Below are 123,210 nucleotides of genomic sequence, written 5' to 3'. Positions count from 1 at the left end.
TCTTTCATGTGACAGCTCTTTAGATATTTGAAGATGGCTATTGTATCTCCTCACAACATTCTCTTATCCAGGGTAAACATCCAACTCCCTTAACTGTTCCCGACCTTGATCATCTTGGTCACCCCTCTCTGCACACATCTCAGCTTGTCAATATCCTCCATAAACTGGTGCCCACAATTGGACACAGTACTCCATGTGTGGTCTGACCAAGACAGAATTGAGCAGTACTATTATTTCCCTTGATCTGGCCATTATACTTCTGTTGATGCAGCCTATAATGGCTTAGCTTTTTTTCCTGCTGCGTCACACTGCTGCCTCAACCTGTATTAATACAATATGCAGTTTTCAACATAGGTCTACAAGATTAACTTCTTTCTGCTTTTCAGACAAGCAGCAATCATTTAAAGACACTACCTTGAAAATCACCAAGGTAAATGCCTTCATTGGAATTTTAAGTGATGGCATCTGGCTTTAGAGCTGAAGAAATTGTACCCTAAATATGGAGACACAGCATACCACATATAATAGAAAATCAAAAGGAAGGTTAGCTCACTTTTGTCTTTTAAAGGTGTGTGTGTGTGTAGTGATGATTTACCTCTGGTGGAAGGTATGTTAGCCCATAAGAGACTTGCTTGATTAAACGTGCACATATAATCTTGGATCACTTGGAACAAAGCTCTGCTCATGTAAAGAGAATAAACGATCACTGCTTTCTCTTGGTAAACTACATAAGCGGATTAGCTGTAGTGATACAAAAAGCAGATAGTCCAGGGATCATCACAGATATTTATTCAATTCTGATAATAATACCTGGATGGGAGTAAATGCAGAGGAAAAAATATCTCTTGTTGGGATTGTATGATGTTCAGAAGTGGCAGCCCTATCGGCCCCAATGAAAAGTACAAACATTTCCCCACCAGGGATTTTGCTTAATTATGCTAACAATCATGGTGCAGGCAAAAGGAGCTATTTAGGGCCCAGCTTCCTAATCATTAGAAATCTTGCTAAACTTTTTCCACTCATCTGTGACACTTCATCAGACATTACCTACATGCTTTCCATCTTGTCATAAAGGTAATAAACTTGGTTTTGTTTGTTTTTAAAGTGAAAGCTTGGATTCTCAGCCTTACTATGCCTAATATCAATTTCTGTATATTTTTAGGAATTGTAGAAAGTACGTGATCTTCTTTCAGCTTTTCCTTTCTGAGGTCAATGCTTAAGATGGGTTTATCTTTGCCTCTGTAATGAACCTGTGAAGTCTGCTGCTGTACAGTAGGGGGAGAACACTGGTTTAAATGTCTTTAACAGGGCATTAGGTAAATTAATGGGGAATAGGTTATTGGCAAGGGCTGTCAGCATTGAACAGCTAAGGGAAACCTTCAGGGTGAGAGGCAGTCTACCATTGTGAATAGCAAGTGCTAAGGAGCAAACAGGTAGAGGATTAAGAAGGGCCTGCTTGCTTTCCTTGTGGGATTGCTGAAGGCATATCCCTGGCCACTGAATGGGTCTTTTGTCTGATCCAGTAGATCTCTTCTTACCATCCTCGATGTCTGACAGTCCCAAATCCTGAATTATGCTCTCTTTGTGTGTATATGTGTGTGTGTAATTACTACAAGCAAAACATCTAGCTGTGGCGTCCCCTGTTAAGAGTGTTGCCATAGTAACATGGGCACACTTAAACCAAGGGAAAGCAAACTGCTGGAAAATAATCATGTTCCGTTCTGTTTTTTCGTTTTGCACTTGGAAAACAAGGTTGATCAGAACTTCCTCTTCATGGGAACAGGCAAAACCAGATAACGGCACTGAATGAAGCAACATCAGGTTGATCTTCATGTGAGAGCATTGCTTAGAACAGAATCAGAATAGACTTGTTCACAGGGCCGTGTCAGAAACAGGCAATTTGCTAAAACATTTATTTTTTAGATGCCAGCAGCTTCCAAGATGATATTGTTCCCCCCCCCCCCACCCTTGAATAATTGAGAGAGCATTTTAAAGGGGTTTTCTGTTCCTGCAAGAGGGAATTTGAGGGCCTTTTAAAATTGCATGATACGGAATCAACAGACCGGAAAATGTTAGTAGAAAGTTCATAATTTATTGACTGGTTTAGAAGTTTCCCCTGGTGAAACCTTTCTAAAGTATTAGAAGTGTGAACACAAGAAACATTTATTTATCTTTTAAATAAAATTGGGAGAGAAAGGTTGGAGAAAATCGGCAGAGAGTACTCTGGTAAAGAGATTGCCCCATTACAGAAGGCAACAAGTGGAAAATTATTTTCTTCAAGAACTACTGTTTAAAAACAAAGAAAATCAGCCTGTCTTTCATTAGTTACCAGCAGAAGGTGCAAGGGCATTGCTACTGTCTCATCTGGTTTCTCTTGCCTTCCTCCCTCTCCAGACTTTCATCCTCCTGTCTGTTGGCCAACCAGTGAACCTTAGGATAAAGCCTTACTTGTTTCACCCGACTTTTGAAAAACCCACCCCAAATCTTAGGCAACCTTAGCATTTCAAGTTGCATCACCCCAAACTCCTGTTCACGGAAAAGGTCATCTGCTCAGGCACCTCAGCATAACTCTGGCTTGAGTTTTCAAATTAGATGGAAGCCGGTTTGAGGGAAAGGAATATTTTTCAAGGAACTGCAGGATCCCTATGGATTGTGGTTGACGTCATGTGTACACAGCTTTGAACATCAGTGGTGGGAGCAAACGGTAATGTCGACACAGCCTTACTCTGCGCACTAGTGCTACACCGCCCTTTAAAAAGCAACCACAAATGATGCTCTCACAGAAAAGCCCATGTGCCATGACATGGGGAAAGTTGATGAGTCCCTGAGAAGCCATGGGAGGGTGGAGGAATGAAGAAGTGGAGAACTCAGCCCACTCCCCAGTGCAGCTCTACAAATGTTGTCCTAGTGGACCATCTGAGCTCCCTCTGAACGCCAGCTCTAAGTTAAGCAACCTGCACAGATCCTACTCTGCTGCTGTAGGAAGAAATATGCTTGGTTTGGGCATCCAGGACAGAACAGGTCCTCTCCCCACCCCCAACCTCTAATGCCCAGGGCAACATGCTTCAAGCAAATAATTATTACTTGTAGGGACCACACCACATGCAATTTTGGAGGGCTGCGCTAGCTTTAATAAAACCTGAACAAATGCAGTTCCTATTTCTGTTGCTGTCTGGAAGCAAGTGATCTCAACATCATAATAAATGCTGTGGGAAGGTTAGCGAAATGGCATTTGTAATTTGTGATGATGTACACAAGCTGTAAACCTTCCTCCGCAGTTCACTGGAGTCGGGCTTCATTCTCTCCCCCCTATGATTTTTTTTGTTTATGCTTTAAAAGGCTGAGGATGAATGCTTGCAAAATAATAAAAAAATGGAAGGACATGTAGAGCTAGGTTAGGGCATAATATCATTTTCTGTTGTCTTTTAATAGCCGTATGCCTGCTTGGCTAGCTAAAGCGAAGTCCAGTCCTACAAGTAAGAAAGCCCCTCTGTGTTCAGTGCACTGATTTGTTTATTAGTGGCTGGGAGCGCATGTCCTTTTTACCAAGGGAGTTCAGCCTTAGAGCATAATCTACTCGGTTTCCAAATGTGTCCCTTCTCTACAAATGTAAAAAACCTTAAAGCATGTATGAAGGAAAGGCCATTGTTGTTTTCCACTCATATACAGTTACCCTCTATAATAAGTGTTCCTCTTTCAGCTGGGAACAGGAGCGTTCTGCCTTTATTAGAATCAACTAATAAAGCATCGAGGACGAGATGGTTGGATAGTGTTTACGAAGCTACAAACATGAGTCTGACCAAACTGTGGGAGGCAGTGGAAGACAGAAGTGCCTGGCATGCTCTGGTCCATGGAGTCACGAAGAGTCGGACACGACTAAACAACAACAAATAAAGCATCAGAACGCAATGTGCAAGCTTTTAAGAAAATCAGAACTTGTGATCATACTGGATATTACGCAAAACAAACAGGTGAGGGATCATGAAAAAAAGCCCTTTTGCAGCAGGTGGTAAGAGTCTTGTGATGGAGTGGAGAAGGAGTTGTGTAGAATTAAATTGGATTGTGTCTGGTGCAAAGAGTTGTTGGGCTCTTTGGGGGAAAATGTAGCAGTTTATGGATTTGGTTTTAATGGACTAAGACAATTTCCCTTTTGAAATGGTTACTGGTGTGTTTTAATGTTCAGGAACTTTTCTGCTTGCGTAAGCAGCTGAGTTCTGCTCGTGAATAATTCCTGCACAGTGTGAAATGGTGCAGATGCCTAGGCATGGATAAAGACTCCAGAGAGCCGGAGTAGAATTTATTTGCTTCATAGGCCCAATAATAAAATTCTAGGTGCATAGGAAGGCGCTGACTGGCTTTTCAGCTTTGAACTATTGTCATTCATGTGGGGATGGGGGTGGCTACCTCAAAATCACTTGGGAGGATGAATGTGCCTAGCAAGCTTTAATATGCTGTACCTGAACAGAAATCCAGAGAGGCAACCTCCAATACCTTACTTTATTTAATGCATATATTTAACAGGATCCCAGCAGCAGCATTACTGGGAGGATGAGGGGTGGGGAGGTCAGGACTGGGTGGGCCCACTGGTGATAATGCCAGAGTTTCTTTACCAGTGAGGTAAAAGAGTTCAGACCTTGCCATCATCTTTCCCACTCCCTTCACTCTCATCTCAAGCAGCACTGAGGCAGCTGCCAGGAGGCTATTCCTGTAGCTCCCGGCAACCCATTCCTGTTTTTCAAGTGGTTTGTAATGGCTATCAGGGTTCCAGGTTGGAGTTCATGCCCGTCCTACCTGGAGATGCCAGGGTTCGAAGTTGGGGGATGTTCTACATGCAAAATGTATTCTACAGCCCTACCCTGTTTTTATTTCCCTTCTTCAGTCACAAAGGGTTATCAGAGCATCTAACAACTGAAAGTAATAGCCTAAAAGCAGTCAACCCATAATAAAATATTAAAAACAGCAGAAGATAACGGGTAGATTTAGAATTGTGTAAGACTAGAAACAAACAGCAGGAATAATAATAAATAAATAAATTTCTAGTACCCCGCTCATCTGATTGGGTTGTTCCAGACACACTGGGTGGCTTCCAGCAGAATATAAAGAACACACAATACATCAGACATTAAAAGGAAAAGACCCAGAGCCAGAGAGAAGGAACATGTGTCTCTCCAAATATTGAACTGCAACTCAAGTCAGCCCTAGCCAGAATGGCCTATTATACTAAAGGACTATGGGAGCTGTAGTTTAGCAATATCTCAAGGGCCACAGGTTCTCCATCCCATCGCTGGAAAAATGCAGATATCTTTACTGAGTGCTGAAAATATGAAGTCAACATCAAAACAAATATCTCTATGGAGTGCATTCTAGAAACACGGTCCCACTACTAAGAAATCTCTGCCTTGGCTTTTCTCATCTCAACAACAGAGCAGTTGAAGGCTGCCCACAGGCAATCCAAGAGGCTGAAGCGGAGTCAACGGCGCTTTGAGGTATTTGGTTTTGACCTACTCGGGGCTGGGAGGCGATGAGGACAGCACTTCAAATTGTGTTTAGAAGTGGACTGGTTGCCAATGGACTGACAAGAATTTGATTTAAAATGTCGAGCCCAGTCTAGTGGCAGCATTTTATACTAGCTGAAACGGGAAGTCTTCAAAGAAATCCCTTAGTGAACAATGCACTAATCCAAAATGTACACACAGCTTCCATGAAGCTGGGTTTTCTGCCTTTGTACATCTTTAGGCCTCAGCAACGAATGGGCTCCAAGTAGCTAGGTTCGGGTGTCAGAAGCAGGTGCTACATAATCCAAAACAGCCAGGGAAGCACTTCAGGTGGGACATAGTCACTTAAGCAGCCAGCACTTTCTCACCAGCCAACACCAAGACTTTATAGGGCCTGGTGGCAAAGATCCCCCTCAGGGCTGTCTACATCCACCCACTCCATTTTGCACTTTTGACCGAACGCTTCACTGAAGAAGCATGAAATAATAACCCATTAAGTGTTCTTTAACACAGGTAACATCCAGCACAAACAGGGACTTTTTTCTGATGATGTTATCTTGTATGATTTGTTTCTGAGTTTTTTGTTCCAGAGAGACAAAAAAGAAAGAGAACAAATTGGTTTGACGTCTGGCTGAGGATTGATTGCAGCAAATGAGAAATGATAGCTAGACGTGTTCCATTTTAGGTTATTTCTAATGGTTTTTCTTATAACTGGATCCGAGACACTTGGGAGCTTTAGAGTGTCAATCTCACTTTAATACTGCTGGTCTGGTGATCTGACGGTAATTGACAAAAGAGAGTTCCAACAATGGAGAAATTAAGTCTTACGTGATTACACAGGGTAATTGTGTTAAACAAGATAGCTCTTCCAAAGCTTTTGTTCTCCTCACAAAGAGGGCCTATCCACATACATGGAAAGGCTTTGAAATCTCGGCAAGCCATGTCTAATCACTTCATGTGGCTTGGTGTAAAGCTTAGATTTGGGGGGAAATGGGCAGAAGAGACCCCCATACATAGCTGTCAACGTTTTCCTTTTTTTAAGGGAAATTCCCTTATTCCAAATAGGATTCCTCACAAGAAAAGGGAAAAGTTGACAGCTATGCCCCCATAGCCTGTTCTCTTGCAGTCTGAGTCTCTTTTTGTAATATTGCTTGCCAGCTAAGAAATGTATTGCTTTGTAATTATTATTATATAGTCAGTATATACTTACATTTAGAAAAACTACGACGACAACTAGTTGGATTTTGATCAGCTACATTCAGGATGGAGCTCTGTGGAGAATCTTATGGCTGCTAACAAATAAATCCAAACCCAAATCGTCATTGATAGGCCTCTCTATGAATCCCTCTATAACAGAACATAATTTGTGTTTGTTTAATGTGTGCATAAGCGTATGCTTGTGTGTTTTTCAATATACCTTTTATCATCTCTTTAGAACACTTTTGTAATGTCTTAAAACTTTTTCTGTATTCTTTTTTAATGTGGTATCTTTAGCAATGTGAATAGTTTTAATAATATGTAGAACAACAACCTCATAACTTTTGCTGCCACACGTTAGTTTTAAAATGTTCCTTTGGAATGTTTTGTATTCTACTGAGGTTGATTGATCTACGGTTTGATGGCTTCCTTTTTCTTCATTGTTCCTTCCCGTCCTCCTCCTCCTTCCCAACAGCTTGCTTGCCTGCCTTTTTCTTCTGGCCAAGAGGAAGCAAAGTATGGCAAACACTCTCAGCTAGATCACTCACCCACCAGTAGCCTCCCTTCCTAGCAAGCAATCAGGTAATGGTAGTGAGGAAACCCAATAGCCCCACTGTACCTCCAAAAACTGCTGCTGGGAATTGAAAGGGAACTTTGGCATCGAGTTTCAAAAAGAAATAAGGACATCATGGTTTAGTTGATCTCAAAGGATAACTGAACTTTTATCCAATGATCTTTAATCTGCCTCTTTTGCAAACAACACGCACTGCAGAGCACAGGCCCAGGACACTCCAACCTAAATGTGAATTGAGCATTCAGGGAGCACCAACAATCATTAAAGGGGCTCAGCTTCTTTTCTCAAATTCTTGCTTCCAGGTAAAACCATGGAGACAGACCCATTCACATTAATCAGTGCACAACAGGTACATCCAGACCCCTTGCAACTGGTTGCTATGGAATCTTGTGGGATCTTAAAGGGTGACACATTTATTATAGCATAAGGTTCTGGGGACTGGGATCTACTTCATCAGATGCATTGTAAGTTGACCTATGCTTTTTAATAAACATTGGCACAGAGAAAACAATTGTTTCAGAAGCACATGATATTTCAGCCTCCAGGCAGTGCGTGAGACAAGATTTGCTCAAAGAAGGCCAAGTGAAATGTCTTTAACCTTCTGGAAACCCAGAAGTGCAACCACATGTAGCTCTTCACGGAAGGAGTTCCAAAGGCATGGAGCTACCACAGAAAAGGTCCTGTCTCTCAAAGGTCTAGGAGCTGGACACACGGCAAAGCTCTCAGACTGAGATCCCAGTGTCTGGGCATCATAGTATGAGTGCAAGTGGCTCATCTAATAGCTCAGGCCTGATTAGGGCTTTGAAAATTAACACCAGCACTTTGAATTGGGCCTGAAAATACACTGGCAGCCAGGGCAGCTGATAGAACGCAGATGCTATTTTTATTTATGAGAGTGCATATGTTAATTTCAGTTTGTACCAACTCTGGATCCTTCCAGGTGAAGGGCAGGCAAAAAGTGGTCTGCATATGAATAAAATAAACAAGAACAAATAAGAGGTATTAAACCTTATCTCCCTGATGCGCTAGCTTTCTAGAGGCAGGTTTGATTAAAATAAGAAATAGTTTGCAATATAATCGCTGCCCACAGTTTGCAGAGGTAAAATCCAATAGGCTACCACCCGCTCTGCTGCTCCTCCAATGGCCCCTGTCCTTTTCGGAATTCGATGCCACGTGACCAGAGCCTTCTTTTTTTCCCCGATGTGGGAGGAGCTTGAGAGCATTCATTCACGAGGCTGGCTGAGAGGGAGGAGCTTTCCTGCCTTTGCTTCACTGCGGCGCGCTTCTTCTTATGAATGAAAGCGGCTTGCCCGCTCGTCTGGAGCGGAGGAAGGAGCCCCGGACAGGTAAGGGGATTTATGAAGTGGGGGGCGGGACACGGGACACGACGAGCTTCGGGCGTTTCTCCCGCGGCTTCCTCTCCTAGCAAACTCAAGGGAGTATATGTTTTGATGGGATGGCTGCAGGTGGGCTCAGAAGACTATTTAATTCGGAGGGGAACCTCTGCTCTCCTTCCTCTTTAGCCGCACCGTAACCACGTTTTTACTCCGAAGCAAGCCCTGTTGGCGGATCGATTCCACCGCTGCGCGCGTGTCTCAGCCGCCAAGCGTTGAATCGTTCCGTCGCCTTATTGTAAAGGGACCGTGTGGAATTGACCAGTGGCTCCGTATCTCCGTAGAAAGACGCGGCAGGGGTGGAGGTGCCGTGCTAGAATCGGAACCGTGCTAGAATCGTAGAATTAGGAGGGACCACAAGCGTCATCTAGTCCATCCCCTGCAATGCAGGACTCTTTTTGCCAACGCGGGGCTCGAACCCACGACTGTGAGATAAAGAGTCCGGTTTGCCTGGAAGCGGGAGTGCAGCTGTGACTGGGAGAATCAATACTCAGCTGGGAACGTGTAAATGGAGGAGGGGTGGGGGTTCTTTTTTCTCTCTCTCTGCCTCCCTCTCCGCTCTGGTATCGCCGCCGCGATTGCTTTGCAGCCACAGACTTTTGCTTGATGACCCGCTGTGGCTGCTGATCACCAATTTCTCTAGTCGAGGCAGCTGGTAGAAAGGATATTTATTTAGCTATAGAACCTTTCGCAGACTGCTTTTCAGTTTCTAAAAAGAGAGTGAAACATGATAAATTAAAGACAAATTGGAAGAACGGCAGCTTTTTTACTAAAATGGGAAGGGGAACAAAAGATAAGAGTTTTTAAAAACATGCTTTTTAAAAACACAAGCAAATAAAAAGGTCTCCATCAGGCGCCAGAAAGACATCAGAGTTGGCACAAGGTGAGCTGCTTCCTTAGGGAGAAAATCACTGATACCATCTACCTGTGAAGGAAGTTAGGGAAACCTGGACATGGAGTTTGGAGGAAGATCTTAATACATGGGCAGGTTTGTGCAGGTCTTCTAGTCATTTAGGTTACAGAATGGAAGCCAATGCAGTTGCTTTAAGATTGGTGAGGAATAGTGTACACACACACACACACACACACACACACACACTGCACCAATTGAAGTTTCAAGGGCAGCCCCATGTATCTTGTATTATAGTAGGGCAGATAGGAAGTTATCAGAGCATGGCTAGCTGCCACCTGGCTAGCTCTGTCCAGGACCAGCCATAGCTGGTGGAAAATGCGTTGTGTCCCAGGTGTAATTTGATCACCCAACAATATGGCTGGATCAAATAGCTCCCCTCAAATTAAAAGCTAGATTATGTAGGCAGGGTGCAATCTGGCCCACTCGCAGTATCTCTGTCTTGTCTGGACTCTGCTTTAGTTTGTTGTTCCTCACCCAGTTTACTGCTAATTCCAGAATTGGCTGCAAAACATCTTGTTGGGTCTTTGTGTGTGTCATTTCACTCTTGGGATTTTTGTAGTACAGAAAGTCACCCCTGGGACTGCTTTTAGCATTTTCGTTGCTGATTGAACTGTTGAAGGTAAGGTGTTCCTTGAAACAAATGTCAAGAATATGAAATGTTAAAGCAGAAACAACTGGAAAATAACCAGAGTCTCTGTAGAAGAGGTGCTGTATTTTTATGAAGTAGCCTGATCCATGTCTTGTTCTGCTTGATTCAGTTATTTCTGAGAGTTCTGTTGTTGTTGTTTAGTCGTTCAGTCGTGTCCGACTCTTTGTGACCCCATGGACCAGAGCACGCCAGGCACTCCTGTCTTCCTGTCCATGGAGTTTTCTTGGCAGGGATACTGGAGTGGCTTGCCGATTCCTGCTCCAGGTGGATCACGTTTGGTCAAAACTCTCCACTATGACCTGTTCATCTTGGGTGCCCTGCTCGGCATAGTTCATAGCTTCTCTGAGTTCTTCAAGCCCCTTCGCCACGGCGAGTTCTATCTTGCTTCAAACCTCATATGATATTGTGCCTTTTGTGTACACCAGTGCTTTTTCAGTGGCATTTTCCTTTTGCAGCTCTTTCTTGAGAGAGCAGCTCCTGCTCCCCCGTTTATGTTCTGTCAGACAGAAAAGTTGTACAAGCAAAATGGCATTTAAAAAGGAGCTGAAAGCACAAAGGGTTGGGGGCTGTTTTCTTTCTTTTTTAAAATGCTCTGGATTTTTTCCTTTTATTTTTCCTGTGGATTGATGCTGCTGATTTATGGAAAGTTTCACACAGTATATTTAAAGCACAAGCAACACACATTTATAGCCATGACTTCCCCCAAAGAATTTTAGAAACTGCAGTTTGTTGAAGGGACTGGGAAATAATAGCTCTATGAATGGGGAAATCACAGCTCTCAGGATTCTTTGGAGAAAGTTAAGTGCTTTAAATCAGTGTTCAAAATGCCCCAGGTGTTAGGACCCTGTGCAAGGAGCAAAACATTCCTATCATGACTCAGTAGAGATTTCTGGGCACCAGGTTGGCAACCACAGTTAGTCCATAGTTAATACCATTTCCACTGTGTGTGTTTCTCCTTCTTCCATACTGGGAAATGTGAATTGATGTTGGAGCAAGCTATGGTCAAGCAATGTAGTTGAGATTGTAGAATCGTAGTGTTGGACGGGAACCCCGGGGTCATCCAGTCCAACCCCCTGGTGAATAGACATTCTGTTGTGGCGACCGTAACCCAGGTTTAAGGTGCCATTTGTTGCCTGGCTTTCTAACACTGCTTTAAATGTACGATATGGACCTGCTCTGTATCTGTGAGAAGCTACAAATGTTCTGTTTAGCTGATGGCTAGCAATTGTGCTCCAAAGGGAGATAGAGAGATGGAAATCATCTTGTATTTGCTTTTCTCTATCTGTTCTATCTGTCCATTATATTCTCTCTGGGGATTGGGGGTATGGGCAGTACTCTTCACTCCAACCCAGATGTTTCAGCTCCTTCTCTTCTTGTAGCCCATCCCCATGACCACATTTCAGAATTAAGAGTTATATGTGAACTATTTTGTGTGAACCTGTTAGAAAAAAAGTGAAGCTGGTTGGAGGCTCTGCCAATCATATGTAGAAACTGTGTTACAGTGAGGAACAGTATAATGCATTACGAATGTGGGCGAGGACAAATGATCAATTACTGTCATGCTTTCATGAAGAACTTAAACAATTTTTCATCAGGGAGTGAATGATAGCTTTGAGTTGTCTACTCTGGCAGAACCACAGAGTGAGATTTATTCCCCCACCCCCATTGTTGAACTGCTTCAACAGACATTAGAATGGAAACATAATTGAAATGGTTCTGAAAACATGCTGAAGTTGGATTGGGAAGGACAGAAACAATTTTTGATGTGCAGTTCCACCTAAATTTCCGTGGTTGCGGCACAACTGTGGACCTTGGTAGCTGAACAATAGAACCACAGAATTGTGGAGTTGTAAGGGACCACAAGGACCATCTAGTCCAGGGGTCTGCAAACTTTTTCAGCAGGGGGTTGGTCCACTATCCCTCAAACCTTGTGGTGGGGCGGACTATATTTTGAAGGGGGAAAAATGAACAAATTCATATGCCCCATAAATAACCCAGAGATGCACTTTAAATAAAAGGACACATTCTACTCACATAAAAACACGCTGATTCCCGGACCGTCCACAGCCGGATTTAGAAGGCGATTGGGCTGGATCCAACCCCTGGGCCTTAGTTTGCCTACCCATGATCTAGACCTACCCCTGCAATGCAGGACTCTCAGCTTAATCATAGGTGGCAGATGGCCGTCCATCTGTGACAGCCCCCAAAGTTGGGCCTGCTACCTTTACCAGCCTGGAGCTGTCACAGTTAATTATTTTCCCTGTTGGTTTCAGTTGTGGGAGAAGGAAATTAAAAGGCAAAGATCTGCTAGGTGAGAAGAATGGAAAGCAGTGCTCTACTCCCATCCTGGCTAGGGTGAGCTGGCAGGGGTTTGGAAGTGACAGATAATCTGCCCATCATTCCTGCTCCCCTATCCTACAGAGGATTGCTCTCCCCATCATTAGGTGGCAGAGACTACAAGACGCTTCCATACAGATCCCTGCATTCCTATTTAGACTACCGTATATAGTTCCAGGCTTTGTTAATTTGTAAAGGTATTTTTGTGTGGGGGCATTCTAGGCTGAAAAATGGGAGGCAAACAACTGGGTCCCTTCCAACTCCATAATTCTATGAATAACTTGGGTAGAACTTCATTCAGGAGTTGTTATCAAATGATACTTGGTAATGTAAGCAAACCCTGTGGTCTTCTTTTTAAAGTGAGTCTCATGCTGTGCGGTTTAGGGCCTCTTTGCGTAACCATCCAAAAATGACGTGGTTAGAGGCAACTAGAAAATAAAATGTCATATTTGGGGTTGTTTCTTCCTCCTTAATTGTCTGCACCACTCCCATCTCCCAAAGAATATCTGGACATTATGAGAATACTGTAGATCAGGCACCCCCAACCTGTGGCCCTCCAGATGTTTCAGCCTACAACTCCCATGATGCCTAGCTAACAGGACCAGTGGTCAGGGATGATGGGAATTGTAGTCCAAAACATCTGGAGGGCCAAAGGTTGGGGATGCCTGCTGTAAATTAACTGAGCTGTACTGTGGAACAAAAATAGCTGATTGTGAGCACACTTCCGAAAGCTAAATATGCCCATCTTCTTTGCTGTTTGTTTTTCAACCAGTTCTGTGGGGAAATGGTGGCTGAAATATGAACCAATAAGTACTGCACAGCAAATGGTCTTGAGAAAGTGGCTGGGATCACAGTAGGGTTACTCTGATATGTCATTGATGGTGGTGAGTAGAAGTGAATTGGTGGAATTTATTCTGAAGTTAATCCAGATCCCAGAATGAAACACTCACAGAGGAGGAAGGGAGGGAGGGAGAATATGCCTAGAGCAGAGTTGTTATGGCAGGATTCATTGTGAGGGTGATAATTGTCGTCTGAATTTAAAATTGGTTTGCAGAGAAAAAAGACAGATCAAGTCTGTGAGAACAGTATGTTCCTTGATAGACGCGAATTTGGCTGAACTGAGTCAGTGCTGCAGGAGATGGAAAGCTTTTGGGGAAAGCTTGCAAGAGAAGTATTTGTTGCCGTTCTCTGTTTTTCTGGCTGTTGGGATTACAGCAATTCTGTATTGCAGAAGAGAACACCACAACAGGCCGATTGATGCTTCCAGTCTCCCCTGGTCAAATTCTGACACTTTACTAAATAAAAGAAAGCCTCTCTCCAGACTTCTGATCCTGTCAGCCAGAGGAATGGACATATGTGATAGCAGGATCAAATATGGTTGCACTAGTGATGAATGGCAGAAGGTTACCGCTGGTTCCTGCAACTTTCTGTGATAATTTCACTGAACATTTACTAGAGTTGACCGTGTTCCTATCCCTTCCTTCAACCCATGCGTTCAGGGCTGGCAGTCAAGGGTTCATATTAATACATTCTCCCTACAGCTCTGAGAGGTAGGCTGTCGAGACTGTCAAACCGTAATCTTTGTAGTTGTTTGAACCCAGGTCTTCCTAGTCTCAATTCAGCACTCAGTTTATTTTCTTGAGACTTTCAGTATGGGGGGGGGGAGGGCTAAATAAGTACTAGACAAAGGAAAGAAAGATTATGAGGAGAAAAAAGGGGGTTGAAGCTTCAGGGTTGCTGAAGAGTCTGTTTGAAAACGAGGACAGAAGCAAAAGACTACATATTGCAGACTTACCATCTATTCTACCGGTAGATCACTGGACATCTGTGGGAGATCACTGGCTCCCCCTAAAAAAGCTCAACAAGTTTGGCTCCCCTAAAAAAAGCTCAACATTTTTGTCCTGCATGCCAAAAAAACATGGCTTTCCCCCTCCTTTTAAAAAAAGGTTAACAATCTTGACCTGAACCCCTAAAAAACGGGCCTTCCTACTTCCTAAAAAGATCACTGCCAGTTTTTAAAGATGGTAGTCTCTTGGGAGTTGCGTAGTCTCTTGGGAGTTGGCCACCCCTGATCTGTTCAAACTACAACCTTTGGTATCACCCATTCCTGCAACACTTTTCAAATATAAGGTAAAAGGTAAAGGATCCCTGGACGGTTAAGTCCAGTCAAAGGCGACTCTGGGGTTGTGGTGTTCATCTCACTTTCAGGCCAAAACTTCATTGATTACAGAAATGTGAGCGGTATTGGCTTAGGCATTAGCAAAGGACTATAGCGGACTCCTGCCCCCTTTGCAGGAAGTGAGTAAGGGTAAACCAAAGAGGAAGCCACATTGGAGGAACCCGCCTGTAGCTCTCCTCGGTGTCTCTAGAGGCCTGGCATGGCCCTAGCCCCTCAAGCGGACTTCAGACAGGATTCAGGCTCTGGATTCCTTTAACGGAATACCCTTGGTCAATGGAGGGGCAGGCGATGGCTGACCTCCCCTCCCCCACAAATCAGTGAGCCAATGCCTAACCGCCAAACCTTACGAAGTTGTGACGATTGCTAAGAGGTAGGTGAAAACCAAGTGGCCAGTGCCAATCTGCCAAATGGAAAAATTCCTACCTGGCCCCCGTCCCAAGACAGATGACCAACCGAAATCCAAACCAATGCCAGAGGAAATCTAAAATGGGTGGGTGGGTGGGTGTTTGGCAGCATGGAGCAGGTGCCTGACATGCGTCACGCTGCCACTTTTATATCCCCCCACGATCCCCCCCAAAGCGATTGGCCAAGATCGCGGTGATCGCTGTGCCACCTTGGCATAACGGCATTACTCTGCCCACCCAGTGGAGGAGGAACCGGCCTGCGGGCCTGGCCACAACCAGGACCATCCTTAAAGATGATCCCACTTACCTTCTTGCCACAGTGGTACCTATTTATCTACTTGCACTGGTGTGCTTTCGAACTGCTGGTTGGCAGGAGCTGGGACAGAGCAACAGGAGCTCACCCCATTGCGGTGATTCAAACCGTCGACCTTCTGATCAGCAAGCCCAAGAGGCTCTTTGGTTTAGACCACAGCACCATGCACATGCCTCTTTCCTGTAGGAGTGCAAATATCCAGAGTGTGGGGTCAGGTGGGATTACTATGAGGAATTATAAAATATGCATCAAGCCATTGTGTCCACGATGAATGCATTGTGTTGACTGGGTTTGATACATTGACAATAATTTCTGATCAAATCCCACAACCCTCTGCATCTCTGGCAGTTTTCTCTACTGTCCATTTCTCTTGCTTGACAAGTCACGTATGCAGCCCAGTTGCTTCCAGTTGCTTGCCAGGCAGGCATCCTGGGTCATCAAAGACAGTGGGCAGCTTCTTTGAAGTAGCCTTTCTGATATGTTAATCCCAGGATGTTAATCTTAGGGCCAGGAAACAGATCTCACATGAAGGTGATCATGATAGCTGTCCTCCTGGCCATCCTTCTTATCATGTATGTTGCTTGTTTATGATCTCTGGGGTTGCTGGATGCACTCCTTTGTAGTTCTCAATTTATTTACCCCATGCTTAATTAGTTTTGGTAGTTTTACTTTGCCCCCCCCCCCCCCGGGGTTTGTTGAAAAGCTCAGAAGAAATCTGATTGGTTCTTACAAACACTCTGTAAAAGTTCTTTTGTTAATAAACGACCTGGGCCGAGGGGTGGAGGGAGACAGAGATTATTATACGCACCCTTCCCAGAGTCTTGCTGGTTCAAGCCTCTGTGTGTATTCTTATTAATCAAAGTTCAATCCTTCCTTTACTTTGGGTACGCCTCACTTTCCAAATATATGGTACTGCTGACAGCCATAAGGCAAAGATGATTTATTGATAGTTCCTAGCTAGCGGATCATATTATGTCCCCAAGCATGAATAACTTGACTGAGTCATCTCCAGTGAGATTTTTAGTAAAGACAAGTAGATTTGAAGGCTTACCTGCAAGATCTGTTGTTGTTAATTTATCTCTGCCATACCTAGCTTTGGAACGCGCTTAGAAACCCTATTATCCCACCTGTATTTGCCAAATAGGTTGGACAGAGGAAGACAATTGCCTGAACTTTTGTGCTGCACAGTGGGAGAAGCAAAGATCAGGATAGCAAAGCAAAGCATGTGCCGAAGCCTCAAAGAAGATGAGCAGTCAACTTTATGTCAGATCTCAGTCTTATGCTTCTATAGTGAAGTTTGCTGGGGGAGGTGGTGTTGTGGGCAGGGGGCCCGGTCAGTGAAAGGGCAGACATGTAAGAGCTGCAATAATTGGGCTAATGTAATAGTTCAGCCAATACAAACTTGTTCCACCATAACTTGAATGGATGGAATTAAACTGTCTACCATCTGGGAAACTGAAATGAAGTCTAACCGAAAATTCCAAAGGGAATGGAAATTTACAGTGATTATTAAAAAACAACAACAGTATCCCCAAGTCAAAACCTGGATTTGCTTCATTAATTTTCGCAAAACACAGCATGGATTACAAGTATAGTATGCGGAAAACAGTAGAAATGAAGAAAGGATAAAAGGAACAGTTTTTAAAATAGGCAAAATAGACCTGCGTTGAGGAGGATGGACGCCTATTAGAGAAGAAAAGGAATTGGGATTAAAGAATATAGTGACATAAGTCCATCTGGAAGAATTTATGGATTTATGGTTGTATGTATGCTTTCTGTAAGTTTTTCCTCCCCCCCCCTTTCCCTTTTTGTTTGTTGTTGTCATTTTACTGTTTTGGTTATCTTATTGTCTGTGTTTGTTCACCAAGCAAGAAAACTAATAAAAAGCAATTTTTTAAAAAAGAAACTAAAAGAAAAAATAGCTGCGGGTCTAGGCTGAAGCTTAAAAGCAAGCTGGATTTATTAAATTGCTTTGAGTTTCTCTAACGTTGAGGAAGGGGCCGACTTAGTTACAATTTAGTTTCCGCACCCGCTAATGATGTGGAAGATATGATTGGGACATTGCTAAAATGCTTCTCCTCCAGTGTTAAACAAAACAAAAACAGCATTTCTTTCTCTTTAACAGAAGTCATTTTCTTGCACGTGGAATTGGCCAAGGCTAATAGTGGAGCAGCCATTTAGTAACTGCGCAGAACTGTTTATGGAGGAAATAAACGTGGTTGTTTTTGTTTCTGGGATAAAGTACACCTTCAGTTGCTTTTCTGTTACGGCCTCAGACAGCAGGGGTTACTTCAACACTTGCTCTCTCTTGTCCTTCAACTTAGAGCATGGCAAAATGGCTTCCCAGTTTGTGAAACTGGATATCTCAAGGAAAGAGATGAGAGGGTGGGTACGATTTTTGGGAAGTAGATCCGAGAGAAACATAGCTTCCTCCTTCCTCCCCCCCCCTTTAGCTAGACACTTAATAAGAATATAAAGTGTCCAAAATGATTAGGATGACGATTTGTTAAATTTATATACCGCCTTTCATCAAGAGGCCATAGGGTGGTTTACACAAAAAAGAATAATGCAATAATAGTAACAGGAAAATACAACACTCCCCACACATCTACAACCCACCTGCTGGAAATCTAGCATAGTGTTGCCACCCAGTGCTGAGAGCCACTTCCTGTCTTTCTAGCAAGAAATTATCCACCTGTTTTGCACAATCACGCTTAAACCTTGAGCTCTACACCCGTAACAGGTTTGCATAGCTGTTTGTGCTAAAAATCAACACTGGAGTAGTTTGGGTCACTGAAGCAAAGCTTCTCCAGCCCTTTGTGACTGGGTACCAAGAGGATCACGGATCTTTGTATAAAATCTTTTTATAAGATAAAAAAGATATGTAAGCTGTACAGCTGGAGCCTTGGTTGTAATTTGATGTAGCTCTTTCGGAAGGTCATTTTTATTTTCTTTCTCCTTCTAACCCTCTTTTGTATTGTTACAGTAATTGCTACAGTCAAGCAACCCAATTATTTCCCTTTGTATCTTCCTAGCCATACTGTACTATTCTTCAGAGGAGAAGGGAATGCCAGGCACTCTCTACATCATGGGTTACCAAACTAAGGCCTGGGGGCCGGATCCAGCCCGTGTACAGTCCAGGAATCAGCGTGTTTTTACATGAGTAGAATGTGTCCTTTTATTTCAAATGCATCTCTGGGTTATTTGTGGGGCATAGGAATTTGTTCTTTTTTCCCCCCGTTCCAAAATATAGTCCGCCCCCCCACAAGGTCTGAGGGACAGTGGACTGGACCCACCCCCTGCTGAAAAAAATTGCTGACATATCTATGTTACCTTTGGAAAACACCAGGGTTTAATAAACTGTATGAATTTTAACGCAGTTGCAGACAGCGAGTTGTTATAATGTACAGAGAAGTGGATAATTTGTTCATCCGTCGGGGGAGTGTGTGTATTTGAATATCTTATTTGAACTTAATAAGCCACATAAATTTTAAATGATAAATTTAAGCAGGCCAGCTGTGTAAGACCTTGCGCTGCTGTTCTGGAGAAGTGGAGTAGTAACTTCCAACGTTCACAGTTTTGAGATGGGGATTTCTTGAACAAGGCACTGTTTGTTAAAGGCAACTTGATTGTGTATTGCTTCCAGTGCTGTCTGCGTGAATGCAGTGGAGTTCTGCATGGACGATAGGACTTCACCTTCCTCTCCTCCCTCTGCAGTCCTCTGTGTGTCCTCAAAATCTGGAGGTGGGGGGGGGACCTTCTGGTTCTGGAGCAGATATTTATGGGGCTAGGGGGTGCAAAATGTTGCAGGGAGAAGAGTAGAATGTGAAGTTCCATGGTGTGAGTGGTCATTCACTTGTGCAACTTTGAATTCTGCCTTGTATTTCTGATATGCTGCCTTCTGATAACTGAGCTGTTTAAAAACATTGTGGCCGAGCTTTGATATGTGCCCTGAGAAAAGCCCAGGTTCTGGGCTGTGGGAAGAAGTCATGGACAACGCCAAAATGCCTGCATGTGGCACATCCCTGGCATGTCACACTATTTAGGAGAACAAGGCAGATAGAAGTGAACAGAGCATTTGTGTTGAATTGTGAAAGCATCAGAAAACCTTGGTTTAGTCTAAATAGGAGAAACTGGAAACAATGTATTTAGGTGTTCTTTTTAATCCTGAAACAGGTGCCTTTTGGTTATTGTAAACCTCTGTTTGTTTGTTTTGAAATTTATTAAGAAGCGAAGATTTTTGTTTCACAATAGGAGAGAGCTGTTATCACTCATGTGGTTCATTCAGGTGGGGCCAGCGAGATGATGGCAGTGTATTTCTAATGAAGCAATTCCTGCCCTTGATAGACAAGAAGAGCCCTACTGAATCAGGCAAAAGGCCTGTCTAGTCCAGCATTCTGTTTTCCTATATTTGATAATTAGTAAATTATATCTCTGTGCATAATAATGCTAATAATGCTAATAATAATTTTTATTATTATTTATACCCTGCCCAGCTGACTGGGTTTCCCTAGCCACTCTGGGCATCTCCCAACAGAATATTAAAAACATGCTAAAACATCAAACATTAAAAACTTCCCTAAACAGGGCTGCCTTTAGATATCTTCTAAAAGTCAGATAGTTATTTATTTCCTTGACATCTGATGGGAGGGTGTTCCACAGGGTTGGCACCACCACTGAGAAGGCCCTTTGCCTGGTAAAGCCCTTCACACTGGTCACTGAAGGTAGAAAGGACTACTTCATCTTATATTGCATTCCTTTCTTAGTTGTGCTAATATTAGACGTTGACTCTTTCAGTTGTTTTTTTACCATTGTATTGTTCCATGTTTCTTAAGTGACAGGACTCTAATGATAAAGTATACACACTATACTTAAATATTTCTATGTGAGCTTGCTTTTAAAAGACAAGTGTTGCCTTGCAATGGATAGATGTGTCTACAGAGACACTCCTTTTCCTTTATTCTCCTTCCTTAATACGTTCCCTCTTCCATTTCTCTTTCTGCCACTATCATTTTCTTCTTCTCCTCTGGCATATTTCTGCTTTCATGCCAGGCTCCTCTTCTTCTGCCTTAGGTGTTATTGGCCATTTATAATAAGATAGAATGCTTCACATAGCCTTGACAGAGTCATGTCAATCCTTACTCATCATCAAACCTTTTATTGGCATCACATACAAACATCCAAAACAAATCAATACAGAATAACCACTTCCCCAGTGACACAAAACATTTGCTAAAAGAAAGGAGGCAGAGATCGAGTAATTAATCTGGTGGGTCTGCGACTCACTAAGCTGACCACCACCAGGGCCCTGACGTGGCTCAACGGGCTAACCGATTGGGAAGGCTCTGGGAATCCTTACTGATGCTTGGCTCCTGGGGCCAAAGGGAATCTGTTTGACTGGTCCTTGTACACTGTTTCCCCCATGCAACAAATGAAAGTAGGGCACAGGGACTGAGGGCCACCACTGTTCCCAGGAGAACACAAGAAGGACCCTGTGGGATGAGGCCAAAGTCCCATCGAGTCCTGCGTCCTGTTCTTACAGTGGCAGACCAGATGCCCACAGGAAGCCCGCAAGCAGGACCTGAGCACAGCACCACTCTCGAAACTTGTGATAACCTGCAACTGGTACTCAGATGCATACCAACAGGGGAGGCAGTATGAACCTTGGACCAGCACCTCCTTGCTCTATGGGAAGCAGTGAGAATGAGAATGAAAAGAGGGGAGAGGGAAATGGAGGAGGAGGAGGAAATCAATAGGGGGCCATCTGTAACTAATTGTAGTTCTGTGCTAAGATCCTTAAACGCTATCTAAGCTTTATTTTCTGCTTTACAGCCGCAACCGTTGTTAATGAGCATTTATCAAAGCTACTTTGCTTTCTGGGTTGCTGCATTAGCTGTCTTGGAGCTCATTAGTGTAGATGAGTAATCTCCATGGTTCTTCCTAAATTTCCTTACTTTGCTTTTTGGTGATGCCTCATTTCATCAGCCTGAATTATCAGCTGCAGGAACCCACGGAAGATTGGCATAAAATCTCTCAGATTGACTTGTTTCCTTGTGGAGTGTTGCGCTAAGCTTTTAAATCTTGGAACTCTGTATGCACATGATGCATTTTTATGTGTGTGTATTCTTTCTCTCTCTGATTGCCACGACAGGAGGCATCATCTTGATGCTTTCAGGGTGTGTGTATACACCCACAAGTGTGTGCATGCAGGAGCAAGGCACTTTGTGGGTGCCATTAAATGTAGCAGAATAGAATGGGGAGAGACATGATCTATTGAGCACAACCTACCAGGAAGTTCTCTGCACAAAGCTCCCTGTAATGGGCAGGAGCAGCAGAAGAGCTCAGTGTACACCCGCCTAAGGCCATAATCTCATTAAGCATTTATTCTATTATTATTATTATTATTATTATTATTATTTCAATGTGGCTTGAGCAGGGGAACTTTCCACTGGAATGTGTCACTGCCACACCGTTTGGTGGGGAGACTTCCATTTTAGATGTGCCACCTCAAGCGCCATTATGTCTCTGGCCCATCGTGTGTGGGGTGGTGGTGGTAGAAAAGCATCTTGGGATATACTCTGAAGTTCAGGAACCAGTGCTGAACATGTGCTTCCACAGGTATGAGTCATGCCATCAGACAGACTGTTATTGTTTATAAATGGTTGCTGATGTAAATAGGATTTTGCTGTAAATCTGCAAAGGATTTTGCCACAGTGTGGCAGGTTTGTCATCCAGGGCTTTCATACAGCTTTAGTACAGTATTATTATTATTTTTAAAAGAGAGAAATTTGTCTTCTAATTTGTAGAAGCCATCAGAGGACTCCTTGGATGACCTGTGTGGTACACTTTGTTGCCAGATTTATTTGAGGTATAAGGAGTAAGGGAACACGTAAAACAATCTGCTGAATCATCAATTTCTACTAGAAACCTGTTGTTATCATCACTTCACCCACTACCATTATTTGCAAATGCAATTTTCCAACAGCTTTCCTGGCCTGTCAGTTCTCTGACTAAACATTTGCCTGGAGCTCTCAAATTTAAATTGATGTCATGGAGAGACTCACTATGGTGAGAATTGAAGATGCTGCTGCTGGTGGTTTAATGATGCCTTTTGCTTGAGGCAGGTAGAGAATGTGGATTCTGCCTTTTGATATTTTTTAAAGATACAGTTTGATGCTGTGTCTATTGCCTTCCAAAATCCCCCTGGCAAAAGACAAAATTATTTACCTCTACACTGAGTAACTGAAGGGAGAAAACAGTCTCCGCTAACCCAGAAATAGTACCTCGGGTTAAGAACTTTGCTTCAGGATGAGATCAGAAATCGCATGGCGGCAGTGGGAGGCCCCATTAGCTAAAGTGGTACCTCGGGTTAAGGACAGTTTCAGGTTAAGAATAGACCTCCAGAACGAATTAAGTTCTTAACCTGAGGTACCACTGTACACTTCACTGCAGTGACTGCAAGGTATCAGGGGTGGCGTGGAGGGACTGGAGCAACATTTGACCTCAAGCTCAAAGGGGGAGTCAAATTCAGGCACTTATTATGAGGGGGGCATTTGAAGTGGTTGTGTGAGCCAGGAACTTGGCTCCTTCTCCTGCTGTTGTGGAGGGGAAGCAGCCTCCAGCCCATGGCAGCAGCAGGAGGCGGCGAAGGAACCCTGGCCATGGAAGCTGAGCTGCCTAGCCGTCTCGCCAGGCACTGTGCCCAATGTCGCGACATTGCAGTCCATGATGTTGTGCACAACGTAAGCCCCCACAATATCTTTCCGGAGTCTGAGACCCGTTAGCTAATCGTTCATCTCTTATTAAAGAATACTAGGTTAGCACTTCAGTTGGTAGCATACACTGTTTCTGAAAGCTGACAAGCTTAAATAAGAGCAGGGAGCATGAGAGGGAAAGTGGAGGGGCAGAGAGGAGGAAACAAATCATCAAATGTGAATGATTAACAAAAATGATCTCCCTCCCCCGTGCCCCAGTTTCCCTGCGTCATTCAGGTGTACAGGACAGAATGTTGGGTTTGATCCCATGAAGTGCATTGATTGGGTATGCTGGCAATCCTACGCTTTGTCTGCTTTGTGAAGTTGGCATGATAAATGTGGTAAATGCTAAAAATGGGTGTATGTTGACTAATGCTTTCAGCGCAGTGAATAAATGTTTGTATGCACCCACTGAGCAGACAACTGGAAAATAACATCATGCCCCAGAGTTGTTTGTTATGAGACATGAGGTGATGATTAGATACTGAGAGTCAGTTGGAAAGTGGCTATACTTTAAAGTGAAAGGGGCCTGGCAAGAAACTGAACGTGGAGCACATGCTTTCGTCTGGAGAACGGAAAGAAATGAATGGCTATCACATTTTCTTTTTTTTAATGCTAGTGGTTAGTTTTAGAATTAACAGATTACCTCCTGAGGCTGACTAGAGTGTACACTTTTTTCAAAACTGTACAGAATTTATTACGAACTGCCTATCAAAATTAAGAGTCCAGCTATTTTTAAAACACTAAGCCTGCAGAGGCTTTTCAAAAATCCCTCTGTGACAGGTACGCTTGGATAGCGAGAGAATACCAAATAGCCTGTACTGCACCGAACAGTCTTAATATATGTGCACACATTTTTCAGAGTTCTCTTTCCTCTAAAGTGGAAACGGTTGTGAGGCTTCAACTTATTAATGTCCTTTAAACTACACTGAAGGCGCCTGATTGTGCTACACATATAAACATACATTTGTAAACTATGCAAACGTAAAATGAGGGCTTGTAATAATTGCAAGCTGTCTCTGAATGGATGATAACACAGCATTATGTTCCTTTTATGTGTCTACAGCTGGTCCACAGCACCTCTCTTTTAGCATAAAATCTATGAGCCCCAGAGAGTCCAGATGGCATAAAGGTTAGAGTTTTGGACCAGGGCCTGGGAAGGCAGAGTTCTAATTCCCACTTAGCCATGAAGCTCACTGGGTGACCTTGTGTCTGTCTCTCAGTGTCCCCTAGATCACAGGAATGTTGTCAGGGAGAGAACCCTTGTATGCCAGCTTGAGCTCCATGGAGGAAAGGCTGTATATAGCCTAACATCAGTCCTGGAATCCCCTTGTGTTCAGCCGCTTTAATGCTGATTTTAGCCATCCATCAACAGACTGCAAAAGATGGAGGTGAAGGCTGGCATTTGTAAGAGAAGAGAACTGCTGCTGATTGGAATGAGGAGTCGTGGGTAGAAAGCTGAGAGGTTTGGGGTGGGGGCTTGGTTCAGATGCGTTTTTTCTGCTAAAGCTTGTTGTCTTTGCATTTCTGTATTGACGCAGGTTGGAGATGGCTGGACCCAGATTTATTTCCAACAGAACATCCCACCACTCTTTGCTATCGAATTCTGATTATACTTGGGAATATGAATATTATGAATATGGGCCAGTTTCCTTTGAAGGCCTCAAGGCTCATAAGTGTAAGTCTTAATATGGAAACTCTATGTTTTGGTTGTTTCAATTACTAAAACTCTTCATTCTCAAATCGAATGTCAAGAAAATGCATTTTTGAAATTGCGCGCGTGCATGTGCGCGCACACACACACACACACACAAACACACACACTCTTAGTCAATTTGATAGCACCGTTGACTTACCCCTTGTAATTTTCTTAAATATTTGTGCCCGTAGTTTGAGAACATGGGCTTTACAGATAGGGAAGGGGGCAACCCTGACTTCTGAGCCAGGAATTTCTTTTCTTTTATGACCACCAGTCATTTCAGGATCACTCCATGCCTCAGGGGTAGATGGCGAGCTTCTTTTTAGATTGTCTCTGCTCATCCTATGTTTCATGGCCTTGGTAGTAATCACATAGCCTCAATTTGTTCCTGTGATCTGAGCTGTTCTTTGCCAAGACTGTTGTGGTGAGCACTACATAGTCCTTTATGAAAGGAGGCTTATCTTTCCAAATGGAATTTGCCAGAGTTGTATGCAGAACGTCAAATGTGAGCAGAGCATAAAGAAGCTGCAATCAGCCTTAATTATAAGCTGCTTTACTCTGCCACGCGGTAATCATTCCTTTTATTGTTTGAAAATTATATAGCTAAGAAAAAAAATAGCTTTTAGTATCTTACTTTTGTGTTCTTGCTGCCATTTGAGTTCGCCTTCTTTGCTGGTTTTAAATTCAACCCCCTGGACTATTGGGAAGGAAATGCCACAATGTGTGTGTTTGTGTGTATGCGCACAGACCTAGCTGGTTGTTTCCCATGCTATACATGTGCTAGAGGAATCTTTGCAAAGCAGCAGCCGTGGAGAAAGCCGTTCGGGCGCTTGGGGTGGAACGTGTGCCCTATGCCCAGGGCCGTGCTCTGCACCCATGGATGGGACCAGCCACCTGCAGGGCGGGGCCATCTGGGGCAGGACGCTCCACGGGGCCTCTGAGTCTGCCTGTCTCCTCCCACTCAGCTGCCCTACTGCTGAGAGGGAGACAACAGGCGGACTGTTTGGGGCAGCGCAGAACCTGTGGGCACTCAAGCCACCGCATCACTCCCAGGAGAGACGTGTGGCTTGGGTGCTCTGCAGGCCTCGCAGTGAGTGCCGCCTGGCATTTTGGCACCTCTCTCAGTTGTGACACCTGGGGCGGCCCACCCCCACTGCACCCCCTTCCTCCGCCCCTGCAAAGCAGCACAGTTTTTCTTTGCCTGATTTCACTGACAGTGTATATTAACAATACCAGACTCTGGCCCCAATCCAGAGTTCTTTACATGACTGGCAGTGCAAGTTCTAACATCACTGATCACCTGCTGCAAGTTAGAGAGGAAGGTAGGGAGGGGCATTTAGGCACCCCAGCCTGCTCACAAGTGACCCACACTGTGAACAGCTGACACAGACAGTGATATATGTGGATTGTACATATAGCTGGGGGCAGTAGCACGCACAAATACATTTCTGTGCAGAGATGAACCTCACCAAATCAGGGCTTGACAAAATGTACACGAAACATAATCGGCCAAGGACTGGGCAACAGCTGGTTCATTTTTCATTTTTGTATTAATGGAAATCTAATGCACCCACGCCGATTAATCTCCCTCCTTCTCTGCTTCTCTTACAGATTCAATTGTGATTGGGTTTTGGGTTGGCCTTCTTGTCTTCGTCATTTTTATGTTCTTTGTACTGACCTTGTTGACCAAGGCGGGAGCACCACACCAAGAGTAAGTACCACCAAACAGACGTCTAAGGCCCAGGACCCAGGTGGCAGCAGCACCTCTGTTGCCATAGCTCTTTGGAATTCGCCCAGAAATAGAGTAGACCCAACACAGCTTATGTTTTAGCCACTGTACAATTCTATGTAACTTGTCCGTTCTGAAAAGACGATGTCCCCTTGATCTTGTCGATGAAGGCATGCCAGTTACTTCAATGAAGAAAAGGACACAAGATGCTGGTTTATTTTTTTTTTTTGAAATAATTTTTATTAACAGGCCAATCACATCACATTGTTCAAATCACATTAATTCCGAATTATACAGCCAAATTTTAAAATTTTTGGGGGGTACCCATACATCAAGCTCAGCACGAGTCCAAAATTCCGGATGACTCCAGACATCACTTATTTGCTGCTTTTATTAAACAGTTCCATCCAGTTCGATTCGGATAGATCTTTATTACCTTCTTTCTCTTCTTGTTGTTGTCATTTATTCCTTTCTTTGCGATCTCTGATGGTTTTCACAAACAGATTGAAGATTTAGCGTCTCTGTGTGGGTTTTATGCTCTGCCAAACTCATATTATTCAGGAGCGACCTCTGTTAGTCTTCGGTCGGTCCATTATTTTTCCTCAGGCTAGCCATAAATCAGACATTATCAGGGGCTCTGTCAGGTCAAACTTGCATTCCAGCCTTCTTTCTTTTTCAAATTCCTGAATCTCCTCCCCCTCGTCTGTTCTCCTGCTAGCCTGTCTTTGCGAGACGCCATGTTTTTTTAACTGCGTCATAAGAATTTTCCTCCTTCTCGCCTTTCAATCTTCTCGTATTGTAGTCATTTCCCCCACACAGTTTTAAAGTTCTGTTTATGTTTTTTTAAAACGCGACGATCTTATTTCTTTCTAGGGTGGAGGATTATTGTAGTCATATCATGCAAAGGAATTTAAGAGGGTTTTTTCCTCCACCCCCCCCCCTTCGTTCCAGCCTTACGTTCTCATGGTGGTAATTCATCAAGAGATTTACTTATCCATCCGTCACTCCCGATCACAGAGATGCATTAGTCAGCAGTCCTTATCTCGAGCCTTACTTGATATATGTGCTTCAGCCTTTCTTCCGATCCGTTATTGCCAATTAGTCCAATTATAATTCCAGACTGAAGCAACCAGCACGCGCTGATTGGAATCGGCGTCGGGAAGATCTGAATCCATCGAGGGCTTTTGCCAAGTGTTCCACACCCCCGTCTCTCGGATCAGGGGGTGCATTGTGAACACCGCTGGCAGGGCAGCCCCCCCCATACCCTTGGGGGGGTTTAGGAAGGCTGCCTACTTCCCATAGCAGCCCCTTAATACCTCGTATGGGTCAGAGAGATGTTATTGTCGGCCATCTTCCAACGCGCCACCTAGTGGCCCCCTCAAGATGCTGGTTTATGGCAAGGCTTGGAAGCGGGGGGAAAGATGGAAAGGGCAAAGCCCCGTCAGCCTTCTTTCTCCCGCACCCCCAAACCAGGATGTCTGGAAATAAATCAGATAGCCTAATGAATATTTGAGATGAGGAATAGAGAACTGGCCCTGTGGGTGGAGCTGGACTCCAGTTCCCATCAGCCTCAGCTGGCATTGCCAATGGTTGGGAGTAATGGGAAGTGTAAACCATCGACATCAGGTGAGCCCCAGGTTCCCCATCCCAGTTCCATAACCATTGGGAATACAGAATGTCCAGCTATAGGGTTTAGCTGGCTTGCAGGAGGCAGAGCCCATCTATCGCAAACCTTTTCTGGCAGATGGATTCCAACACAATTTTATCCATCCTCTGAGTGTAAGGGTGCTCCCCTGAAAAGAAGTTTAGTGATTTTATTTAAATTGGTATGGCTTAGGTTTTGTTTATAACTGGGTTTTTAAAATGAAAATTACAATTATGTGGAAAACATTCAAAATTCCTGGGGATTTTTTTTAACCGTTGAAAACACAAAATTAGAACTGCATGTCAAGCTTCTCCTTTTAAGAAGAGTATCTGGAGAGGACAAGTATTTCCATTCAGTTGCTATGTTAAGTTTGTGTTTTCACAGGTGTTTTGCTTTATTGTTATCAGAAATGTATGGTTTGTTGTGGGGCAGGGAGGACAGTCCTTCCAATGAACTCTACAGAATTTGCAGCACTTAGGGTTGGTTCAGATTAGGCATGTAATCAGTTGATTAGTGTAGGATAAGGGCAAGCCATTGACTCAAGAGAATGGGGAGGACATTTCTTTTGCCATCCTGTCTCAGCCCAGTCTGTTTCCAGAGAGGTTTTTTGGCACCTGATCTTTTATACTGTGTTCCTAAACAAAATGGTGCCCAATTTTTCACCCACCGCTCCTCTCTCCTTGCTTCCTAGCACTGCGGACTCTTCTGAGAAAAGGCTCTGCATGAACAACTTTGTTGCAGACTTTGGAAGGCCTCTCGATTCTGATAGGATCATTTCTCAGCAGGCTGCTGAGGAATCCAGGCTGCTTTTTCACTGCTACATCAATGAGTATGAGAACATGGACAGGGGAAAGCAATGCCAGAGAGTGCCAGTTATGGACAGCAACATCCATTTTCAGGAAGTAATTCAAAGCAGTGAGGGACTGGAGGAGGAGCTGAATAGCCATGCAAAATTCAACATCCCCAACTTTGTGAACACTGACCAGAATTCTTCCCTGGGTGAAGACGACCTGCTGATTTCGGAACCGCCTATCATTTTAGAGAGCAAACACTGAGTCCAGCCTCCCACCAGATTATTGACTGAAGAATATTGAGCAAGGTATTTCTTACATTAAAACAGAACACATTTCTCCTTTACTTTCTATCCTATTTTTCATTGGTGAGTACAGGACTACAGTTGAATACACTCTGGTAACCAGTATGGGATAGTTCTATGTGGTCTTTTTAAGTGTTTGATGAAGCCAGAGCTTTTTACACTGCTTATCGTTTTATTTCATTGTATTTCTAGAAGTACAGGACAGCTGTTTAATAAGGAAGCTATCCATGCTGGAATATGATGGGATGTGAGAGTTGTTGGATTGTGTACATGTGAAGCCCCTGAGTGTGTTTGAAAGTCACAAAACTCTTAAGCCTTGCATTTAAGCAAGCTAAGAACACAACCCTCCAAAAACTCAATTCAGAGGAAGTCAATTGTACCTAAGTGTTGAAATAAATGGGATTGCCACAATTTATCTAAGTCCTGTTGAGATCAAAGGACTTAAGCACTAGTAGCGAACTCTGCACTGAGGTCAATGGCTTTACAGTGAGACATAGTTCTATGTAATTTAGACGTAGTTGGACCCTCTGTGGCGAAAGCCTTATGCCATATGCTGTGTTGCAGGAATGAGTGGGTATCTATGCTGTATGTGTGCTTTATAATCCTCATAATGTGCAAGAACTATTCTTGTGTGTTCAGTCATATGTATACCACATATACTTACTGGGACCAATTGTCTAGCATGCTTCTTGCATGTATACAAAAAGCCCTGTAGGTATACATCATGCTCAGACAAGTACCTTCTATTCCCTTATGTTCCCATAGTTGTGTTTTTCCTATTGAAAAAGTAAACGGAGATGCTCTTAATTGGTTTCCGTGTGAATAGCATGTTTTGTTTTGCTTTTCTTTATGCTTGATCCAGGAGTGTAACTTCTTGATATACATTATTTCTCCAGTACTATTGTTTGAAATAAACTGGGTTGTTGATTTTTATATTAAAAAATAAAGCCTGCACTTTCTGTGAACTGCCATAACTTTATTGTGCCATGCAATATCTAGTCTTAAGTGAGCTTCTGAATTGCATTGCACATAGCACTATGGAAACAAACTTACAAACCGAGCCATGGGTTGAAGCCAGTGTGAGTTTTCTGCGGCGGCAGTGCTTCCCCTTTTGCCTGTAGGCAGTTGGACGGGCCACTGATGGGATCCTTGTTGACATCAACCAGCAGAAATCCCCCAAATGGCCCCATTGCTGTCACTGGACCAAATTGATATGCCTGCCCCACCTTCTGCCACTGCAGGGCTGCAGATGTGGCAATGGCCCCACCTCCCTGGGATGTGGGGGAGGGGGCTTTGGCTTGCTCATGAAGACTCTGATCTACTAAAGAAGATACCACACCTAGCCAGTATGAAAAAGGAATGGGCCTCCATCAGAAGGAAGATGGTGACATCTAGCTGACAGCATCCTAAGGACTCTAACCATTACGAGTCCTTACTGTTGACACCAAATGCCCTGACCACTCTGCAAATACCACCACATCGGCATACAGCGTGCCTGGGAAACGTTTCCAGCTGTGGTAATGTAAGTCCCTTTTTGCTTTATATTTTCTTTATTTTACAAGGGTTCTCTGATGGTGGGATGGAATCTTGTTGACCATTCCTGTGGTTTTTTGTTTGTTACTGCCTTTTCTGAGGATTTATATAACATAACTGTTCCAGCAAAGCAAATTAACATAGTATCTCCTTAAATGCTCCTATTGGTTTGTTTAAATAATTTGAAATTCAAATTTGCCCATTTTTGTATTGAACATCCTTCACTCGATGAGCAGCTTCCTCGGCCTGAAAGCGAGATGAGTGCCACAACCCCATAGTCGCCTTTGACTGGACTTAACTGTTCAGGGGTCCTTTACCTTTTAACCTTTGTATTAAAAGAACAAGAAGCTGGAACACAACACCATGTCTGTAATGGCAGGTTTATAGCCAGAAATGATGGTTTTGTATATTACTTTGCTAGGTGTTATTTCTTTTTTAAAAAATAGAAGGTGGGAGAACAGGTATCTAGACTGTGTAGGGACACACTGGTTTTTTTAAAAGATGGACCTCATCTGGAGGTTAAAGTAGTTGCGCCTTTGTGAGCTTGCCTGCTCTGCGCCCTTCCCTCACTTTCTATGACTTCATTTAATCTCTAGGGAAGGTGGAGATCATGTGAAGTAATGTGGCACCATGTTGATACCACAAAGGCCTTTTTAAACAATGCATACTATTTGATCCCTTGCAAAGTTAGGGCTCCACCAGTCTATGGATAGCGAAAAGCTTAGGCATCGCTAATTGTGATGGATCAGGCATCAGGAGTGTCATTAAATGGCCTGGTGCTGGTGCATGTAAATTAGTAATTTACATGACTAAATATTGTAGCATTTTGGTGTCACTGTATCAATACTAGAGTGGATAGTATTTCCATGGCCAAATAGTGGCACAACATTTATGGGAAAGGATACCATTAGTGTTCTCACTTTGGGGAATCTCAAAGCAGAGTAGAAACAAATCAGCCCCTTTGTTTCAGAAGAAACAGACTCTAGGGCAGATGGTGCGACTTTCACACTGACTTGAGGCCCAGTGCTTTTCATGTAGCTGACTAATTTTTAGCTGGCTTTGATGTCTGAAAGTGGCCTTAATGGCCAATGGTCCTGTTTTTGCTCAAGATCGCCAATTATGATTGGCGGCCTTGCCAATGAAATCTTTCCATCCTAGGATATCTAAACCAGCACTTTTCCAGCATTAACTGACATGGAAAAGTATGAGAATAGATGCCATTTGCAAATGTTCATTCTGTCCCTTCCAAGGAATTAAAAAACTGTTAACCTGATAACGATTTAACAGTTGCCTCTAATGCCTAAAAACCACCTGTATGCCTTTATTTTGTCATGTTGCAACAGCTGTAGGAGACTGAAATCTGCTGCCATTTTACTGATGCACCTATGTCACCTTGTCAATGCTACAGTCACAATTTATGTGGTATTAAGAGCATTCATTTTATAAATACTTTATAAAATTATATATAGACTGCACTAGCAAGGCAGGTGCAGCAATAAAACATAAAATATCATTTGAAATGATGTGCATTTTCCTAATTTGATTTTTAGAAAAGCACCTGGAAAATTGTGTTAGCAGATATATATATACACCTTACCTTTCAAGAGCCTTTATTCATGCCCTTTCAAGAGATAGAAATCCATACTTTAAAGCTTTGCTGTAGTTGCTTCCAGAGTGGAAAGAAGCTCCTTTATTTATACAGGTTTAGGAGCAGGAATGAAAATGGAAGTTTGCTGACACCCCTGCACCCCAAAGGAGAAAGACCTGGTGAAAGTTGACATCATACGCTGCTTATGGATATTCCTGCTTGGTCACCAATAGTTTACTTTGGTAGACAAATCTTTTAATGCATCCAATAAAGTGCGGAGATCCTTTTTTGTGAAGGGGAAAAAAAGTTCAGCACTTCAAATTTGCAAGTAGTATTATTTAATATACAGAATAAAAACAAGTCAGCAAGGATCGGGATAAATGTATACAAGAGAAAGCTGGGCACAACTATAAAGTTAAAAACTAATCACCTTTTGTGGCAAGGCTTCATCTTCTCTCTCTATTGAAGCTGTTTCACTGATTAAATGAGGAGCTTTCTAGTCTTCCAGTCATTTTCCGGCATGCTTGGGCCACCTGGTGGAATGATAACACCCTGTTTCTGCAGCTGCCGTAGAACATCCAAAATCGAATCCAGTTCAATGCGAAATTTCTCAAGCTCTTGGTTCTTCAAGAGTGCCAGCTTCCGCCATTTCTCAGTTTCCTGGATTTGTTCAACTTCCGCAATATGCTGTGTTTGCTGTATTACCTGGGTAAGTAAGCAGGTTCACTGATGAGAGATGGCAGCATAATTTCTAAACCCGACTGTTTCATTATCAGAGCATTTAGAAAACCTTTCATTTATACTTGTTTTAAAAATTCTTTGGAAGGGGCTCTACAAATCAACACATGTAAATACTGACTAAATCAGGTTGCAGGTCTATCAGACTTTTTAGATGTGGCTTGAGACTCCATAATTTAAGTACTTGTTACATTAAGCATTTTGAAGGGCATTTGCACTCAGACATTTGAAACATTGACTTTTAAAGAGAAGAATTCCCTGTTTTATTTACCTGATGAAGTTCTTGTTCTCTTTGTTCATATCTGGCCTCCAAGTGTTTGATCTTCCTTTCTAGACACATAAATCGTTTCATCTCTGGGGTCTGGCTCTCTCTAGCCTCTCCAAGTTCTTCTAACAGTTTTGCCATCTAAAATTTGAGAACACGAAATTACCTGTTTTGTTTTTTTGTGTATGTTCAACCGCATTAGCAGCAACAGATGTTCCTACACCCACTCAAAACATTTCTGGGGATAGGAGTTTCCCCAAAAGGAATTCAGTAAGCACACCATCCCCATTGATTCAGTATGGGATGCAGCACGCTGGAATCTAATAAGTGCACTTGTTTATTAAAATATCCCTACTATTTATTATATAAAGAGGATAGAAGTCATATGGATTGCACTAGCTTAGCGGCAAGGCTGGAATCCCAAGTACACTTGCTAGAGAGAGCTCCTGCAGCTGCAGCCAATCGGAAGCTGCAGCAGCCCTGTTGGATGTTTGGCTTCCAAAAGAAAGTTCAAAAATCGGAACAACCACTTCTGGGTTTCGATCGTTCGGGAGCCAAAACGTTCGAGAACTAGGCTGTTTGAAAACCAAGGTACCGTATTTTTCGCCCTATAGGACGTACTTTTCCCCCTCCAAAAATGAAGGGGAAATGTGTGTGCGTCCTATGGGGCGAATGCAGGCTTTCGCTGAAGCCTGGAGAGCGAGCGGGGTCGGTGCGCACCGATGCCTCTAGCTCTCCAGGCTTCAGGAAGCTCTGTGCAAGCCGTGGGAGCCCATGGGAGTTCCCCCCAGGCTCCCACGGCTTGTGCAGAGCTGCCTGCACCCCGAAGCCCCGGCACGCTGAGCAGTCGCACGGGGGCTTCGGGTACCTCTGCGCAAGCCACGGGAGGGCTCCCCCGGCTTGCGCAGCGCTGCCTCTTATCCCAAAGCTACCCGAAGCGACTGCTCAGCACGCTGGGGCTTTGGGTAGCTCTGCGCAAGCCGCAGGAGGGCTCCTCCGGCTTTCGCAGAGCTGCTTCTTATCCCGACGCCCCGGCGAGCTGAGCAGTCGCGCCGGGGCTTCGGGTAGCTCTGCGCAAGCCGCAGGAGGGCTCCCACGGCTTGCGGACAGCATCCTGTTCTGGGGGCTGGGGTCGGGGGAAGCTCAGGCTTCCCCTGCCCCAGCCTCGTGCCTTGGGGGGGGGGAATAATTTCCCTCCCTTTATTTCCCCCCCAAAAAACTAGGTGTGCCTTATGGGCCGGTGCGCCCTATGGGGCAAAAAATACGGTATATATATATGTATTGTGTGTGTGTGTGTGTGTGCGCGCACACATTGTCACATGTAAAAATTAGTTTTTATTTTTGGTTTTATATCTCATTCTGCAGTACAATCCTGCACTCCTGTTTCCCATTTAAAATGCAATGGAAAACTCTGGCTTAAAGTCTCAATGAACGAAGCACCAAAGCCAATACAGTGGTACCTCTGGTTACATACTTAATTCGTTCTGGAGTTTCGTTCTTAACCTGAAACTGTTCTTAACCTGAAGCACCACTTTAGCTAATGGGGCCTCTTGCTGCTGCCGCACCACCGGAACATGACTTTTGTTCCCATCCTGAAGCAAAGTTCTTAACCCGAGGTAATATTTCTGGGTTAGCGGAGTCAGTAACCTGAAGTGTATGTAACCCGCGGTACCACTGTACATAAATTGCAGAAAGGGGGAAGAGGGCAGAGTCTGGGCACCACATTGTTGTTCCTGCTCAAACTGTCGTTTTAAAGAATCAAATTTCTAATACTCTGAATTACCTCTTTTTGAAGAATTTCCTCTCGCTTTTGTGAAACCGCAAGCGTTTCTTTATCTCTTTGCAACTCACGAACTTGTTGCTGAAGATGTTTAATAAAGACCTATGGAAAGATTTTCAATTGTTAGAATTTTTCAGCAAAGTATCTCTTGAATCCTCTTACAAGTAGGTAAGTGAAGCTTTGGTTTAACAACTTGAACTTTTGTTGAGTAAAGCTGTATTAAGATCACTTGAATTTAACTCTAAGCATGTAAGATCAGCTATGACTAGGAACACAAAAAGACACTGGAATGGAGAATTGTGAACTTCACCTTAAATGAATACAAAACTATTACCATAGTATATTTCAGAGGCAAGATTACAGTACGAAACATTGAGAAACAGGAAACGCTGGCAGTTTTTTGAAGCAGTGAGACAGACGACTGGTCTTCCTCACCTCCTGTGCTGAAATTTTGCTATTTAACTCGGCTGCCTTGGAAGTTGAATGCTCCATAGCATACTGACAAAGAATTTTCTCCAGCTCCTTTTGATGTGATGCTTTAAGCGCTGTAGTGTATTCTTCCAAATCTTCCTTTGCCCTGTAAATGTTGCAAAATAAAACAGTATGTAGAAGTTTGTTGGAAACATCAGACAATAACACAGCATTTTCATGAAAAACAACACATTTTAGATTTGTATGTGCATTTATGCCTGTGATGTTCCTGTAGCAGTGTCCTTTTCTGCCTAGAATCCTTCCTGTACAATATATCTTGGCTCATGTACAAAAAGAGGGCAAGGGATAAGAATGCTAAAGAAATGTTGGGTTTGCCCCCAAATGAACCTGGCATTAACCTTGGTCTGCATGCCCTTTAAAAACACAAATATTTGGCATGTGGTCTTCCCAGCTGGATAGGTACTGTGACATGGGAAACCAGTGCTAACCATGGGAGAAAATGGTGCCAACTGAAGATTTTATCCAATTGCAAATAACAGGCATAAGTGGAAAGAGAATCAGGTATGCAGTTGGAGACAGGAGTTTAACTTACTACATTTTGAAAATACAAGCACAAGGTTAAAGATATGAAGAAGGTCATGCCTAGCTTGGCCCTTAGTCCCTGATGGGGACAGCTGCCTTAGAACCAAACTGCACATTAAATGTAGGGTGTGGGCTTGTGTGTGCGGTTTTTTCCCTAGAAAATAGCTATGCGGGGGCTTGATTTTTAAAACTCCTCTTGTATACTGGAGTATCAGTGAAATTATTTGGGGGTGACATTTACACGTCCAGATTTACAGCTAGGCTGAGCTCCCATGAAGACGGAACACATAAATAAAAATGTACATGTCACAAAGGTGTTAAAACACATTCTTTCTCCTCCTGCTGCTTCAAGCCACCACTGCCCCAAGTGGAATGGCAGCCTTTTGTAGCTGCATTACAATTAAAATAGGGATGGCGGGGAGAGGAAGTCACTGTTTTCCAGCATGATAAGGTTTCCATTGTTCAGTGAACAAAGCTATGCATAACTCATTGACTCTTCCCATGTTGGAAGCACAATACACTACAAAAAAATCTCTATGTTGGCTTAATTTACACAATTTATAGAAATGGCAGGGTATGGTTTTTCTGTGCCCAGAGTTGGTGGTGGGGTTATTAGAACAGTGTACCTACAAGCAGGAGTAGGAAACCTGTAGCCATACAGATGCTGGTTGATTCCAACTCCATCAGCCCCATTAATGGCTATAGAAGACATGAGTTGTAGTCAAAAACATCTGGATGCTGCCAGGTTCCCCACTCCTGCCCCAAGCCCAAGGAGTGACCTTGAACATCGCATTTTAAAAACTGCTCAGTGTTAAGTGAATTACCTTCTCACAAGACTTTCAGAATTTGCCATGGCTGCTTGAGCTTTTATCCTTTCCTGGCTTAGTTCTAGAGTCAACTTTTCTACATCATCTTTCAGACGGCTGTTTTCTTGCAGGACTTCTGAAATGTGACAATCGGCAAAAGCGTGGGGCTGATATATTTTCTCATCGAGAGTGCCGGGGAAGAACTCTTCATTTCGGGGGTTCAGCTGACTAGGTTTGACAAGATCCTTCTTCAGGATTCCTGAAGGCTTCTCTTTAGCATCTGCTTTGCCAGCTGAGAGCATAATCCTCCTCTCTTTCTGAAGCCTTTCTACAGTTTTTGTGAGGTCCTGTATCTCTCTGTTTTTGGCAATCATTTCCTGATTTAGTCTTACCAGCTTCGCTTTAGAGTGAGCCTGCTCCACCTGGTATTCTAGCGACTGGAGGTCCGCATCATCTTTTGCTTTCTTCTGCAGCTCCAGCTGAGCTAACTGGTTTCTGAGAGAGTTGATTTCAGTCTGAAGGTTTTGCACTGTGATCTGGTGGGCTTCATTTACACTACAAAGTTCTCTTTCATGAGCTGCAAGGGTGGCGGCCTTGTCCGGAAGCTTCTGCGGCTCGTTCAACAGCTTATATTCCAGCAGCTGCTCAAGCTCCCCAATCCTCTTCTCATACTGAATCTGCAAAGACAAGACCCCATGAAGTGATGCTTCCTAGGTAAATTAGATTTGCATCATACACACAGCTGGGATAGCCCAGTTGGTTAGAGCATAGTGTTGATAACGCCAAGGTTGCAGGTTCGATCCCCATATGGAACAGGTGTATATGCCTGCATTGCAGGGGTTTGGACCAGATAATCTGCAGGGTCCTTTCGCAATGGGCTGTATTGAGACTAACTGTGAACGCAGCTCTGCTCATGGGATGCTTCCATGGGAGCAAAGGGAAGAGGCAGATTTTAATAATAATAATAATAATAAAAAATTTTATTTATATCCCGCCCTCCCTAGCCGAAGCCGGGCTCAGGGCGGCTAACAACAATTAAATAATCAAACAATCAAATAATCAAACATTCTAAAAACATTCCATTATAAAAATTAATTAAAGTCAAATTAATGGCAACCGTTGAGCAAAATTCTGTGCAGGTTGCCAGAGGAGGGAGTCAGGCTGGGACCTGACCAAAGGCCTGGTGGAACAACTCTGTCTTGCAGGCTCTGCGGAAAGATGTCAGGTCCCGCAGGGCCCTAGTCTCTTGTGACAGAGCGTTCCACCAGATTGGAGCCGCAGCCGAGAAAGCCCTGGCTCTAGTTGAGGCCAGCCTAACCTCTCTGAGGCCTGGGACCTTCAGGATGTTTTTATTTGACGAGCGTAGGTTTCTCTGTGGGGCATACCAGGAGAGGCGGTCCCGTAGGTACGAGGGTCCTAGGCCGTATAGGGCTTTAAAGGTTAAAACCAGCACCTTAAACCTGATCCTGTACTCCACCGGGAGCCAGTGCAGCTGGTATAGCACCGGATGAATGTGATCTCGCAGTGAAGACCCTGTAAGGAGTCTCGCTGCGGCATTCTGCACCCTCTGGAGTTTCTGGGTCAGTCTCAAGGGCAGCCCCACGTAGAGCGAGTTACAATAATCCAGTCTGGAGGTGACCGTCGCATGGATCACAGTGGCTAGGTCAGGGCGAGAGAGGTAAGGAGCCAACTGCTTAGCTTGGCGGAGATGAAAAAATGCCGCCTTTGTTATAGCTGCAATCTGCGCCTCCATGGAGAGGGAGGTGTCGAAGATTACACCCAAACTCTTAACGGATGGTGCTGGCACTAATTGCACCCCCGCTAGAGATGGGAGTTGCCCCCTCAATCCCATATCGTCCCGTCCCAGCCAGAGGACCTCTGTCTTCGAAGGATTTAACTTCAACCGGCTCCCACGTAACCATCCAGCCACAGCTTCCAAGCATCTGGTCAGTGTGTCTGGGGCCGAGTCAGGGTGGCCATCCATCAACAGATAGAGTTGGGTGTCATCAGCATACTGATGGCAGCCCAGCCCAAAACTCCGGACAAGCTGGGCGAGGGGGCGCATAAAGATGTTAAAAAGCATCGGGGAGAGTATCGCACCCTGGGGCACTCCACACACCAAGGAGTGGCGGGATGACAATTCCCCCCCAAGCGCCACCCTCTGTCCCCGACCGGAGAGAAACGAGCGCAGCCATTGAAGGACTGTGCCCTGGATCCCCACGTCGGCAAGGCGGTGGTCCAGGAGTTCGTGATCGACCATGTCGAAGGCTGCTGACAGGTCTAGAAGAATCAGCAGCCCCGACCCGCCTTGATCCAGCTGCCTGCGGAGATCATCTGTTAGGGCGACCAGAGCCGTCTCGGTCCCATGACCAGCGCGGAAGCCGGACTGGAATGGATCCAGAGCCGATGTTTCATCCAGAAACCTACCAAGCTGTTCAGCAACCGCTCTCTCAATCACCTTACCCAGGAATGGAAGATTCGAAACCGGGCGGTAATTGGATAGATCTAAGGGATCTAATGATGTTTTCTTTAAGAGCGGGCGCACCACTGCCTCCTTCAGTTCCCCTGGGAATGTCCCGGTGCCAAGGGACAAATTGATGATATCCCCCAGGGGGGCCCGCACCTCGTCTGGACACGCTCTAATCAGCCAGGACGGGCACGGGTCGAGAGGACAAGTAGTGGGCTTTCCAGCTCGGAGGAGTCTGTCCACATCGGCTGGGGATATCCGGTCAAAGTGGTCCAATACTGGACCCGAGGACAGTCGAGGGGCCTCCAGTTCCTTTATTGTATCCAAATTGGCAGGGAGGTCATGGCGGAGCAACAGGACCTTCTCCGCAAAGAAGCTCGCAAATGCCTCACAGCTGTGTGTCAAATTATTATTTAAATTTGGCTGTCCTTCAAGGGATGTTAAAGACCGAATTATACTAAATAATTGCGCCGGGCGAGAGCTAGCGGATGCAATGGAGGCCGAGAAGTAGGACTTCTGAGCGGCCTTCACTGCCATCTCATAGGTTTTCATAAAAACCCTATAAGATGTTCTTGAAGCTCCGTCACGGGCACCCCGCCATACTCGCTCTAGCCGTCTGAGGTCCCGCTTCATTTTCCGGAGCTCCTCGGTAAACCAGGGAGCCCGGTTTCTGCGGGGTCGCAGAGGGCGCTTAGGTGCGATCTCATCGATGGCTGCCAGGAGCTGGGTATTCCAGCCCTCAACAAGCTCAGTCAATGAGTCGCCAGGGGGAGCAAGGTCCCGCAAGGCTTGGCGGAATCTATCAGGGTCCATCAGCCTCTGCGGGCGAGCCCAAATCGGCTCGCCACCTAAGCGGGGTGGGGGTGGAACATCAATCCTGGCTTTCAGAGCGTAGTGATCAGACCATGGCACCTTCATCGAAGGAAACATGATCACATCTATACCGGCCCCAAAGATCAAATCCAGCGTGTGGCCTGCTTGATGTGTGGGGCCCGAAACAAACTGGGAGAGCCCTAGTGTCGCCATGGAAGACACCAGGTCCAGAGCCTGTGAGGAGGGAGTGGCATCAGCATGGATGTTGAAGTCCCCCAATACCAATAGGTTAGGAAACTCCAAGGCCCAGCCGGCCACAGCCTCCAGCAGGCCTGACAGGGTGGCTGCTGGTGCGCTAGGTGGCCGGTACACCAGCCAGACAGCCAAGCTCACCTCGGAGCCCCACACTAGGCCAACACATTCAATGCCGGGGATCGATGGCGATGGTAGAGCCCTGAAAGAACAATTTTCCCGGATTAATAATGCCACCCCTCCCCCCCGGCCCACAGTCCGTGACTGGTGGAGGACGGAGAAACCCGGGGGCGCCATCTGTCGTAAGGTAACAGTATCCCCTTCGCGCACCCAGGTCTCCGTCACACAAGCCAGGTCGACCCCCTGCGAGATGAAGAAATCTCGCAGGGTGGCGGTTTTGTTGCCTATAGACCTGGCATTGCACAACACCAGTGACGGAGGTGAGTAATCCTTGTTCACCCTACCCTCGTCTCTCGGGATGGGGCGCAGATTGGAAGGGGTACGAGCATATCCGTATCTCGATCCCCTTCGCCTATAACATCTGCCCCCACCGCCATACCTCCCTCGCCCCTCCACAGTAGGAATCCCAAGCCTCATACTCTCCTCGATTTACAAAATATAAAAGCAAGCAAACAGGCAAAATTTTGTGACTCCCTCACCCTTAACCCCCCGTGCAGCTTAAGGAGAGGATAAAAGGAGACCCTAATTCCGCACCCTAAAAGGTTCAGATAAAGGAGCACCCTAATTCAGGAAGTTCTGCAAATGGAAGCAGCCTTCCACACACATTGCTAATATGGAAGCAGGTAGGCACCTAGACCCACATCCCCACTGGGATGCTCCTCTGAGCCTAAGCAAACTTGCTGTAGGCATCTTTTGTTATGACTATGCAACTGAATCTGCACAGGAATGAGCATACTTATTGTCCATGAATATGCCTGCATTGGAGCATGTCTATAATAATAAAGGTATTGAAATTTCTGGTGCTAGAATACAAAGAGTTTTTAAAGAATATATAAAAGGTAACTATGATCTAATTCCCACTCCTTGGTTCATTACTGTAGGATTCAGTTAACACTTGGGAACGCCTAGGAGCAGCTCAAACTACTCGTCGGGAGAAACAAAAACTACGCAACCACATCAAAGCAATACTGCTGTTTAAAAGCACAGTGGAGTCTAAATCACCTTTATCTTTTGAAACTGCTGCTCCATGGCACGGAGACTTTTCTTCGCTTCATCATCTTTACCCTCAAGTTCGGCTTCCAGCTTCTTAACTCTTCTCTCAAGAAAATCCACTGTATTCGCTTTTGCTGATGGATTGCCTTCCCCTTCAGAAGCAGTGGCCGTGGCAGCGGCATATATCAAAGCTGGCAAAGAATTTGGGTGCCTTCGTTTCAGTATCCCTTCCATTTCTTTAACCTTTCAAAAATTAGGACAACAACTATTAGTTACTGTGTTTTAACTAGGCTGAAATCACATGAGCTGCATTTTCCCAATGACAGAGAATATACTGACAGTAATTAAGATCATGGATGTAATCCTGTCTATGCACTTTGCACTGCAAATGTTTAGAAATAGTGCTTCCAAATTTAAAATTCTATCATTAATGAGACACGGCTGGGATCCAAAAAAAGTCACACAGCAAGTTGTGCCTAAGAGTTTGGGCACACAGAGAGGCTTTTACAACTTTTTCTTTTTATAAAAAAACTGAACAGCAGACCCAGTGCCTTATCATAATACTCCTCTCTTGCAAAAATGGTTTGCTAGATGCTAGGAAGATGAACACTGGTGTCGACTGAGAACAGAGAAGGGACCATAGCTCACTCATAGAGATTTGCATGCAGATGATAACAGCATCAATCCTGGGCATTACCACTTAAAATAAATTAGGTAGCAGGTGAGGAAAAAGACCCTTGGCAGAGACCCCAGAGAATCACTGCCTGTTACTGTTAATACCCAAAGTTCTCTTGAGGATCTGAACCTAGTTGTAGGATTCTTTCCCATATGCCATAAACATATACATACAGGAAATGAAAGTATAAGGAAGTAATAGCTTTAAAAGGCATCACCAAATTACATGAATCAACTATTAAAACCACAAAATTATCTCTTGACATAAATATCTATAGACTACATAATTAATAAAAATCTTTATTTTTTTTCATAAACACATGTAGTAAAAACTTCATTACCTATTACTTATCCCATATCTGAAGTCTGGATTGCAGTTTCTTCTCTGACACTTGATGCTCCTCACCTACCTGGAATTTGGTGCCCTACCTTTGGATATAATGCTATTTGAAACATTGCAATATATAGTTAAGATATATGGGAAGCAGTGTTTCGTTGTGCCGATGATTTGCCATTATTCCTCTCTCCTAAAGCATAAATGAGGAAAGCGGTAGCCCTCCAGATGTGGCTGGGACAACAACTCCATTCTTGACCACTAGTCATGCTGGCCAAGGCCAAGCAAAGGCAGCCGGAGTCCACAAACATTTGAAAGGCCACAGTGTCCCCATCTCTGTCCTATAGCACTCCCATTTACCTAATTTTAGCAACCGAATCAACTCTGGCAAACAGTGGGTTGACAGATGTCACACCGAGATCACTCTTTGCTAGTTGTGCACCATTAGAACTGGTACAATCTAAACAAATTAAGATCAGCCCTACAAGTGCCTAAACACGTCTCTGATGCTACCATACATCTCGAAACTGGATTCGTAAGAATAGAGGCCAGAGTATGGCTCGCCACACTAAATTACCAGCAGAGACTATCCTTGCTCCCTTGACTGTTAAGGGGAATTGTTTTACTACGTGCCTGCCGCTCAAGGTCTTGTATTCGTTTGGCATCTGCCGCTCTGTCCTTCAACCGTTTCTTTTGTTGTGCAGACTGATTCCCAGCTTCACTTCTAAGCTGATCCACCTACACAGTACACAGAAAGGCACACAGAGGAGTGATGTAAGCAATCCATTCATTTTATCATTAGCACGACCTCTTCTTTAAAACCGTTAAAGACTTGCATGTGTACGAACAAGAACGATAAACACAGAAATTGGTAACCACGGTGCATAGGAAATGATCCCCTCAATCTTATTTACAAAACTTGTAATTTAAGCAGCAGGGGAAAATCAGTACCAGCATGGTAAATGAATGGGTCGTTTTATCCCAGTTTAGTTAGTGCCAAATCTCATGCGCAGAATGTTCTAACTACATATTCTGGAGTGGAAACTGAATTACAGCCTAGATTCAGACAAACCCTGACCTACCGTGAAACCAAAGAAAGGGAGACCATAGGCTGAGACGGGGAAGCTTGCTTGGCAGCCTGTGACTGAAAGTCATGCCTTTGGGAACTTTATGACAGATAAATCTATAATCATAAATGTGCAAGCAGAACTGCTTGAGCCCCTGACAGCTGGAAACCTGAAGGACGTTAGATGGGATTCAGCCCAAGTGTCACTACTCAGCTCTGGCCAAAAGGGAATTGCAGCAACCATTCCCAAAGTAAAATCCCTGAAGTTCAGACTGCATGGTGCCCTAGTCTTTTCTCTTATCTCTATGTGAAAAAGTAAGATTTTGCTGGCTGGTCTCAGACGGTCTTTGCCTTGCTACTGCCTTGAACGGTACTGGAGGGAAGTGTGACAATGCAATCACCTCATGCTGCAGTTTATCAATTTCTTCTTTAGCTCCTCGAAGGCGAGCTGCATCTCTGTCTAAGAGTTCCTGATTTTCTGCATACCACTGGAGTCTTTTCTGCAAGCGACCAATTTCGTCTTTGTATGATTCTTCTACAATCTTCATCTCATATGATTTTTCAGCTAGGAAAAAATGTTCCAGTTAAAAAAGTGTGACAAAGCATATCCGACTCAAGACTAAGCTTATTTTGGGCATTGGGGAAAAAATAGAGGCAAATTAATTTTAAATATCTTAAAGCTTTCTATAAAAGCCGTAAGATATTTAGATTTCCTCTTTGTGGTGAAAATGATGCTTGTAAAGAAAAGCTATAAATCATTGTTTTAAAGTCTGACGATTTGTTGTGGTGGCAGAGAGCTTTTTCGAGAGCTCCTATTCCTTCCTTTCCATTCTAATAATATACATAGGAAGACCAGACTACTACTGATATGCAAAGAACCAGTGGCCTGGAACCAACAACCCCCCCCTCCAATAATTCCATCCCACGTTGCCATCAAAAGGAATTTAGGGAAATTTCTCCCACTGCCCCCAGTCTTTGATGCATACTTTCTCTCTCGGAACTGCTCTTGTTGCCTGTCTCCAACTCATATGTGAGCAGTTTCCTTTACATGCAAAGGGTCCTAGGTACAATCTCCAGCATCTCCAGAAAGGAGCAAGATCAGGTGATGGAGAAGACCCGACACTTTGAGGAGGACCTTGCATTAGGCAGCTTCCTATGCTTGTATGATGATAAATTGTTTCATTTGTGAGATTTCCATCACACAGGCCCACCCCCTGGTAGACAACTCACAGAAGCAAGTGTTGTGCAGTACCCTGCTCACGTGTTTCTGGAGGGGTAGCTGCCAGTGTACATATAATCCAGCTACTGCCCCCGCCATCTCTCTTGATTACTCCACTCTTCCCTGGTGTGTTAATGCAAGACACAGTATCACAAAAGCTTAATACAGTATTAATGGAAACACAGATTTTATATTCAGTGAAGTAAAAGATCTTATTATTAAACGGAGGATTAACCTGTTCAAAAGCAGTGCTTTACCTGAAGTGGAAGTGATTTGGGCTCTTGCTAAATCTCGTTCCTTCTTCACTTGCACCAAATCTACTTCAAGGGCTTGCTTGTCTTGCTTTAGACGCTTTCTCTCTTCGAGCAAATTGCTTTCTATAGTCTTCATCCCCCACACCCCAGGAAAACAAAAGAGAGATACAGAAAACATGCCATAATAATAATAATATTTTTTTATTATTTATATCCTGCCCTCCCAAGCCGAAGCCGGGCTCAGAGAGGCTAACAACAATAAAAGTAGCACAGCATTCGAAAATCAATTCAGCCATGAGGATAACACCTCTTCTAACCATTGAAGTGAACTGAACTGATGCCTGGATAAAGTGAGAGATTTCCAGGCATGGATCTGCTGTACTGGGGCCACAGCATGGGAAAAAAGAGCCTGACCTGCACAGCAGAGGAGAGCAGATTTGTTATTTCCCTTTGTGCCAGCAGAGTCAATATAATGCAAATTATAGTGTCTTGTTTGGAGGTCTCCATGCAGCTTGGCCACAGCAATTTATCGTAAATGGCCCATTTGTTTCATTATTTGAAATAAAAATAAATAATAGTAATAGCAACTTGTTGGCAAAATGTATAATGTTTTAAGTGGTGACTATTTCAGCAAACTAGTCTAAAGAAAAAGCATAAGTACTTGCCTTGGCAGCCCGAAGTTCTAAAATCAGGTCAGTGAAACTCTGATTCCCAGCTGTTTCAGCATTCTGCATGCCACATGATAAAAGGTTATTTTTATCCTGTTGCTCTCTAGTTTAATTTTGAAAAAAAGAGAGGGTTATTAATTTTATACAGCTCATGGTTTGTTGAAGTAGTTCTATCTAAACACTATTCCTGCAATTAAATCAGAGTAATTTTTAAAATATCCAGTCCTTGTTAACTCATGCTGGCCTGATTCACATGTCACGTCAAGGTATAGTTTGGTGCTGATTGTTGGAAGACTGTTTTATTCTCTCTGGTGAGAAATATTGGTGAATGTTTATTTTCCCCAGTACTGTCAGAGTGAGAGGCTGTGAATCTAGTGGGAGTCAGCACCCATAGGTAAGAAGCAGGGGTGGGTGAATCTTAAAGTACCCCAGGTGAGCTTTGGGATAGGCTGCCTGAGACTTTCTCTCTCCCTCTCTTGTGATTTATTGTGTCTTCCGCCTCTCCTTCCCCCTTCCTTCCCTGCTGCATGGGTATTCTCTCTTTATGTGATGGTGAATTGGTTGGATGGGCACTGTACTGTTGACTGCTATGATGCATTAGGGGTTGATGTGAAAAGGTAATCTGCATGCAGCATGTATTTGCAGGGAGTTGCACAGAGACAGGGCACAGGGGACCATGCAACTTGGTGACAGAAGGAAAAAATAGGCACAGCTCAGTGGTGGCAATGGAACAAAAGATGCTCACATCTGATGCCTATACCTGCCTCCCCACAGCTCCAGAATACTGTTGGATGCTCTTCCACTGTGCCCAACAGCTTGGTGGTGCTATTGCTAAATGCCAGGTCTGTACAGAATAAGACAGTGCTCATTCATGGATGAGAGTGCCCAATGGCATGCATTACTGAAACATGGGTGAGAAAGATGGGGGTAGAGGATTATACCCTTGGTCTTATTTACTGGTAGGTGTATTCTGTCACTGAAAAAGTGCAATTCATATGATTTTCCTCAACCTATTTAACACACAGGAGCAACTTTTTCTATAAGTGTTAGTGAGGGTCCTCTCCCCCTTTTGTCGAATGGAATGTTAATGTGTTGTATGATACCCCTTTTCTTTGGTATAATGTATTCATGTATATATATTTTTCACTGTAAGTTCCTTGAAGACTTTTTAGATGACAAGCGACTAAATTTAATAAAACAAACAATCATTGTTATACTACTTCTTGAAAAGTTAAAGAAATGGAAGGGACACTGAAAAGAAGACACCCAAACTCTTTGCCAGCTTTGATACATGACTGCTGCTACAGTCAAATGGTATATAATTTTCTAAAATAAATAAATGATATCTGTGATCCTAAGCCTGATTAAGCTGACTTCAATGGAAGAATTAAGTTTAACTCCCTTCCACACAAAAAATTGGACATGCATTTCAATCCTATGTACGTTTACTTGGAAAAGAGACCTATAGTGTTCATTGGGGCTTAATCGCAAGTATGTGGGCAGCTTCCTCTTTACATTCACATTAAGACCTGCTTAAAGTCATCTACATTTTTCATTAGATCCTCAAATAAACTCACCGTAAAGACACCAACTCAGCCATCACACGCTGGTTCTCTTTAAACATGTTTTCTTCATTTTTCTTGTTATTTAGCTGCAGCTCTTTCACTTGCTTATATAATCTTTCATTTTCCTTCATTGAAATATCAAGGATTAATTCACTTAGTTGTTATGTATTCATGTGAAAGACACTTCTTAGAAATTACTCTTTACAAATTCCAGAAGGGTAGCCTTTTCTTCCGTCTCCATATAAATAAGTACCTCGTTGAACTAATCAATGCACATTGTCCCTTGCTTATGAATGGACTAACATTTCCATGCATGTCCCAGCAATTGTCCAGCTGCTCTACCTTCATTATCAGTCTTTCATCTACCAATTTCAGATACCAATGTCTTTTCATATACGAGATCTTTATTGTCATTGTCCCATACAGAACAATGAAACTGGAAATCTACATAAAATATTCAAAAACCCCTAAAAACTCTGAAACCCCATTTTAAAATACAATATGCCAAAGAGACTCCTTATGCTACATTTAGAACCAGAATTGCATTTGCGTAGAAACTGTTTCTCAGGAGGCTAGTCCTGGTCTTTATAACCCTATACCTTCTTCCAGAAGGCAGAAGCTGAAAGAGATAATTTCCAGGGTGTGTACTATCCTGTGCTATCTCTGCAGATTTCTTATGGCACCTGGCAGCATAGATTTGATCTAAGGTGGGAAGAGTGCACCCAGTTATTCTCTCTGCAGTCTTTACAACCCTGGACAGCATTGTTTTTCCCCTGGCCGTGCAGCTCCCAAACCACACACACAGACCATAAGTTAATACACTCTCCACAGTACAATGGTAAAATGCCATCAACAGGTCCTTTGAGAGATTGTTTTTCTGGAGGATTCTCAGAAAATATAACCTCTGCTGTGCTCTCTTCATCAGGTCTTTGCTGTTTTCTCCCCAGGTTAGGTCATCTCTCAACTCCATTCCCAGAAATCGAAACACCGAGACCTGTTCCACGCACTTCCCCTCAATAGTAAGTGGTGTGAGGGCCATTGCCTTTGACCTTCAACAATCTGGTCAATTCACTATCAAGCTCCCCACCTCTCCTTTTATTTTAATACAATGCACCATAGTTCTCAACCTGGATACAGCTTTAAAAACTGACTGTGTAAATACTTTGTAAGTTTTACTCAGTGAAGCCACAGTATTAAGTATATCTACCTGTTGATACCCTTGAAGGAGAGTCTCCTGATTTTGGACTTCTTTTTGGATTTCTTTCAGCATTTCTCCATCACCAGGAATTCTTTCCAAAGCATTTGACAGCTTTGTTCCTTTGTTCGGGTCTTCTCTGTTATTTAGCTGAGAAAACATGAACTATGAATAACGTATACTTCATAAAATCACTAGGAAGAAAAAGCCCTTATTAACAGATTCCTGTACATTTAACAGACTGTTCTCTTATTTGTATCTTATGCCTGTCTCCTTGCAATATAGCAAAACATATTAAGGGGGTGGGGAGCAGCTTGCTTGGCTACCAGCTGAAATAGCCTTCTAAACGCAAAAGGTCACTTCCTGCAAGGTGTTTTAGCTAGCTATGAGAGACAACATTTTATCCATGGCTTGCCATGATTCCCAATTTGATTTTATCAGAACTAAAATGAAATATATAGTAAATGCTGTTTTTAGTGAACTGTATTAAAAGTGTTTGTTTTTTTAAAAAAACGAACAGGGAAAGGATATAACTAGGTATAGTACCTGTGTTTGAAGAATGTAATTTTCTTGGTTTAGCTGAAAAAGGTCTTTATCTTGTTGCATTTTCATTTCTAGGATCTTAGTCTCCATTTCCTTCTCCTTTTGCAAAGATGCGGCTTTTAGATTCTGAATCAAATCATGGGCTTCGGCCAATTTTTCCTCTGCTTCCTGAACTCTCTGCAGTAAATAAAGCTCCCTCCCACTATTTTGGGATGGAGAATATGAGGCAACCTGTGTGGGGGAAAAGTATACTATTCTGACAACTCATCACACAAAATTTTCAAGGACTGAATTTTCTGAGAACCATTTAGCATTTTAAATTGAGAGAGGAAAACAACAACAATGCAAGTGAGTTTTCCATGAAACAAGATGTCAGCTTCAAGGTCAACTTGTTTCAAGTATGAGGTAGCTTTGGCACTGCAGAAAAAACTTCATGCATTAAAAATGTAGTCAGTTGTTTGGGAGCACCCTGTGCTGTAGCATAGATATGCATGTTATCAAATTAATAGATGGAGAACCATTGGAGATGAAGTGAAATCAATATCATTTACTATGGTTTGGGTCTAATTCAGTATTTCCACAAATGGAAAGTCAAAAGGTCTCCTTATGGCAGGCATAGGCAAACTCGGCCCTCCAGATGTTTTTGGGACTACAAACCCCATCATCCCTGACCCCTGGTCCTTTTAGCTAGGGATGATGGGAGTTGTAGTCCCAAAACATCTGGAGGGCCGAGTTTGCCTATGTCTGCCTTATGCAGAAGAAGAAGAGGAGTGTGGATTTGATATCCCGCTTTATCACTACCCAAAGGAGTCTCAAAGCGGCTAACATTCTCCTTTCCCTTCCTCCCCCACAACAAACACTCTGTGAGGTGAGTGGGGCTGAGAGACTTCAGAGAAGTGTGACTAGCTCAAGGTCACCCAGCAGCTGCATGTGGAGGAGCGGAGACGCGAAGCTGGTTCACCAGATTACAAGTCTCTTAACCACTACAGCACACTGGCTCCACCAGCCAGAGGCTATGATTCAATGAAGGCTTACATGAATGAGCAGGGATAGAAGTTGCCTCTTCCTACACTCTCATTTATGGACCTCTGCATCCAACCTTATGCAGTTTTTAATGACAGCTGTCCTGCCTCCAGTGGACACTTACTCCATTAAATTCAAAGAGAAGGCAACACACTTTTGTAACCCGAACGGGATCTCTAATGCTGCACACACTTTTTGTGCAATTATTTGGATTTACATTATAAGTGCAGTGTAAATCAGGCCACAGATCAGAACAGATAGAGTGCATCAAATTACATATGTATTCTCTTCTCACATTTGTGAGGGTAGACAACCTGGGTGATACTGAGACACTCCAGGACAGCAGGGATTCCTACGACTCTACAAAAAGTTTATATCTGCTGCAGTACTGTTATTCCCTTGCAAGTCCCCTTAAAAAATTTCAATTTAGGAGCAATGACTTACATTGTGTGTCTGTAAGCAAGAGTCACTTTCTTTAGCTGGCTGTTGAAGACTGCTTGCAGATGATTGTCCAGGTGTAGCACAGTAATTTCTCTTTGTAGAAACTGGATTGTTTGCTGTCTGTATTGTCATAGTTCCAGAAAATGTTTCTTTGATGAGAAAAAAATATATAGTGGGCACTGTAATCTTAATAGCCCTAGCTATTTATATGGAGACATAACATTTCTTTGAACAGATCATGCAATGTACAAATGGAAAAGTGAATACTACTACTGGGCGAAATTCCATGATGCCTGTTCACTAGTAGAATAGACTTCTGCTTCCATAAAATAACTTCCCCTTCCGTGACATTAAATGTTGCCCACTGCTGTTGTCTTCCTGCTTTAAAATTACAAAACCAAATACTGCTGCCATACTTCCAAACCACTTTCCACAGTTCACTATTCTTCTTTATATATCCCATTACCCCCTAAGTATTTAAAATGACATATAATCTTCTCTTACAATTCTCGGGGGGGGGGGGTCCACTTTAAACAAGGATCAATCCTGTAGGGAACATGCATGTTAAAACAAGGCACTTGTGTCTGACAAGTCATTTTACAACTTCACCCCCTCACCTTATTTCTGTGCTTTTATATTGTAAACATGCCACCATCTAAAATATTTCCTTCCTGCTTTAACAACCTTACCTACTCAAAGGTCTCTAAACAAATCCCACTGCTACTTATTGTATCTAGAATTCTGACAGCAAATCCTTCTCTAAAACACATCCTTTGCACAAATTCTTTCACTTAATGTTGTGCAGCCAAATCCTATACAGATTGACCACATGGTAAGTATGCACAGGAATGCATTTACAACTTGTTATCCCAGCCTCAGCCTCCCTTCACTTTGTCAACTCCTCCTCCTCCTCATCTAGATTTGGATTGTAAACAAATTCGGAGAAAGTTCTATATTTTTCAGAGTATCCTAAACAGAGCACTGTGTTTACCAAACTGAAGGACACTAACAAATAGGTCCTCAATTTTTTGTTTTGAATTCTGACTTGCTTCCCTGAATCATCAAACTTGATAATCTATCCCATCTTCAAAAAGCAGTTTAGAGAAGATGCACAAGAGCTCTTTGTAATGAGAAGCTGAGGGAAAAGAGCATGCACAGGGTGATCTTTTCCCTTTGGGACTCCTCCATGGCCAACTCTTTATCTGCTGCCTTACAAATAGTCTCAGGCCACAGTGGCTTTGCCTCGGGAACTCGAGGTCAAAGATACTCTGCAGTCTCAAACAGTTTGCTGAATATAGTTGACAAACTGGACGTGCAGTTAACTAACTACACCTTGCTTTAAAGAAGCTGAAATGCCTTGTGCAATCACGTTGCTATGTTGAGCACTGGTAAATCTACCAACAATTTTTTTTAGGTTAAAACGTATGTTTGAATGTATCTAAAAGTTCCACGTTTTTAAACAGTATTATCATCTTGCAAGAAGCAGTATGCAGTAATATTTAACCTTGAGGAATCCTACACTTGACATTTTCCCTACATTAAATCAAACACATCTGCATTAAAGAGACACTAAAAATCCATTACCTTTTTGTCTTGGAGGAGATTTTGTTTTTAAAACTGGCTTTTTGACGTTTTCCTTGAATGTCTTCTTCTCATTAATTGTGGAAAAGTGCTTTAATGGAGAACTGGATCTTCCATATCCAGAACTCCTAACAGAGCTATGGGGTCCACTTAGAGATTTCTTTCTATGTACAGCAGCTGTATTTTTGGTATTTCTGAATGTTACTTGTTTGTTCATCACCGAATTTAGACCTTCTTTAGTCCAAGTGTGGGACAGACGGGTCTGGAGACAACATTATATATTATTAAATCAACCAGCCTGGCTTTGAATGTAAAATCAAGTCAAGTGTTTACAATGAGCTTAACACAACAAGTTTTATATAGAGTGCTCACCTGTCAATCATCAGGTAAGGTAAAGGTAAAGGTACCCCTGCCCATACAGGCCAGTCTTGACAGACTATAGGGTTGTGCGCCCATCTCACTCAAGAGGCCAGGGACCAGCGCTGTCCGGAGACACTTCCGGGTCACGTGGCCAGCGTGACATCGCTGCTCTGGCGAGCCAGAGCCGCACACGGAAACGCCGTTTACCTTCCCGCTAGTAAGCGGTCCCTATTTATCTACTTGCACCCGGGAGTGCTTTCGAACTGCTAGGTTGGCAGGCGCTGGGACCGAACAACAGGAGCGCACCCTGCCGCGGGGATTCGAACTGCTGACCTTTTGATCGGCAAGCCCTAGGCGCTGAGGCTTTTACCCACAGTGCCACCCGCGTCCCCAATCATCAGGTATCAGGTGACAGAACTTCAAAGGAAAGAATCTGCTTGAATTCAAGCCAGAATGCAAAGGAAGAATTGGGAGCACACTTCCTGTTAGCTAGTTAGAACTTTCCCTGGTCATCAGGCCAGGCAAAGTAGGGCATAGTGTGCCCAAAACAACCTGGTGAGCAAACCTCTGAGGCTGGCAGGTCAAATGAGACTCAAGGGAATAGAGGTTCCACACCAATGATATATACCGGATTACATTTCAATGTGTTGTGCTATTCAGCTCATGTGTAAAATTTCCTCTTAGCTCCCAAAGTCTGGAAAATGAGAATAACCAGGAAACAAATTTGTGTGCCCATGCAGAGGTACCATCTTCTGTGGCAGGGTGAAGCAGCCTTCCTGGCACTGCCACCACTGCAGCTTACCTGGATGGGGTCAGAGCTCTGTTGGCCAATCCAGCACTACTGCTGGTGCACCTAAGCAGCCTTGACCTTCCATTGCCCTGCTCTATCCAGGTAGTGCAGCGACACAGCTGTCAGAAGAATGGCTCTGCCTCACCGCTACTGATGGGCAAACTGAGAGAGGTGAAGGCTGCATTCTTAAAACAATTTGCCTGGAAGTAAGTCCCACTGAAATTGATCTCGCTTACCCGAGTAAACATGGGTAAGAGTGGGATGGAAAGAAGTCTGATTTAACAGGAATTGTTCACAATTGTTGATAATATTATAAAGGCCTACTAAGACTTCTTTGATATTCAGCTGCCTAGCCCTCAGCTGCTTCAGACACAGAAGACAAGGCACCTTCTGTCTTCAAAGCTACATAATCAGAGAAGATTAGCCAAGAGTGTCAAGACAGGTGAGGCAGGAAGAGGTCAAGGAGGAAACTGCAACAGCGAAAAAGTTAGAGCAGGGGTCAGCAACCTTTTTCAGCTGTGGGCAGGTCCACTGTCCCTCAGACCATGTGGTGGGCCGGACTATATTTTGAAAAAAAAAAAAAAATGAACAAATTCCTATGCCCCACAAATAACCCAGAGATGCTTTTTAAATAAAAGCACACATTCTACTCATGTAAAAACACACTGATTCCTGGACCGTCCGCAGGCCGGATTGAGAAGGTGACTGGGCTGCATCCGGCCCACGGGCCTTAAGTTACCTACCCCTGGGTTAGAGGAAAACAATGGGGAACAATAGTAGGGATTCAACAACAGAGATCTTTATTGGCTGAGCCCAGTGTCTTGGACTTCTTTCTAGGGAGGCTAATTTAGTTAACCATCTTTGGTGCTTGGTGAAGGTAAATGAGATAAAAATATTAAGGAAGAAATAATCAATCAATTAATCCTTGTAGCACCCAAGGGCCTAACTAGTGAATATTATGTACAATCTGCTTATTAAACAAACAAACAAATATGATATGTGCATAGCTGATCTTTATACTTGCATAAATCTCTTTAAGACACTGAGCTGCCGTTTACCTGGTTAGTCTTTTTGTCTTGATGCAATACTGAAGAACTTGGGAGACTATTTTGCCTCAACACATCATGTTTAAGTTTATCAATCCGTTTGTCCTTGCCAGTCCTTTGATGAGGAATCAGTTCACTATCTTCCTTTGCAACAGCTTGAACAAAAACATTCTCTTGTCCACTATGCTGCTCCAATGAACAGCCAATGTTTTGCTTTTCCTGAGCAGTATCATTCTGCTGCTCTTCCAGTATTAAATGGCTCATTAATTCATCAGAGCTGTTGTGTGTTGCTTTCACAGGGCTACAGAAAAAGAGTGAAGAAAGCACAATCCAAAGATTCAGAGATTATATGCATTACACATTATTGTTACTTGACTGTTAATGGGATACATTAAGACATATGGCCTGATCCTGCAGGATGGGCTTTAAGCAGTCATGGAAGAAACCGTAAGTGCTGGAGGCTAAAAAGCAGACCTTATATGAGGTTGAGTGGAAAAGACACAGCTTGATATTCCCAGTTTTCTTTAACAGCGTTTGCAGGTAGGGCTGGGAATGTCCCTGCCTGAAACCCTTGACAGATGCAGCCAATGAATGTAGACAATACTGAGGTAGATGGACCAATGGCCTGACTTAACATAAAACAGCTTTCTATGTTAGAAAAGACTAGGGTTGGCTCCTACAGCTGGCGCAAAGAGAAGAGCTGTTCACTTATGCTGGAAACTCTGCCCAGTCACAGCACCTGTTCTCTTAGTTTAGCATTCTGCAGGACTGAACCATTAGAATCTATTTCAGGTGCACAACAGCATGCCAGCTTCAAAGTTAAGCCAATAACTGTATTAAGTGAGTACTGGCAGTATGGGACTTAATCTCAGGATTAGGTTTTAAGGACTGATCTGTCTCAACTGCAAAGCACAAACTGCAAGCTTAGGCGAACTCCCAAATCATTTGGACAGAGGTTGAAGAAGGGGGAGGGGGCAAAGAACAAGACAGAAAGAAAGGACATTAATTGCCATAAACTGTGTATTTTCTAGAATGAATACCTTGCAGGGTCCCTGGTAAAATCTGAATCTGCTCTGATAGGTTTCATCAGTTCTTCTATGGTGGGGAGATCTAAGTGGATGAAATGACAACATTCTAGATCAACAAACAGTAATGAAATACTTTCAAATGAAACTCACCCACTGATTCTGTGTTCATGTACATGCATGTGCACATCCAGTATGTCTTTGGCTATAGGTAGTCTCCTGTTATATGTAGTGTGATCTCTCCTGTCTATGGCATAACATTCCTTTTGTAACAGCAGCAATCCTTTTGAGATATAATTCATAACCTCCCCAGACTATTTACAAACCAATTAATCTTCACTTTTATGTATGTGTTCAGTAACTGTCTTACATTCTGGTCAGGTCTCCTGTATATGCAATTGTCAGGGGTTCAGGAGCAGAGGCACAGGAAATGGAGAGCGAGGGGGAGGAGTCCGAAGGAAATGTCAGCGATGACAGCGGTCCGAGGTCTCTGAGTCTTTCCAGCGAATCGGAAGATTCACAGAAAGAGGCTCCCATGGTCAGGGCAAGGGGGGTGCCTAGGGGGACACCCCAGGAAGAAGGGGCCAGAGGGGACTCAGAGAGCAGCAGCTGGAAATCAGGACCAGCGTCCACACCAGAGTGCAGTAGGGGGGAGGAGTCCCAGGCATCGGGATCAGGCGGCGCGCTACCAGCAGAAGAACAAGAGGGAGGACTGGCCACGCCTACATCGGGGAGCGAGGAAACGGTCGAGAGGAAGGTTGAAGGCTGGGCGCGCGCGCCAAGTTCAAATGTACAGGAGGGCGGCGCAGTCGGCAGCCCGGATAGGGAGCCAGGTCCCAAAGCCCGCCGAAGAGAGAGGGAGGAGTCAGGGGGGTCAACGTCTGCGTCGGAAGAATCCAGGAAGGAAGGGACCCGGGGGGGTAGCAGGACCCAGAGGAGAAAGGAGAGACGGAAGAGGTGGAGTAAGGCTAGAATCTTAAACTGGTGTACAGGGGGCGGAGATTCAGATGGAGCTTCGCCGGTCTAAACCCTAGACGTAGAGCTGGGGCGCTCCGGCTTGAGAATGGAAACTGTACTTCAATAAAGACTTTTGTACATTACTACCGGCTAGCGTTGGTCCTCTGTGAGCTGGGACCTGGAGCCAGCTCTGACAGCAATCTTTTGTAGTGAGTGAACAGTTTGTGTGACTCCTGGGTCAACTTTCACATTACTAAATGAACACACTCAAACGGTATCTGATTAAGGACCTACCACTCTAAAAATGAGCAACTAAGTCGTCAGTGCTTCAAAATTTACTTTCATGCTGTGCTAGTATCTCAGCAGGTAGCAAAGACACAGATGAATAATAATTCACTGGGTGGCAGTTTCCACAGCAAGCTGTTGAGGGTCAATGGGGCTAATAGTCACTTATGAAGACTGTATGTGGAAGATGCTCCTCTTTATCTTGGCCTTTGAGACCATTAAGATATTGTTTTATGTTGCACACTTCTTTTGCTGAATTTGTTCCATTTGGAACATTTTTATGTGCTTTTATGACTGTAATGGATTTACTTCTTTTTATAACTGTATATTATCTTGCTACAGCCTGCTCTGGGACCTTATGTTGAAGGGCAGGTGATAAATATTATCAATAAATAAAGGGAGAGAAGCTATTGTGAACAAAAGAATGAGCCATGAAGGATCTCCGTGGAAACCAAAACACTATCCTCAAAGCTGAGGAAGACCTCATAAACATCTAGGCAAGTGCGGGTTCTGATGCAGCAGACAGCAGGATGAGTCATCATGGAATTAAAAGGGAGATTTTTTTAAAAAGGACTTTGCCCTCAGCCTGGCTCAGAAAGTGCTCTTGAAGCCATGTGTACACTAGAAGACAGACTGCATTAACAATTATGCTTGCCTTTGCAACAGCGTGCAGCCAATCTTTTAACTAAACTGTGGTTTGGTGCTAGTGCAACTGAGGCCTACTAAACATATGGATTGAATGCTGGAGATGGGAAAATAGTGTCTCAAGAGGAGAGGTAAAATAACATGATTCCAAGAGAATTCAAGGACTCCATCCCCAAGCCACCAGTGTTGGTATAAGCTTGTGCTGGAAGCAATAATAAATCAGGAATCATTTATGTGCATATGCCAAAATAAAGTTGTATTGGGAATTTTCAATATTTACCAGAATCAGTAGTGGAGGTATTTTTGGGACAGCCTTCTGTGTTCGGTGAAACATCTTTAGCCAAGTTCTCTTCTATTTTACCACCATGAATTCTTTGCTCATCAGAATCTCCTAAAGACTGCTCAATATGGCAGTAGGCCTGATGCAAAGCTTCAATGTCACTATTCGTTTGTGCACCAGAAATACCTGAGGAGGGTCAGGTGAAAAAGTCAACCAAGATGAAGTGAGCTGAAATGTCAATAAAGCAATAGCAACAATTACCTAAGATACTAACAGTAGAATCGTGTCCACTGAGAAACATGTCTTACTGAGTTCAGTGAGGCTTACTCCCTAGTAATGGATAAGGGATTGCAGCATTAGGCTACAATCCTATGCACACTTCCAAGAGTTCAGTAGGACCGACTTCCAAGGAAGCAAGTTCAGGATTGCAGTATTAGGCTGAAGTTCACAATAATTAAATATTGGTTGTCACCAGTGACAAAAATATAATTACATCCTTAGCCATTAAAACTCAGTAACTAGTAAGAAAAAAACAAAGCATTTCTCTTCTTCAATTCAGAACTAGATTTTCAAAACTTAGGAATTGCCTACATAATCTTTTACCTTGAGAAAACATTAAGCAATGAAGACATAGTTATAGTTATGCACTTCTAAGTCTCTTCAATTTGAAATGCTTGATTCTTTCCTGTTGAAATCAATATGACTTCAAAGAGCTTAGCTTTGGCTGAATAAGGCTCTAAATGTTTACATGATCAAAGGGCAATTGTGAAGCAGAGAGAGCTAGAACTGACCAAGACAGACTGCTCTTGCCTTACTTCTGTTTTCAGCATGGCTAACAGATGTGGAAAGAAGTAGTCAATAATAAAGATGGTTTACCTGTTCCATTCATTTCATCGGCAGCGGTTTCTTGAGGTAGAGGGTGTTCTGTCACAGCTGCATCCTGCTGCTCACCAATCTTTTGCATCTCCAGGGTCGAGTCTTGGGAATCGAGAAGGACAACTAAAGAGAAAACAGATAAGTTAGAGAACACTGACGTGCAACACAATTGTATCTCCCATACCAGACAATATGAGGGTTACAGACTCTAACCTTTGCTCTTCTGCCATTTCAGTACAACTTTTTAAAGTAGCCACCCCAGCAATCTCAGATGTCCCTAGCAGCTTCTAAAAAGCACATGGATAAGATATATAAGGCTGGGAGCAACACGGCTTGCCAGAGTGGCTTGGCCGCATCCACAGCTCTGTCCCTTGTGCTAGCCCAGGCAAAAGATGAGTGGGGGAGCCTCTTTGTTGTGCCACCCCCAAGACTAGGCCTGTTGCTATCCTGTGGTGGCAGCAGGGCTGGCTCAAGACCCAGAATATGCCATCCATCCCTTCCTTATCCCTGAAACACCTCATTTTGGTGGATTTCTGAGGGCTGCTACCAATGGTAGCTTCTGCCCACCTGCTATTTGGGTGGGTAAATTGGGGTGCTGGTGGGGCTCCCCTGCCAGTGGAGGCTTGGCAGCCAGGCTAGGTGGAGGGACACCTCCGTCCCCTCCCACTGGGGGCTTGGATCACTTTGCTTGATTAATAAGTGAGGCTAGGGCCATAGGCCAGAAGATGTTTCAAAAGTGGAGAAGGCATTCGTGATAAACAGGGTGGAAGGGGGAAATGGATAACACAGTTTTTTATAGTAAACAATTCACTCTGAAGGATTTTTGTAGTACAAACTTCAACTATGGCTCTTCACTACTGGGCAATTGCTTCAAGCCCTGCCCAGATTTAGCTTGTTTTCCCCAAAGCATGGTATAAATTTCATAGCTAAAGGTGCAATTAGGCACCCTTTTTTGGAAGAAAGTCACAATGAACTTGGTGGGAATTGCTTTTGTGTAAAAATGTATGCAGTTGGGTGCCACATTTTTCATAGTAAGACAGGTCAGAAAGATAGCAGTGCAAGGAAGTTTTACCTGACCATGAACTGCAATAAAATATAAATATATTTACCGGTAACTTAATACAAATACATATTAATTATTTTACTGGGATTGTTTGGCTTATAAAATTATTGTTAAAGCCAACTTGGCACCCTCCTGTTATTCTGGATCAGTCCTGACCATTGACCATGCTAGTTGGAGCTGACAAGAGCTAAGGTCCAATAAATAGTACAGGAGGCATCACATTGGGAAGGCTGGTTTAGATTATCCAGCATAAACACAATTTACACATCTGAACTACTTCTCAAAATGATTCTCAAAACTGAAGAACAACGCTCTGTGCTGGTTTCTGTTACTAATAATTTGAGTCCAGACCTTGCTCATGTCCTCCCAGATAAAAATGGGGATTAATAGTGATAAATACTGATGACTCCACTGTTACTACATTAAGGGAGGAGATGATTTTTGTTTATTCCTCCTTGCCCGTGTGTTTATTTTATCTAACAATAAATGACTGTTAGAAAAACTCCAAGCGGAAGAACCCTATACTCCCTTAAAAGGTCCTCCAGAGATTTGGATGAGCTTCTTTCTAGAATAATGGGAGAGGGAGACTGGTAAACATTTGACTTCTCCCTCCTTCTACTGGATCTCAGTCCCTTTTACAAGTGGAAGGAGATATTCAGTTCTAGAGCTAATCCTCTGATTCCAAAAGGAAGCCAATAGTAGGCATCAATTTGGAATAAAAGGAATAACCTTTACTTCTACAGATATCTGCAAAGCATCTCTAAAGCAAATATCGCCAGCACAATCGGAGCTAGCATTGAGGTCCATTTAAAAAGTGTGGATAATTTCTGACTCTTTTCACCCAAAATTGGGTACAGCAAAGCCAATCAAACATTCAAGCCCTGTGCTGTATTTTTAACACGTTTCCACATCTTGTGAATTTTTTGTACCTTCAGCCAGCATGCCAGTCTTTTCTTCCTAAAAAGTTAGAGAATACATATGAATGTGCATGATGTGAAATATACATATTTTGATTATCTTGAATGCTTTAGATGGTGAGCATATCACTGCTATACAACTACAGTGCAGGGACATTCATCCTGCCTTTATTAAAATAGTAAGGCACATATGTACACATGGATTTCCATCTCTCTTCCTATCACATCCATTATCCTGCAATTCACAAACCTTTTTCTATTCTATTTTGGGACTGAGAGTGATACCTGGGCACTGTTAATGGTTTTTTTTGGTAACATGCCTTATATCTCCTAATCATTTTCTGCATCAGTACTGCTACTGATCCAGCCCTCCCCCTGCAGTTTTCAGATTACATTGATCTTTGTCACATTTATTATTGTCCTTTGTTTTATTCCTGGATTGTAAAACCACCCTGAGAGTTACAAATGGGATTGAATGGCCAGATATTAAATATTACAGAGTCCACCGCTACTCTAAACAGCAAGCCTATCAACTAAATAGCATCCATTACGTTTGGACTGGATGCATCATCATCATCGTCATCATCATCTGCTACCCTACTACCAAAGAACCTAATGGGCCTTTAGTGTGTCTGAATAGGATTGCACTGTACAGTAGATGTCTGGTAAGTTATTCGTTGGGTATAAGCAACACTAAAATCACAGGGCTGACTTATAAGTAATGTTCAAAACATGAAATGGTTCTGCTTTTCCAAAATGCTTACTTTAGCTTCTGTCACAAGAACTTGCTCAGCTTTATTGTCTTCATTAGATTCTGAACCTTCTTCAAAATCTTCACTATAATCACCTGGAATGTGTGTGACACAAGGCATACGGTTAATTCTTTCTAAAAAAATAGGACCAGCCATCCCCCTACATCTCTATATAGCTCTTCCTTGGATCAGATCAAATGACCAGGAAGAGATGGATACAAGAAACAGACTGGAACCCTTTTATTTGCAGATTTATTTACGAGTAAGCAGCTCAGCCCCCTCCTTCAGCAGACTGTGCACTGCACAAATTCAAGTATTAGACAAAGGTTCTGGGGGTAGGGATAATCTCTCGACCCTCCTTCTAGCAGAAATAACCTAGATGGCATGAAAAACCCCAATATTTAAACCCTCATTCATTTGGAACAGAGTCCCTTCCAAAGTGCACACTGTGCTCTTCAAAAAAACTGATATTCTGCAGTAAGCATTGAAAAAGGTTCTTCAGCATCCATCAGTTCTGTAATATTCCCAACATGTACTGCTAGATTGTAAGAACAACCTTCTTTGATCAGACTAAAACTTTTACCTTGGGTTGGAAGACATCAGGCCTGAGAGAGGCCTTCCAGGTCCTTCTGGCTAGACCTTGGAATTCCCCCCAGGCCACGCCCCTTTCCAGGCCACACCCTGTTCTTCCCAGACCCCACCCCTCACCAGTTCTGCTCCATACTCTCCTTGAGTGCTTTTGCATGACTGGAGTGTATCCCTGAAGTGTGATAATGCCTTTTGCTTATCTGGATTAAAAGAGGTGTGTGTGTGTGTAGAACTTCTGAGTCGCAGGAATGTATCCTATGGCTCAAGGGTAAGAGTCATGTATGTTGCTCCACTCACTTTTGTCTCTGGCTCCATCCATGAGGCCCCTAGAAAGTTGTTCATGAGACAATGTGGCCCTCAGGCTGAGAAAGTCCCCCCCACCCCAATATATCGGTTTCAGCACTCTGTTACCCATGGCAGACAGCAATATGCTTTCATTTGTCTCTGGTAACTACAGCTTTAGGCTATTGTGACCTGACCTGCACGGATCATTCACTTCATAAGTCAAATTATTGTCCATAAAATGCTGTCTATAAAGCAAATGATAATAAAACACTGAAGTACAGTTACCAGATTTTTCATGGTTCCTCGGTTCATCTTCATTGCCTTCTTCTACCTGTTTGGCTTCAGAGTGATTTCTGCAAAATATGACAGCATTACTTCTAGAAAAACATCTCTCACTCAGCAGTATTAGACAGAACAAATTTGTTTTCATGCTCATAGTACAGACTGCTCTGCTGTTCTGGTAGTTAACAGCATATCCTTCTAAAAAATTTTAAAAATCTAAACTATGCAAAATAGACAACTTTGCAAGTAGTACAGAACTCTTGACGCTAAGCCATGGTCTGTTTTAAACATTGGCTTAATAGCAAATGTGCCTCCCAGCCCTCCTGCTTCCATGTGCAGCACAAACAGGCAATAGTATTATTGTTGTTGTTGTTGTTGTTGTTGACTTACTGCTTGTTTGAAACAAAAAACCCATTATCTGGGTCCATGTGACATGACAAGCCACACTGTGGCTAATCTGCTGTGTGCAGAATCTGCAGGGGGGAGTCATGAGAGAGGGCGAGGAATACACTCACAATTAAGTCACATTTTAAAACAGGGTGAGGAACCTGTGGTCCTTCAGATGTTGTTGTACTACAGCTCCCATCAACCCCAAGTACTGGCCACATTGCCTGGGGCAGATGGGAGTTGGGAGTCCAACAACAGCTGGAGGCCTACAGGTTAGCCACAAATTCAATCAGAATCCTGAATACGGTGAGCCATAACAGGAAGATTTAATTTGCACAGTTCAAAGCAGAGAATTGAGGTTTCATCATTAGAAAACTGAATATTATTATGCCCTGCTTAAGAAACTATTACTGAAAATATCACAGGAATGTTTCGCGTTCTGAATATTACTAGAACTATTGATTTTTATTTTAACTTTACCGTAGAAATGCTCTTAATCCTTCAGAATCATTGGAATCCAGCTCCTTATTCAATCTAGAATAGTCTATCGTAGATGATGCTCCTTTCTCAAGATCAGCAAAGAACTTCTCCTTTTCCTCTTGTTCTTCTAAAGTATCCAATCCGGCTCCCAAAAAGATCTCATGAGGCCCTGAAGCCACAACAGAATCTAAATTTAAAAGCACCAGAATATAAATAAGTACAGTAAATTAATATCAATTTTCGTAAGAAGGTAATTGCAGGGGGAAATTGTCTAGTGTCCAGGCACTGCTTTAAGTGAGAAATCAAGAAAATGCAGAGATAATGCCCCAAAATGTATGACTTGATCTTAAACAAGCCTATTCTAAAAATAGCAGAGTTTCATGAGCATTATACATTTATTGAGTGTTTATGAAACTGGCACTGAGTGCTCACAAAACTCTGGTGTAGTTGTGTATAACCTCATGGAAACCAATAGAGAAGATGTTCTGAGTAGGAGAGCTGCATGTGTGCACCAGAGCTCCTATGGCTGGAACAGACTGGGGACTGAAGTAATTTGCAATGAGAGCAATTCAGAGAACACTAAAGGCCTGAACAGCACTATACAACATCATTTGATTGCAGCATCTCCCAAGTTTTAGTGCCAGTGTAAAAATAAGTATCATATCATTTTAAGGGGGTCAGTTCATATTCAACGTATAATTTAACAGTTATTTAATCTGCCAAATAAAGCTGAGTAGGGCTGGGGGAGAGGGAAGTTTGAGGTCTGAAGCAATTTTACCGTTAGTTTCCAGGCTATCTTTGCTTAAAGAAACCGAAACCCCACTAGGTTGCTGGAGCTGAATGCTTCCCGCATGATCTTCGTCTACTTCTATGATAGCATGAGAAAGCCTTCGCGACTTCAGAAAACTACTACTTGTGCTGCGTATTCCTTAAAACAAAAGGAGGAGGGGGAAGAAAAGTCTGACATAAAAATCCATGCTGGAACACAGTTTTATTTTTGGAATTTATATAGGTTGCCCCACAAGACTGATCTTTGGATGCCTTGCAAACATAAAATAGATACCATAAAAAACAAATCATAGCTTTAAAAACAACACATCAGCAGGGATAGAGATAAAACCGGTTTCACTGTAAGGCCAAACAATGCACAACATGTAAACAATGGTTTACAATTGTGAAAAATCTCACATTTTTTCAGGCCTGAAAAAAATCAAAAAGGTGTTATCAGGCACCAAAATAATAAAAAACAAAGTGCCAGGCGAGTCTCACCAGGGAGGTGGTCACATAGCTGCAGCTCATCTACTGAAAAGTCCCCTCCCTAGTAAGCAGCGTCTCTGAAGAGGATCTCAAGATTTGGGGAGGTGCATGTGGGAGAAAGCAATCTTTATTTTGGAGGAGAAATAAAAGTGCACTGCACTACTAAGGTGTCAAAAATCCCTTCATTGGTCCGTATAGTTTACGGACTGTCTAAAAGCTTCTTGACGGCTGCAACTGGAAGAGATAATCAGTACATCCCCAAGGCCCACATGGAAGCCAGTGCACAGGGCTCTCTCGATTCCAAGTATGGATCTTTGCTTTCACAACTCTATTTCACAAAGCGCGATATCCTGGCAACTTCATTTTCTAGATTATTTCTAAAAATAATAGACATTCACTCACGTTAACTCCTGCACCACTGGCTCCTACATTATAGCTGATAACTAGGTTGGAAGTTCTATTAATAAATCATTGAAAGATTTTTTTTTATAAAAAAACCCTAGGATATTTCATAAATTGCAAAATGAATAGATTCAAACATAGGCCAGGAAACAGAGCCCTGCTTACTTAATGAAGCCCATTCAGTGGTATATTGATTAATAAAAAATATTTATATTCTGCTGTACTATAAAAAGAAAAACATCAAAGCAGTTTACATCAATAATATATAAAACATGCAATAAAAGCCATATAAAAAAGTTAAAAACAGACAACAATTTATAGCTGTAAAAAAGAACAGACTACATTCAGTGGCACTTTTTAACGAAAAGGCTATATGTGTGAATAGTTCTTTTAAATAATAATTTTAAAAATCATACTGAAAAACCAGTTTAGGCTTGTTACCCTTAGTATGGTCATGGTTGTTGTTAGCAGAGATTTCTTCTTTGTTAGAACACACACTTTTCTTTGCCTTAAGGGATTTTTCCAGTGTTTTGTACTTAGCCAGTGCCTTGCTGTGGGATGCACTTGAAAAGGGTTTAGGAGCAACTACTTTAACTACACACAAACAGTCACAAGTGTACAGGTAATTGGTTAGGGACCAAAAAAAGAAGGGTAAATTTTGTTACCAAGCTGAAAAAAAAAGACTCAATATCTATCTATTTTCACACTGCAGCTAGAAGTGCACCACGATTAGACAACTCCTCTAAAACAACACCACACAGTTCTTTGGCTAAATTACGCTTCCTTGAAGTATACACCAAACTATTTATTTAATGCTTGACAAGAACTATTGCACATGTTCATGGAGTCAGAATGCTCAGTGTAAAAAGCAAAACTGGTTTGCTCAAGCACTGTTTGCAATGAAACTTAACAGTAAAAATGAATAAAGGGTGTGATTATAATAACTGGTCTAATATTCAGATTGAATTTGTCCAATCCTAATTCCTGGCTGAGCACTGCACCATGCATCATCTCTACACATAGCTCACGATTACACAATTAATTCATACCATATTTACATACTTTTGTATGTTGCCTAAATAAGCACGAGGTTTTTTACCCAAGTCAAAGTTGCGTTCACCAAATACTGTTGGCGATAGCACACATAATTAAAGCCAATATTTGTTTGATCAGAACTGGTATCAAACAAAGGAAAACCATTATTTCTCAGAAATAATTGACTTTGACTTGCAATATAGCACAACTATTGCAAAGCTGATCTCTAAAAAGGGGTAACTAAATCTAGTACCAGACTGGTTATTTGAAAGTGGCGATTTGTTTTCACTATCTTCAATCATTTCATCTTTTGCCCCAATGACTTTCTTCTCATTTTGTTGTTTGATAAATCTGTTTGTCTTAGCAACTTGGGAAATGAGAGAAAAACAACATATGTAGAAAGCCAAGGAAGACATCATGTCATTTTTTTTTAATTTTTTTTTGAGGTGGGAGGTTACCAAAAAGCAAACAAGCAAGTTAAGTCCAAAAAAGGATTTAATAAATGGCAGGGGCAAGCACCTTTGAGACAGCATCAGTGTCTTAGCATGCCAAGTATAGAAGTCCATGACTGGAAACAGCGACCGCTGGCCAATGCAACCTTGGCTGAAGACCAAAGGAATCAAAGTACACTATCTCAATCAGCTGCCATACATTCCTGACTGCACTCTCCATGCAACACTTTTGTCCTCAGGTAACCTTGCAAATCCTTCACCAAATATGAGGCCCAAAAAAATGTGAATTCACTCCTTAGGCACTACTGCAATTGACTAGGGATAAGAGAGAAACTCATTCACAACTAAATATGAGCCTACCTAATTTGTGCTTCTGGAACCAGTATGTGACCTGGAAAGAAGCGCTCAATATGCAGAACAGTCATTTTCTTAAAACAAGATGTTTGTACAAGAACTTTGCATAAGTAAAATCAAACAGTATTCAGAGAAAATGTTTTTGCCTGCAGAGGCTGCATTGCTCACCTACTTTGACACACAGGTTCCACAATGGCTTGCTTGAGTAGTCTGTATTTTAAGAACAGCATCTTTAAAACTGAAAATTACTTTATCTAACACAGGAACCTCAATAATTCTATTTGTAAAAAAATAATCATAAAAGCTATGAACACAAAAGGCCTTGAGTGCCATCTTGTGGTCACAAGTAGTAAAAACATTACACAGAATCCAAATAGAATTCACTACCATTATCGGAATCATCCTCAGATATCCACCACGGCACAGGATTCTTCTTCGGTTCTTTATTTGTGGCCTGCCCAACAGAGTCATGAATGCTGGATTTTTTCTTTGGCTCATTTCCAAGTGAATCATCTGAAAGGGACTGAATCAGAAGCAAGAATTACTTGTGCTGTTACGGTTTATTTTCTTGGGTCTCCATAAAATAGGACATGAGACCGGTTCAAAGTTAAGCTTTTTTAAGACCCACTGATCTCAAAGAGAGTTGAGCATATTGCAGCAATTCAATGGGTCTTAACTAATATTGATGATCAATTCCATGGTAATTTACCGGAGGACCAGAGTACTGATATTCTATGGCAAAGTGTGATATTTGTGCGGTTTCTAGCCTCTCTTCTTCTGTTTTAGCAGACAAATTAATCTCTGACTACTCCCCAGTATTTCTCATCACTGTCATTCTGGGAAGGGAAAGAAAGACGCTTATGTACTTGTAGCAGAACCTGCAGACATATGCCAAGGACTTTCTGTACAACCATGTGCAGAACACAACAATTACCCAAAGGATTGCTTGCAGACTTCTAAGATCACTTAGCACTGCACACTACAGAATATCATAGGGTGGTGACCAAAAAATCGTCATTTTCCAAGGTTTCCCCTACACTTTGGAATGTCTTTTCTTCTGCTGTATATGACACAACATTAATTATTTGCTTCAGAAGTCTTGTAAAGATGTAGGGCTTCCGTTTTATCTTTTATTTATTATGAGATTATTTCACTGCTTTTATGTTGATCTGTACTGCTTGTGAGCTGCTTAGAATATTTTTTAAGTATCAAGAAGTTTAGAAATGATTTTAATTTAATAGATTTTAAAGGTTTTTTTTTTAAAAAAAAGTCTAAACATAAGCCATTGTTTGGTCTTACATCTGAATCAACCCACAGTAATGTACATAGTATAGACTTTTTCTAGACATTTCAAGTATTGAAACATAGCATACGAAGCAGCCCTTAAGTATGTGGTAAAGACAAAATAACAGCATTTATTTCTACTTTTCCCAGCTATTTAACTATCCAGAGAAAACAGATTTATGTTTTTAATATAATTTTAATGCATAGCATATAAATAACAAAGTCAAAGTTAAGTTCTGTTTTTAAGGCAGAGCACAAGTTCAAATGCAACACTGAAGCCACAAAACAACTGCACTGGGAGCTACTGACAGGTGCTTGATGCAAGTTCTGTTATCACTTGCTATTTCTTTTGCGACTAACTGCATCCTCTGCTCAGCAAGTGGAACTAGGATGATGCCGACACTCCTCAGAGCATTGTAACTGAAGAAACTGAAATGTCCCCAGATGTTTCAACAGAGATCTGGAAACCTTCTATGTCTAGCCATCTTGTCAACTTCAAAAACAGTAGAGTAACAGCTGGGAAAGAAAACACTTACAGAAAAAAATGGCATTACAGGTCCCTGATATATAAATTGCATGAACATGACCATAATGAGAAAGACTGAAAAAAGAAAGGAATTATCCAGGCCTTTTTAGCTGTACCGTCCAAGCCCTGGTTTGACAGACAAAAAACAAAACAACTCTGTATGTCCGTGCAAAATCATGGACTATACAAAGCAGTTAGAGTTAGCGGTGAGATTTGGATCTAAATAACAATGGTTCTTATTGGAAAGCCAAATGTAGCATGATAGTAGCATTGAAAAAGTAGCATACAGTGTAATTAAATCAGGTTGCCTCATTAATGGCACGCACCATGAAGCATTTTACAAAAGATGAGAGTTGCATCCAACTAAGTAATAGGGTAGACACACTGAAATTAATGGACATGACTAACTTTGTTTATTTCAGTGGGTCTATCGTGAGTTGGATACAACTCTGAGTGTCTACACAATGTGTGGGTTACAAGTGTGTAGTTACACTTACACACACACACACACACACACACACACACACACACACACAATGTGCTTGTAGACATGCCATATAGGACTATGCTTAATAGCAGCATGGGGGGCAGTACTAAAATACAGATAAACACATTCCTCAAGATTCCAGAGAATGTACAAAATGCAGTGGAGATAGGCATTGTCCAAGGCCTGTTGTAGTCAACCAAGTCCTACTTAGAGCAGACCCACTAAAAATTAATGAACTTAAGTCAGTCATGTCCATTAACTTCAATAGGTCTACTCTGAGTAGGACTAGCATTGACTACTGCCCTACGTATAGAAGGAGGAGTTCAACATCATGTCACAAACATTCCAACTGTGGAAGCATTTCTGCTTGTCTGATGAAACAATCTCTCCTCTCCTCCTGCTGTGCACTGTTCTGGAGTTCTCTGTAGAGCTGATCTGGCAGGGAAGGGTGGGGGGAAGTTCCATTACACTAGCGGAAGTCCTTTATAAGGCTTTCACTAGCAGGACCAGTTAGTTGAATCAATTCCATTGTTGAATCCAGAGTGCAAAACACTGGACAGATTATGTGCACATTCTCAATGAGGCCTGGTGAATGTGCAGAATGGCTGGCTGCTATGTGCATTAACTGCTGAACTTACATCACCCTAACATATATATGGCAATGGTTATGATGTGCACACTGTAGTTGCTTCTCCTCTCATTAGAAAGGAAGCAACAGGATCCCTGCTACGGTATCCAATAAAGAATGATAACCAAGAGTCTCACTGATGGATCACCCACTGTCACAGATCTAAAAGTGACTAGCTACAGAACCTTTCATTTACAGGAAATACTTAACAGTCAAAGGCACTAATAAAGAACATGATCTGTTTGTTTACACCAAGCTCTGTAAAAATTAGGAACAAGCTAAAGAGAGATGTATATTTTGCCATTTTTCACAAAAGAAAATGAAAGCTCTGTCTTCCAAAAGTTAATTCCATAAATCGGAATTCATCTCTTGTAAGCCAATCATAGATGTTAATAAGTTTAGCCAAACTGCAGGTATGTCTCTGAAAGAATACAGTAAAGAAAAAAAAGTATAACAATACCTCTTTCAAAAACTGTTCAAACTGTTCATCTAGGTCTTCTTTTGAAAACCGGTGAGCCATAATCAGCAACTGTGTTTAAACTCGCAAATCCCTGAAATTACCAAGTAGATAATAAAAGAAACGGCATGAACAACAAAAACAGAATAAAGCACAAATTAAATTATTGCCGCCAAGTATATGAATTTTTAATGTACAACCTTCCAATCTGCTCTTAGCATACTTGTTTGACAACCTTTAACAAACCATTCATGCTGGAGTAGACAGGCCCTTGGTCTGACCCAACAGAACTCTAATGCTCTTTAAAGTCATGCTCCGAAAGTCACATACTTCTGCACTCTTATGTAAATACCAGAGTCTTAAAATGAAAGCTCTTCTTACATAAGGTTCTATCCGTGGAAGATAGTAAGCTTGCTGGAATTTTGTCATTTCTCACAAGAAAGACTGAAAGCCATGTCTTCCATGAGTTAATTCCAGATCCTCCAAGTGTCCCTATTTTCCAGGGACATCCCTGACTAAGAGAAGCCGTCCCAGTTTTTGATTTGATCCTGGAATGTCCCGCTTTTTCTTAGGATGTCTCTATTTTCACTGGAGAAATGGTGGAGGGTATGGAATTATCTGACACCCCCCTCCCTGAGCCATCAGAAGGCAATCCTGTATAGGGAAGTTTTTTTAAAAAATGCTTAATGTTTTATTACGTTTTTATATATGTTGGAAGCTGCCCAGAGTGGCTGGGGCAACCCAGTAAGATGTGTGTGGTATAAATAGTAAAATTATTGTTATCTCTCTGTGGTAGCTTATCTTAAAGTTTTAAGTGTCTATACTATACACTTATTGCATTTATAAATGTTAAATTTATTGTTGTACATTGTTTTAAATGTTTGTTTTCCTTCTGGGATTGTACCCCCAAGTGTGTTTTATAAGCTGGTCTCCAACCGTAATAAATTATCTATCTAGTAAAATTATCATTATGGAATGGGACGTCCCTATTTTCATAGAGAAATGTTGGAGGGTATGTAATTCTATTAAAATGAATTCTTATCTTGTAAGTCCAAACCCGTCTTTTGTTACATTACTCTATAAAACACATTGAATGCTGCTGGCTCCATATAAATAAACAACAAGCAAACAAAACAATTATTTCCTATAAACCACCCACTCCATTCAACTAACACAAGAGAAATGATCCTGAGATTGAAATAGTTAGATGTACCATGTTTTGCTATGTTGTGCAGCCTGGATATCTCCTTAGCTATGTTCTAGTCAAAGATCTCAAATATTTTTGTTCAGATAACTAAATAATAGAAACACTTCCCAAAATGTAAATAAAGCAATTGTCACTATGAATACAAGCAAACTTACCTCTCAAAGAAAATCCCTTCCTGAGCCAATATGGGTGAACAACAGGCCTTTAAACCTTCTTCAAGTAATTCATGATCCAGGAATATATACTATATATATAAAAAGTAAATGAGAAGTGTCTTGATTGGTCTCTAATAGGACATTTTAAAGCTCTCTAGATGTGTCAAGTGCCGACACAAAATATCAAAAACAAATCCCAATTTGGGAAGTTTATCACAAAGCATATTTTCCACATCTTGCTCATCGTTCTTCTGAAACCTACATGACACTACAATATAAAACAACAGGAATGACTGCAAAGAATTCAATTAAATAAGGTATTGTTATGTAAGCACATGGAAAAAGTCTCAGAAAACACGGTAAGAAGATTACAAATGCCACCTCTCATGACACATAATCTAATCTGCTTTTTTTAAATAAAAAAGGCACAAGAAATAATATTGTATTGCTTTACAACTAAGTACAGAAAGAAAAAAGAAAGAAAATATTTCGGCCTTTTGTAAAAACTAAAAATCCTATTCCTTCATCTGTAGTGCCTCAATTTATCTGCATTTATCATCAAAGAAATTTAACAAAGTGTCTAAGGAAAGCTTACATTATAATCCTATACCTGTTTTAACTCAGCCCTTTGAGTGCAATGGTGCTTACTCCCAGGAAAGCATGCATAGGACTACCACCTTATGGATTTCCTGAGCTGCCAGCCTGAGCCCACCTGTCCTACTAAACGTAATTAGCCGTACTGAAAATCAGAGAGATCAGTTTCAACTGCGTGGCCCAAGTCTGTATATGCAGACTTGCATATAGATACAGGTGGATATGAGCAGCTTGAGGTATGAGCCATATGGATTTGCGTTGCTTGATGAGGAAGAGGGCAATTTTAAGTGCCCAGCATTCTGTTTCCAACGCTGGCAAGCGAGGGAGGGCGCTTAGAAGTAGGAAATGCGGTGGGGGGAAGGGGGGCTTTACACCTGATTCAAAGGCTCCTCGCATCTGCCACACCTGTTGACAGCTCTAGCCTTTTTGCATCTGCTTATTCCCTCTTCAAGTTCCCAGGGACCAGCCCCCCCCCCCCGCTCCGGCAGGGCTGAGAGGCCTCGTCATAGGTGGCCCGTTTCTTTCTCACCTTCCCCCCCCCCACCCCTAGAAGGCGACGGCTCGCTTCTATACCCCCTCGCGGGACTTCACCTGCCGAGGCGGAACTCTTCATGGGACGACGAGGGTCCGCGGAGCGACTCGGCCCTATCCGCGCCAGGCGTCAGCCGCCGTTTCCTAGGAAACGAGCGGAACTCGCCGGGCCACCGTAGGGTTACGGGCTACGTGATGGTCACGTGAGGCAGCGCCGATTGGGGAGGGAAATCTACAAGGGGGAGGAGGGAAAGAGACCGGCCTCTCGCCGTCACGTGGCACAAACGGTTCCTCGCCTCTCGCAGCCCGCGCGCGAATTAAAAACAACAACTCCGAACCCGTTTTATCTCAGCGCGTGATCCCACTTGCTGGAGAGGATAAAGGAGGGCAGAGCAAAGCGCTGCATTTTAAATGTTTAAAACCTAAATAAATAAAAACCGTTTTGCACACCCATGTAGTAAGGCTTGATTTCTGCTGCCGCCTTCTGCTCGAGGCAGGGCGCGCTGGTGCTCAGACGCAGCCATCATGGTAACAAATCGGAATTTCTGCATTGATTTCTATGGGTAGCTCTTCTGCTCTGGGGAGAGGGAAAAAGGAAGTCGTCGCCTGAAGCCAGGAACCGGCCCTGTGTGTTAAATCGAGCAATAATCCAGGAAAGAAACACAGCGCTTCGGAGGGACGGGGGCTGGGGGCTGAATGGAAGCATCGCCAATGCAGCGCTTAGGGAAGCCAGGAGCCGCCTAACGGAGGGAAGGAGAAAAATGCACGGGGAGAACTGGGTGTGGGGCGGCGGCTGGAGATGGACGTAGGTGAGCAAAAGGAAACTTTGAGAGTTTGGTTCGCTTTCAACTTAAGACAGCTTGCTACTGGCCGTGTCGATAACATCAGCACCGTAAAAGCATTCTGCAGGCATCATTGACTCTCCTTGTGTCACATTTTCTTGAGAATTCTGTTTTTGCTTTTGCTATCATAGAAGCGTTTAGCATTGAAGATGATCGTGCCTAGCAAACATAGCCAGTGGCCAAGGATGTTGGGAGATGCAGCTCAGCAACATCTGGAGGGCGAAAGGCTCCCCCCACGACACATACCAGGAATGCATCCCCCTCAGGCTTCCAGAGGGGGTTCAGTGAAAATCACACCGCTGCAAAGGAAGTACTGGAAGGCTAAATAAAAATAGTTGTGGTGATTGTAACATAGACAATATGGTGGCAGCCTGTTTCTGAAATGCCAGATCCAGGATTAAATTTGGGAGCAATTTTCCTTTGAACTAAGTGGGGCTTCCTTTTAAGGAAGTGTGCATAGGCTTTGGTGTAAATCTTATAAAATCTTATGATTAAAAAGACCTTCCAGTTTAACATCAGAGTACAGAGTTAATGCTATCTAGTGTTGGCTCAATCTTCACAAAGCTGGGAAACTAAGGACAATGCCATAACAAATCCGTCTTGTAATCAACATGCATGTTGTGCAACTCTCAAACTGCTTGCTTATAATTATAACTTGCCATTCATGCACCCACACTTTTCATTAGATTTCCATGTGGGGCAGAGTGTGGGGTGTTCAGTGGGGGGAAGATACGGGGGGGGGTCTTCAGTGTGAGGTGTGTGCATGGAAAGTTTCTGTGTGGAGCATTTCAGTGTGAGATGGCGTATGTGTACAGCATTTCAGTGTTGAAGTCCATGAGAGAGGTTGTGTGTACATCAATAGATAACAAACTGAATGTGTGTAGATTAGAGGGGGGCCTGTCATCATGATCCTGCCCCCTGTTTGCATGTTCACTTACCTCTACACTGCTCTGCATGAAGATAGATTTGCTTTCTAGCAATCACACTCTGAAACTGGAGGCAAACTGTTAATGGAAAGAAAGTAAAAGTCAGAGGAAGATACAGAGATGTTTTCCTCAAGCAAGAAAGCAGCAAGTGGGGATAGCCAGAAACCACACTATCCTATGTACTCATACAGGGAAGTAAGTCCTCTTATGTTCAATAGGACTTGTTCGCCAGTAGTGTTCAGGATCACAGCCCATGCCTCTTGTGTACAGCTGCACACACTTTACAACAAGTGGGGAACCTGTGGCCCTCCAGATATTATTGAACTCCAACTCCCATCCTCCCTAATCAATGGCTGCACTGACCGGAGCTGATGGGAGTTGGAGTCCAACAACAGCAGCATGGCCATACGTTCCCTCTTCTCTGCTTTGCAATCTAAGACACTTTATGGTGAAGCCAAGATGCTAGAGTGGTTTACCAAAATCTTAAATAAGTATGTTACATTGGCAACAGCATGAAAAAAGTAGAGTTGGCAACATTTCAGAACTGTAAAACAATGTGTTGTTTTGGAATGGATTTTCAGTGTCACTGCTCAACATGGCCCCATCTGTCTCTGCTTTGTTCAGTAGAGACTGGGCTGGTGGTCCTCTGACAAATTTGTGGCTAGGTTACTTGAAGTCTAAGGCTACAATTGCCTAAGGCAGCAGGAGTGAAAATTCAAGACTTGGGCTTTGTTGTTCAGTTCACAGCAGGCTGCACTTCCAAGTATAGAAAACAGAGGTCTTTCTATTTGTTCATCCCAATAAAGAATTATTCCAAACGTTGCTATACATGCCATAGATTCAGGTATCTGTAGCTAATGTTGCAACAAAACCAGATAAATATGTGGAGAGTCTTTATTGAGAACTAATTTGACTCACCCTTTTCTTCTTATATGTGATAATTGCATGCGGCATTGAAGTCTCAGTTGTCTCCAGGTTTCCACCTCTCCTCTGTATTCTAATTTTATTTTTCTACTTTTTGCATTCATTATTCTTACTGCATTTTCTATGTGCTTATGTCAATTAACGACCATTCTGTATGAGAAATAACCATCATAATAATAAAGTTTTTTTTTTAAGAAAAAAAGGGGGAAAGTACCCCAAAGTGAGATCACTCTTGGGTATTTTCTTCAGAATTTGTTAAACAATATGTTTTATGATAGAACACTGCAGCAGTAATGTAGTGTGTGTCCTTGTGTGTGTAAACACGCACATTGTATGTTTTATTTCCAAAACAGAAATATGCCCAAGTGGTGATGAAGCTTTAAAAAAGAGGAATTGGGGGAAGCTGCTGAGCTTGCCTGAGGCATCTGATTAGATAGTATTTCAGGACTGAACTTGAAAATATGTGAAATCAGATATTATGATAATAAATCTTAGGCCATTTTCAAAGCCATGTGCTGTTGTTTTTTAAAAAATAGAAGGTTAGAAGTTTCATACGAGATGAAAAGCAAACAAACAGCAGTGAATGGAGAATTTTCCTTAAACTGTGCTCTCTGTTTGTGGCCACTGCTGCTACTTCCTTACATGACTATGCAATAAAAATAACACACAGCATCTGCAACCAAAAATAACAAAAGGGCTTACCACACACGTACAAGCCACATAGCACTCAGAATTACCATTAGCTTCCTGGGAGGCGTTCATTTTTGTAAAAATGAAAAATAACCTGGAAATTAAATAGATGTTATTCGCACATCATAACACTGGCTCTCATGGCACTCCCCGGGACATGTTTGTGTGAATTGAATCTCCCCTCCTCAATATATGAAGCAAGCAATAAAAGTAGTAGACTGCTTCACCCAGAATAAGTCCTGTCAGGGCCAGTGTCTGCCTGGTGTAATGGCTGCTTCTGGTTATATTTCCAAGCTCGTGTTTTGAAACTATAAGGAAAGCAGCCAGAGAATAGCCATGAAATGTCTGGAGTGGAGTGAGGTTCTTGAGTTCGGAAAAAAGATTTCAACATCATTTGCTCATCATTCCAAAATTACAAATGATGTGTGGCTTTGACCATTTATGATTTCTGGAAAACTGTGACTGCATTAAAAAAACTACCGTACAAAAAATAAATCAATCTGATATTCAGATTGTAAGGCTATGAGCAAGACCACCTGTTTATATTTATTTTTGAGCAAAGCTTAGTTGTAGCTGCTAAACAATATTTATTATTATTATTAATGATTGCTTCCAAATATGCTTCAAAAAGGGTTTCAGTCTATGCGCAGTAAATTATACAATAGTCTCTTGTGTTGGAATCCAGACACCCTCATGTGCAAGTGGAAAATGCTTCCATAGGCATGTGATAGGAACGGGTGAGATCAGAGGTGGAGTTAGGGGAGCATGACCAGTTCGCACCAAGCTGAGAGGGCATTGCAGGGGCCGCCACAACAATGACAAACAACAGAAGGCAAGGGGGTGCCATTGAAATGTTAAAGCCCAAAGAATGTAACTGGTGAGATTTCCTTCTGACAGTAGGTGCCCCATACCTCATGGGGCACCCCTACCTTGTGAAACTTAAGGAATGCAAAGGGAGCTGAAGCCCTATGGCATGTGCAGAACACTTCAGATCCCGGTCCATAAAACCCAATCCATCTGTTTCAGGACAGTTTCCAGCTGATTGCACTGCTCTACAGAAGCATGGTATAGCTTCATATTCTCTCTCTCTCTCACACACACACACACTGCAGAACATCAAAGGCTTGGGTTTTTGTTTTGTTTTTTACATCTCCAAGTAGGCACAGACAGATATGTCAATTTCTGATCTCAGTTTCTAATTTTTATAATCTTGAGTTCTCCATATTTCTGCAGCAATTTGTGAATTGTATGCAGCTGTGACAAGTACATATTTTTCCAACCATCATCCCTAATATAATGCATTTCTTAAATGTTATTTTCACTAATATATTAATTTTACGCACATCTCTCCCTAATATATATATTTTGGTAAAAATTGGCTGGTTGAAGAACTGTATACAAAATTCAGAGAAGTTTGTTTCGGTTCTCATATTGTTTCAGAAACTGTGAATTAACTAGTTTTGCCTTTAAATGAAAGTGAGTTGATTCCCTCCTCTCCCTGTCTCCAGGTAAGGCTGGAAGTGTATCCTGTTAGCCAATGATCTGATTCAGTACAAGATCATTTCCTATGGTCCAGTGCAACTCCCTACCATGGTCTTATCCAATATGTCAATACAGAAACTAAGCTTTGGGCCTTGTCTGTTGTAGGCAATTGTTTCTGAATTCTAAGTAGGTCGCTTCAAAATGCTGGCAGAGATTTCAGCCTTCCATTTCGGATTATTCTTTGGTTATTTTTAGTCCTTCTGAAGCCTGGGAAATCAGAAATATAACCACTTTGAACAGCCTAGAGAGCCAACTATAGTAGAAGCTCTGAATTTGATTAGATAAAACAACAAAGAGGTTCTGTTAGGGCAGAGGCAGGAAGAACTGAGGTGGGTGGCAATATCTGTCATAACTCAGGGGAAATGTAGCCTCAAAGCACTCAAAAGTGGGTGTAAAAATAACATAAGCAATAGACAACTTTCCCACATCTTGAGGTCACCCTTCAGCCTGAATAAAAAAAAAAGAATTCTTCACATTCACTTATTTTTTTTAACTTTTAAAGTATAATAAACAGTACATGAATGGGTGTTTCTTCTGAGAATCCTAGGGAGGGGATCTTCATCAGTCTCTCCCCCCCCCAAAAAAAAGAGTGCTTCAGCAAGAAGTCTTCAAAACAAAAGAATCCCATAGCAATTGCATTTGTTTTGGGATCAGAACTTAAGAATCAAGATTATGTGTAAATCACCTCAGATTGCAAACTGTAAATTTATTCATTTTAGATTAAATCTATGCTGGATCAGTATTATTGCCTTCTCATGTTTGAGAGTTAACCTTTAGTTTAAGAGAATTTTCATTACTAAAGAATATCATTGTTCTATATAGAACATATTGGATATTTCTTACCTCAGAATATCCATAGGGTTGTTGCTCAGTGCCAGAACATTTGATCTGAATGCAGAAAGTCACAGGTTGAACCCCTGGCATTTCCAGAGAGGGCTGGGAGAGGATCGTGTGTGAAACTGGGAGAGAACTCCTGGAAACTTCTGCTGGTCATTGTAGACAAAACAATTAAAAATAAATAAGCATGTTAAATACATAGTCACAATGCAAACATTCTGCCCAAATCCCCTGGGGAAACAAAAATATCTTTGCCTGACAAAGTTGGCACCAGGTGGGCATCCCAGGGGATAGAATACCATAGACGGGAGGTGCTACAGAAAAGGCTTGTTCTCTCATCATCGCATTCGAGACCTTCTTTGGAGGTGGCACACAGAGAAGAGCCTGAGATGATGATCTTAGGGTCTGGACAGATTCATATGGCAAAAGGCAGTCTCTTATAGTGTACAGGTCCTCAGCCATAAAAGGTTTTAAAGGTTAAAAATGGCACTTTGAATTGGGTTCTGTAACAAACTGACAGCCAGGACAACACTTTCTTGTCCAAGTCTAGCTGCTATGGTGTTCACTAGCCATAGTTTCTGAACTGTCTTCAAAGGTAGCAGGCATGCCTGGTATATGGTGCACAGGGCCGTCTTTAGCATATGCGGCGCCGGGGTGCAAAGATCCGCCCAGCACCCCCAAATTTAGTTTAGCCCCCAAATTAACTTTTATTATGCCTTATGCCTCTTTTATCATTTGATAAATAGCGCTTATGCCTGCGCGGCTCTAAAAGGAGTTTTTTTGTGTGTTTTGTTTTAAACCAGCTTTTCTAAAGAAGACAAAGAACACATTGGGAGTTGGTGTAAAGACTCCATGCATGCGCTTACGGTCGTAGAGAGGTGTCTGAAAGATGAGACTGGCGGGCATTGTGCGCATGCGTGGGAGAGCCATCTCAGGCAACCTTTCATTGTGGGAGCAACCTCATTTCTAGAGGAGCTGGGAAGGCCATTGTGAGTGCGCATATACGAGTTCTTCTTCCAGAGCCTGTGCACACTCCTGTCGCTAGATAGGAGCATTCTCTTTCTCTCTGTCTCTCCCTCTTTCCTGTTACTCCCCCTCCTCCCGGCTTTGGTGAGCGATACTTTCCAGAGAGCTCTCCCTGCAGCAGCATTAGCAGGCAGGCGATGCAAGATCAGTTATGTCAAAGGTGTCGCTGACCCGCTGCCGCATAGCAGCTCAACCCAATATGCTTAGGCGGCTTCAGCAGCAGGCGCCTGGTGCCCCCCAGAATTCAGTGCCCAGGTGCCCTGCACCCCTTGCTCCCTCGGGTAAAGATGGCCCTGATGGGGCACAAGGGGCTGCGCCAACCCCATATTGAGGAGGCTGCCACCCCCCACTGAAGCCAGGCACCTTTCACACACCGCAGCCACAGCCTACACCTGGGAGCCCAGGAGCTTAGCAGGAGCTGCAAAAAGTGAGGGCAATCTTCGCCTTCGCTCATCCCAACCTCTGCCTGACAGCCCAGGAGCCTTGGAGCCAGGCAGGGGCTGCAATGAGCAAGCGCGAGGATTGCCCTTCCGTGCGTTCTGCCTCTTCCCAGCACACACTGGGCTGCTGTCACGTGACACATGATGCATCACATGGTTGCACCCCCTTAATGGGGGGGGGGCAGGTCAGCGCCCCTGAAAGGTAGCCACATGCACAGCACATTGCAGTAGTCTAACCAGAATATAGACAACCAAAGCCACCCTATCCCTGTTCAGTTTGGGTTGCAGCCAAGCTACCAGTCAAAGCTGGTAGAAGATATTTTGCAACAATGTAGTCAACTTAGGTGACACTGTTGGATTCATGAGTAATGTCAGCTGACTGACAGGTAGGCCAGGATCTGCACCACTCCTATGCTTGACTCTCACCAACACTCTCTGTCCCCTCCAGATAATGGAAAGCACACAGTCATTTATTTCCCAGGAAAGTACGTTGTTGGGATTCTAGTTTTCCTGATTTCATGTCTGTTATAAATGATACCAAATGGTTTTTCTAGTTCCCTGGCATTTCAAAAAAAGATTTTTTAAACAAAACAGTCACAACACAGCAAATGTTATGGAAATATGCTGAACACATAGTTCATTCCAATTCTCTTTTTTATCCAAACAATTTTTCAACAAGAATTTTCTCTCGAACTATTATGCTCGGTATCCATTTTGCCTCTTAAACAGGGGCAGGGGTGTTCGTTTTGCATTTTTAGAAGGACCATAGCTGTAATTTTCAGGAGCAAGTCCAAACAAACAATAAAAATGCAAAATTGTTAATGTAAACACAGTGAATAAATCCCTAATTCCCTTCCCCCACTCCTCCCGGAACAAATGATCAATTTATCAGACTTCTAAAATTTGTTTAGCAAATGCCTTTCCTTGAGATATATACAAAAACATACACATTTTTTTACTTTTAAAAAACATGCATTATAATTCAGGATGTTTTTTTTTAAAAAAACGGTTAGGAGAGGTTTTTCTGCACTTTGCTATTTGATTTGGCTTAGTTATAGGTTGCACAATATATGCCTTTGTAAATCGCAAATTCCTGAAGGTTAAGGAAAACACAGCCTCGAAGCTTTAGGGGTGTAGCTTTTGGCGCTGAGACTGTTGACTAATGAAAAATGCTCTGCAGCTTTGCATGAAAACGTGTACAATAATTATCGTGGCAATGACATGATGTCTGACTCATCCTTGGTGGTTTGGATTGCATGTGTGGGATTGTGTTTTGGACAGAGCACTCCAGAATAGCAACACTCCATCAAAAAACACAGCAGTACACCTGTATTCCAAATGGCTGAATAAGGCAAAACACATGTCACCCCAACGCTGCAAATGAAATTTAACGGGGAAAGCTGCAGGAGAAATAAAGGCAAGGACCGTAACACTGGCATGTTTGAGGATTTGTTTCTCTCTCCAGCTCTCTGGGATGATTTATTCATCACTAAACCTCTGTTCACAAGCCATGTTTGATTTCACTTAATGCCGACAAAGTCGCTGCAACCGGATCTTTGGAAAGCAATGCCAAAGAATGTTTGATCCAGATAGATAGATTACAATAGCAGGCATAATTTACAATGAAAAGCCAACGCTGCTTCTGCCCCCAACGTGTGATGTGGTTTTAAAACACTTACAGGCCTGATTCTTATTTACACAAAGTTTTCTTTGCGCTGCTAAGAAAGGCCCTCAGATGTGAGGGTTAGCGACATTCATTCGTTTTATTTTTTAAAATTACTTTTATATGTCCCTTCCCCGCCAAGGAAATCAAGATGGCGTGCGTGTTCTCCCTCATATTTATCCTCAGAACAACCCTGTAGGTTAGGCTAAAAGGAAGTGACCCAGACCTAGTCTGCTACTCTAGCTTAGAACCAGGTATTTTTCTTTTGGTACATTTAGGGCATGCTTGCAGTATAAATATAAAACAGTTTTTTAAATCTTAAATGTACAAGTCAAAAAATAAAGCACACAAACATCTGAACAGTCAATAGTTAACAAAGGTATAATATTCTACTATGCCCTACAAAGTTAGCTGGGGAATAAAAAGAAAATGGGGGAAAACATAACAAAAGGGGAAAGGGTTGTCCATTATAATACTGAGTTTAGAATTCCAATAGACTCTCAAATACTTTTCATTCTTTGACTGTAAAACAGTTTAACTGGCACAATTTCCTGTATTCCTGTGAAAGGGATCACTAGGCATAGTGTTAGCTCTGTCCCAAACTACATTTTCCAGAGTGAAAGGAGGAATATCAGTTAAATCAGATTAAAATCTGTTTAAGGCCACAATCCAACCCTATTGAATTGGATGCAAAGAAGCCAAATTGCATACAGCCGCCCTTGGTCATGCCACACAAGAACAGTGACTACAGCAGAAGAAAATGGCAGTAGTACATCATCATTGTAGGTGACACTGCTGGGGTCAGTTCACCCTTTCCACGGTGAGGAACTTTTAGTGGACCACTGGGCATATTGGCCAGTCCCTCTGTTACTGAGAAATTTGGTTCAGGTGGAACTCTGCACATGTCTTTGAATATGGGTTTGGTTTGGCTTTTGGCAAAAGCATAGAGAAAGCAAGACATTTTTGTGCAATAGCATCTGTGCATGGATTAAGTCCCCAGAACCTTAGCCATTTTTAATGCAAACACACCCTTATTCCATTGAAGGGATATCTCAGCTTTTCAGCTGTGAGTTTCATATAAAGTTTTTGGCTGTGAGTTTCTGATTGACCAGAGACCCCTTATGACCAGAGACCTTGCCTACGCTGAGAAAAAAACATGTGTTTATGTCTGGCAATAACTCAGTATTAAAATAGCATTGAATGTCCCTTTTCATATTTTGCATGTGCATATTTCGGTGCACATACATGTTCTCTCCTCAGTGTTCACCACATTGTCTCTGCACAGTATTCTAAAATGGACAGTATTTCTAAAATGGACAAAAAACAGAATCCATTTATCCCACTGGTGAGCCACACAAATACATATTCTTCCTGAAGATCTCCAGTTGCGGGATATTTAAATGCGTGTCACTACTCAAGTTTTAGTAGAGATTAATATTACCCATTTAGGCACCTTTTATGTTTTCTCATGCAAAAAAGTAAATAAAGAGATACCTTGAATATTTCAAATTTCACAGTGGATCACATCTACTTCTGGGACAACAACTGCAAACGTAGCCTTTCAGACACATGTCAGTGTGATGAGCCAAAATGCCAGCAGTGAGGGAGCACACATATGGTATTGTTTGTACTCCAAAGTACGGAGGAACGAAACAAGTTTAACAAATACAGATGGTTAAGATCAGTAAGGGTGTTTAATGAAAACAAACAAAGGGCGGCTGCATATAAAGCAGAACCTGTTTGCCTTTTGCTCCTTTTGACCAGTGACGAAGGACTGTTTTCTGAGTCTACAGCAACCCTTTCCTGGTGACAAATGTCCTGTGGTAGTTTTTGTTGTCTTCTTTTGGGGACTTTGGCCTCCACAGATGCTGACTGTTGCTGGTTCTTTCATGCTTACTCATCTGATGAATTAATGGTTGGGAATTTTTCTGCTTTTCTTTTTTAAATTAAACATTTGTACAACCTGTGATTTAAAAGTACATGTGCAGCAAGACAACTGGAATATCGGGGGGGGGGGGCAGCTCCTATTTCATTACAGAGGACAGATCATGATCCATTATATATATATAATTATTATACATTATATATATAATTATTTCAAAGCAACTGAGGAAGCTTTAAAACATAAAAAGCATTACATAAAAGCAAAGAAGGGAAAAACCCCACCCCAAAACAAAAAACCTATGGCACAAAACAAGAAAAACACATACATTTCAATAAAAACGGTACACTCATACAACAAACAGAGAAACCAAAATTAACAGATCAGTCCATCTCTACACACAAACATGCATAAAGTGAAAAATACAAAAGTTAGAGAAACCCACTTTAAAGGACTGAAATAAACAGGCAAGCTTTCAGCTTATGTGTTCATGCAAAGGCTTCCCCAAAAAAATGACATGGAGGGTGTGGCATTTTGTATCTCATCCATGCAGTTATGGAGCAGACAAGTATCTACTTTGATACAGAAATAATTATTTTCAAGTCACTGTTTCTACTGGATCTCTCAGGAAACACCGAGTCAAGTAGAACAAAATAACACAGGAAGCTGCCTGTATACAGAGTCCACCAAGTTCAGTATTGTCTGCACTGATGACCACCAGCTTTCTAGGATTTCAGTTGAAGAACATTCCCTTTCTTATCGGCAGACGCCAGAGATTGGAACTGAGACTCTTCCTCCATGCAAAAATGGTGCTCTGCCACAGTGCTGAGACCTTTCCCCTTCCCCTCTGCCCCAGTGCTGAGACCCATCTAGTTCACCATCCTATTCTCACACTGGCCAGATGCTGATGGGAAGTCTGCAAGCAGAAGTGCAATAGCACTCTCCCCACTTGTGATTGCTAGTGGGGCGTAACTACTTGAAACTGACATTAAAATAAAAGGCAGCAGCAATGACATTATTTATTTATTTTTGAAGATGCTGAAGTAGCGAAGACACAACTTATACTTATTATTTGCTACAAATGGGAATGAACAAGGCTATTGACTAGGGTTTTTTTTTTTTGTCCAGGTTACTGGACAAAACTGGATTTGTGTCAACCTGTGAACTGAATATTATGGATTGGTTTTTTAAAAAAAATATATGAATTTTTAATACATGCAGAATGTAGTTGCACCATAGAACTTGTCCTCACAGGAGGCAGTGATGTCCACCAGCTTGGATGGCTTTGAAAGAGGATTAGACAAATTCATAGACAATAAGGCTACCAATGGCTACTCCATGCCTGTGTTGTGCCTGTATAAAGGTAAAGGGCCCCCTGACCATTGGGTCCAGTCGTGGCCAACTCTGGGGTTGCGGCGCTCATCTTGCTTTATTGGCTGAGGGAGCCGGCGTACAACTTCCGGGTCATGTGGCCAGCATGACTAAACCGCTTCTGGCGAACCAGAGCAGCGCATGGAAACGCCATTTACCTTCCTGCCTGAGCGGTACCTATTTATCTACTTGCACTTTGAGGTACTTTCGAACTGCTAGGTTGGCAGGAGCAGGGACTGAGCAATGGGAGCTCATTCCATAGCGGGGATTCGAACCGCTGACCTTCTGATTGACAAGTCCTAGGCTCTGTAGTTTAACCCACAGCGCCACCCGCATCCCTTTCTGCCTGTATAGATGGAGGTAATAATGCCAGTTGCTTGAAGCTATGTGAGAGGAGAGGGCTCCTGTGCTTGGGTCCTGCTTGCGGGTTTGCTGTAGGCATCTGCTTGGCCACTGCAAGAACAGGATGTTGGACTAGTTGGCCAGTGGCCTGATCCAGCAGCCTCTTCTTACATTCTTAATGCATGGGAACCAGTGTGGATACTGGTAAGTTTCTGAAGATTTTGTTTCCTCTTCTTAAATGTGATGCTGGGAATATGTACATAATCTTCGCAGAATGGGAAGGTCACAGAGAAATGAAACACTTTGGTACATCTGCCGCAGCACAACTGGATGCCTTCATTTGCCCAACTGCAGCAAAACATGTCTCTCCTGTGTGGGTCTCTGCAGCCACAGCAGGCAATGCAACCTTCCAACAGTTTGACTTCACCCACAAAGACACACTCCTCCACTGTCTCTCAAGACAGACAGATGGCAGTAACATTTATAGAGTTGGATCAGATCATGTGACCATCCAAAACTGGAGTATTCCCAGCTACCTGGCCTTTGTTGGAAGACCTTCTTCTGTAGGTAATATATCCATACTTTGAGGGTATTTGCAGTCTTCTTAAAATTGAGGGGCTGCTCCTTTTAAATGCGGTACTAGCATACCAACCCAGTATCCAACTGAACCATAGATCGCTGGTACGCTAATGCTGTTCATGTAGAGCAGCGGTTCTCAACCTGTGGGTCCCCAGATGTTGTTGGACTACAACTCCCATCATCCCTGAGCTCTGGCCTTGTTAGCTAGGGGTTATGGGAGTTGTAGTTCAACAACATCTGGGGACCCACAGGTTGAGAAAGGCTGATGTAGAGGATACTGGTCTGATTTAAAAGTTAGCCATATGGAATTCCACACAGGAAAGCTTTACTAAAAACAACAGCATCACATATCCAATGGATTTCTGGGAAGACATATTTACCTTTGTGTCCTTGCAGCATTGTTATCAAAAGTGTAGGATAAATCTCCACATCCAAATCCTAGGCAAGAGGTGAGTCTTTATGATTTACGAACTCTTATTTGGCTCTAGCCTATGGGGATGGGGGTGGGGAAGGAAACCAGTATCTGGTAGCAATGTCACACTCTTCAGTGAGGCTTAAAACAAAACTCAGAAATCAGTGTCAGGGGATTGTGTTGTTGTTGTTGTTGAATGAGGCATTTATCATATCACTTTGGGGTTAATCTCTTGAGCCAGCACTAGGGTGGATGAGGTAATATCTGCACATACTGAGGATAAGATAGAATGGAAATGGATGGGTGGAAGAATGGGACGGTAACATGCTGTGAAGATTATGAGCCTGTTGGCTGAAATCAGTATGAGCTGTGACTGAGTAGTAATGTGTGGAAATGCCAGATTAGAATGGCTTTCATAGAGAATGCAATGCCCTCTGAAACATGAGTTTTCCGTAGCGTGTGCTGCAAAGATGGGGGCCTGCAGGAGTACTAAGATAAGTAATTGGGAGTTTGACATAATCCTGGAGGGAAGAAGTTCACAGAGCCAACACATTTCACGGATAAAACTTCAAGTCTCAGCCTTATTGATTTACTTAGGGGTGTCAGCAACTAACTTCTATGGGGTGTTGGAATTTTGAAGATAGAACCAAGTTAATGCTGTTCATATGTCCTGGAAGGGAATGTGGCACTGCCTCATATGGTTACAGCATATCCTTAAACACACACATCCTAAAAGGATGATGGAAGAATTCCTTTAGCTGTCTTTTAGCATGCCCTTAGTAAAAGCACAGCTCATCCAGTCATTTCAATTCTTCTGCTTCGTCGTCTTCTTCTTCCTCTCCCATGTGTTGATTTTTACAAAAACAAAATCTAAAGGTGACTTAACAAGATAATGTGCAACAGATAAAAACAATGAAACCCATAAAATTTTAATACAATGTATAATAAAAACATCTAAAATACTCATACAATAGCATAACAACAAGGACAAGTCCTACCCAGTCCACTAAATGTAACCACCACAGAGACCAGCTTAGTTACCAAAGGCCTAAGTGAATTAAAAGGTCTTAGCTTGGCACCTAAAAGCTGTTAATAATGGTGCCAGGAGCATTTCTCGGGGGTGATCATTCCACATAATTTGCTTTGGCCCAGGGTTGGTGCTTAATGAGCTTTTGAAAGTAATTCATTTTGAGAAATATGATTCTAGATATGAAGGGGAGCATAATCCTCTTTCTTTCTTAATCTCAGGACCTCACACCTGCATTCTAGACTAATCAGCTCATCTTTAGCATGCTCTCACTATGAAGGGAAATTTCTGCTGTCAAATTTACCTCATAACCAGAGCCCTCTCAAGTTCCAGCAGAATGGTAATCTCACACACAAGGGTCATGCATGGACTCCTAGATAATCTTTCAGAATGCAGTTCACATTTCTTTAGGGTTATAAAGAAGAGACTGCAGAAACTTGGCAGGTCTCTTCTCTTTGTGTTTGACTGCTTTGAGATGCAGGAAGAGGATGTGTGGTGAAAAGTGTTTTTGATATATGTACGCCTGCTTTGGTTGTAAGACCAGGATTTGTGGCAACCCTGTTGTGGGTGAATACCCACATGGTAAGTGTTAGCCAATTGCGGAAATGTTATATAGGAGTCCTGCTTTCCTCACATTATAAATATGGCACCTGAAAGAATCTCAGTACAGTGGTACCTCGGGTTACATAGGCTTCAGGTTACATACGCTTCAAGTTACACACTCCGCTAACCCAGAAATAGTGCTTCAGGTTAAGAACTTTGCTTCAGGATAAGAACAGAAATCGGGCTCTGGCGGTGCGGCGGCAGCAGGAGGCCCCATTAGTTAAAGTGGTGCTTCAGGTTAAGAACGGTTTCAGGTTAAGAACGGACCTCCAGAACAAATTAAGTACTTAACCCGAGGTACCACTGTACTGTTTTGCTTCTTATAGGGCACAGGGTGTCACTGAGGAAAACCTTTTCCATTCTGCATAAAAGGACAAATGAGTGTGAATTTGCCTCTTTTAAGTCTCCCTAGCAAGTGTATTCTAGATGGCCACAATCCAGGGAAATATGGGGGAAGAAGAGCCACAGACACAGGGAAAACTCATTTTGAGCAACAACACAGGTTGCAAAGACAGCTTTTGACATAGCATGGAAAAATGGCTGCTCACTGAGGATATTAAAATAGCTCCCTGCACATGTGTGTGTGCCCGTGTGTGTGTGTAAATTACCCTCATAGATCGGGGCTTAAGACACAAATTTCCGGAAGGTAATGCCCAAGGTAGGCTACTAACAGCAGCCCAATCTTTGGATACTCAAATTGAATCCATGGCATGAAGCAGCTTCCATCAGTTGATCCTACCCCTCCAGAACAGCAGTAACTTGGGCACAGTTATTCATCCTCTGGAATGTGATGTGGAGTTGTTTTTGAAGACTGGCCAGAAATTTTAGTTGGTTTAAAATGTAGCAGGAGAAGTGGGCGCAAACAGACTGAGTTCCTTCTGGCAAGACAAGCCGGACAGGGCCAAGTCCAATCAATTCAGTAAGGCAATGCCAAGTCAGATGTAGAACGAATATTCTAGTCAAGTCAGTAATCAGGACCCTGGACAGTTCCCAGTGGCCCTTCATGCAACAATGCTCCATCAACAGAGAGCTGAAGCATCTGCAGTCTTATAAAGGCACACAAGGCCTGTTTTATATTAGACCCCACCTCCTTCAAGGTGGCAGCTGTGTTCTTAAAGGGCCCTTGCCTGATTCTGTATCTTTTAGCTTCTGTGAGGTCTAGGAGATGAAGGAGCTCCTTTGAGTCCACAGATGGTGGTAGGGCCACATACTTTGGCCAAGAAGGCACAGGAGAAGATTCTCCCCTCAGGGAAGTGGCCTGAACTTCATCCTCATTCAAATCTTCTTCTGAGTATGGTGGGACCCCAGGACCATGATAGTGGCATGATAGTGTTGGGACATAATTCTTCTTGGTTTCCCAAATCTTGATTCCTTGGACTATGATTTTTACATCTGAACTGGGCCAAGTGGCATAGCAACACAGAGAGAGAATGCAAGAATGCAAAAGCAAAACACCTACCAGACTACTGCAATGTGAAGGAGTGTAAGAAACACCCATAGACTTCATTTTCATAGAGGCTCCCATAGACTTCATTTTCTTCGTCTGCACACATCACACTTTTTTTTGAGTGTGTGTGCTTTGTTCCATGAGTGAATTAAGAGATATGTCATCCAGCAAAAAGTTTTACAAAAAGCCATCGCTGGGCCCCCAATTTCAGGAGTAGGTTAATATGACAAACAACTGATAGCAGAGTTGTAGGGTGGGGCACCTGGATGGGTGGAGAGGGCTTCCCTCCACTATCCCCACTGGCTAGTAGTCTTTGTTACTTTCTTGAAGGTATATGGCAAGACCTTTCCTTGCTTAAATATCTCCGTCTTGAGGTATGCTTCAGGTAATGGAAGGCCATTTCAAATTTGCATTAGGCACTTACCCAAAATAGTTTAGCTCAATGTGCTGCTAGCTATAGAAAGTATTGTTTAATGTAATGTATTTGAGTCAGGATTTACTGAGCAGTGTCCTGATCTGTAAATAAACTGTTTTCCACAACAGTCAGATCATGTAAGGAAGAGGCATGCTGTAAGACAATTGTATGGGAATGGTTAAAAGCAGATGTGAGTTGATGCAAATAACAGGAAAATAACCCCCCACCCCACCCCTGCCACCATCAAACAGCATGTAAATTATGGATAAAATGGTTTGAATATGCAATTCAAACAATATTTGATCTACCAAATGGAAGCTAGAAGCTTATTTCTTCTTCTTCAACTTTGCTTTGCTAGCTCCTATCAATAACTATATAAATTAGTAGATCTGTACTAGTGTAAAGCTAGGTGGTACAATCAATGATATCAATCCCTTCAATAGTATGATATCAATCCCTTCAATAGTATTCAAGATGTGGAGGGTGAAGCCCCAGTGTTTTCATATCCAACCAGCTGCCACCAATATTGGCACAAAGGTTCTGTTATGGTTCACTATTTCCAGCACTGAATTATTGTATGCACAATCCATGCCACGTACACCATATTAATGTAGTAGTGCCTGCTTTTGTAGTTCTTCTGGATTCAAAAAAATAATAATACTTTTTGTATGCTTTTTCTTTTTTTTACATGCAGTAGCTGGGTATAGGTGTGGGACAGACAGACCAGGAGATAAGGGACTGAAAGCCAAAAGTAATAATTTTTGGAAGCATACTATAATAAAGAATATGTTGACTATGCAATAATACTTAGTTTGATAATTGCTTAGACATATTACGATTGTTTTAAAGATGCTCCATTTCCTTTAATGGTGTTGCATTTAAAGAGGTTTTTATATATACTTGTTTTACTTCCTATCCCTATATAAACACCACTAATCAACTACCCATTTAGCTCCATCTCCAATTTAATCACAGACTGGTTAGAGAGCTTTACCTGAAATATTACTGATAGCACGACTAATTAATTAAAATTCTGCTACTGTGGGTTTTGAGACAAACAACATACTTTTGGTTGGAGGCCACTCTGCAGTGGAATGGAAACAGTGCTGCATGTGACAAACACAGGTCAGAACAGAAATCAATGCCTTTGTATGTCTGGTACACCGGCAGAAGCACCATATTCAAAATGGTGTTTTTTCCAGTGCATTCATGCAGTCCTGACCTTACTGTACCTTGCCCCACCATGCCCCTTCCAGGTAAACACTGTGACACTGATTTTGGGAGAAAAGCTCTGCCTCGCCACACGTGCTGCTACTGAGCAAACAGACTCACATAGTCTAACTCTCAGATGGAAATCAGTGGGACTCAAAAGGACTAAACTGGCTAAATTGTTATTGTACTGAAAGATTATGAAGAGACTCTAGACTTAGGTTTAATACCTAGGTAAAGGTAAAGGTTTGGACAGACGATGGCATGCTTGCATACAATTCTGTATTGCCAGGTATAGGATAGATTGAGCCTGAATAGCATTCAAACTATCAGTGAACAAAGGAATTGCTGGCATATTGAATCACTAGTAGGGATCAGCTGGAAGAGTCTGATATGGTTTGGTTTTCTCATTGCAATAGGGCCATGTTTTCAATGTGCTGCTTTTGAGCTTGGTTATAATGCAACAACAAACTTTTCCAACTTCTGATTCAGAAGTTTCCTAATATGCTAGCTGCATTATAAAATACTTTGTTAATCTCATATCCTTATTTTCAAAGAGCCACATCATCTAGTTATCTATTTTTCTGAAGTAAAATGTTGGCAGATGTGATCTTTCTGTTGAATTCACTGCACAGGCCAGGGCAGGGGTGGGAAGATAAGAATGAAAGAGGTTGAATGTGCAATCATTTAACTAGCAAAAGGGTGCCATTCTTATAAGCTATTATTGAACTACTAAACAGGAGATGTAGAGTCACGTGAGCATGGCTGTCTTAAATGCCTGACAGCTGCAAAAAGCATCACAGTCCCTGCAAAGTACATTTCCACAGATCAAGTTACTGCCGGGGAAGGCTTTAACAATCTTCTACTCTACTTTTAACCAACAACAATTAGTATTAGCAAATGGTCCAAGCCATTGCCTGGAATCACATATGATTTTTATTCAAGTAAGACAAAAATCTTATTCATACCAGATCTGTAAGCTCAGCACAAGTTACTCTGCTTAAAATAACGACTCTGAAGTAGTCCTATCCTTCATTTTCTAAGCTGCACAAAAAACATGCTCACGTTTATTTGAAATCAAGTCTCCACCCCACTTTTTTTGTCAGCCATCTGGAAATAGGAGCTTACGTCTGGGCATACACTTCATTCTGAAAACCATTATTCATTGTGCCTTTATGACTCCATTGTCTCTCTGTTATAACCAATCATCATCTGAACTTTGAAAATAGAGGATAGTCTGGCTGTGGTAGTGATGGAGGAGGAGGAAGGAGAAGACACACAGAATGTTTTCTTCTAGCTGATTTATAATGTATTTCACAGAGAAAACTGTGTCTTCTTGTGGGGAGGAAGATGTGGAAGGCGGGTGGTGGAAATCACAGACCAATTTTAGGTCATTCAAGTTCATTCTCCAAATCAAGACAGGCACAAAGAGATTACTTTTCAAAAATGATGCATTTATGGAATATAAAATATCTGTTTTGATTTCCAGTGCCTGGGCAGGTTCAGGATGTAGTTCCTTTACCACATACTTCATGATCTAAAGGGGTAAAAAATGCACAGAGGTTTTGATGCCGAAGAAAAATATTGGCACTTCTAAGCTCCCCCCACCCTTCTCTCACATGAAAGGACTTGAAAATCTATCCTCTTGCTGGCTGCTGTAAGTAGTTAAAGGGTTTAAGCATAAACCTTATTCTCTATGGATACAAATCAGGAAGTACAAATACTTAGACACTTCATTGTAGAAAGTTCAACCTTCTTCACTTCTGCTCACAATGGGATATGTGAAAATAGCTCAGAAGTATCAAGAAAATGCTTTTGTTCAGGGATGGTAATATATGTGAATATACATGAGTGGGGAGATGCCTGAATTCACTCCAATCCTGAATACACACACATATATCACAGAGTTTCAAAAATTGGGAATCCAGCCACCCATAGCTTGCAGAAGCTAGCACACAGGGCTCCTTGCCACCACATGCTGTGAATGCAAATACAGCAAGTTCCTTTGGAAGCAACCATGCCCTTTTCCACCACTACGTAAGCAGCCACGCCCTTCACACCAACTGGGGACTGGTGCCCGTTATCATAAATACTATTACCTCATGCCATTTCTATTGAGAATTCTTCTTTGCCACTTACCAGTTTGTGTCCTTGGCATAATAAGGTCTACTGATTGCCTTAAATCTGTCCTGCTACATATTACACCTATGCTGAAAGACAAGACCACCATTTTCTCTCATTGCAAAACAAACAAACAAACAACAACAACAACTCATGGCTGCATTGTGAACGAAAGTCCTGAAATTTCAGCTCAAAGAAACCCAGAGTGCCATAGGTCCTTCCTCTTCCCCAGTATGTTAATGGGCAGGGCATAACAAATATTAGGGTCATTGAGTTCAATTCCAGAGGCAATGCCATCTTTTGTAATAGTGGTTGTTTTAGTACCAATGCATCCCAAGTGTCCTCAGTGTCTTTAAAATACATGCTAGCACTGATGCTGCCAATTTATTGGGTCTGTTATGTTGGCTGCAAACTTTGTTACCTTCAAAGTTGCATGCATCTTTAGTTTTATATGAGCCTTTCAGTAGATGTGAAGGGTGTGTTTTGTGGAAACTGGGGTGCACAACACTTTCAAATATTTAGAACCTGATACTTTCCATGTTGTCCCTTTCAAAGATTTTAAAGGTTCGTGAGCCACATTTGACTGTGTGTGCCCTTCAGATTCCAACAAGAGGCATGTGAGATTTTTTTTAAAAGAGTGTAAGTCATACTTCTCAGAACCATCTACTACGGCAAACCTATTATCCAGCGCTGGGCAGAAATTGGTGAGTGCTGAGTTGCTTCCTAGAGTGGCTAAGGCAGCATGGACACAGCACCTTAATACTATTAGCAAATGCAGAGAAGAACATCCAGCTACATCTATTTAGAGGTGAACCTCACTAAGAGGTAATTTTCTTAGTGATGGTACAGTCCTGTTGCAAACAGCAGCTTATGAAATGACACATATTTAAGGCACGGCTGTCCAGATCATTTCCTTAAGACCAGGGCTCAAGAGTCTCTTTAGAGTAACTGCTGGAAAATATAAGGCCGTGACATCTTCAAATTTGCTTTACATGGGTTTTTTAAGACTTTTGCCGTGATCCACCTTTTAGTCAGTAAGTGACTATTTTTCATGTTTGTGCACAGGTGTGCTATATCTTCCACCAAAGCTATGGTGCTATCAGAAGAACGCACACACACAGCATCAAATTGCAGTATTTTGTACCATGCGTTACTTCTGTTCCCCTGATTTCTCTGCAGAGGATTTGTGCGTGCTCACCTGATATTTTATGTGGCTAGTGAGTGGTGGCTAAGGATGGATGAATCTGGCATTTTCAGTTTCTCATTCTTTCCAGCATGAAGTTGAATTCCTCCACATTTCCACATGTGATACATATTTGTGTGTGCGCATGTGTTTCATGAATATTTAGTTTCTGAATATTTGCAGTATCTCCAAATCTGGGAGAGCTGTGTACTGCTATTAACCAAAGGAAAAACAACAAAGCCAGCAAACCTGATGGGATACCTGCCAAAGTCTTCAAAATGGGTGGAATTGAACTTATACAACAACTTCACAAGCTCATTGAAAAAATCTGGGAGAGAGAGGGGAGATCCCAGCAAATGACAAAATTATCAACCTTTTTTAAAAAGGTGATAGAACGGATTGCGGAAACTATCAAGAAATCTCTCTATTAGTCGCGGCCGGCAAAATACTTGCAAGGATCTTAGCAAACTGCCTCCTAACTACGTATATCCAAGGCTACCCTTCCTGAATCCCAAAATGGTTTTGACCTTCTGGGGGACAGTGGACATGATTTTCACTGCTCGACAGCTTCAAGAAAAATGTAGAGAGCAGAACCAACCCCTATATATGGCGCTTATCGACCTGACTAAGGCCTTTGACACTGTAAATCACAATATCCTGAAATCAGCTGCCTTCGGCTCCTCCATGATAATATGACAGAAACAACTGCAGATAATAATGGCTCTCAAAATGAACCATTCACAGTGGGATCAGGTGTTAAACAGGGTGGTGTTATCACCCCAACTCTATTCATTATTTTCATTGCCATGATCCTACACATTTTCATATGAAAACTACCCACCATAGTACAAATTATATATCGAACAGATGGAAAGCTCTTTAATCTGAGTAGGCTGAAAGCAAAGAGTAAGGGTACCATAACTTCTGTCATAGAGCTTCAGTATGCTGATGACAATGTAATGTGCGCACACTTAGAGGATCCGCAGAAGCCTACGAAAGGCTTGGCCTATCACTCAACATCAAAAAACCCAAAGTGCTGCACCAACAAGCACAAAGCAACCTCTTTGCAGTGCCACAAATCCAACTTAATGGTGCAACGTTGGAAAGTGTCAAATCACTTCTCCTACCTGGACAGCTACCTTTCCACAAGGGCCGACATTGATGCTGAAATCCAGCATCGCCTGAGCTCGGTGAGTGCAGCTTTCTCCCAATTGAAGAGCAGAGTGTTTGAAGACTGGGACATTCGCAGGGAAACCAAAATACTTGTTACAAAGCTATTGTACTACCAATCTGACTGTATGCTTCTGAAACATGGACCACTTATAAACACCATCTCCAACTCCTTAGAAAATTCCATCAATGGTGTCTCTGAAAAATTCTACATATCACTTGGGAAGCCAGGCAAACTAATGCCCATGTACTAGAAGAAGCAAAGTTCACCAGTGTTGAAGAAATGATTCTTCAACATCAACTTTGTTGAACTGGTCATGTTGTACGTATGCTTGATTATCATCTTCCAAAGCAATTTTTCTATTCCGAACTTAGAATTGGAAAGTGTGATGCTGGTGGTCAACAAAAGAGGTTTAAAGACGCTCTCAAGGCACTGATTCACATCTAAAAAAATGTAGTATAAACACTGACAATTGGGAAACACTGGCCTGCAAGTGCTCCAATTAGAGAACAGCCTTTACCAAAGGTGTCATGGACTTTGAAGACACTCAAACTCAGGACAAAAGGGAGAAACGAGCTAAAAAGAAGGCACATTTAGCAAACCTTCACCATGATCAACTCCTGCCCAGAAACTTGTGTTACTACTGTGGAGGGACATGTGGATCCAGAATTAGCCTCCACAGTCACTTACGGACTCACTGTTAAGACCACGTTCATGGAAGACAATCTTACTTGGCTATGAGTAATCGCCAAAGAAGAAGACATGTATATTCATAAGCATTTATGTGTGAATCTCCCTAATATTCACATTTTTGTATGCAATGTTGCCTAATATTCACATTGCTGCAGAGCAATTTCCCATAGCATAATGCATCTTTGTATATCATTTTCCCTAACATATGCTTTATATGCACATTTTCTCCTAGTATATTTGGTTGGGAAATTGGATTGCATTGCAAACTTCAGAGAAGCGTGAATTTTGAAGCATAGGTCTGCTTCACATATGCTTTCGAAATGTTTGAATTAGGTAGGTTCACCTTTAAATGCAAATTAAATTCCTTCACATTCCCTACTGGCCACACAACTCATCATCACTCTGCTTCCTTGCATGTACCTTCACCAAGTGTACAATTCCAGGCCCTTGGGACTTTCCCCAGGCCACCCCCCCCGGCCCTCCTGTGCACCCTCCTTGAGTGTTTTTGTCTGGCTGGAATGTGTCCTTCCTCTTGGATAAGGGCTCTGGCTTCTGGTGTGTAGAAAGTGGCTTACTGTACAAAGGGGGGGGGGGAATCACATTCCTTGCTCCAACCACTTTTGCCCCTGGCTCCTCACTCTTGGTGTACAACAGGTCTGTTACATTCCCTTCAATTCTCCTTCAGCAGCATGCTTACTATAGCCCTAGATTGCAATACTTTTGAGCAGCTAGAAATCCTTTCTTTCGATACAGCCATGTTTCTTCTCAGCTAAGGCAACGTAATCACTTGGGGTTGCCAATTTGCCCTGTGCCCCTTCCATTTCCCAGAATGCCGGTTGATCGCCTTCCCCATTCACCAGCAGCTCTGGGCAGAGACCAAGCTGAGCCGCTAATTTTCACACCTCATCATCCCCAGGAGATCTCAGCTGCAGCATGGCTATTAACATCGGTCTTCAGAGCCATATCAGCAGGGGGTGCTCCTGCAGCAGGATTGCCTCCCTCCCTCAGGCGCTTCCCCGCGTGATAAGTCTCGAGGCACATAAAGACGATGGAAGTCTTGGCTTATATAAATTATGAACTCCAGCGCTCCGACAGGCTAGCAGGCTCACATCTGCAGATATTTTATGTAAAAGACAAGTAATGGGAGAAGGTGAGATCTTCAAAGTGTCTTGTAACTCAAGAAGGCCTGTATTATACAAGCACAGAAGGCAGCAAGGGATTATGATAAGTTGTGTTTGGGCTACAGGGCTGAACCTCGGCTCTTTGGGCTCTTGTTTGGCTCATGGTGCCAGCAGAGCCTTTTGTGAGGATTCCATTTCCAGGTCTAAGTATACAAAGGAATTCCAAAGGGACTTCTGTCATTTCCCCCACTTGAGGGTGAGAAAGACAAGCCATTGACTATGTCCTGGCATAGCCAGATTCCATGAGACCTGGGGACACACACACACATATATGCATAAATCCACATGAAAAAATATATTTAAATATGTATTCAAATATATATTTCATCATAAAATACCTATTCAAATACATATTTTGTTTCAATGAATGCATTTCTCAATGTGTTTTAACCCTAAAATATGTCTCCTTTTACTCATTTTTGGTATGATTTTTGAGCCAGGAAGTGTGCAGCAAAATTCAGAGCAGTACAAAACCCAAAGGGCAACATTGTTGTGATAGGCATATTAAACCGGAAGGTGTGAATTAAGGTCAGTTCAACTTAAAAATGCAAAATTCAAAAAATAATTGTCTTCCATCACTTTGTGCCAGGCAACAACCTGTAACATGTTTAGGTGTAAAGTAGTATATAGGGAGGGAAGAGAAACCAAGGAGAGTGGGCAAGAAGCCATTATACAATTTAGTTATCTATATTTATCTTGAAATATTTCAAGATAAATATAGATAACTATATTTTATATGTGTTTTTAAAAAACAGTTTTATGGATTTTATTATGCTTATTATTTGAAGAGCTTTGTAATTAAGCATACAATTTTTTTTTCTAAATAAAGAAATAAAAAACGACGTTTTCCTGCTAAAAGGGTACTACAGCCCAGAGCTGTAGGATCTCCCTTCTGAGTATTATATGGTTATGTAAACTTGCCAAAATCTGTGGTTAGAATGGAAGGTTGGGACAAATCTCCCTGCTTCTGCAGAAGAAGAGCCAGCTTCCCTGTGGGATGTCACCTAGCGAGCAGTCCTATAAACAAGTAGCAGGCATAAAGATAGCCAGTGAACATTAAATTTATGTAAATAACTTACCTTTGGTGAATGACCTTTTTTTTTTTAACCGAACAGAGAAGGCTGCTTTTGGCCACAATTGCTAATTGCCTTTCAAAAGACAGACTTCCATCCACAACTAAAAATAACTATTTGATAGTTGATTCACATCTAAGACTTAGCAGGCATTATTTACTGCCTAAATTCCTTGGATAGCTTTACCAGTGACAAAATGAGCTTGTCCTACCTTCAAACAACTGCAAATCAGGGATCTCTCTTAGAATGTAGCTCCTTTGATACTTTCATTATCCAGTGAGTCATACTATTTATTTAATATTATACCTCTTAATATACCTAATCCCTGAGCAGTTGATTTGATGTTAATTTTTGCTTCTCAGATATTGGATTAGAAAGAAGGATGTTTGCTGGTGACTTAAAACACTGAGAGACCTCAAGGTCCATATATGTGAAGCTTTTTGCTTGAATCATTTCACTTTATCACCTTAAAATTGGTTCTAATTTTACAGGGATGCATAACTAGTTTGTTGGACTCCAACTCCCATGAGCTCCAGGGAGTATGCCCAATGGCCAAGGATGATGGGAGCTGTCAATCAATGCACATTATTTGCTATAAGCAAATGTAGATTGGTGAATGTTGCTATGAAGGATATACGGGAATGGTTGTTGTCACCATGGTTATCATGACCATCATTGTCACATATTCTCCCCTACACCCAGAAAGGTCTTCAGGCTGCTCACAACAATAAACAATCAATACGATATCTAAAAACTGGTCCATTAATTAATTTCAATTGAAATCATTCTAAAGCAACTTTTATAATAAGACTCTTCAAAGACAGCACCAGAGATAGAATTTCCCTGGACCTGCAGCCCAGAAGTAGCTCCCTAGGGACTGCCATCTCCCCCACTGAGGGGACTATATGCAGCTCCTGCTGCTGTGGGATTGCCAGCTCCCCACACTCAAGAGGACTGCACAAAGTCCTGCAAGGACCAGGACCCTGGGCAGGCAGGCAGCATTGGGGACACCTGTTGCCCCAGCTAAGCGTACACCAGAGGCTGGGGCAACTCTATGAAGCCTGCCTGCCCTGGACTCTGGGCAGTCACAGTGTGTTTTGCTTCCCAAGGTGCTCTGTTTGGTGATATCACAACCCTTCCACTGCTGTTTCTAATCCAGCCTCTCTAGGCCTGGAAGACTGTTCGTCCTCTCCCTCTCTCTCTCTCTCTCTCTCTGAAATTGATGCCTCTTTCTTACTACATTAGTTGCATGGCTCCTTAGTTTACCACTCACTTGTAAGACCTAGAAAAGATCCAAGACCACTTTTTAATGTAGAAACGCTTATTTCCCCCTAGAGTCTTTAGGAAACGGCACTTCTGCTCTTCCTTAGCTGTAATGAGACCTGTGGGCATACAGCTGATTCAGTGGAATCTAACAGTCAGAGTTTAAATATGCTCTGATGACAGCTGACTTTACTTCATAGTGCAGTTGCAAAAAAGAAAGGAAAGGGGGGGGGGGGAAACAGTGTCGCTAATGATTAAAGCAGATGGACAGGGAGGAGGAAAACAATGTTATAACGTGTGAGAGGTGAAAGGTCAGGATGAACCAGCCCAGAGATTTCCTGTAGCCTGGGCCATTTCATACTACATGTTGGAAGACAGAATTGCTTTTAATTAAGTAATTAATGCTCCTGTATTTTCAGAGGCAAAACTAAAATGTAAAATTTAAAACTGTTTTGCACTTAGGTAAGACAAAAGTTAGCATGATAGCATTGCTTAAATTTCTTCCTTCTTCAATGGGGTTTTTCAGTTGTATTTTTGGCAACTGGGTTATACTTCACGGGGATGTTTAAATGACTGGGAAGCACATTTGGTCCAGAAAAGGAAGTTATCCATCTATCTATGATCTATCTATCTATCTATCTATCTATCATCTATCTATCTATCTATCTATATCTAAAGCCAAATTTTGTAATTTGATGGAGGAAAAGAGTCTAGTAAATCTAAATTTGAGACTTAAGAAATGTAGAATGTTCCAGGCCTCCCTTACCCTTAGAAAGTTGTGATTTGTGATATTTGTGATTAATTTTATCTGCAGTAGCCAGAATCCACATTTTTTTGTAGCACAATGGGAGATTCAGATATTGTTTCGGGAAGAATGAATTAGATAAGTTTGTCTGTAAATGAAAAATGAACCACCATTAGGATGATAGCAGTTCCCTAGTACCAAATTATTCTTGGGGCCCAATGACACCGCCAATTACGATTCTGTGGGGGATTCCACCTCTTTGGGGCTTTCTAACATTAATGTACCAAGTGACAGCACCTCCAGTACACCTTTCCCTGTTCTTCCGTTAGGGTTTGTATCACCCACTGGGGTTCTCCATTCCATCAGATTTCCATTGTGCTTCCTATATCTATGGTGCATCTTAACACCAAATGCTCCAGCTCTCTCATCTTGGTTCAGAGGCTTCTAGCGCTAAACACTTATGTACAGTGTTTCTATCCAAATATATTGAACATTTCTGATTTAGGCCATGGAGCTTAGACCTCTTTGAATAGCTATCATTTGTCCCTGTACTCTTAATGACTAGTTTTACCCTTTCTGCATTTGAATGATCATAATAATCTTCCCCACCCACATTCCTGTGCAATGATTTGTTCAAAACCAGATGCTCCCCAGCTCTCGTGTCAACCAGTTTTGTCCCATAGAATGGCCTGTCTTCTCCCAAAAGACCAGGTGCTGGCAAGGCTCTACAAACATAAATGGGAGTAAGACCCATTAAATTGAATGGGACTTCTGAGCAGACATGTATAGGATTGTATTGTAATGGTTGTTGAAAGCCTCAAGAGCAGTGTGAGCATAGTCTTCCATGGGCAAAAAATAAATACTGACATACGCGTGTGCTGTGGTGAGTCATGGCACTATATAATGCTGCTCCCACCACTCTGAAAATGTGCAATGCCTGTATCTGCCTCCCTGATTAGTTCTATTGCTGTACAAGGGCTGCAAGGGAACAATGACCGCTCCCCACATTAAATGGGGGGCACCCTCTGCGTGGTCGTGTGCAGCCCCTGGACCCTATGAGGCACCATTAGCACAGGCTTGGCTTCACCTCCCCCCAGGTGGGATACCTGGAGGTCTCTGCCTACCTCAGTCAGTTGTCCAATCCCGTCTGGGGAAGCGTTGCCAAGGTGATCAGGCCAGGTAGGGGGAGGGACTACCTGCCCACACAATAAAGGGAGGATCTTACCTGGGAATCGTCAGTTGGCTCCAGAGCTTCTCCTACCCTACCCACCCTCAGTTAAGACTTCTTTTGCAGGTTAACCTTTTCTCCACAGGTACGTGGGCGCTGCTACGTCAAGGTCACTGTTGAAGGGCCGGAAAGGAATTCCCTTGCATTGGCAGGTTTGCCTTTCCCGTAGCAAAGCGTCACAGCTTTGGCAGTATCAGGCCTTGGGTGGAATCTTTTAGTCTATCTTCCCTGAATGGGGGGTGGCGTGCAACGGTGATCCACGCCCCCCCTCTTTGTGGCGGCGATACCAGGGGTCCCTGTTAAAGGGGTTGTTTGAGGGGAGGCTTTGGTCGTATGCCTAGAGGCCGTCATTGCTCTCCCCTGCAATGGTGGCATAACAGGGCGGGCTCTCTCTGCTTGAACATATGTTCTCCAGAGCCAGCCCACCCCCCCCCCACTGGATAACCCTGATGTTCCCCAGATCCCCAGCGGGGGACTGGGAGGTATAAACGCCCAATGCCTCAGCCAAGGTCTACCCACATCTGAAACATAATAAAGTTGTGCCAATTTTGATCCCATAGCATGTTGTCTTGAGTCGTTATTTCACACGGGGGACGCCCAGGGTTTGGGGGACTCCGCCTGTCCACACAATACATTCTGTCCCCTGGTTGATATTATTTAGCAGTGATTAGATCCTGTGCAACCACACCAATGGATATGTAAAAATGTTACAAAGTCAGTTATTAATTAAGCAAAGAAAGACTTCAGAAAACAGGAATGTGACAATTATAAACACTTCCTGAAATACTGTACACAGTTATGCAATGTAAATTCTAGAGAAACCAAAGGGATATAGAACTAAATGGAGGACCATTGCCAACGGGTATGAGTCATAAAAGGGTCTGTTCTTAAAATACGTTGTACTTTGAAAGGTCTTTTTTAAATGTCACATCCCATATGTCATTTTAATCAACGCTAAATCCCATCTTTGTTTTCTTCCCTTCTCTTTTTGATGGCATGTTTTATGGATGGCCACAAAATGATCACAATCTGATGGCCAATCACTGCTGCCTCTGCTGTTGCCAAGCAAATTAAAGTCACTCAAGCTCTATTGCATTGCCACCTTGTAATCTCTATAAATTAGAAGAGATTACCTAAATTAAATTTTGTTTTCCATTTAGAAGACAGCTATTTAATTTAAGAAGATAGGCCCACTGGCGGAGGAAGAGGAGTGTGGGGGGAGCACACCACCCCCGGCAGCACGATCCCGGTGGAGTGCCATTGCGGCTGCCCCCCTGCCTGTGCTGGGTGCCACGCCCCCGCAGGCGGTGCGCCATGCCCCCAGGACGCGCGCCAGCCCCTCCCCGCCTGCTCTCCGCCCCCCAGTGCTGAAGCATGAAGCTCCACCACTGGATGGGCCCCACAGTTCCCTGGGTAGTAATTTAAATGCTGTTTACAAGTAAACTGGACCAAGGTCTATTCCATCAGATTCCAGAAAAATAATGTGGCCAAATATTGCTAATTTAAAATTAAGTGTGTTTCCCTCTCCAACAATTTCCAGTATCACTCAGACAACTGTGGTGAATGTTAAGGGTCTAAATTCATTCCCTCATGCAGCTCCCCTATTTTTTTAATTCATTTTTTTAATTTTTAATTTTTGTTACAGTAAAAAACAACAACAAAATGTTGTTTTATGTATACCTTTATATAGAGTTTTAAATGTATTTTACTTTTATGTGGAATAAAAGAATGTAAACAGATTTTATTTTGTTCTCCATTGATATGTTCTATGGACTAAGTCAACATATCCTATTGATCTGCTTCCTTGACTGGGGCTCACACGGGCTAGACTCGATTGTCTGCAATTTATCATGCAAGACATGTAGCAAACCTTTGGCCTTCCAGATGTTGCTGAACCACAACTCCCATCAGCCCCAGCAAGTGCAGCCAATAGCCAGGGATGGTGGGAGTTGTAGCTTAGCAACATCTAGAGGACCAAAGGTTCCCCACACCTGACACAAGAGAGAAAGAAAGCAGTTTTCAAAATATTAGGCAGAGCAATTCCACATGCTAACTTTAATCTCTTTGGGTTTTCTACTTAATGGTCCAGACACGTTAGAGTACCTAACTTACTGTGAGGTGGTGTTGAGCTTCTTATGCAAGCTGACATATGGTGAGAAGTCTGAGCTGTGTTGTGAAATAAACTTATTTTAAGAAGTTTTTAGTCTGTGATGTTGTACTGCGTTTTAATTATTTTTTGTTGGGAGCTGCCCAGAGTGGTTGGGCCAATCCACTCAGATGTATGGCATATTAATAAATCATCATCATCACCACCCAACTGCTTTGAGGCTTTTTCTACAACCAAGTGGTATATACATTTAATGAAATAAATAAGTAAACATAGCATTGTCTGGAGAACAGAGAGGGCTCTGAGAATGGGGACATTGTCCTGCCTTTGAAGGGTTCAGATTGCAGCAGCAGGTAAAGCGGTGTTAATGAAGCTGGGGCAGCTTACAGGTGGAAGAACTCTCATTAGATCTTGCAGCACCTCCTTGTGATTTGCTTTAGGCTTTCCCATGTAGCTCATGTGTGGCTTTGAATTTCAAAACTGAAACCCTGTAGGGAATTGGGGATGCAGCGGTTGTGACGACAACTGCCCTCCTCCTCAACTTGTAAGCTGAGCGCACAATATGCAAATACCTTTCTTGTTTCAGTTTCAGCTCCTTGCCCAGGAACAACTGCTTTGATCAGAACTGCAGACCCTCCAAGTGTCCCTATTTTCTAGGGACATCCCTGATGTAGAGAAGCTGTCCTGGTTTCTGATTTGATACCAGGATGTCCCAATTTTTCTTAGGATATCCCTATTTTCACTGGAGAAATGTTGGAGAGCATGGAGTTATCCAACATTAATGTTTTATCATCTTTTTATATATGTTGGAAGCTGCTCAGAGTGGCTGGGGCAGCCCAGTAAGATGTGGGGGGGGGGTATAAATAGTAAAACTATCGTTTTGGAATGGGATGTCCCTATTTTCATCAGAGAAATGTTGGAGGCTATGGATCCTTCGCAGTCAAAGGATACATGAAAAATTTCAGGTAAGCAGAAAAGTTTCAGGGATTTTTGGTGATAGAGCAATAAACGTCTGGAAGCGTATTTGGAATTTGTTTCACACTGAGTCAATTTAATCGCTCAATTTTATCTTTAGTGATTTCAACTTGAAACAAACAAATCAGTCCCACCAGTACAGTACAAGACGAATGCCTCGCAAGACGGAAAACCCGCTAGACGAAAGGGTTTTCCGTTTTTCAATGCGCTTCGCAGGACGAATTTCTCTATGGGCTTGCTTTGCAAGACGAAAATGTCTTGCGATCCTTGCGATTTTTTTTCCGCTCCCCACCCCCTTTTTCTAAGGCACTAAGCTGCTAATAGCCTTTTAGCAGCTAATCCGCTAATCCCTTAAGCCTTTAATAGCCGCTAATAGCCGCTAAACCGCTAATAGCGCTAATCCGCTAATAGGGTTGCTTCGCAAGACGAAAAAACCGCTAGACGAAGAGACTCGCGGAACGGATTCTTTTCGTCTTGCGAGGCACCACTGTATTTAATTTCATTTGTGGGTGGAAGCGGGAGAAGCAACCAGGGGCCAGTCCTTCTTAAAAATCACTTTTCTGATCTGGAAACACGTCCATCTACGTAATCTCAAGATATGCAGGGGCTGGTTTTGATCACCCTTTAGTGAAGCAGAGGCATTCTGCACATGCTCAGAGAGACTCTCTTGTATTCCTATAATTGCTTCATATGTTCTAGGGCTGAGCCTTGAAACGAACAAGGGTTCTTGCCTGAGTCCTGGGGAGCCAGGAACAAAAGAAGCAATGTTAATAGTAACAATGTCAGCACCGATGTTTTGAATTAAGTGCAGAAAATGGTCTGGAGGTGCATGACACATTTCTTCTGCTGAAGCTAAACAGATCTGGCCCTGTACGCTGACTAGAATGATAGGTGACCACCTGGGAACCATATGTAAGCTGTTCTTGAGTCAAATATATAGTCATAGACTTATTTGCTTTTTCCAAGAAAGGGTAAATGCAATTCAGCTCAGCAGATAGGTACATATAAAGCGCAAAGGAAGGTCTTTGCTTGACTACTGAGGTATTTGGGGGTAGGCCCAGTTCTGGTTCCAACTCCCTGCCTAGTGTCATCAGTGGGGGTTAGAAGTAGGGCCTTCCTAGTGGTGGCTTCAGTCCTTTGGAATTCCTTTCTGAGTGAGGCTCATCACCACATACTCTGCTTGCTACTGTTATGTTTATGTTAGTCTTAATATTGTTTGTTTTACTGCTTTTCAGATGAAGGCCTTCAAAACACCATATAAGGAAGTTTTAAAATACATCATAAAAACAACACAATGAAATTACAAACAACAAATCTGGTGACAGAAAGAACGTCAAGCACCAAAATTTAAAGTTAAATGTTAAAATTGAGGGAATCTGCAAAAATAACAATAATTAGGGGAGACGAAGAGAAAGCTAAATCACTCTAAAATGTAAGAAAGAGAAGGATAGAATTTACCACTACAGTGGTACCTTAGGTTAAGAACTTAATCCGTTCTGGAGATCCGTTCTTAACCTGAAACTGTTCTTAACCTGAGGTACCACTTTAGCTAATGGGGCCTCCCGCTTCTGTGCCGCCGCCACACGATTTCTGTTCTCATCCTGAAGCAAAGTTCTTAACCTGAGGTACTATTTCTGGATTAGCGGAGTCTGTAACCTGAAGCGTATGTAACCTGAAGCGTTTGTAACCTGAGGTACCACTGTATGTGCCTATGTACATATTTTTGTGCGATAGACAAACTATCTCAGCAGCCCTGAGAATTTCGACTTGATGTTCTTCCTGGGGTGGGATGCGATGGGAGGGTGTTTTAGATGTCCTGTATATTTCTACAATTGTGAAGTACACAATGACTTTGGAGACGGAAATGAAAGAAGTTCTATCTACTGTCTTTTCTGCGCATCTCATTCTTTGTAATAAAGAAAACATCTATGTTGCAGGCAGCCGCTGCCTGGAAAATCCAAACCCTGATTCAATCCCCAGCATTGGGCGACGTTCACCAATCTCGTGTGATGTGACATAAGCAAGCAATAAAACCAAAAGAAAACAATTCAAAAAGAGAATATACGACCATATGAGAATAATTGTGACATGGGTTTGAGGATGAGGCAGCGTACACATGTAAATGCCTCTGCTTCAAACAACATTTCTCAGCACCACCTCCACTGGCTTCGTTCCTTACATATGATGTCAATGGACCCCATACAGTTCATGCAGTTTATAGCGAGCAATTGAAGGGATAGGCTCCACTGGCATTGAGAAAGACATGTGTATGGGTGTGTTTAAAAAACACACAATCATTTGGTTTGGAATCATTTCTTGGATCCCAGATCATGATGGTGTGGATTTGCTTAATGAGGTTGCCATTTTCTGCTCCGGCATATTATAAATAATTCATGTTTTCAACCGATCAGTATGTGAGTAGGGAGGGGGTGGATAAGGGCATTTGTTGCAACTACAATGTACAATTTACTTTATTCAACACAATGTTGGAAAACAGGTCCTGCATTCATAATGACCATTTTAATCTCTTTTTCCCCTGAGAAGCAATTTCGGTTTTCAGAATGGGCAAAATAACACTATGCATTCTAAGTCTAATTCACAAAATCATCATTTATTTATTTTTTAAAAAACCCATACTTGCTATTGCTTATTGCTCATTTCTCAACTCATATTTTTGAAAATGGAAGCAGAACTGATAGTTTGTCTGGAGAAAACAGCCTTCATTTACTGAGAGTGAAAAAGACCAATTCCATCCATACATTCCTACCAACTGTTGCTAGAGCTGCTAAAAATATATAGCAGGACTAACTCTGGTTTCAAAACCACCATTATCATTCTATGTAATAGCAAACTGAGGTGGCAAGTAGCGATAGACAAATCTCTCGATTTTAGCTTCTCTTGGTTTATTATTCTCCATATTTATACATGAATTGTGATTTTTTAAAAAAGAAACATCTCAAGAAAATTCATTAGAATTTTAGTGTGAATTTCTTCCTATAAACACATTTTGACATGCAGTTTTCTGTAATGCAATGCATTTATGCATGCTATTTTCACTAATATATGCAGTTATATGTAACCTTTGCACTAGTATATGCATTTTTGTACACATAACCTTGATGGAAAACTGCATTGAAAAATTCAAATAAATGGGCGTTTCTAAGGATAGCTGTGTTTCTATTTGCACATTGGATCAAGAATGTTCTCATTAAAACACAAACAAATTTTTTTTTAAATGGTATAACTTCTGCACAGTTTGGAGTTCCCCATGCACTCTCTCACACATTTCCCAGTGGTCCTGTTTTGGCTCCAATCCTGTTGGCACTCACTACTGGAAAGGAGGGGAAATTTACCAGTTAATTTTCACGAGGACTTTAAAAAATGCAATCTGATATGGAAATGTGGAGAGCTGCACTCAAGCAGTTAAAAAAGAAAAACTGAAACTAATAGATTTGCCCATTCCTATCAACAGGATATCTGTACTCTATCCAAGTGAGTTGTACTTCCGAGTTGGTCCACTGATTTTAGTGGCTTGGAGTAGAACTAATCTTGGATAACACCCTCTATCGGGAATGTGGAGGTATTGTTTTATGAGAACAGGTTTCTCTATGTGGGAGTGATATGTGCTGCTAAGTCGATAGCCCTCTCGGAGGGGCATTGTTCCTCACAAATGATGTCTCCACATGACTGGAGCCCAGCTGTGAGCTCAGCAGAAGCCCACATGGGCTCCTCCTGAGGTGTTTGCGTAGGAGCCATCATAAATGGAAACCTGCCCTGTGTATCATTAAGAAAATGATCTAATAAAAAACATCAAAGGGCCTCATTCACAGCCCTAAATTCTCTGGAATCAACACACTATGTCAGCTATTTTGTAATGGGATTCTCTGCTATCTTCCCTTTATTGACTGAACATATTACTCTCCCTAACAGATGTGTGTGTAGAAGAAAGTCAAGAGATTTAAAATTAATCTTCTGTATAGAGTTTGCTCATCGTCATCTAATTTTTACATATATTACACACACACACAAAAACAAATTAGAAATCTGACAAAAATAAGGAATGAAATGGAAACATAGCCATGAAGGCTGCCTTCCTGAACGTAAGTTTCATTTTCACTGCATGTCCCGTACCCTTGTTGTTTTATATCAATTTTCAAAAATATTTTGTTAATAGGAGACAAGTATTAGACTTGTGTTATAGCTTTCTGAAGATACTTTGTTTCTATACGTATTTTATAAGTAATAATGTCAAGCATCCTGGTCACTGTCTCTTCGAGCTCTTGCCGTCAGGATGGAGATACAGGACGATGAAGACAAGAACGAGCCGTCTCAAGAACAGCTTCTTCTCCAGAGCGATCTCGGCCCTGAATGGGAAGCCCGGACTTTGAAAGTCATCTAATCTCCCTTGCTGTATTTTACTATATTGTTTAATTAGTGTTTTTATGGAGCAGTCAAGTAATTTCGTTGTCCCCGAAGGGGGGCAATGACAATAAAGATATTATTATTATTATTATTATTATTATTATTATTATTATTATTAAATAAGAGGGAAAAAAGTCAGGACCAGTGGGAGCAATGCTTCATTTTGGAACCTTGTGCAAAATGCATTTTGAACCCATTCCAATTTAGTTTGATTATACTCACGTATCCAGCTGTATATCTTCTGACTGGAGATGAAACCCTATTGTGAGAAGAATAAAATTAATTCAGCCTTCAAAATGTATATAAAATGCAAATGCATTTTGTGCATAATAGTAATTGACATGACAAATTTATATAAGAATATCATCAGAGAGGAAAAGTGAAAACAAACTGAGATTACTGTAAAACCCACAACTTTTGTAAAAATTATTTAGGACAATATAGTAAGATTTCTAAGTTTGGTGGGTCCTCTAGAACCTATGGGCTCTTGTGCAATGATAACATGAACTGTGATGTAAATGGATGGAATTCTGGCTGCCTGAAATGAATGCTGTATTTCAGCTGTGGTGTACAGGAGGGGCAATGACACATAAAAGCCGTAGGGGCAATGACACATAATCCTTTGCTGCACAGATTGCCTATAAGAGGAAGCATTTTATTTGGTAGCAATCACTGCTGGGAAATTGAAATTGGCTATCCTTCTGCTCAAGCAACATGTCTGTTTTCAGTAACCGCAGTGCCCATAGGTCCAACAGTATTTTCCCCTCACTATTTCTTCTCAACAACACTTTTAAAAGCTTTCTAATGTATGTCACCTTCTAACCCGACTTACCTGGGGGTAACACCCACTGAATGCAATAGGACATACTTCTGAGTAGACATGTTTAAGATTGTATGGTTAAAAACTACTCAAAACAAAGTGTTAAATGTTTGCCCAAATTGAGGGGAGGAGGAACATTAGCCAACTAACAATGTCAAGCTGCTATCAATGAATATCAAGCTGGTGTCCATCATATTTTATGTTGAAATTACAAGAAAAATGGTGGCTGGTCAATAAAAGAACCCTATTCATTCTCATTCTTTAACAATAAGACCTCCCTACAGGGCTGAATAAAGCCCCCTTTCCCCCTATTTCCCAGCTGTCTTCTGTGATTCTCAGTGCTCTCAGTTCTATACTAGGAACATTTTGGGAAATAAATAGCAAAAATGAAACCCAGAGTAATTTCCGAATCGGCCATAATTAAAGACAGATATAATTCTTAATATTTTTCTCAGCCTTGAAAGTTTAATTTTTCTACAAACATTTTGGGGAAATGGCCTCAGGCAGGTCAAGTCCAATTGAATTTGACATTTTTTGTGGAACCATGAGGAATTATCCATGTGATCAACATTCAGCCAATTGAGGTTTGTATCGGTTTCTTTTTCTACATGGGTTGCAGATGCAGAAAGAAGGCTCTGTCAGTTTCTGTTCTCTCAATTTCTCATTTCTCCTATCTTGAATTCAGCTCTCCATATTTCTGCTGCAATTTGTGGATTCATCATCATTTTAGTGTGAATAATAAGCACATTTCTGCATGCATTTTTTACTTAATGTACACATTTTTGCAAGCACATTAACCTAACATAATGTATTACTGAATGTTATTTTCACTAACATATTCGATTTTTTGCACACTTTCCCCCAGTGTATGCATTTTTGTAAACATTGCTTTGCTAGAGAACTGCACTACAAAATTCGGATACATGCAACTTTTGAAGGTTGGCCGTGTTTCCGTTCTCATATTGTTTCAGAGAAGTGCAAATTTGATCGATTTGACTTTAAACACAAACTGGATTGAATTCCCATCCCCATCCCTAGTTGCAGATGTGGTTTGGCCGTTGCTTCTTTAACATGGGCTGAGAGAGAGAAAGCAAGTGACAAAACACCTCCTGGAAATCATCTCAAAAGAAGTCTAAACCCAGACCTGCCATGGCGTATTCTGACATGTGTTGATTCACTTTAAAAAGGGCTGTTACCTTCAATCAACAGCTGATGCAATGAATCAACAAAAGAGCTTCGTGGTAGTTAAATGTGAATCCATGAATTGCGGGTGTGTCATTCCCTTTGGAGGAATAAATCAGGTACTCCTTCCTGGGTCTTGTTTTCTCCTCCCCATTCAGCCTCCTCAAACAGGACCAGAGTAGCACCCAATGGTACATTTGGGGATGCTGCTGATATGAAGCAAGGCATTTCACTTAGCTGATTGCTAGGGGAAGAAGAAGAAGAAGAAGAAGAAGAAGAAGAAGAAGAAGAAGAAGAAGAAAACATTACTGAACCCAACAAATGGGAAACATTGACAAGACAGATGGTGCTCTGGCGCATAATGGTGTGATCTGAGGCAATCACCACCATAGCAAACATATGCATGTATTTCCATTACACATGCGGCTGCATACGTTGCACATTATGACCCCATATGTTAAAAAATACCAAGGTTTCCTTACTTTCTCTGCCTGAAACAGAGACCAACATTCACTCCAGAAGCTAAGTGAATGAATCTAACAAAGTCAACCTTTGGCTGCGTAGCCAGGGAAGCATAAACAGGCTGAGGGAAGAAGGCAAAGATGGCCTTAATTTCCTAAAAGTGCACTTGTGAAGGCTCGCTACTAAGTAGGGGTTCTGGAGGAGCAGAGGGCGAGTGACCAGGAAGCCCCCAGTATATCGAGCTCAGCAGGGATCATAGGAAGAAAAAGGCCACCTGGCATGAATGAAAGAATGGCTTAGCGAGATCAGACCCAACACCCAGATGTAGGACGGATTCACATCTAGGAAAGAAAAACAATGAGCTATTATGGAAGAGGGAAGAAAGAGGGGAGGGGGACACAGAGGGAGAAGCTTGGAGAAGAGCCATACACTCTGGTGTGGGGAATTGACCTTATAGACCAGGCTTTGTTTAAGATCTAAGAAAAGGGGGGGGGGGGAGATTCTAAAGTGCACAGTTTGGCAGGGTCTGCATCAGGATGGGAGAAGCAGCAGGAATCCCTCCCAGCTCCCCCTGTGAGGAGGCTTAAGTGTGTACTCAGAATGGGCTTCCCTTCTCTTTCCAGGCCAGCTGCCTGCTATGGTCTTCTTCTCCTTCATCTCAGCAATTTGGCAGACGAGGAAAGGGGAGAGAGGAGATTCCCACTGTGGGTTCTAATGGGCGGATCTGGAGAGTTGTGATTAGGTGGGGGGAAACTTTGTGAGCTTCTTCACTCCTGTTTCCACCTTGTAGGGAAACCAAATGAGGCATTTCGGTTTCAGATCTATTTTCCCAGTCACTGCACAGTTGATTTCTATGTCAGTTCTGCTGGTGTGGATTCTGTTACATCATTCTTTAATCAGCTGTTAGTTTTAATCCAAAGCTCTGGATGTTCCACTGTGTAGATGGATGAATTAAGGAAGGAAGGAAGGAAGGAAGATTTCTTGTTTCAGTTATATCTTATGATCCATTCAGACTGAAATACCGAGCACAAATAGAAGAAAAAACAGCACTGCTTATCCAGTGTGGCTAGTACAGTGGTACCTCAGGTTACATATGCTTCAGGTTACAGACTCCGCTAACCCAGAAATAGTGCTTCAGGTTAAAAATTTTGCTTCAGGATAAGAACAGAAATTGGGCTCCGGCGGCGCGGCAGCAGCAGGAGGCCTCATTAGCTAAAGTGGTGCTTCAGGTTAAGAACAGTTTCAGGTCAAGAACAAACCTCCGGAACGAATTAAGTACTTAAGTACTTAAGTACTTAACACGAGGTAAAGGTAAAGGGTCCAGTCGTGGCCGACTCTGGGGTTGCGGCGCTCATCTCGCTTTATTGGCCGAGGGAGCCGGCGTACAGCTTTCTGGTCATGTGGCCAGCATGACTAACCAGAGCAGTGCACGGAAACGCCGTTTGCCTTCCTGCCGGATCAGTACCTATTTATCTACTTGCACTTTGACATGCTTTCGAACTGCTAGGTTGGCAGGAGCAGGGACCGAGCAACGGGAGCTCACCCCGTTGTGGGGATTCGAACCGCCAACCTTCTGATCAGTAAGTCCTAGGCTCTGTGGTTTAACCCATAGCGCCACCCGCGTCCCCTAACCCGAGGTAAAAAGGTAAAGGTACCCCTGCCCGTACGGGCCAGTCGTGTCCGACTCTAGGGTTGTGTGCCCATCTCACTTAAGAGGCCGGGGGCCAGCACTGTCCGGATACACTTCCGGGTCACGTGGCCAGCGTGACAAAGCTGCTCTGGCGAGCCAGCACCAGCACAGCACATGGAAACGCCATTTACCTTCCCACTATAAAGCGGTACCTATTTATCTACTTGCACTTAGGGGTGCTTTTGAACTGCTAGGTGGGCAGGAGCTGGGACCGAAAGACGGGAGGTCACCCCGCCGCGGGGATTCGAACCGCCGACCATGCGATTGGCAAGCCCCAGGCACTGAGGTTTTACCCACAGCGCCACCCGCATCAGTGATTTTTTTTAAAAAAAATCTCACACTCAGTCATATATGGGACCAGCAGTGAGCTCCAACATAGTGTGAGCATCAGTTTGTGCAACAGGGAAGAAGAAAACCTGGAAGACCCGTTGTGCAAGCAAATCTCCATTGTGCAAGCAGGTGGATGATGTTGCCCCTTCTGTCATACTGATCATGGCATTGGTTCATCAAGTTCAGTATTGGTGACATTGACTGACAGCAGATGTTCAGGTTTTGAAGATGCGGGTCTCTTCCAGCTCTTCCTGGAGATGCTGAGTATTGGACCTTAGATCTTCTGCATCCAAAGCAGATGCTCTACCATGGAGCAATGGTCCTTCAACATATAATAGACAGCATGCAAACAGAGGCAGTTTTAGAGTAGCAGGACTGCTTGGGCTGCACTGCGTGCCACGCTGCAGAGAGCACCACAACCATGCTGTAGAACAGAGCGAAAAAGAAGCGGGAGGCACTGAATTTTAGTGTTGCACAGGGTGTCACTGAAATTTGAGAGCCCATAGTCCACCACTGATGCAAACAAGTCTTTACTTATTAAATACATCTTTATTTATTGACATTTAGCTTCATCCACTGGTTGATGGTGGGAGCTCTGATTTGCATCTTGAGATTCACCGTCTTCGAGGTCTTCATTCATTTTAGTGAAAAGAGGGTGACCTGCAATGGCGGCTTATTCATTCTGAGAATGGGCCAGCAGTCCACATAATAACATTACGATCCCTGCTGGATCAGGCTACAGGCCCATTTAGTCCAGCATTATGTTCACACCAAACAGAAGCCTATGGGCAGCCCGTAGGTACATGCACACACACTCTGTCTGTGCATTAAAGTACACATTGGATTCTAGATTGAGACTCAAGGCTCGATGCAACCTGTAGCTTACTAATTAAGAGGGAGGGGTACGTAACAGCCTTTTTTTTTATATGGCTGTTTTCATTGGCTCTGCTCCTTGGCCCTATAAATGCTGACAAGAAAATGTCAGATTCCCTTGAGTGGGTTGTTTTTAAAAAGTGTTACAGAGAGACCTGGTCTTTAAAACATAGTCCTTGGGCAAAGTTCACATCGCACTGTATTTGTAATAGGTCCTTTGTGCCTTAAACCGAAAACTGTAAAACCTTTGGTGTTTAAGGCTTTCTGACTCCAAGTTAATTGTTCTCCTTTAATGCGAGCAGAATAAAACATATTAAAAATAGACTGTCAAAGCATATAATCATGCTTCCAACCCCCCCCCCCAACTCTAAAATAAAATCTATTCATCTTGTGGAAATAAAAGGGAAAATTGAGCCCATTTTTTGTTTTATAATACCAGAGGTGGCCGAGTATTTACAGCTCTATATATTCTTTCAGTTGAATTCTTCTGAAACCTCACGCCTGGCGAGGACTCCCCCCACCCCAGATGATTTTCATTTTCAAAACATTCACATCCAATAAACTACACAAAACATAGTATGAGAGAGAAAAGGAGAGAGGAAATGGCTCTGTTGCATGGTTATTACATCCTATTGCCTGTGGGTTGCTTTGTTATGAGTTTTAACTATGTAAATATGACGTATACGGCATCAGAATTTAATCTAAAGCTACTAGGTAGGAGATAGAGTGTGACTTTATTGTTAGGGCTAAAAGCAACTGGGTGTTGACAGGTCTCCAAAGTCACCAAGTTTAAGCTTAAAAAGGAAAAGCCCAGACTGATAAGCTGTTCCTTGATTGACAACTTCAGGCATGACTGTAAGTATTGAAAACAGTTGGGCAAATGGAGAGAGAAGGGGAGGGAGGAGTTTTATTTCATAAGAAACTATACCAGGAAACAAAGAAGGATTTATAGACTGGTGTAGCTCCCCAACCTAAGAAAAACAGGTGTGAGGTTCTGCAAAATCTGAAGAATGGAAAAGGACCTGGTCCATGAATGATTCCCCCCAATTATAGTGCAATTAACCTTATAAAAGCTCCTATGGAAGAAAAATGAATGTTGAAATTTGGAAGGGTGGCAGAAACTTCGCTAGCATAAAAGCTCCATTGCTTCCCTCTCAAAAAAAAAAAAAAAAAAAAAAAGATAGAAGGTGGGGAAGAAAAGGATTTAAAAACAAACAAGACAGAAGATGTAAGAAGGACTGCTGTGGAAAATACAACTCACGTGGGAAAATAGTGTACTTTTTCATCTCCCTATGAAGTCAGACCCAATTTTGACACTGTCGAAAAAATATGTTATGTAGACAGTAAAAAAGGAAAAGAGTTTAAAGTAGCAATTGCAGACTGACTGAAGTGTTATGATAGCCTCACATGCTATATCTTCTCAAATAGCATCCATAAGGAAATATTCAATTCATTGCGTGCCATTATCGGACTATGCGCATCATAAATTTTTATGGCTTGTTATGGAAGACCACTCTTGCCAATTCTCTCCCCACCCTATACTCCCCAGTTCATGATATTGCATCATCTTTGTTGAGATGGAAAACATATTCTAATGTGGTAAAGTGTTAAAGAAATTTAATACTCTGGGGCTAAATCAAAATGCTAAGGTTCATCTCCTGGATACCCCCTCTTCCCCCCGCCGCCTGCCCACTGCCACAAAACCAACACAATTTATGAATGCACTATTCATTTCCTGAAGTGGACACGAGTGAAAACCTCATATGAAATTTAAAACCGATATGTTGGCCTTTTCTAGCTTCCTTAGTGTAACTCATCAACGCGATGTACGATGGACCATTGCTGAAATCACATCTGGGAGGAATATTTTCAGATGGAGCTCTTTGTGAGGCTATATCTGTTCAGGCTGTAACTGAAAATCTAAAATATCAGGTTACATTCTTAATATATTTGCGTAGATAGCCTGTTTAATCTCACTTGCGCTAACCAGTTAGCAATTTGACAGATCAATAAAATTTCAGTGGGGCATGGCACCTTTGTAGCTTTGGTTGCCAGCTCAAAAACAAACAAACAAACTCCCATGCCATATTTTGGGTGGAATGCAACAAGACAGTGGCAAACCTCTGCTCACACAATGGGACTTCCCATTCCTTTCTTTCCCCCTGCACCCCCTCAATTTTTGGGGGAAGGTTGGAGGTCCCTCTGGATAAGATTTTGGGGGCGTGCAGGTGGCTAAAGGAGAAGGAGGAAAAGCCTCATTCCACAGATTCAGTCCTGTGTTTTTCATCCTTGATGTCTCTTCCAAGAGACAATTAATCCATAAAATGGGCTGTTTTCTTGGTTTTCTTGCAAAAATTAGGAGATGGTCCATTTCCCAACTGGATTTTCCCTCCCTGAGTTATGGCTACTATTGGATTTAGGGATTTTCTTGACAGGTGGGAGAGTACATTTATGTGAACTTAGCAATATGATTACTAACACTATTGCCTTAACATTCATTAGCAAAATATAACCTTTACATTTTAAAAAGTATCCTTTAGTTGTGAACTTTGTAAATGCTCAGAATTAAGAACTCAACTTCAGAAAGTCTTCAAAATGTAAACGTTTACAGAATTCTGTTTCACCCTTAGTTTTTACATTGATCTACTGGTGGGTCCTATTCTAGAAGTAGGAAAGCTCTTTTTATACAACAAAAGCCTTTTCTCAAAAGAGAGAATTGACAACTCAATTCATGGCGTTGAGTTGCTGATGAATGTCACTGGCAAAAATATATTTAGTTAGCATTGACATAGGGTGATGCAATACTGTAGTTGTTCCCATTACATCAGAAGAAAAGATTTACAAAGACAAATCATACTTATTAGTGTACCCATTGTAGGCATCAAGGCTTACAATGCTGTGTAATTCAATTTTTATACTGGGGTCAAAGTAACCAGCTATTTAATTTTAGTTTCATGGCAAATTGAAAGCTCCCTGCACATTATATGCATAAATGGGTTTGAGTGTAACAGAATGCTTTTTTTTTTTGCGTTTCATGTTTATGATCCAATAAATTCTACTCCCATTGAATCACAAACCAGTGGGGATTGTGCAGGAGCAAGTGTTTGATCAATTGTGCATAGTAATTAAAAAACACACAAAAACAAATAGAAGAAAATATGATGTAAAGAAATGATCTACACACAAGATGGGTTTGTTTGTCAGATACTACAACCAGTGTTTGGTGTGTAAGGTCTCATCTAGATCCAATGTGGCAATAGTGGGATAAGGAAGCTGATTTTTTTTTTTTTGCACCTGGCAACCAATGTCCCCCTTTGGTTTCAGATCATGTGTAGTTGAGTCTAAAAGGCCTGGAACCCAAACTAAGCCACCTAGAGCACAATATACATCTCCTACTCCACTATGCTGGATTGGAGCTGAGGGGATTATCAGTCATTTGTACTTCCCTTGAGAATATACAAATATCAGACAGTCTTGCTGGATCAGAACAAAGGCTAAATGTCAAGTAAATGTCAATGGAAGGCTCATAAACAGACTTGCACACTATAGCACTTTCCAATAAAGTCATACAAATCTGAGCCTTGTTTTAGTTGTTTACTGTATGTGCAGCCCACCTTTCCCCGAAAGAGCTCAAGGCAGCATACATGCTTCACAAGAAGCAGGTGTGGGCAGGTTAGGTTGAGATATAGTGACAAGTCAGCCTGAGAGCTTTGGGGCTGAGTGGAGATTTGAACCTGATTGTCTTTGTAACATGGCATTCTATAGAAATGATTAGTAACCAAGATATTATGCATACAATTCTATCAAAATTTTGTATAATTTCACTTGGGATGAGAATTAAGCTTGTGATATATCCTTTTATGGGCTCTCTCTCTCTCTGTCAAATTTCACTTTTCAGTTTCAGTATAACTTAGCCATTAGACATGTTGTAATTGGTCCTGTCAAATGCAATTTCCTTAAATAAATTCAATAAGAGCCAACAGATGAGGAAATAATCTTGAAATGTCAATCTTTTAAGCTTTGGATAAGTTTTAAATAGCATAACAGGAATTCCAAAGGTTTGATATGGAAGCCACAATAATATTTCCAAATATAGGCTGATTTGAAAAACCAAATATCTGAACATCTAAAAATAATGTCCAAAATAGGATTAAATGGGTTTCCTGTCAATGAAAGTGCAGGGATTAAAATAATAATAATTAAACAGTGCTGGGGCTTTTTCAGTTCAGAGTGACACACACAAACACACTTCCCTGGTGTTGCCATTTTAGAAACCTGAAGTGCACCAAAAATCACTAGAAAACACTACAGTGCCATATAGCATTCCATGTCCTGTATATTTCAAGCAGATACTACAAAATAATAAGTGAGGATTTCATTCTTCAGACAAAGTTCTCAGTGAACTCATTCCATAATAAAGAAATAGCAGAACGTAATTTATTAGCATCAATACAATTAACTTTTGTGAGTTGGACCGAAGACAGAGCTTATTTTCCTGTGGTGACTCTGTGGACCACATGCTATTGGGACTAAAAAGTTAAATAGTTGTATTCAGCATGGCGTAAGCAGAAGCCAGCTTGTGCAAATGACATTTCTCTTTCACTCCTCCTGCTGCAGTCCCTTCATATCCTGAACATTTCCCCTCCTGCAAGATGCTCACTGCAATGTTCATTTGGGGTAGAGAAGGTGTATGGAGGGGGAAGGGAAGGGGAAATTGATTATGCAAGCTACCTTCCACTCACACAATGTTGGATATGAGCCAACATGATAGGAACGCCCATCAGCCCCCTGTGCATGTTTATTAGGACAAGCCTAAGTCAAGGGATGGTTTTAGTCAGGAACTAGTGTGTGTGTGTATTATCCTGCTTCACTTTTTAACCCTTATGTACACCCTCACCCCTGAGCCTGCAAACACCCAAACAATACTACCATATGGTACCACAACTTGTCCTGTTTCCTATGTGAGCCAACAGCAGTCAGTACTGAAATTTTGCACTGCAGGCCCTATTGACTGTTGTATAAAATGGTCCAGTTTAAGCCACTACGTAACTGAGTTGTGATTACCTGGCAATCTTGGTGAACATTGGAGAAGCCCGGTGTTTGAGAGGTGCCAGTTTTGTCAGTGCAGTTTTGATAAGGCAGCAGGAACAGATAATTTTCAGGATGATCCAATAGCCCTTGCACTGGTGTAAGTGCCTATGAATTTATTTACATTGGTGCATGGACCATCGGATTGTCCCGTTAAATACAGTATAGCAGATAGCAACTACTGACTGTGATGGAGAAACCACCACTGGTACAAGGTGTGTGTAAGCAAGGAGCAAAACATGCTTTGTCATTGTTTAGCATGTGTGTAGGGAACGGGGACGTTCTGTTGGGAAATTTGTGCCATTTTTTTAAAAAAACATGTCTTTATGCTTTCAGTCCTAGCTATTTTGGTCCTCTTAATTTTTCATGTTTGTAGGGAACTGTAGAAGGGCCAGAAGCTTATGTTTAGTGAGTAAAGTGGGAATTATAACAGCAGCTTAAAGGCTGCATAAAAACACAATGAGAGCTTTATGTTCATCATCATCCATTCCTCAAGTTGTACACTCTGAGGACTGCCACATATTTTGCATTCACTTAGGCCATTGCTATGAATTCTTGCATTTGGTTGCCCAGATGTGTTGCAGTTACAAACGTGTAAAAAAGGATGTTTGATATGTGTATGAAAGGTTAAACGGTTATTTTAAAGCCTTGTTATAACCACCTTCTTCATAATACCGCCGGTTCATAATAACATCTAGAGCTCCAGGCTCACATGCACTGCAGCACGATGAAAGTAAATGACAATATATTTATAACAAGAGTAGGTCAATGGTCCTAGGGTAGTTTCCTATTATGGAAAGGATAAAATAACAAAAATCAATAAATCTACAGATCATAAATGTAGCTACAGTCTGGTAAGGTTGGGAAAATTATTAGCAGAGCCTCATGATGTCTGGATATTGTAGCTTGTAAATTTCTCTATACATATGTGTGTGGTTATGTACATGCTTGCTATTCATCCCCCTCGGAATTCCTTCAAAACACCCAGTGGAATGTGCATTTGATTCTCCTTTATTTTATTTTATTTAAAAAGACAATAGGGCATTCCCAGAATGCATTGTTTCCTTCTTTTGTATTGTTTTTGAAAAATTATTTGCAATTCACCCTCCCCTCCAAATAGGTACAAACAGAAAGGAATGTTTTAACAGAAAAAGCCCTTCCAAGCTTTCCTCCTGTATCCTGCTTGTTTGATATCTGGAATTGTCACTGGCTCAACAACAAGCCCAAATTTAGATGTTTTTTTTTTAATAAATAAAACCCATATTTAGTATAAAAGAAAGCAAGGAATAGATGCCAAGAAAGTTACAAGTAAATGAAATAAAATTATGCTTATGTTCAGAGGCCAGCTCATTGTTCTTAATAGCTGCAAAAAGATTTATTAAGCCTTTTAAACTATATTACAGAGCAACAAAGCAATGTCTCTATTAGACCAGGCACTCTTAAGGACACAGAATTCTAGTAGGCTCTTAAAGGATTGTTCGGTGGCCCAATGAGTCATGCAGACTAAGTGGACAGGAGAAAGTCACAATAATCCACCCTGAAATTGGGATAGATGAACCTTTTAAAGGCTTGGGTAATGAGAAACACAAAAGAACTCATTGTCATAACTTTCCCTCACACACAAAAGCTACTTCACAAGACATTTAGTATATTCAACACATGCAGATTGCAACATGTGGAAGCTTTTCAATACTAGCCTTTGAGCCTCTACTGATAGCTCACACACAAGAGAAAATAGAAAAGAAGCCTTTTAAAAAATGTAATTCTTAAATATAGGTCTTGCATGAAAGCTACTTTTAGCCTTAGGTGTGAAAATGCCCTTTGACTCCAGCAGGCTGACAAGGCATGATTTGGCGAGGGGCCAGCTCTACCGTTAGACAGTGTGAAGTAATTGCCTCAGGAAGCAGATGTTGCTTCAAGACCCGCGATCCACTGGAGCAGCAGATTCCAATGTCAATCTTTCCTCCCCTCCTGTTCCTGATGTAGATATTTCCTCACCCCTTCTTCTCTGGCACCATTTTGGGGGCCTGCCTCAGGTGCCAAAATGTCTTGGGCTTGCCCTGATGCTAGAGGGCAGAGAGGAATGGGAGTCCTGCCCGGCTATTCCTCCTGAAGACCTTTGCCATTTCGCATTGCTGGATATAACAGCTGTGTGTTTTCAAGGCTTGTTATTTCCCCCGAACTTGCTATCCCATTGCCAGTGTAAGATAATCAACATATACTCTGCTCTAGGCTAGGCTGTCTGTTCATGAAAGTGTGTGTGCATTAACATTTGCTATCGGGTTTCGACAGGCCAAATTAAAAAAAAGTGAAGAATATAAATTTAATACATTTTGGCCATCGAAATGTGTGAATTGGCTCCCTGATTGATAGTAAGTGGATTTGGGGTTTGTGACACAGCTGTATTCTAGCCAGACTGTGCGCCTACTGATTTAAGAGCTGTGTGGGCAAATCATTTGTGGTGATAAAAGTTAAAACTGAGAAAACATGAAAGTTCCAGAGTTCTTCTTAATGGTAAAGCACTTATAACTAAACAGAGGTGGGAACGAACGTTTACTTACCGAACACATATTGAAAAAAGCTAGGCTAGTAGCAAATTACAGGATACATGCAAGCAATTTTTTTTCTGTACTAAATATAGAAGCTAATGGAGAGAGAGAGATTTTAGTCCAGAAACAGCAGTAAGCAATCTTTTAAAATAGAGAGAGACTACATTTAGTGTTAAAAGAAACTGCAGAATCTGGTTGCAATCAGATTTAAAGCTGAATATAAGTGTTACTTAAATTACGATCTAAAATATCTTATTATCCTACACATTTCGATAACTGTTTTATTGCAACCCCTCTATTTGTATTTTTGTACAGTTTTCCTACTTGCCAACTAACAGGTAAGTGTGGGAGGGGAAGTGTATGAATAATGTCGTGCTTTCCGTTTTTAAAACGGTTCCATTTTCTGTACAATTTATAATTGGTTCTCAGTGGTAAAATAGCATGGGACATTAATCTTTAGCACCTTATTATAGGTTATGAACCCTTAAATTAGAAGCATTTCCAGTGACATGATTATTTTGAAGGAGAATGCCAACAAGTTTGAAAATGCTGCCTGAATAATGAAGACTAATTTGGATTATTTGTTACAGATATAAAGCGAAGCAGATTTTGCAGAGCAACATTAAATTGAGATGTAATATTGTTTGAAAAATTAGTCAATTTATCCTTGGAACATTGTCACAGACCACTGAAACTGGAGTACTATGACCATGGAAAATTAGCATACCTCCCTACAATTTTATAACAGCAGAATAAAACTGTCTAGATAATTGCCAAGTAAAAAATATGGCAAGGCACACAAAGTTCTGTAAATTGTGCAGAGACAGCTCTATGATGTCCAAATTATGCTAATAATTTCATACAGGGTCTTATGAAACTTATCAGAATTAATGGAGATGGAATTGTTCTTTCAAAACAGTTCTGGCACAATTTAGCTCAATGTTCACAATTCTTCACCTTGAAAGTAGTATACTATCCATATATCCAACTCATTACAACATTAGCATTATGGTATATGGATGGAAATTTTCAAAAAAATACTGGTAGATGGTCAGAGATGTTTATGTTACATTTACATCTTTAACTGTTGCAAAGATTTGGAGGGGGCTACAAACAGAT

At 42.2% G+C, this 123,210-nt stretch overlaps 2 protein-coding genes across 5 annotated transcripts; one reads left to right on the top strand and one right to left on the bottom strand.

Moving 5' to 3' along the window:
* The first annotated feature begins 24,431 nt into the window (after positions 1 to 24,431).
* Positions 24,432 to 30,330, top strand: MRAP2 (melanocortin 2 receptor accessory protein 2). The gene is given in 5 exon segments (XM_083431218.1): positions 24,432 to 24,616; positions 24,751 to 24,887; positions 26,520 to 26,619; positions 28,974 to 29,329; positions 29,332 to 30,330. Coding segments are annotated over 5 exon segments (687 nt in total). The 5' UTR covers positions 24,432 to 24,557; the 3' UTR covers positions 29,367 to 30,330.
* Positions 30,331 to 32,820: 2,490 nt separating this feature from the next.
* CEP162 (centrosomal protein 162) lies at positions 32,821 to 73,018 on the bottom strand. Of its 4 annotated transcripts, none has more exons than XM_083431131.1 (28): positions 72,819 to 73,018; positions 71,634 to 71,722; positions 70,275 to 70,365; positions 67,277 to 67,412; positions 64,168 to 64,317; positions 63,390 to 63,576; positions 62,526 to 62,593; positions 61,380 to 61,462; positions 60,628 to 60,655; positions 58,636 to 58,758; positions 57,760 to 57,945; positions 55,608 to 55,677; positions 54,580 to 54,868; positions 52,375 to 52,633; positions 50,794 to 50,939; positions 49,330 to 49,557; positions 48,796 to 48,933; positions 47,601 to 47,713; positions 46,021 to 46,126; positions 45,359 to 45,485; positions 44,284 to 44,447; positions 43,450 to 43,554; positions 41,817 to 42,050; positions 37,121 to 37,779; positions 35,718 to 35,859; positions 35,286 to 35,384; positions 33,509 to 33,643; positions 32,821 to 33,204 (listed from the first exon to the last, which is right to left on the bottom strand). In XM_083431131.1, the coding sequence occupies exons 3-28, from the start codon at positions 70,332 to 70,334 to the stop codon at positions 32,980 to 32,982; spliced, it is 4,260 nt and encodes a 1,419-aa protein (XP_083287257.1). In that variant the 5' UTR covers positions 70,335 to 70,365; positions 71,634 to 71,722; positions 72,819 to 73,018; the 3' UTR covers positions 32,821 to 32,979. The 4 variants fall into 4 exon arrangements, with proteins under 4 accessions (XP_083287257.1, XP_083287255.1, XP_083287258.1 ...); XM_083431129.1 differs by having other exon boundaries at positions 49,330 to 49,560; positions 72,819 to 72,968; XM_083431132.1 differs by having other exon boundaries at positions 72,244 to 72,834.
* Positions 73,019 to 123,210: the final 50,192 nt, after the last annotated feature.

This window comes from Podarcis tiliguerta (genome assembly GCF_965153285.1).
Source record: "Podarcis tiliguerta genome assembly, chromosome: 3".
In the NCBI taxonomy this organism is placed as follows: Eukaryota; Metazoa; Chordata; class Lepidosauria; order Squamata; family Lacertidae; genus Podarcis; species Podarcis tiliguerta.
The sequence above is the reverse complement of the archived record's forward strand: the minus strand, read 5'-3'. Positions and strand labels throughout refer to the sequence as shown.

Coding starts and splice junctions, on each gene's coding strand:
- CEP162 (XM_083431129.1), bottom strand. CDS start 70,334: ATGGCTCACCGGTTTTCAAAAGAAGACCTAGATGAACAGTTTGAACAG. Junction 50,940..52,374: donor ATCTCCTCCAAGACAAAAAG/GTAATGGATTTT, acceptor TTCTCATCAAAG/AAACATTTTCTGGAACTATG. Junction 48,934..49,329: donor ATTACATTCTTCAAACACAG/GTACTATACCTA, acceptor ATGTTTTCTCAG/CTAAATAACAGAGAAGACCC.